General features: G+C 42.9%; 4 protein-coding genes and 1 long non-coding RNA gene across 9 annotated transcripts; 4 read left to right on the top strand and 1 right to left on the bottom strand.

Annotated features, from left to right (window-relative positions):
- The first annotated feature begins 2,915 nt into the window (after positions 1 to 2,915).
- On the top strand, positions 2,916 to 5,447 carry LOC123992229. The gene is made up of 2 exons (XM_046293411.1): positions 2,916 to 4,608; positions 4,765 to 5,447. Exons 1-2 carry the CDS (start codon positions 4,296 to 4,298, stop codon positions 5,112 to 5,114), a joined length of 663 nt encoding a protein of 220 aa, XP_046149367.1. The 5' UTR covers positions 2,916 to 4,295; the 3' UTR covers positions 5,115 to 5,447.
- Positions 5,448 to 11,522: 6,075 nt separating this feature from the next.
- Positions 11,523 to 74,028, top strand: LOC123993198 (mitogen-activated protein kinase kinase kinase kinase 4-like). Of its 5 annotated transcripts, none has more exons than XM_046295082.1 (32): positions 11,523 to 11,710; positions 12,223 to 12,288; positions 24,312 to 24,368; positions 26,860 to 26,985; positions 27,504 to 27,614; positions 28,062 to 28,152; positions 28,282 to 28,412; positions 29,662 to 29,716; positions 30,800 to 30,878; positions 31,551 to 31,723; positions 33,024 to 33,096; positions 33,544 to 33,751; positions 34,262 to 34,393; positions 38,107 to 38,172; positions 40,023 to 40,214; positions 40,501 to 40,680; positions 43,264 to 43,395; positions 46,582 to 46,649; positions 47,862 to 47,941; positions 49,005 to 49,099; positions 54,450 to 54,562; positions 56,866 to 56,956; positions 57,920 to 58,111; positions 58,770 to 58,893; positions 59,350 to 59,517; positions 60,490 to 60,633; positions 60,853 to 60,987; positions 62,707 to 62,807; positions 63,899 to 64,048; positions 68,142 to 68,301; positions 70,782 to 70,921; positions 71,135 to 74,028. In XM_046295082.1, exons 1-32 carry the CDS (start codon positions 11,654 to 11,656, stop codon positions 71,216 to 71,218), a joined length of 3,774 nt encoding a protein of 1,257 aa, XP_046151038.1. In that variant the 5' UTR covers positions 11,523 to 11,653; the 3' UTR covers positions 71,219 to 74,028. The 5 variants fall into 5 exon arrangements, with proteins under 5 accessions (XP_046151038.1, XP_046151039.1, XP_046151041.1 ...); XM_046295083.1 differs by having other exon boundaries at positions 58,022 to 58,111; XM_046295085.1 differs by lacking the exon at positions 57,920 to 58,111.
- Positions 74,029 to 74,658: 630 nt separating this feature from the next.
- Positions 74,659 to 88,346, top strand: LOC123993202. The gene is made up of 3 exons (XR_006831393.1): positions 74,659 to 74,887; positions 87,407 to 87,472; positions 88,275 to 88,346. It is a non-coding gene; the product is annotated as an uncharacterized LOC123993202 (long non-coding RNA).
- A 6,008-nt stretch (positions 88,347 to 94,354) lies between these two features.
- LOC123993200 (myotilin-like) lies at positions 94,355 to 103,607 on the top strand. The gene is made up of 9 exons (XM_046295087.1): positions 94,355 to 94,936; positions 95,523 to 95,670; positions 97,088 to 97,189; positions 97,954 to 97,991; positions 99,568 to 99,700; positions 100,192 to 100,399; positions 100,506 to 100,671; positions 100,887 to 101,020; positions 102,786 to 103,607. Exons 1-9 carry the CDS (start codon positions 94,494 to 94,496, stop codon positions 102,911 to 102,913), a joined length of 1,500 nt encoding a protein of 499 aa, XP_046151043.1. The 5' UTR covers positions 94,355 to 94,493; the 3' UTR covers positions 102,914 to 103,607.
- Positions 103,608 to 104,875: 1,268 nt separating this feature from the next.
- LOC123993201 (histone deacetylase 3) lies at positions 104,876 to 114,739 on the bottom strand. The gene is made up of 15 exons (XM_046295088.1): positions 114,554 to 114,739; positions 114,067 to 114,149; positions 113,817 to 113,959; positions 113,330 to 113,411; positions 113,036 to 113,092; positions 112,847 to 112,902; positions 112,596 to 112,729; positions 111,673 to 111,753; positions 111,272 to 111,345; positions 111,103 to 111,167; positions 110,827 to 110,916; positions 110,478 to 110,536; positions 105,997 to 106,076; positions 105,674 to 105,831; positions 104,876 to 105,529 (listed from the first exon to the last, which is right to left on the bottom strand). The coding sequence occupies exons 1-15, from the start codon at positions 114,606 to 114,608 to the stop codon at positions 105,460 to 105,462; spliced, it is 1,287 nt and encodes a 428-aa protein (XP_046151044.1). The 5' UTR covers positions 114,609 to 114,739; the 3' UTR covers positions 104,876 to 105,459.
- Positions 114,740 to 115,500: the final 761 nt, after the last annotated feature.

A 115,500-nucleotide genomic window follows, 5' to 3' on the forward strand; every position in this document is an offset into this window, starting at 1 on the left:
CACTTGTCATCTCCCGTCTGGATTACTGCAACTCGCTGTTGGCTGGGCTCCCTGCCTGTGCCATTAAACCCCTACAACTCATCCAGAACGCCGCAGCCCGTCTGGTGTTCAACCTTCCCAAGTTCTCTCACGTCACCCCGCTCCTCCGCTCTCTCCACCGGCTTCCAGTTGAAGCTCGCATCCGCTACAAGACCATGGTGCTTGCCTACGGAGCTGTGAGGGGAATGGCACCTCAATACCTCCAGGCTCTGATCAGGCCCTACACCCAAACAAGGGCACTACGTTCATCCACCTCTGGCCTGCTCGCCTCCCTACCACTGAGGAAGTACAGTTCCCGCTCAGCCCAGTCAAAACTGTTCGCTGCTCTGGCTTCCCAATGGTGGAACAAACTCCCTCACGACGCCAGGACAGCGGAGTCAATCACCACCTTCCGGAGACACCTGAAACCCCACCTCTTTAAGGAATAACTAGGATAGGATAAAGTAATCCTTCTCACCCCCCCCCCCCCCCCTCCCTTAACATATTTAGATGCACTATTGTAAAGTGGTTGTTCCACTGGATGTCATAAGGTGAATGCACCAATTTGTAAGTCGCTCTGGATAAGAGCGTCTGCTAAATGACTTAAATGTAAAATGTAAATGTCTGGCCACCCTACCATAAAGGCCTGATTGGTTGAGTGAAGGTTCTCCCATCTCCACAGAGGAAATCTGGCGCTCTGTCAGAGTGACCATAGGGGCCAAAGAGTTCGAACTTGGTTTCATCAGACAAGAGAATATTGTTTCTCATGGTCTGAGAGTCTTTAGGTGCCTTTTACTGAAGAGTGGCTTCTGTCTGGCCACTCTACCATAAAGGCCTGATTGGTGGAGTGCTGTAGAGATGGTTGTCCTTCTGGAAGGTTCTCCCATATCCACAGAGTAACTCTAGAGCTCTGTCAGAGTGACCATCTGGTTCTTGGTCACCTCCCTGACCAAAGCTCTTTTCCCCTGATTGCTCAGTTAGGCCGAGCAGACAGCTCTAGGTAGAGTCTTGGTAGTTCCAAACTTCTTCCATTCTGCAATGCTGTAGAAATGTTTTTGTACCCTTCCCCAGATCTGTGCCCCGACACAATCCTGTCTAAAATCAAATCAAATCAAATTGTATTTGTCACATGTACCCGAACACAACAGGTATAGTAGACCTTACAGAGAAATGCAAGCTCTTAACTTACAAGCCCTTAATCAACAATGCCGTTTTAAGAAAATACCTAAAAAAAAGTAAGAGATAAGAATAACAAATTATTACAATAACAATAACGGGGCTATATAAAGGGGGTACCGGTACAGAGTCAATTTGTGGGTGCACCGGTGTCGAGGTTCTACGTCTCGGGGCTCTATGGACAATTCCTTCGATCTCATGGCTTAGTTTTTGCTCTGACATCCACTGTCAACTGTGGGACCTTATATAGACGGGTGTGTGCCTTTCCAAATCATGTCCAATCAATTGAATTTTCCACAGGTGGACTCCAATCAAGTTGTAGAAACATCTCGAGGATTATCAATAGAAACTAGATGCACCTGAACTCTACTTCGAGTCTCATAGCAAAGGGTCCGAATACTTGTAAATAAGGTATCTCTGTTTTTTATTTTTAATACATTTTTTGGGGAGGGGGGATTGGCTTCCATAATTACCTATCCAGTTTCTCTGAAGACTACAGCTACAGCTGCTTCATCAGCATATCCCATTTACACTTCAGTGATAATGCCCGAGAAGCCGGTGTTTGGAGGATATATTGGCTTTGACTCAGGCCTAACAACACCCGTGCCAATATATCCTCCAAACCAGGGGCATAGCCAGAATATTTTTTTCTTTTTTTGGATAGGCCTAGAAAACTTTAAGGCATTTTTTCTACTTGTTTATTACATTTATTTTGTGATGTGCACCGTATATTATTTTATATTACAATCGTTTTATACTAGTGCATAGTACTTGGAGCAACCTCGTTACATATACAAATAATAACCTATCCCAGCATATTAAAATAAGACAGTAACTTTAGACCAACTTTAGACCAGTTGCCAACAACATAAAACTCATCTTCAGGCACACTTTAATCTCGATGGGCAAACAAGCCTATATTTGATGTGACCATTTATACCATGGCAAGCAGTAGTACTATAAAAAGGTACCTTACCTTCAGTAGACGTATCATAAGGCGTGACCTATATCACAAGGCGCTGACGGCAAGGCTTTGAGTTGAATGTGGTGATGATTTCATCATAATCCAATGTATCTGTCAGTTCATGCTCAAAAGACAGCAAACTGAAGTGGTTCAGCCGGGCGCTTGTCATTGATGTGCGAAGACAATTTTTTTATCCTAGTTGTTGTTGAGAAAAGTCTCTCCACACTGCATGTCATTGGAAGTGTGACAATGATCCTTAACAGAGAGTTTATATTAAGGAAAATATAATCAGGGCAGCTGTCAAGTTTACTCATTATGGAGGAAAAGTCCCATGTTTTCCATGTTCATTTTGCGACTCAACTGCTGAATAAAAACTGTGAATTCAGCATCCTCAATTTATATTGCATAATGATTGCCTGTGATCTTCAGCTGCTCTTTAAGGCCGCAGGTTTGGGATTCTTTGGAAAAGGAGGCTGCCGCTTGCAGAGATGTGGATTCGAGTCACAAATATGATGACTTGCAACTCGACTTTGACTTTAACACCAATGACTCGTGACTTGACTTGAGCCTTATGACTCGACCTAACTTGATACCCTCCCCAAGCCCAAATAATAAAAATGATGCTATTAAAAAAAGTGTGCAGTGCATCAACTCTTCATTTAACGGATTAAAGTTTGAATCGGACAGCAGCCAATCAAATTGTGCCAGCGGAGAAAAAGTTGCGCGTGGCAGTGCAGAGGAACGTCAGCGGGTGAATTCAGATTGAGCCATTGGAAAGATAATACCCAAATTATTATTTTCGGATATACAGAATACGCTGTAGTCAACAAAAAAACGGATTGCAACTTGCAAAACAAGCGGGAAGAAAGTTACAGATGAAGGTGCAACAACGTCCAACTTTGTTCTACATTTGAAGCTGCACAAAGGAGCAATATAGCCGACAGCTATATATAACTTTGCTCGTATAACATGTAGGCTAACATAACAAATGAGCCTCCACACAGTCAGCCAGTGCGGGAACTTGGTCATTGCACCCAAGATTGAGACCAGGCAAGATTGTGCTACTGCCCCGCTCAATTATTTTTTTATATGCTTTCAGATTTGAACAATACCAGATGAACAAAAGTGTCACAAGTGAACCACAACAATCTCCAATCTCACAGATCATGGAGACCCGTGTAGGGCAGGACAGCATGAATCATCCACAGCAGAAAGCTATCAACAATGCAATACTGTCCGACCTGGTTATCGATTGCAACTTGCCTCTGTATATTGTGGAAAACAAGAGTTTTCGTCACATTCTGTCAGTGGATGACAGCATGTACAGCCCAGTGTGTCGTAGAACATTGACATCAAAAGTTGAGAACCTCGCTACAGAGAGACGTTCAAAACTGAAATCTCAGTTGAGCAACACAGACAATGTGTCTGTCACAGTGAACATTTGGTCTGACTAAAGGATGAGGGGGTTCCTTGGTGTCACTGTGCACTGTATGGAGAGAGGATACAGCTCTTGGCCTGTCTCCGCTTTAAAGGCCCACACACGGCCGAAAGAATCTGTGAGCAATTTGAAGCCATATGTGGTGAGTACAGCGTTAAAGATAAATTAGACTATATCATTAATGACAATGCTCTCAACATGAGAAAAGCATTCATGGTGTGCTTCCCCATTGAACAAGAAGATGAAGTACATGACGAAGATCATCTTGATGACCCAGAGCTCTGGAATGACCTAACCCTTTAAAGACCAGCAAACAGTGAATGCTGCTATTGCAAGTAAAGCAGCGCTTGCAGTGTTTTGCTCACACTCTCCAGCTGGTGGTGGGAGATGGCTTGAAAGAAACAAAAGTGATGACTCCTCTTTCAAAGTTATCAAAAATCAGCTCACTGCTACATACAAGCACAACATTCAAAGAGGTGTTTGAGGCTGACTTTGGGGAAAGAGGCATCCCTGCTGCTGCCAACACAAGATGGAACTCAACACTGAGACAAGTGAAGGCAGTTATACCAATGTGCTCATCGAAAGCTCAGTCATGTTCTAGAAAAGGCTGGGCACAAGGAGTTGTTGTTCACAGTACAGGAGTGGAATAAGTTGAAGGAGTTGGTGGACATCCTGAGGCCAATTGGAGAAGCAACAGATATGACACAGGGGGGGAAGATAGTCAAAGTCAGTTCTGTTGTTCCCTCGGTCCTGTCCCTGAATCACCACCTGGAGCAGCGGAAGCCTCAAGTCCATTTCCTGAGCGGCCTGGTCAGAATTCTCCAGGCATCCCTGAACAAAAGATTTCTTGGAATCTTCATCAATGTGAAGATGGCCAGGACACAAGATGGAATCGCTGCCCCCTTTTCAGATCCAGTCTACCTCAAAGCAGCTGCCTTAGATCCGGATTTTTCTCTGATGTGGGTGGAGCACCATGTGCTGGTCAAGGAGGAGGTGGCACAAAGAGTGAAAGGTTATATATTGAGTTTAATGTAGCTTTTTTTTTTGTAACTTTTTCTCATAATTTAATCCAATTGACTGCAACAATAATACTTCTTCAGTTTAACCCACTACATCACCAATGCTCTAATACCGGCCTTTCTGTTTCTGCTTTTACATGTTTTGCCAGAACTGATTCTGCAAGATGCTACAGGGACTGAGCAAGCTGTGCCTCTTGTTGATGAGGAAGTGCGAGAGGACCATAGTCTTGGACAAGAAGAAGGGCTGTTTGCAGCATACTGTAAGAGGCAGAAGAAAGCTGTTGATACCACTCCAGCACTACAGCTAAGTCACTACCTTGACATATGCGAAGGACAGAATGCCCTCTTGTTCTGGGCAATGAACAGGAAGGCTCTTCCTTCGCTCTCCCGAGTGGCCATCAGAGTCTTGGCAGTGCCTGCCTCCAGTGCTCCGGTGGAGCGTGCCTTCAGCCAGGGTGGCATCATTCTGTGGCCTCATCGTGCACAAATGACTGACTGACTTTTAGCTAATTTGGTCTTTTGCAAATGCAATGCATCATAGGGCCCTGAGATAAGAGAAAAATGAAACTGTTTATGCATTACACACACACACACACACGTAGTCTCCATGTTCAGGTTTTATCTCCCATCTTTGGGATCTGTATTTTTTTCTCAGACATTCAGGCCGGCGTTCAAATTGTTGGCCTACTTGAAGTTCAGTGTCAGTTGTTTGATGTACCTTTTAATAAATGATTGTAACTTTATGGCAGGATTGTTTTACGTGTCTAGAGTATATCTGGAGAGCGAGAGAGAGAGAGCACTACAATATTTAGTTTTTGTTGTCATATTGATGTCTTTCTCATGTACCCATGTACTTCCATGGAAATATAAAGTTTATTTGGAAAGTGATAAATATCTATAATTTTAAAAGCATTTATGATTTGAGTAAATTGAATATATTATTACTCTTGTTAAATATGAAATGGTATTACATTTGGTGAAGAGCACAATATGACTTGTTTAGGACTCGAAACTCAAAGTTTAGGACTTGAGACTTGACTCTGACTTGCCTGTCTTGACTTGGGACTTTCTTGTGACTTGTAAAACAATGACTTTGTCCCATCTCTGGCCACTTGCATGATCCCATATGTGTCTTCTTGAACTCTTGAGTTTAACTCAGTAATCTGTCTGTCTAGAATATTGTTCCAAAATTGCCTCAGGTTACTGTCACTCTTTGATGCTGGATGTTTTCCCTAATGAAGTTGTGACTACACTGTCTGCCAATTTTACAGGCAGTTTTCGCTGCCGTGATGCGCTCACATCCCAATTATTAATATCATGCTTAATCATCACCTCTTCAGTTGCCTTGAGAACTTTATCAAAGTCTCCCTGAGTTCTCTGAACATAGAAAAGCTGCTTTTGAGGATTTCAATTAAACCAATACACTCCGTCACAGATAATGTAGAGCTTTGTAATCCCGTCGTAGCATCCCGTCATAGCAAAATCCCTACTGTCAAACAATTTACTAAATGTGACTAACAGGAATAAAAATTTCTTGTTCAGGATTTGTTGTAAGAGGGCATCGGCATCTAATTTGGTTTGTCCACAAGCCTCTTATAAATCTGCAAGAACTTCTAAAATGACATCTAGCAGTAACAGCACTTTTACTCACTGACCCTGATTTTGAACTCCAACGTACATCCGTGGATCTTTCTCGCTCGATACATGGTCTATCGGGATGCAAGTCTTTCTGTACTTCTATGAATAGAGCATGTCTGTGGGCTCCACTCATAAATGTGTGTAGCTGGTTTACTGTGTCAAAAAAGTAGACATGTCCCGACACTTTTGCCACGGTGCACAGAACCTAATTCAAACGGTGGGAGTTGCAATGAACGTATACCGCTTGCTTAAATGTTTGCTTCAGTAGGACATGTACCCCTCATCTGTTCCCTGGCATGACTGAAGCGCCATCGAAACAAGAACCCACACACAGAGTGGGATCCAACTCCAGGGGTTGCAACACTTCCAGAGGAGAGGAGACGGTTGGGTAGGCAAGCATTCCTGTATCAACATGGCATTGGCGGTTGTGATTGCGGTTGTTTCTATCCTGGCGCCACCTCTTAATGTCTCATTCTGGAAGATATCGGTAGATTGATCCAAATTATTTTCTGGCACACACTCTTTCCAAAAACCTATAGATCGACATTTGGTTTGCCATTGCTAGAACTACTAAATGACCTTAGCTGGTGAGTCAATTCTAGTAAACTAGCGTGGTAGAGCTTGCTAGTTTATGCGCTACAAGGTTTATCCAGGTGAGGTTGTTCAGGTAAACCACCATATAATTTTTTTTAAACAACAATGTAACCAATTTGTGGAATAGACACCGTCTGGAATGCATTTCTCACCAATCAGCATTCAGGATTAGACCAACCCATTGTATAACAATTAAAAAGGGAGTACAGAGTTCACCTGTATTCACCTGGTCAGTCTATGTCATGGAAAGTGCAGGTGTTTTATTTACTTAGTGTATTTCGAATACAAAAATATCACGACAGGGCTGATGGAAACAGCACATTTTGTCGGTAAATTTTCCAATGTGACAAAACAAAACGTTAGACAATGTGGGACTTTTTGTGTCAGTAAAATTAATCATTCGAGAAATGTCGGTGCGCAAATATTGATAAAACAACCATCATATCGAAGTAAATTTAAAGTCACGCGATAACATTGTGTGGTCGTCCCACTACGACTCGGGAGAGCATGCAGTTTATTCGACTATAGATACAATACATTATAATGAATTTGATAGAGTATTGAAAGTGCAGGGTGATGAGCTTTGATGGTCAGTTTCCAAATAATGGCGAGGGTCTTATTCTGGTGACATGATGATTGATGATGACTGCCGTTTGACAAATAAAAAATAATCTCGTTTTAGGGGATACCTAGTCAGTTGTACAACTGAATGCCTTCAACTGAAACGTGTCTTCCGCATTTAACCCAACCTCTGATTCAGAGCGGTGCGGGGGGCTGCCTTAATCGACATCCACGTCTCCAGCGCCCGGGAGCAGAGATTTTTACCTTGTCAACTCGGGGACTCGAGTTGACAAGGTAAAGCCAGCAACCTTTTGGATACTGGCCCAACGCTATAACCGCTAGGCTACCTGCCGCCACTTCAGCCATAATAATCTCATCATGTTGGCTGGCCTACCTGCACTAAATCTGCGAGCCGGGCGAGATGTTTGCTAGAGAGAATGTGCCAAAACCAGAGTGGGCACATTTACTATTTCACGACAAAACGATCAGTGGAGTTGAAAATGGGATGGAAAAACATTGAACTTCCGATTTTCATTCAGTACATGAAAATGTAAACGACGAAGTACATTTTATGTGCACTAAGTCATCACGCAATCAGTCTTTATGCGGAATAGAGAATATTCACATGAAAAACTGTCACCAACTGGATGAAAAACCTAACTTTTATTGAGAACTGTATTTGTATGTTGAATTTGTGGACATTTTTATGAGTAGTAACAAAGATTCAGACACCCAGTCTACCTCTCAGCATGCATGTATACAGAACCACAGGTTAATATGACATGCCGTACGAAGCCAAAACCTGATGGTTCAGCATTCACCACTATAGCTTTACCATTTTTACAAACATAAATAATGACATTCAACAGCACCATCTTGTGGATATCAGACATTTTTAGGTAGCAAACAGGAATGAGAAAAGGCAGTGTGTGTGTGTGTGTGTGTGTGTGTGTGTGTGTGTGTGTGTGTGTGTGTGTGTGTGTGTGTGTGTGTGTGTGTGTGTGTGTGTGTGTGTGTGTGTGTGTGTGTGTGTGTGTGTGTGTCAGTGACAGGGAGGATTCTTTTTTATGAGCATGGCTTTATTTCTATTACAGCATATTGGATGACTGTCATTCATAGTCTAATTACCCAACCCAATGTAACGTCAATAGGTTTAGGCTACTACATGATGCTCACATTTTCCCTGTACCCATCATCAGGTTGCTACAACCAAGCCAAACCTTAATATCATGACTGCTATAATTGCTACGCACAGCCTACATTGTTGTCACGTCATAGTCAAGATAGCTACTAGAACTAACACGTTAGTAAACCCGCTAGCTACAATCATGCAGTACAGTGTACAGTCAGAAAGCAGTTTATTAGTTACACTGGTGGGCCTCAGTGGCAATAAATTAATAAAACCAAAAGCTTACCTTGACATGGAAGAGTTCCAGTGTTGGATAGCTATAGCCAGATAGCTTACATAGCATCCCTCTCTGTTTGAGCCGGGTGTTTGAGTAGGCTAAACTAGATAGCTGCATTCGCAAGTGAAAGTTTTTTTTTTAATTCTACCAAATACATCTATCTCTCCAGCTCTCTCTATCTCTCTCACTCACTCTCTTGCTTCTCTTTAATTTTGGAAAAAATAATTTGTTCAAAACTGTTCAACTATTGTCTTTCTCTCTCTTTGAGTCAACTACTCACCACATGTTATGCACTGCAGTGCTAGCTAGCTGTAGTTTATGCTTTCAGTACTAGATTCGTTCTTGGATATTTTGATTGGGTGGACAATATTATCATTTCATGCTGCAAGAGCTCTGATAGGTTAGAGGATGTCCTCCAGAAGTTGTCATAATTAGTGTAAGCCTAGGTTTTGTATTGAAGTCAATGTACCTAGAGGAGGACAGAAGCCAAATGTTCTCTGGCTACACCATGGTGCTCACCTACAGTGCTGCTGAGGCTACTGTAGACCTTCATTGCAAAACAGTGTGTTTTAATCAATTATTTGGTGACATGAATATATTTATTATAGTTTTATCTAAAAAGGATAACTTTTTTAAATGTTTCACTATTTACATTTTATGAAATTCACTGAGTAGGATGGTCCTCCCCTTCCTCCTCCATGTAGCCTCCACTGGTGTGTGTGTATGAATGTGTGTGTATGGGTGTGTCTTGTCAAACCAAGAACCAAAACATACTGCATCTGGCAAATGTGACACAGCAGCATATTTTCATATACACAGTGGTGTAGGGCAGTTTCGCGGTACCCCGCCGCCAATGCATAAATGTTTGCCTATATTTTTACTACAAGCCGATGTCATTATTCTGCATGAAACAGAACCAGCTGAATGTATCATGTTGCAGCAGAAGCAGCGATCTTTGTCTGTGTACGCACTAAGTGGCACCATATTCCATTTGTAGTGCACTACTTTTGACCATGACACATAGGGCTCTAGTCAAACATAGTGCACTATATGAGAATAGTGCAATTTCGGTCGCACACTGTCTTGCACGCAGTCCCCAAGGCCATGCTTTGCAGCTGAAAACCAGTGGAGTTATGTTATTTATACAATGTCAAGACAAGGCAATTTAGCCTACTCAAGCAAGGCCACTTATTTGTGTCTACTTTCAAACATGACCCATGAATGACACATCAGTTTCCAAACTGAACAGTGAAAAGTCAGGGGGTTGTGAGACAGTTTAAGAATCCAGGCATCTGTCTGAACATTGGAAGAAGAGGAGTCAAATACAACAGGGGAAAATGTCATAACTACACTGTCTGTCTGTATCCAGGGACAGTCAGGCACTCAGTTGAAAAATCTCTGTGTCGGGCATATGCTGGCTGTTTGAGAGCAACTGGCACAAGTTGAACAATCTGGCCGAAGTTCAAGAGGCATTTGAATCCAGACCATTCTCCTAACCCTCCTCCCATGCACCCCTCTAAAATTTGCTTTGGAGTAAGGCAGGAAGGTTACCAGAATCTGTGAATCATTGCAGTATGCCACTTGTAGAGAAATGAATGGTGGAAGTGTGTTTTTATTTTCATAGGAATGCATTGTTGTACTACTTCAGTTCCTTTATGGGCAGTGGGGAGACTGGCAATGGGGTGGCTGCATAAAAATACAAATGTCAAACTCACTCCGACAACATTGGATCCCCTCTATGTTAAAACATCCATGTTTAAACTCTTAGGCAGGCAGACACAGAACCATCTCTCTCAAACTCTCATTTATTCTCTAATTCAAATGTACATACGAATGCCATTATAGCATAAGAAATTACTATCTGCTAATTCATAATGGCTCTGCATTGTTTGTGTCCTGGCTAGAGAATGGGCCCTCTGTGGCCTTACACAGTGGTCCTGTTCAGGGGTCAGCTGCCTCTCGCCCTGCGCTGCTCCTGCCACCGGTCGCAGAATAATACAGTCACAGAGACAAGCTAGTCATCGTTAACCATGTGAGTCAGTCATTCAGCACAGCCACGTTAGTCAGGAAGGATTGTAGGAACAGCATAGCAATGCACAGAAGCTGAATTTTACAGCTAAAATCTCTTGTCTTTTTGCTTCGTGAAAATGTATACAATGCTTTTGAAATTTCACAGTTCATATTTTTCTTACTTTTTAACTCTGCATGGTTGGGAAGGGCTTGTAAGTAAGCATTTCACGGTAAATTCTACACCTGTTGTGTTTGGCGCGTGACAAATAAAATTTGATTTGAAATCATTATGTAGGATATGTGACTGTCATTTTTCCCACCATAAATCAACATTACTCCTTTGCAGTAATACAACAACATTATACTATGCTTGGCCAACTATTTTGTGTTATTGGTAAAACTATAAAGAACAATCAACAACTTATTTTGCATTTAACATGGGGATAAAGTTGTTCAAAAGGGGATAAAGTTGTTCAAAAAAGTTAACTTTTCGAATTTGGTTTTCTTCGGGAGAGTAGGGGGGCTAAAGCTTCCTCTGAATTTTCCGGGTTTCGCTGGTTGAGAAGTTTCCTGGGGCGTATTCATTACGCCAATTTGGTTTCAAAACATTTCTAAATTTAAGCAAACGGAACGAAATGGGGAGGAACCTACCTGAATTTGTCCAATAGAAACCAACTGTTTGTACTAATGATTACATCCCTGTTTTGGTTGCTAGTGAGAGACGCTGCAGAAACAGTACAGTATGGACTGACACGCCGAAACCGTTAACTTTTGCAAAATCACGTACATGTACTCTTTATATGTGCATTAGTCGGACAAAGTCATAGCTATGGCGCGAGACTGCACAACACGAAGTCTGGACAATATTGATCTCTCTGCTTTGAGGGTGAGTTCTGGATATGCCAGAGTCTAATTAACTGAAATGTAGATAGACCTTTGTGTAAACATTGTTGCAGCAGAATGTGGGTTACATAGTTTCAATCTCTATTTAAGTCATTTCAGGAAACGTTACGTAAAATTAAGTTAGCTAGCTACTTTGTTACAAAAAGTTAGAGCTTTCATGTCACAGTAGAAAGCATGAATCCTACAGTTTTCGTGTTCGTTTCGCTTTCAGAAGTTAATATGTTTTTGGTTTACTGGATTTACAGCTGTTTCAGAAGTAACTGAATAGTTTAAAAATATATATTTTTAAGTAAGAGTTAGTAATATGACATGTTGGCATGTTACAAGTGTGAACAAATGGAACATAATTGTAGCCAGCTATGCCATGCAATAATCCATGATGACCTAAAGGTCAGATATTATTAAACATGAGGTTAATTCAAAATTACTTTATTTGTATATCTTTGTGTTCTTTCATTTAATTTGAAGTAATGTACTGTTGTCGTCTTGTTTCAGGATCCTGCCGGAATATTTGAGCTGGTAGAAGTGGTTGGAAATGGAACATATGGGCAAGTCTACAAGGTTTGTAGTTTGTGTCAGACCCACTCTCCTATTCTTGTCTTTGACCATGATTACAATTGCAGATGTGTTGTCAGTTGCAATGATGTTCATTTTAAGGAGCATATAGCAATATATACTATGCAAACATTCTATGGCACCCTCTTAATCTTTAAGTAAAAAGAAAGAAAATGAATATAGTAATACTACTCATAATACTATAAACTGTCAGCAGTTGATGATATGACACTTGGTGTAGTTCCCATGAAAGCACTCACTAAGTGAGAAGAAACACTGAGAGAAACTGTGACCTAAATTGGCTTACCAACACAAGCATCTTCAACACTCTTGGGTGGAGTCAACTTCCTTATCGAAATCAGCTTAACTGAACGCTTCAGTGATGGTTTGTGGTTATTTAAAAAAAAATTGAGGTGTTTTAAATTATCTTGACAAAGCTGGGCCTTTCCAGTAGTTCTTGCCACGTTCTCACATATGTGTCAACTCAGAGCGTAAGGTAGCAGTTGGGTGGGTACCTTAGGTTGCACAAGCCTTTGATTTACAAGAAAGGAACCTGTTCAAGATCCAGTGCAAAGAACATAAAGAATATCTATCATTATCAAGTGTACATTATTTTAATATCACTGGAGAAAATCACATTTCGTCTAGTTATATTCAAAATTGCACGAAAGTCCCTACACATTAGTTAACATAGTACCAATAAATAGACTGTGAAATGTTTTGTTGATGTAGTACACAGCCTGTAAGTTTCTGCAGGTATCTCAGCTGAATTAAATACACCTTCTGTCATGTGGATCAATGTCAGAGTTGGCCATTAGTGTCCAGAAGACTTCCTTTTCCACTTCTGTGTGCAGTGCACAGTTTCAGCCCCATGTTAACAGGAACAGTGACTTTACACAGAGCAATAGCTTATCCTCCACTCAAACTACCCGAAAATTACTTTCCAAATTCCTAGCCATTCTTTAGGTTATATAAAATCAAAGAAGCGTGTTTAGTAGTACTGTGCACTTGAATTACCCAGCCAAATACTTTCTCTCTAATGTGTTTATTAAGTCAAGGTCATACATTCTGTATTGTTTACATGTATGAGAAATATTGCTGATTGTTTCTTGGATTTTAATCTCTGAATCATTTTGTTTCACTAGAATAATCTAAAGAAAGTGGTGGGCCTAACTCAAAGACAATCATATTAAGTTATTACAAATTGTGTTGGCCACATGCTCCAAATACAACAGGTGTAGACTTTACAGTGAAATGCTTACTTACGAGGCCATTCCCAACAATGCAGAGTTAAAAAGTAAGCCAAATATTTGCTAAATAAAAAAGGAAATAGCGACACAATTAAAAACAATAACGAGGCTGTATACATGGAGTACCAGTACCAAGTCAATGTGCAGGCGTACGAGGTAGTTGAGCTAATTGAGATAATATAGTATGTACATGTGGGTAGGGGTAAAAGTGACTAGGCAATCAGGATATATAATAAACAGAGTACCAGCAGCGTATGTGAAGTGTGTCTATGTGTCATTGTGTGTGTGTGTGGTGTCAATATGCAAGTGTGTGTGTGTTTTGTGAGAGGATGTGAGTAGATGTAGTGTGTGTGCGCGCGTGTTGTGTGTGTGTGTGTGTGTGTGTGTGTGTGTGTATGTGTGTCAGTGTAGTATGTGTGACTGTGGGTAGAGTCTATTGAGTGTGCATAGAGCCAGTGTAAGGGACTCAGTGCAAAACAATTAAGGTAAATAAATAATAAAGGGGTCAATGTAAATAGTCCGGGTAGCCATTTGATAAACTGTTCAGTAGTCTTATGGCTTGGGGGTAGAAGTTGTTCAGGTGCCTTTTGGTCCCAGACATAGCACTCTGGTACTGCTTTCCGTGTGGAAGCAGAGAGAACAGTCTATGACTTCGGTGGCTGGAGTCTTTGACAATTTTTCGGGCCTTCCTCTGACACCGCCTGGTATAGAGGTCCTTGATGGTAGGGATTTTGACCCCAGTGTTGTACTGGGCCGTACGCACTACCCTCTATAGTGCCTTGTGGTCAGATGCCGAGCAGTTGCCTTGCCAAGCGGTGATGCAGCCAGTCAAGATGCTCTCAGTGGTGCAGCTGTAGAATCATTTTGAAAATCTGTGAAACCATAAATAATAACACATTTATTGAAGTGGTGTAACACATCTAAGTGGTTTATAACACCTTATGTACTTCCAAAAAGTGCATCAGATTTTGTCTGTAGCTAGGTTTCTATCCAATTTGTGGCAGATTTTCATGTGAATATTCTAAAATCTGCATAAAAACAATACAAGCATTTTATCACCAGAGATGTTTTTCCATAAAATTGACTTGTTGCGGATTGTGATGTCCTAGTGCAAAAATAACTTTAGCTGTTACTGAATAAAAAATACAGGTTAAATTGATTTCCATCGCATTTTCAACTTTACTAATGGTTTTGTCACAAAAAAATAAATAAATAAAGCTAAAAGTGCCCACGGGTGTTCTTGGCACTTGCGAGCTAGCCAACAGCTCACAGATACAATTCGGGCATAGCCTACATGGTGAGATTATTTTTTTTATTGGTCAAACGGAAGCCAAGCATCGATCATCATGTCACCAGAATAAGACCCCCTGTATTTATTGGAAAGGAGCATCAAGCTCCTCACAGTGCACTTTCACCACCCTATGAAGTTCATCATAGCTTATTTAAACTGTCGCTTAATAAACTGTATGCTTTCCCGGGTCATAGTGGAGGACCACACAACATATCATCGCATGACTCCCAAGTTTACTTCGAAATGATGGTTATTATATCAATATTTTGCCACAAAAAGATCCCACCCTGTCTAGCGTATTTTGTTTTCTTGACATTTGGAAAGTTTACCGGCATGTACTTTACTTGCATAAAGACGTTGGATGGAAACCTGGTTATTGTTGAGAAACATGAGGTTGTGGGTGTTTTCTGCAGGCAACATAGATTCATTACGTTAGTAGAGTAGTGGTTGTTGGCTACAGACAGGTAGAGGGCATTGGTCACAGTGTACAGATGTAGGATCTTAATTGGATCACCCTGTTGAAATGCAGGAAATGTAAAATGTGTAGTGTATTTGCGGTATCAAAAGGCTTCTGAAGTTTGTAATTTCTACTTAGAAATTTCAGACTTGATTTTCTCATATGAAAAGTGTATCAAGCCCTTACAAGAATATACATTAATTATAATCCACATGATAAGTCACATTTCCTGTTGCTCAAGGATTATTTTCCTGTTGTAGCAAACTGGCTCACATTAAGATCCTACATATGTAAAAGGAAATTTTATTTTTGAAGCCACTACATCAGGGCATCTGTGGCTTTCCTCTCCTCTCAGAATCTTGTTCTTTTTATTTTCTCCTGCCAATTTACCCGTTCTGAAAATAGAACATCACAGGGAATGCGCGTCTGTGGAAAAATATCGATTTTGAAATTGTTTACTGGGCTTGTTCTGAAGGCAGCGAGTCTTGTTTTTCAGTACAGTCTGAAGTCTCGGTTTTAATCATCCGTCCCCTTGGGATTTCAGGGTAAATGTCTGATCGATGCCACAGTTTTGTTCCATGTTGAATGTATAAGACGTGACAATTACTGGCAGGCTGAGAAAACAAAGAACAGTCTAGTTTGCTTCTCTGCTTCTTCGAAGGCCTTTAATAAAGGACTATCACTTTATCTGTGTCCCAAAGCAATACACTGGTAAAATTAGCATCTAATTTTCTTCAGTCTTACAGTACACTTCATGGTAGATCTTCAGCAGTTTGCAATGCAAAGCTATGCTGTTGTTAGCATGATGTGTGGTGTGATCTTTGGTGAGAGCAGTGGAAATGGCAGAGGTCATGCCAAGAGAAACACTGATGAGAATGTCCACCCAGTAAACTCTCTCAGATGGGTGACCTTTGTCAAATTATGTTCAATGTCTGTTCTTCAACACTCCAGTCCATAATATGTCATGAAAGATGAGACAATATGTATCCAAATTCAATAATTAATAGCAATTGCAAGCAACACAAAATACAAACAACATATTACTTAATATTCTTTGATTATTTCTCGCTCATGGTATCTGTTAGAAAATAATATGACATCAGTTCACAGGAGGTTGGTGGCACGTTAATTGCGGAGTACTAGCTCGTGGAAACGTCTGGAGCGGCAGGGTAGCCTAGTGGTTAGAGCATTGGACTAGTAACCTCAAGTTCAAATCCCCGAGCTGACAAGGTACAAATCTGTCATTCTGCCCCCCACTGTTCCTAGGCCATCATTGAAAATAAGAATTTGTTCTTAACTGACTTGCCTAGTTAAATAAAGGTAAAATAAATACAAATAAAATAGGTGGAATGGTATCAAATGTGTCCAACACGTGGTTTCCATGTGTTTGATGCCATTCCATTTGCACCATTCCAGCCATTATTATGATCGGTCCTCCCCTCAGCAGCCTCCACTGCTTCAGTTTATATAATACTGATAATACCATGCAGTTTTATTATTCTAAGGTAGCTGGTTTGTTGTTATGCTAAGAAGAAGCTGACTTGGCACCAGTGTTGATCTATTGTTTCCAGTCTGCCTTCACTTACATGGGAGGCTATTTTTTACCCTGTCCTGTTTTGCTATTTAACACAGCATTGTTATCATCTCATTGTTAAACGCTGAATACTCTTCTTTTTTTTCTTGTAAGTATTTTGGATCATCTTGTTCTTATCTTGTGTCTCGCTGGTTTCATTTTTAGAACCCCCAACTCCCCTAATCTCTTCAGCTTTTAGGGTGTTGCAACTTGTATGTCAGAACGCTTTCTTAACATAGTAAATCTTACAGAGACCCATCCATGCTGGTTAAAAGGGTGGTTTGTAAGCAAGGGGTCACATGATGAGCGTAGTTTCCCTGAGGTCGTTTATCCTCTGGGATCTTCATATTTTTTGGCAGCAAAATAGGATGGTCCATTTAGAGTTACCTCATATTAAAAGAGGATCTTGTGTGATAGGATCTCTCTCACTTATCCCAGGGTGAACCTTATCATGTGACCTTCCTGTGTTAGTATGAGTGGGAGATGGGTTGTGATTTGTTGCACCAGTGATCTCATCTGTGTCTTCTGGGGATACTGTAATCAAGGGTGTGGAATTATTAGCTGTACAGTAAATGGTTTAATACGTGCCATTTTCAATGTTCAAAAGTTGCATTTAGTTTTGTAGGGTTCAAAGACACATTCCTATTGTAATATGACTGTCTCATTGCATATAGAAATATCTCATCCTTTTGTTCTTAGGGTGGCTACATCTAGGGCGTATTCCTCTTTTAAATGGGTACTTCCCTATCTTGCGAGATGCAAACTCATGAAGTGTGAAGAATTGGGTCAGGCCAGGCTTGCACTGCAGTGACAGAGCAAGACAGTGATGCAAGGCTGGAGAGCTGTCGTCACTTGCATGCCTCCAAGGTCTGATATTGAGAAAGTCCCAGTATGTCGGGAATCATCACGAAGCAGGCAGGCTCCACTTTGACCTACAGAGAGGAAGCGTCTTTCTCAACACACACTTCCTGAACCGCAGTCACTGTTCAAACCACTTGGACGCCTGCCTGGATCTGGTGACGTTATCCCAGTGCCCTCAGCTCTGGAAGGGCCATGAAAGGGCTCCGCCGTGGTGTTGAGATGTGGGCTCATTGCATGCGTCCCAAATGGCACCCCTTTCCCTGTTTAGTGCACTACGTTTGACCAGTTCCCGTAGGGCTCTGGTCAAAAGTAGTGCACTACATAGGGAATAGGGTGCCATTTGAGATGTGGCCACCAAGTAGACCTATGTTTGGGTAGGGAAAGAAGAAGAATGCCCTCCATGCGCACAGGGTAGGAACTGTGGTATTGGGTGATAACCCCTGTACCCTGGAGACTGGAGGGGGGCGCAGCCTGTCTCTGGTGGAGATATTTCTGTCCAAAGGGGGATTTCCTCATTATTCCCTAACCCAACTGTGAAGCCCATAATCTCCCATCGCATTGTAGCTAATGACCAAGCGGAAAGTAGTGAATGAGAAAAAGCAGATTTCCATCAGAAGAAAGGCAGTGGCACTTCCATCAACACTACTAAGGTGTTGATAAGAAGTGTATTGTGATGAGAGGTTCATTGCACAAGATTAGGTCTTTACCATGCAGATTGAGTTTCAGTGTTGATTGAACCCAGAAAATATCGACAGTGAAAAGATAATATAGATGGATACTTTCCATATGCCAGTAGTTAAAGTGAGCCCTTCACATTTGGTTTAGGAGCCGATCAATTTCTCTTTGTTGGATGACTTGCTCGAGTGTCTCTTTATTAGAATGGGGAATGTGATTTATGCAATGCCCCCCCCCCCCACTCACACACAAATTGAATGTGTTTCAGAGAGAGCATGCTGTGACTGTGTGTTGTGTGGAATGCTGAAGAGGTTGTAGGGGTTTGAGCCGCGGGCCGATTAGTGGACAGTTTGCTCTTTTCTCTCTCCTCTCCTTTGATCAGCAGTAGGAATGTGCTCTCATGCAGTCTCTTTATGGCTTGCTTTGGATCATGTGCACATGCTTGCAATCATTATTTGTCAAATACTAATGACTCTGGGGCAGCATGCATACAATGCCAATGAAGTGTATTTTTACAACATGAATAAATAGTTGACTATGGTAGCTACATGTATTATTATTGAACTTTAACCTGACATGTTTGGCAAAGGTTTTGCTGGCATGCAACAAGAAACATTTTGTAAATGGGAAATCAAATGATCTGCTACTTCTACAGTCATTTTGTGAGCTTGAGACCTAGCTATTATCCTACTGTATGTCATGCATGTTCAAGGTCTCAATGTCTCACATCACACTAACCCAAGGAATTATTCCTCTATGTTGTAAAAAATGGTCTACTCTGCAGTGCCCACAACTGATGGTGAATTGTCTGACCACCAAAAGCATTTTTCAACCGTTTATTAACCAACTTCATTTTTGTTTCCCTTTGAAATAGCCTCTATAAAAGCTTGGCTTTGTATTTGGAGAGTTTGCCTGTGGCAATGGAACACAGCCAGCTTGAATGTTTAAGACTCATTTTTGATCAATGCAAGACTGTGTGCCACAATCCCTCTTGTGACTAACATGTTTTTCTACAGAAGTCAAATACATCTGTAATTATGTAAAGCAATTGTAAAAAATATATATATATATATATAAAAAAAATCCTATTCTGATCAGACTATTATCAAAGTAAATATTAGTGACTTTGCCTAGAAGTCTATTGATAGTACTTGGTCATTAGCCCAAACAGTTTTCATCTCATTGTTATTGTTAAAGAGAATCGTGTTTTAATCAGATTTGATTATGGGGCTCTTGTTATTTTCCCATATGTGCTTGCTCTCTCACTCTGCTAGTCTGGCATAGGAAGCTGTGTCCATTTTAACTCCTGCCCGTGCTTTTGGGGAACACTGGCTCACATCCTAATTGAACCTGGTGCTGAGTGTCTGCTTCAGAAATCTGTTCACATGGTGTGGCCTGCTGCTGTCTGCCCAACCGCCAAACAGCAGTCTGCACAGACCGCTCTCTAGTATCTTCTCACATTGATGTCCTACAGTACACACAGCTATCAAAGATAAACATGGGCAGTCAATGGCAGGAAATGGAAATGAACATGCTATCACTCAAAGGCACTCAAAGGTTTGCATGTGTATTTGTTTTTTATTGCAAACTGTACATAAATAAAATAGGGGTTTATTCCAAGGCAATCTGTGGTTCGGATCGTTATCACATATGTGAGTGATTAGTGATCCCTCATTTCTGTGGATGTGCAAGACTGTGGTTACGTAGATGAGCATATTGTGCAACAGTGCAGCTGCACAATACTATCCCACAGGGCACAGACGTCAGTTCAACGTCCAGTTTTGAATTACATTTGTTTGAGTTGTCTAATGTGAATTCAATGTTAAATCAACAACAACAAAAAATCACCATGTCATTAGATTTAGGTTACAAGTTGGGTGAAAAACATACAAAAATCCCTTAGGCTGATGACTTTTTGCAAATCCAAACAGTTTTCCACTTTGACTCGACTTCATCACATTTCATTTTTGTTGTTGAAATGATGCGGAAACAATGTTATTCAATCAGTTTTTGCCCAGTAGAATGTGATTGATACTAGACACCAAGTTTGCATTTTTGGAACGAGTAGGTGTCTTGTCAATTGCCATTGGGATATATTGGAACAATACTGGCAAGCTACCAACAGATAAACTCTCTCTAGGTTTTCCCAGATGTGTTCATAGTTTTCAAAGCTGAGTTAGAAACTCTGCTTTAGATGGGTAGCTTGGATCTAAATGGATAGCTAAATCTCCTGCCTATACTCATAATATCCATATATTAGAGTACAAAAAGCATCTTGGGAATTAAAAGACAACCAAAGTGTTCTCTCTCCTTGTGCATTTCTCTCCCCGTTTCCTGTTTTGTTAAGGTAAAATACGGACAAAAATCAGACCCCTTGACTTGTTCCACATTTTGTTACGTTACAGATGTATTCTAAAATGGGTGAAATAAAACTATCTACACACAATACCCCATAATGTCAAAAGCGAAAACAGGTTTTTAGAAATGTTTGAAAATGTATTACAAATAAAAAACAGAAATACCTTATTGACATAAGTATTCAGACCCCTTACTATGAGACTCGAAATTGAACTCCGGTGCATCCTGTTTCATTGATCATCCTTGAGATGTTTCTACAACTTGATTGGAGGCTACCTGTGCTAAATTAAATTGATTGGACATGATTTGGAAAGGCACACGCCTGTCTATATAAGGTCCCACAGTTGACAGTTCATTTCAGAGCAAAAACCAAGCCACAAGCCAAGCCATGTCGATGCACTGATCTGGGGAAGGGTACCAAAACATTTCTGCAGCATTGAAGGTCCCTAAGAACACAGTGGCCTCCATCATTCTTAAATGGAAGAAGTTTGGAACCACCAAGACTCTTCCTAGAGCTGTCCGCCCAGCCAAACTGATTAATCGGGGGACAAGAACCTTGGCCAGGGAGGAGACCAAGAACCCAATGGTCACTCTTACAGAGCTTTAGAGTTCTTCTGTGGAGATGGGAGAATCTTCCAGAAGGACACCCATCTCTGCTGCACTCCACCAATTAGGCCTTTATGGTAAAGTGGCTATAAAGTAAAAGGCACATGACAGCCCGCTTGGAGTTTGCCAAAAGGCACCTAAAGACTCTCAGACCATGAGAAACAAGATTCTCTGGTCTGATAAAACCAAGATTGAACTCTTTGGCCTGAATGCCAAGTGTCACATCTGGAGGAAACCTGGCACCATCCCTACGGTGAAGCATGGTGGTGACAGCATCATGCTGTGGGGATGTTTTTCAGCGGCAGGGACTGGGAGACTAGTCAGGATCGAGGGAAAGATTAATGGAGCAAAGTATAGAGGGATCCTTGATGAAAACCTGCTCCAGGGTGCTCAGGACCTCAGACTGGTGCGATGGTTCAGGACAACGACCCTAAGCACACAGACAAGACAACGTAGGAGTGGCTTTGAATGTCCTTGAGTGGCCCGGCCAGAGTCCGGACTTGGACCCAATCGAACATCTCTGAAGAGACCTGAAAATAGTTGTGCAGGAACGGTTCCCATCCAACCTGGCAGAGCTTGAGAGAATCTGCAGAGAAGAATGGGAGAAACTCACCAAATACAGGTGTGCCAAGCTTGTAGCATCATACCCAGGAAGACTCGAGACTGTAATCACTGCCAAAGGTGCTTCAACAAAGTACTGAGTAAAGGGTCTGAATACGTATGTAAATGAGATTTCCATTTTTATTTGTAATACATGTTCAACAACCTGTTTTTGCTTTGTCGTTATGGGATACTGTGTGTAGATTGATGAGGGGGAAAAAACATTTTCATACATTTTAGAATGAGGCTGTAACCTAACAAAATGGGGGAAAAGTCAAGGGGTCTGAATACTTTCCGAAGGCACTGTACACCAGACTAGTGAGAGCATTGTTGAGTTATGGGGTGAAGTGAGTAGTTCACACCTGGTATAGCTGTGTGAATTGCTCTTCCTGGATACAATTGAATGGAATGGTAGTCTTTGATCTGCTAAGTATGTGCAAACAAAATGCTTGCAGTGGGTAATTCCGAATGACAAAGAAAGGAAAAATCATTTGTGTAAATGCACTGAGGCAAGAAAGACACATATGCTGCTTGCATTCTGTCCTCTTATTTAAAAAAGGAATGTTGTCCACAGTTGTCCTCTTACTGTTGTTAAAATAAATAGCTCTGTTGTCACAAAATTACATATCCATGAATGTGATTTGAACCTTTACTGAGTTTTTTATAAATCATTCGTAGTGTATATGCAGCATTGCCAAGCTTTAACATGGGAAACTAGCTACTAAGATCTTTCTTAATTATCTCCATCAATTATTCTCCATCTCCGTGCACTTTATTACAGATGTGCACAAGTGCACTGTATTACAGTTGTCGTGTCACATTCTGTCAGTGAGCAGAGCCACATATGAAAGTTCAGGACCATTCCTCTCTCCTCGGGGATAGGTGATTCTAGCATTTAGAGCAAAACAGCACAGTGCTATTAACAATACTGGATGATAAGTGCTTGCTATGCCTGTAGTCTGTGTTCTGTTTATTTTTTAATTTGGAGAATAACCGTCATAGTCATTACATTCACTCCACTGCATAAGTAACTCAAATGTATGGCATCTGTCAAAATGGCAAATTCATTTGCAAAATAATGGTAAAGTGCAATGGACGAACATCAATCTGCCTCAGCCCACTGTGCTGTGACTGAACATAGACGAGATGGCTGCAGTCAATGGGAATGTTACAGAAGCCTCTTATTGGTTTACGAGACGCAGCTAAATGCATTGTATTGATTATGTGATTGTCCCACCTGAATGCTCCTCGCTACACTCCTGATTTGAGAATAGGATATTGACTCATATGTTAAGAAAAACATTTCACGTGGGGATTGTTTTTCCCCCCCCACAAATTGACATTCATTGCAACAGTTTTCAGGATGGACAGTGTAACTGTTTCTTTGAATTAGATTCACTAGGAGTATTGCTTCATTTTCTCTTTAGAATTGTACTGAAACTCTTACACCATACTAAGTGTGACTTTTTGCTTGCCAAATCAGACATAGGAAATATAGTACGCTTTTGTATGTGAAATAAGAAATGACAATCTTAGCATAGGTTATAAGAGTTGTTCTCAAGATTGGTGGAGTAAAACTGGGATTTCTCAGGTGGATAACATCATTTTGTGGTATTTTCAAGTGACTCAATCTCGCCATATGTACATGATATTCCGTAGACAAACAGTCAATTGTGTTGGATGATATGAGCCATTTTTCAAATAAACAAACAATGGAGGTCAGTCTAGTGAAACATGTACTGCTCCAGCTCAGGCCCGTGTTCCATTTTCTCTACACACTTTTCACAAATAATTGCTTTAAGAGTTGCTGTACCTAGTTTTCTGCTCCTTAGGTTCTGACACATACACAAAGTTTTTTTTAAATTCACTGCTCTCCTACCTCTCTCTTCCTCTTTTTCTGCCACCACACTCAGTTACAGAAATAGCTACATTTTCCCCTTCCTCAATTTACCTCACCTGACTGGTAGACATGGTCTCCGGCGCTAGACTTTCCATTGTGGTTGCCAGTATGGTTGTTGCCCTGTATTGAATGAATTGTATGTTTAAAAAATATATGTTTCATAAAATGCTGTGGTTGTCTCAACAATAACCTTAACAACTGCATAATGTTTGTGCAAGTAGCCCAACTGTAATTATTATACACTAAATTCATTGTCTTACTTTTTCCAATGTGTCTTGAGTGACTTTGTAACCTAAGGTTCTAGGGTCACAGTACCAAATTTGCTTAATAACTCTTCACAGTATTACTCGCCATCATCATCATAGACTTTGAGTGTCCTCAATTGTCTTAGATATTATTGGCATCCGATGGCCATTCTGTCCCTATCTGCTCCACTGACTGTCCTTGGGTCTCAACAGGGGCGACATGTGAAGACGGGACAGCTGGCTGCTATCAAGGTCATGGACGTGACAGAGGTAAGAAGGCCACTTCCTGGTTCCTGTCTCCATCCCTTGCTCCTTGCACTGAAAAGCCACCCAGACATAGGCAGGGAGGGCCACGGCCGTGGGACTGCCACTCTGCTGAGTCGAAGGGGCAAGGAGGGGTTTCACACTCAGATCAGTTTACCTTCAAAGACAGTGTTTTATTTAAGAAATGCAAATGAGGCCCGGTTAACACGGCGCACCAAAGGTTATTATATCCTGAGCTGTCAATCAGCAGGTGAGAACACTGGGAGCCATGTTTGTTCAGGGAAGGTTTAATCATCTTGTTCCCCTCAGGGCAATAAAGCTACCTGGTGATGAGACTATGTACAGTATAGAAACTGATTGATTTGGCCCTCTTGGCCCGCTACAAGAACAAAGAGGAGCGTTATTACAATAGCGCAATGTGTACATGGCCAAAGATTTAATTAAATCCGTTTTTTTTTGTGTGGCTTTGAGGTATATTTTAAACTAAGATCTGACTTTTGGGACCTGAGGAAGGATCAACAGTATCAGTCTCTGCAGTGCAATCTGAAATTCTGTATAGAGTGACTGAAGTTCAACACACCGCACGAAGAACAACTTATTATTTTACTCAACAGAGAATATAAGACACAGTTAATCAATACAGCACAGTTTCAAATGTATCATCATAAAAACATAGCATTAAAACTGATATTAAGTTCTCCAATATCTGTGTTTTGATCTAGACTTGCTTTTTATTAGATCAGCCATGAATTGCTGGCTGAAACTAAAGGTGTTGTATTGGCCTAATATGTAAAGAATGTCTGAGGTGCCGAGATGAGTTTAAAAGGCCCAGCTCATTGTATTGAACCCCAGAGAGTAAAAGCAGAGGAGATAACGCCACAGGCTCTCGGACAATAATCTCTCTTCTCAGCACACAAATGCCTTTGCCCTTTTCCTGTCCATCTTGTATTGTCTATCTGCCCAGGGCGATAATAGCAGGACATTTCCTGTAAAACTGAATGGCCCCTCACTGAAGGCCCAGGGCCCAGGCTTCCTACTCTCTGCTTCAACACATCCCTCCCGACAGTCACATAACTAAACCCCCCCCCCATACCCTACCCTCACCCTCGCTCCCCTTCCCTCGCTCCCCCTTCATTAGCCCCTACTCCACAGGCTGCCTGGCCCCAGACCTAGGGCCCAGCCGCGGCCCGGTCACTTGCCTCGACCCCTCTTGGGGATTGAGACATTGTCCTGTACAGAGAGCAGCTGTGCCGGGTCCTTTCCGAGCAGGAATGTCCTCTCTTCTTCCTGGTTTGATTTAAAGGGAAAGGAAGGTTCAGTGAAGGCATGTGGTTGTCTCCCTTTCCAGGACAGAAAGGTACCATTCTTTAAGAGAGGTCACTCAGCTGTATGAAGGGTCAAATGCCTATCTTGAATGGAACGGCTGTTTCTCTCGGGGTCAGGAGACAGGAGCAGGGAGGCTGTTGGTAAGGCGAGAATAGAGAGAAAAACTGCCCGGTGTCCCCATTTAAAATGCTGCTACCGTTTCGGGAAAAGGTCATTTCCCACTCATATTATTATATAGTAGGCTATTTTGGGTGTGTATTTGTTGTTAAATATGTGAATTGGCAGAAAACAACACTTTTATTATCCTGTTATTATTTTTGGGAGCTCAGTATCGTTATTAAACCACACAACCTATCATCACCTGTAAATCAAATCAAAGTCTAATTGGTCATATGCACACGATACACTGTAAACAAATCTTTTACGTTTTTTTTGGAATGAACTAGTCTACAGTAGATGTACATATTTTGACCAAATCAAAGCACATTAGGCTGAATTTCTAAGATATGTTCTGGGCAGTAGCTAAGGGATGATGTGGTTTTCCTGTCAGGAAAGACAGTGTCACGTTACAGTCCATTGACTATAGGCCTACTACAGTATGAAAAACCCAGGGAATAGAAACGCAATGCATAAGTGTGTCATGCTTTTCCAAGGCTTCACACAGAAACAAATCCCCTTCAGGCCCCTCTGACACACACTACTGCTTCTTAAAGAGAAGCTGTCTGTTTCTATCTCCACGCCAAAGACGTACTCTGCTACATGAGCCCTCCCTTAGCCTTAGTTAGGGTCTATCAGTAGAGTGTATGGGAAGAAGCAAATCAACATATCCTTAGTGCCCCATGCAATGTAAATATGAATGCTGAAATGGACTCCCAAGCCCACATACCATAATTGGTAGAGACTGAGCCAGTGATGAACGTATCACTGCTGTTGATTGCAATTGTGTTGGCAGGCTTGTGGGTCACCAGTATGGCGGGCCCAGCACACATCCACCATCTCTGTTTAACTTGAATGTTGTCTTAAAAGTCAACTGTAACTGTTGTGTGCTTGGGCAGCTAGAGAAGCAGGGTTTTCACTCACTGCGTTTTGGGTTGACTGTATTAAATCCTGCTGTTTTCCGTTGTCAAGTTTGATATAAAAAAAAAATGTAACATCCTTTTTTTGTTTGCAGGAAGAAGAAGAGGAAATAAAGTTAGAGATTAATATGTTGAAGACATATTCCCATCATAGGAATATAGCTACATACTATGGTGCCTTTGTGAAGAAGAGTCCTGCAGGTCAGGATGACCAGCTCTGGGTGAGTGGCTGCTTTCCATCTCTGTTGATTTCTCCTCATTTCAATCATCTCATCTCAATAACGCCATCATCTTTAAGAGAGCCTGTATCTCTATCTATATGTATGTACAGCTCATACAGCTTCTTTAGGTCAGTATGCACCCATGGAGGCTGCTGAGGGGAGGAGGGCTCATAGTAATATCTGGAACGGAGCTGATGGAAGGGTGTCAGGACAAAATGGGATACCATTCCACTTATTTCGCTCCATTACCATGAACCCGTCCTCCCCAATTAAGGTGCCACCAACCTCCTGTGGTATGCAGAACATGGTTCCAGAATGCATAACAAGGGCCAGGAGTTTTTCCTGACACCGTGACCTGACCAGGGAAACCTCAGAGCCCTTTAACTCATCTAAAGTCCGAGTTGTATCTGGATGTGCGTGTGTTTTAGGCCTCGCAGTTGTAGTAACAGGGTTCTGCTGGTGGTCTGGCATCTGTCTGAGCCATTTCCTCTGTGTCTGTGTGTGCCCTTGCTGTGTAGCTGGTGATGGAGTACTGTGGGGCGGGCTCAGTCACTGACCTAGTGAAGAAGACTAAAGGGAACTGCCTGAAAGAAGACTGGATCGCCTACATCTGCAGGGAGGTCCTCAGAGTGAGTACTGCTGCTGGAGATAAGCCATTTAAATAGGACTCTCCACAAACCCCTGGGGAGATGTAAAGGTCCTGAGAATCATTTCAGAGAGCTCTTCTCATCCTATATCGGCCATATTGTAGTGGGTGCGTTATTGCATTGGACATGGAGCTTTTGCTTATAAACTTATGGTAGAACGGTAATGGAGGGTTAGACGATGGCTCGCAGGGGCAGATAGCTGTGAAGCACGGTGAAGTCATTATCTTAAATAAAATAAACTTCCTGTGTTTATTTTTAACTCCTTTGAAGCAGTGTATGATTTCTGTGCCTGTTCTGTTGGACAGCGCCCAAGCCTCAAGAGAGAGAGAGAGAGAGAGAGAGAAATCATGTGATGTGTACAATGTGTGTGTGCATGCGTGTGTCGTGTCCTGATATTGTGTGTGTGTTTGTTTGTGTGTGTCAACACAGGGCCTGTCTCACCTCCACTCACACCACGTCATTCACAGAGACATCAAAGGCCAGAACGTGCTGCTGACTGAGAACGCAGAGGTCAAGCTGGGTAAGGACTAGGAGACAGGGTCAAAGTTCAACTCACAACCCACAGTGTCACTGTCACTTCAGTATTTGCTTGCTCTCCCCTTGTAGGTGTGGTTTAATCTGTTTGAACACTGTGTCTTGTCTTTGCCAGTTGACTTTGGGGTGAGTGCTCAGCTGGACAGGACGATAGGGAAGAGGAACACCTTTATTGGGACTCCGTACTGGATGGCCCCTGAAGTCATTGCTTGTGACGAGAACCCAGACTCTACTTATGACTACAGGGTAAGAGGCCGCCATCTCTACTAGAAATGCTGTGTGTGTGTGTGTGTGTGTGTGTGTGTGTGTGTGTGTGTGTGTGTGTGTGTGTGTGTGTGTGTGTGTGTGTGTGTGTGTGTGTGTGTGTGTGTGTGTGTGTGTGTGTGTGTGTGTGTGTGTGTGTGTGTGTGTGTGTGTGTGTGTTAGAGTTCTCATTCTGAGGCCGAACCCGACGGGGCCCGACAGCACAAATTCTGTGAATTGATTCTGGCCAGGCGGGTTTTGGCCTTACCGTGCTGTTTAGAGAAAAGAAAAGTGGTGCGTGTCTGCACATCTTTTAGCCTAATACGACATATGTGACCATGATTCAACTTTTTTTTCTGATGATTGAAATGTTTCAAATTGGGATACGAATAGACTCGAGTGCACTCGGGAGAATGATGATCCACAAGAATACGACAGGCAGTACATCTCAGTATCAGGAGAAGCCCATATTCCTATAGCATCTGTTAACGCCAGTACTTCCTAACAACATGCACCCTATGACTGCCCTGCTATGTGTCTTGCTGGACCTTGTAAACTATCGAATGTAGACCCATAACAGACACAAATATTTTCCTTATCAAACATGCATTTAAAACAGGGCTTTTGAGCCATTATTCAAAATGGATGTTTGGCAGAAAATCTACTTTTTTAAATGTATTGTTTAATTATTCAAGGCTCCCTTTGTTATTTAATTGAAAGAAATGCTTGATTGTATTTCAAGGCATGAATTACTTGTATGCTGTGTAATGACATAAATGAATTAATGATTGATTGATTATATTGAAGTAGGCTAAGTTACGTTAAAACAACTAAAAAGGGATGCGATTTCACAGCTTGGTGGTGGATAGATTACATAAGGCTACTACGTGAGTAAATAATACATTAGATTTAGGCTACATTATTGCATTCTAAGTGTTTCTGATCAGTGATTATTAGACAAGTCATAGGCTTGGGAGTAGGACAGGCTACTACGCGACTGAAGAGAAAAATCCACTTGATAAACTACATAACATAACAAAATCTGCTTATCAGCTAATATATGAGCTAACTGAAATAAAGATGGCCATGAGCACTCAACTTAACTTAACTACTATTTTCCCAGCCTAATTGTGACCAAATATCCAAATGTGATTCAGTGAAAACAAAAATCTGACATTGATTGATTTGTCAAGATGAGTCCCCACGCTTGTCTGTTGAGTGGATCTGACTGGATGACTCTCCTCCTCTATAGAGTGACCTGTGGTCGCTGGGAATCACAGCTCTGGAGATGGCTGAAGGAGCACCACGTAAGTGTCACCTTCTCCCTCCCCTCCTGTCCATACACATTGCAGTCTCGTCAAGGAATCTTCGCTTTCTCCTACACATCTTAGTATTTGGAGGCCATGACTAATATGCTCTACTGTAATTATAAAGTTTATTTTCTTTTAAAGGAATACTTCATGATTTTGGCAATGAAGTCAAAATATCAACTTCCCTAGAAGAGATGAACTCGTGGATACAATTTGTATGTCCGCGTGCAGTTTGAAGGAAGTTGCCACCTAGCGTTTGCGCAATTGCTAACTAGCGTTAGCGCAATTTTGGATGTATATGGTTAGCATTGGCTCGAGAAACTACCTCTAATTTCCTTCATACTGGATGCGGAAAGATACAAATGGTATCCTTGAGTTCATCTGACTCTCGGGAAGTGGATAAAGGGCTTCATTGCCAAAATCCTGAAATATCCCTTTAAGCAAATCCTATGTTATTATGCTGTATTTTTACTCTTGCAAAATTCTAGTTTTGAGTTTTGTTGGATTAACTCACTGTATGTTTTCGTTCTCTCTCTGTGAGTGACTTCACAGAGTTGTCAGATATTGCAGCCCATATTACCAGTCAAGGACTGAATCCAAGTGTCATTGAAAGTGATTGGGCTCACAATGATGTGTCGGAGGTCAGACAGTTCTCTCGCATTTTGAAATTGAAAATCCTTGAGTCAAAAAACAGAGAAACAAATGAAATAAACTCATGACTGTTTGGTGTCTGTTAAGCCTAGTGTTGCACCATGACCGAGAGGGAGTTCACAATCACTGAATGAAAAACAAACAGTGTTGTAGTAGGACTGTGTAGTAAACACACACAACAAGCAGGCCAAGGGCAACAGGACAGGACTTTAGCCTAACATTGACAACATTGTGGAACACTTCTTCCATCCCCTGCCATGTGATTAGGCCACAATGGAGCCTCTCATAACCTCGATCCCCTGTCTGTCTGTGTGAGTTCTAAATGGCACCCTATTGCCTACATTAGTGCACTACTTTTGACCAAGGCCTCGGGGGTGCCATTGGGGACGCAACCATAGTTTCTCTGTCTGTGTCTGTCTCTGTTCCCAGCCCTGTGTGACATGCATCCCATGAGAGCCCTGTTCCTCATTCCTCGCAACCCGCCCCCCAAGCTCAAATCAAAGAAATGGTAAGAAAGACAGCTCAGCCTCTCTCGCTTAGCGACACCACGCCCCACAGAGCCTCAGCAACACAGCAGGAATGTTTTCCCCAGAGTGGCCAAAACTCATACAGCCTTACTTCGCCTTCCTTTTCCCTTACACACAGCCTTTTCTCTTTCTTAGCTCGCTCCGATAACATTAAAGCCAACAGAACTGCCACAATACAATGTCCCTTATTCACCCCTTATCTTACTGTTTTTTTGTGTACTGTAGCATTAGTTCAGGCTGAGCACATATTGTTTATTGTCACGTTCTTGGGTGTAATTTTAGCATCAGAGTGTGAGATGACAATCCCCACAGTAACAGGTTGACTGCATGCAATGCTCTAAAATAAGGCCTTTTATATCCAATGGGAAGGGAAAGTGGATAAGCTTTTGTCTTCCTGTTCACAGCCCTGCTTTTTTACCTTTCGTAATGCATGAAGCCTTGTGTTTGAACCCATGGAGTTCGATAATTCAATATTAATTCATACCAGCAGCTGCATGGCATACATTGAGAATTAATTGAGGCTGTGTCTGAAAAGGCACCAAATTCCCTATAGCCCATGAGGATCTGGCCAAAAGTAGTGCACTACATAGGGGTTAGGGTGCCATCTCGGACACAGCCTGAGCCTGTAAGTTGTGACCCTCTGTCCTCTCCAGGTCCAAAAAGTTCCTGACCTTTGTGGAGAGCTGTCTGGCAAAAAACTACCTCCACCGTCCCGCCACAGAAACCCTCCTGAGACACTCATTCATCAAAGACCTGCCCAACGAACGGCAGGTCCGCATCATGCTCAAAGACCACCTGGACAGAACCAGGAAGAAGAGAGACAAAGGTGAGGCCATGTTGTCATAATGGAATATCAGAGATGACCTAGTTTCACTCAACAACTGAGTCTGGCAGTCAAGGCTGTAATTAATAGCATGATTTAGTGCTGTATGATACCTTGCGCTGCCAATGACCGTTGGGCAACTTTTTGGCCTTTTTGGTCACACTGGCAGCGACAGTGAAAGTGGCAGTAGAAAGGTGTTTTGATTCTCAATCTTGTCTCCCAGTTCTCTGTTTACCCTTGTGTTTAATGTCTCTAGGCCTAGGGAGAGGCTACTGTATGACTGTCATTAATGAAAGGTTCTAATGAAGGGTTCCATTATCCACTGGTAATGTGGTGGGATTTGGGTTTAGAGGCAGCAGCGGTACTGCTCCTTGTCAGCCCTCTCACAGTGAGACTGCACACTCGTGTCATGTGAGAGGAATGCGCCTCGGAGGAAGCCGTGTTTAATCATCTCCTAGACTGCACCACACCCCCAGCGGCCTCCCTCGCTCCGTCTTCCTCCCGAACGCCACATAATGACATCGTCTCCCTGCCTGCCTGCGCCCTCCGAGCCTCCAGGCTTCGCCCCGATACCAAAACAGCAGTTTCCTCGACCCTGTGCCGTTGGTTTGTTGGTTGGCGTTCTGCTTAACTGGTCAGATGGACAGAGAGATGACCCTTTAGAGAGGAGCCAAGCCTGTAGTGAGACCATGTGAGACGCTGATAGCGGCAGCTCCTAACGCAGCAGATACACTCAGTCATTACCCTGTTTTCATAACCTACTAGAGTTTGACTTGGAATTAGAAACGTTCTCTGAGGCCAGCATCTCTCTCTCTCTCTCTCTCTCTCTCTCTCTCTCTCTCTCTCTCTCTCTCTCTCTCTCTCTCTCTCTCTCTCTCTCTCTCTCTCTCTCTCTATGTAATTCACAATCTCTCATGAGGCTTCAGAAGGAAGAATGAGCCTTACTTAATATGTAGAAGTATTTAGTCAATTATGACAAGCGTTTTGGAATGCAATCCTATTGAAGAAAAAGGAAGTAAGAGAGACAGTTCACGACGAGTTTTAGTTCCATGTGGGTTAACTGCAGGAGACACCTGGAGGGGAGACATTAGGTTGGTTTACTGATGCTTGAAACCCTCCCTGCTCAGATCATGAGAGAGGAGGAACTGACTAGCTAACTGTGGGAACAGTACAGCATGTGTGAAAGTGTTGTACAGTTTAGAACCCTTTCCTTGTTTCCTCAGTATGTAGAGTCATGTGCATGATGGTATCATTGGGATTACATGCATCCCTCATGTCTGAAATAGTCACATGTTGTCCCCAGAGGGCCCGGAGTATGAGTACAGCGGCAGTGAGGACGAGGAGGAGGAGATGAATGACGAGGAAGGTGAACCCAGGTATGATGACACAGCGTTTACACTGTCTGCAATGAAGGTCAGACTCTAGGTCTGACGTCACGTCTACATCCATCCAACAGCCAGCTGACCCTGTCTGTGACTAGTCCTCACTTTACTGGTTATGTAATAGCCAATGCAGGCCTTGACCCTGAGAACTGTCATAGAGGATATTCATCTGAGAGTGCACAGTGTGTGAATGCATGGGCGTGTCCATGAAGACATTAGGGTGTCACCAGATGCTCGCTCCTGCTTATGCTCCCTTAGCTGGACACAGAGCGTCATATGGCGGTGACTATAAAAAATATATTTGTGTGTGTGTGTGTGCATGTGCATGCAAGTGTTCCTTCCTGTGTGTAACTCTACTCCTAGCCATATAACCATGTGCCTCCTCACTCCTGCCCATCACTCACTATGTGCCTTGCTATCATATCTGTCCTGTATCCATAGCTCCATAGTGAACCTGCCGGGGGAGTCCACTCTAAGGAGAGAGTTCCTGCGTCTGCAGCAGGAGAACAAGAGCCGGTCAGAAGCCCAGCGACAGCAGCAGGTCCTCCAGCAGCAGCTCCAGGACCAGGAGAGGTACAAACAGCAGCTGCTGGCTGAGAGGCAGAAGAGGATCCAACAGCAGAAAGAGCAGCGCAGGAGGCTGGAGGATGTGAGAGACACTCTTTAGTTGAAACACTCCGCTCCTCTCTGCAGCCCTCTCGAGCAGAGCAGCAGAGCCAAACACCTGCTGCCCAGCCAGCAAATGAGCTTGACTGACTAGAGACTGACGGGCTCTCTCTTTTTCTCTCTCCCTCCTGTTGTTTGTTTGGCTCAAATGAGAAGGACTCTTTTGTGTTGAACAAACCATATTGTTATAGAACAATATAGAGTATTATACTGGGGTTTCCAAATACGGGGGGATTGCTTTCGGGAGTGATGCTTTTGTGTGGTTTGCTTTGCACAAAAGACGACTGACGTGATACTGTATGTCGTATTAGGTCTGCATACAGAGCTATGGTGTGTTCTGTAGCGTTTTCGTTGATGTACAGTACAGATGGATGGGGAATGATGTCATGTGCCGTGTTGGACTGTGATGTCGCATTGAGAATTGGGAGAGAAAATATATTCTGTTGAATGAGGTAATACCAAGTTTAATGATGTTGTGGTGTTGTGTTAACAGCAACAAAGGAGGCAGCTGCAGGATTCTGGGTTCCAATGGCCAGAGCTACAGGAAATGCTATGGAGGGAGGAGACTGAAGCTAATGACAGAGGTCTATTCAATGAGAGGAGCAAGAGAAGGGACAAGAAACAGGTAGCTGGCAAATTTGACCCCCCCTCCATAAAAAACACATTTTAAAAAAGTAGTAGACCACCTGCCCTACCCACTCAATTCTCATCCGCTCGTATTGCTCCATGTGATAGGCAGACAACCAAACCAGTATGTGCTGATATGATGGTCTTTTGTGCCCGTTCCCTAAGGAGGATTATAAATATGTATTTTCTTGTGTAATAACACTGTACTTTACAAGCTGCTACAAGCTGTAAGTTCCTGAAGTTCAAATACCATTGCCATGGGCCAATATGATCTAGATTCTAGTCTCGGTAGACATTTTTGGTCCATACATAATGTGTGTCGGGAGTCTGTTAACCTGCTTTGTGCATCATAACACATAACACTGTGGTTTTCACTGGGACGGGACCCACTTTGTTTTGTCAGTAACGTGCTCTGAAAAATGCATTGTGACAAGGTCAATGCATATTTAATCCAGGTGCAGGTTAACATTTTATACGTGTTCCTCCACAAAAACTGCTTTATATGCATTTGATATGAAGGGTGTTGACGCAGCACTTTCACTTGTGTCAGGTTTCAGTCCATTGGTGATTAAATCCACCAAGGTAGCATTTAACTCCACTGATGAAGTTAGAAACACTCTATGGAAGATCAGAAAGAAATTGCCCGCAGGACCATCCTGAAAGAAAATAATTAAACATCTCTTACTTTTTTCTGCTGTATTGACATTTCCTGTGATTAGAAGTTGGGGCTGGGCTGAGCGCCATGGCGAGAAGTCAGTGACAATTACAGCATCCTATAGCCGAGGTAAAGGGCTGTCGTGTCGTTCTGAGGACTTTAATAAGACGTTTTAATTTGAACACTCGGTTGATTAATCGGTTGATTAATCTCTGAGTTACACACAGGAAGGAGCCACACCTGCCTACCTGACTGCAGTATGGGACAGTAGATGCCATGTCAGTCTGTTCGGGTCTATTACAGTCATGTTCAGTGGGATCATTAAGGTGTGCGGTGGTTTTGAGTCTGTTCAATGTGCCATTAGCTGAGCAATAGCCCACAAATAGCCCACAAATCATTCTCTGGGATGTATACAGTATGGGTGCGTTCCAAATGGCCCCCTACTCCCATCTGAAATCGCCGTGGCCGCAGTGGACAGGGTCAAGAGCTTTAAGTTCCTCGGTGTCCACACCATGGTCCTCTCGCACCAGCACAGTCATGAAGAAAGCAACACAGAGCCTCTTCTCCCTCGGGAGGCATGGCCCCTCAGATCCTTAGGAACTTTTACAGCTGCTCCATCGACAGCAACCTGACTGGTTGTATCATTGTCTGGTATGGAAGTTGCACCCGCCCGCGACCGGAAGGCCCTACAAAGAGTGGTGCGGACGGCCCAGTGCATCGCTGGGGGTGAACGTCCCAGGACCTACATGCCAGGCGGTGAAAGGCCCGAAAAATTACCAGACTCCAGTCACCCGAGATAAGGAATGTTCTCCGTGGCAGGCGGTACTGGTGCATCAATCAGTGCACCAACAGACTCCTTAACAAATTCTATTCCCTGGCCATAAGACTGTTCAATTGCTAACAACTACTGCTCCCCCTCACACCTATACTGCTGTTCTTTGAGTGTTGATTGCCATTACCATCTATCTATTTATCCTGCTACTGGTCACTATTACTCCTGTTTACATGTACTGTATATATTACCACTAGTATATTACCATAAGTAATAATACCATTCACTTTTCATCCCTGTTTACGTGTATGTATGCCTAGCACGCCTACACTGTCACTCTCACACACTAACACCCACACAGTTACACTTACATACACACGCTCACCACTATGCACACACCCACCCACCGCTTATGTTTCTGCAATACTGTTTACTATTATGATTAATACTGCTACCAGTCACTTTTCATGTACATACTGTATCTACCTTGAAAACTCCAGTATCCCTGCTCATTGTAAATGTGGTATTGGCACTGATCCTGTATATAGCTTCCTCTCCTATTTCTTATTTGTTGTGGGGTTTTTTTTTAATTATACAGTGCATTCGGAAAGTATTCAGACCCCTTGACTTTTTCCACATTTCTTTACTTCACAGCCTAATTCTAAAATGGATTAAATACAATTTTGTCCTCATCATTCTTCACACAATACTCCATAATGACAAAACGAAAACAGTTTTTTTGACATTTTTGCAAATGTATTCAAAATCAAAAACAGAAATAATTTATTGAGAGGACTGGGACAAAAATAGCCTAAGATTTGTTTTTTGAAGATCATCCAAGTGTTTCTTGAACAGAGATTTCGAGATCCTCTGTCCATCTTTCATCACTCAAACTCTCCTGCCGGATTTATCTATAGTTATGCACATGCGCAAACAGGATTTATTTACAATTATAAACTGGGTGGTTTGAACCCTGAATGCTGATTGGTTGAAAGCCATGGTATATCAGACCATGTAACATGGGTATGACAAAAAATGACTAATTACGTTGGTGATAGCAATAAGACACCTCAGGGGTTTGTGGTATATGGCCAATATACCACGGCTAAGGGCTGTGTCTTAAGAACAGCCCTTATCTGTGGTATATTAGCTATATACCACTTCTCCTCAGGCCTTATTGCTTAATCATAGCAGTCAAAACAAGTTAAATAGATATCCATTGATGGAAAATTATCAGGTGTGTTTAATAAGGGCTAAATATATTTTCTCTTGCAACTTATTCTTAAGCTCGCAATAATTATTATTTTGATGGAAAAACACATTTTGCTTCTTAGTTTACGTCATTACAAATTACGTCGATATTCCTTCTTAATTCGCTTGATAACGTTATAGAAAAAGGGTTTATTGGATAAATGTGGCAACTCCGCTCTTGCTGCGGAAAAAAATGTAGTCGCTAGTTTTCAGGCCTTGGGGACGGGTTTTGAGAGATCATTGGTATCAAAATTTAAGCGAGACCTGGCAACCCTGTGTGCATGACAATAAAACTTGAACAATGAACAATATAAACACATGCATGGAGCATATCAAGATACACACACATAGGCTGAATCCTAAATGGCACCCTATTCCCTATATAGTGTACTACTTTTGACCACCTCTGATCAGAAGTAGTACAATATATAGGGAACAGGGTGCCATTTGGGATGCAACCTTTGTATGTATCTTGACATGCTCCATGCATGTGTTTCTCTTGGTAAGAGTGATGTAGAAGGCAGCTCTAATGAGTTTAGACAGAATCCTAGAGAGTGGCCCGGCTACCAATTAATTACAGATGGTCAGTAGGGCTGATTGCCTGGCTGTGCTGCTCTCTCTCCTCCTGTCTGCCTGTCTCAGCTGTAGCTTACATGGATTTCCGCCATCTCATCCTCAAGCATCCTCAAGCGCATCTGGAGATGCAACGTGTACCATTTAACATCTATTGACTAGAACATGTTTTTAACCCCATTCTGTGTTAACCCAGGGGGGAAGAACTCGCTGCACGCTTTTGATTCAGCCATTCACTCTTTCAGGGTCATTTAGAGTTATGTGGACTAATTTTCATGGTTAAATATTTCAAATAGGGGGGTTAAGAGCCTTATGCAAGCTAGCTAGACACTGAATATTTTAGGTTTTTCACTGGGATTCAGTCATTGGATTTCCTAAGTCAGAAACCTTGACGTTATCAAAAAAATAAATCTCTCTCTCTCTCTCTCTCTCTCTCTCTCTCTCTCTCTCTGAATTGTAGCTGGAGGATTGTGGCACACAGAGGAGTGATGTCGGAGGAAGACCTGCAGGTCCTTTAAATGAACAGGTAATAACTGCCTTCTGTTTTTTTGTCACTCAACCTGCAGAGAACGAAATGCATCAAACCGTGCCATGAAATCACTCCAATCTTTATGAAAGACATGGGTGGTTATTGAATTCAAATGTTTTGGTATGAATGTTGTGTCTTGGTCTATGGGAAATATTATGACTGGTTCTGCATGAAACAGCACAGAATGTGAGAACACCGGTGTGTCAAGAGCAAGTTTGTTGCTGTCAATGAAGGAGTAGAGAAAATAGAATGGTGGAAAATTCCATGTTTAGACTACCATGGCAGATTTCAAGGTCAAGACCTTGTTGCTTTCTCAGTGTATACTACTGTACCACAGGTCCTGTTAAATTATGCTATCCCAGACTTAGCATGGGTAGCTAAAGGCCACATTCTCTTAAGGTCTGTTTCCCTAACTTCTAATGATGGTAGATGCTAGGCTAACTGGAAACACAGTCAATCCTGTGTACTCAAAGGCAACATAAAGACTATGCACTGTAATGTACTGTAGAAGAAAACACTTAAGAACTCTGAACGGCTCTGTTTGACTTTTAATCCGCAAGGAGCCTTGTACTAAAAGGCGTCATTTGCTTTTAAAAGGCATCGACTTAAAGTTGCATCTGAAGTAATTCACAGGAGGAATTCTATTTAGGCGCGACGGATTGTAACTGCTTCATATGTGGATGCAAGTGCAACCCCCTACCGCGATGTAAAGAAAAATATGTTTGAAAAGGAATGCTTAGGCTTACAACAAGAAAATGAAAAAAAATTGCCCATGCTACCGATAACTATATTGGTCCGGTAATACAGGACTAGTAAAGGCCCAGTGCACCACTTTTGTGGGATTTTAATATATATTTATTTTTTTATTCCAATTTTTCAGGGGGTGCTGCTGCACCCCTACTTCTCGCGGCTATGGTAGGGAGAATAAAACAATGCATTCTCAAACACAGCCTATGTGTTCACCACTTGCGTATGGAATCCTGTCTCCTCGTTTCCTTGAGAAGGCCACTGCTGTGCCGAACAGCCACAACCCTATTAGATTATTTATGTGTCTCGATTCACAATATCCTTATTGTGAACATTAGTCTTGATCCCCGTGATATAATTCCATGGCTTGTGTTTAGTCTTTAAATAGCATGCAGTGCTGGGAGAAAAAGGCTCTCCTTGCGTTTGTCAACGCTGGTAAAAGAGAGAGTAAATGCCAAATAACATGAAGGGGCTTTTTGTTTCTCATTTAATCTGATTTAACAAATAGCATGAAATTATGGTGAACTCATCATAAATCATAGATGACAAACATCCAAGCTTATATGGGATTACAGGTGTGGAATTGATTTAGCTCAACTTCTCTTTCTCTCTATGTAGTCTTCATGTCAGTGTGACCTTGTAATCACTTCATTGAATCTGAAGTGAAAAAGCATGACATACAGTTAACAGTGGGAGAAATGTCCTTGGTGGTTTACTATAATAAGAAATTCAGTTGATACTGTATTTATGTGCTTCTTGCGGGTATGTGTGTTTGGGGCGAGGGCTCTATGTGAGTGTATGTGTGTGTGCTTTTCATGTGTGCTGATCATAAAGCCTGGGAGTGCCCCTCCTGAAACAATACCTCCTCCAGTTCTGACGTCTGGAGAGAGTTTAGCCTCGTTCCAGTTTCAGTTTCAATGAGAGGCTCCTACTGGGCCTGGATCTGCTAGCTACAGTAGAGGCTCTATTGAAAGCAGCTGTTTCCAGGCTGCAGCATTGGCCACAAGGCCTTGTCATCTATCTGTCTTGGGGCAGTACTGCAGGCACGGGATGAGGCTGCTGAATGCCAGTGTCCTGTGTTTGTCTCTGTCGTTGTGTAGAGGAGGACCGAGCTTCCACCTCTACTGCCTCATCCTCAGCAGCAGCAGCAGGGTAAAAAGTTCCACCGCACGCTGCCCAAAGACCAAACGCAGCTGCTTTCGCTTCAGCACGACCACAGGCACAAACAGAGGGAGCCCCAGAAGGCTGCTAGTGCCACGCCTAACTGCCCTGCAAATAGCCAGTGCAAAGCGGTAAAGTCCCCCTTGTCCCACTCCCCCCGTCTCCCCGAGCACCCCCTCACTATCTGCTGCCTCCCTCTCTCTCTCTCTCACCGCCTTGTCTGTATCACTATTTGTCTAGTGTTGTGTTTGTTTGCGTTTGTGCATTAGTGTGCCAGATAGCTATTAGTCGCTCAAAGAGAGATTGGAAGTATGTTTTGGATTATTAGTTATAATTCATAATCCAGTATGCAATAATATAGACTTGACTACAGTGTCCAGGGGTCTGGTTCTGACTGTTCTTGTCCATGTTGCTCAGATGGAGATGGATAGGGGGAAGACATCTGACAGCTATCAGGTCAACCTGAACAGAGTGTTGGCTGGGCTGCCCCTTCCCGTACACCCCCTTCCTCTCCCCATAAACATCCATACCAGACTGAGCTCCGGGAGCAGCTCCAGCCCCTGTACCCCTGCCATGCAGAGGGCCGCCATACAACAGGTACAGTAGCCCACTCCCCATCCCCTGCCCAAATAACCGTACCCTTCCTAAAACCACCAATCTATTCAATCAGTCAACATCTTTATTTGCCCCAGTTTGGAAAATCATTACGCAGCTAGGCATTCACAATATGCAATATGGTGTACTTACCTCATACATTGTAAGTACTGATGACGTTAACACCACGTGACAATGACACATAGTTAAAACAGCTGCCTGTTTCAAAGTAAAGGGTTAACTTAGCAAACAAGTCAGAGAATAGGTATTGCATCTCTATATTAGTAACTGCAAACGTTAGATAAAAAATCTCTGTAAATGTCACGCTTTCAATTTATTAGAAGTTATGACAAGTATTTTGCAAGACCCTATTGACTAATCAAACGGGTGTCAAGGCTTCAACATATATTTTGATCATTTCAACATTTTGAAAACCCACGTTTTGTCCTCTCACAGTCTTTGTCAGCTCTTCTGTTGGGAAGGTATTAGTCAAGGATCTATACATATCCTATGCCATCTTGTGCTTTGTGGTTGATAACTTAGTTGTCCTTCCTCTTGCTTTATCCAGAACCCGAAAACAATTACTTCCTTTTTTCCATCTTGTTTGTCCTACAGTACTCAGAGTCTCTGTCTCAAATAGTACCCTGTTCCCTTTATATTGCATCCATAGGGCACTGGTCAAAAGTAAAGCACTATTCAAATCAAATCAAATCAAATCAAATTTTATTTGTCACATACACATGGTTAGCAGATGTTAATGCGAGTGTAGCGAAATGCTTGTGCTTCTAGTTCCGACAATGCAGTGATAACCAACAAGTAATCTAACTAACAATTCCAAAACTACTGTCTTATACACAGTGTAAGGGGATAAGGAACATGTACATAAGGATATATGAATGAGTGATGGTACAGAGCAGCATACAGTAGATGGTATTGAGTACAGTATATACATATGAGATGAGTGTGTAGACAAAGTAAACAAAGTGGCATAGTTAAAGTGGCTAGTGATACATGTGTTACATAAGGATGCAGTCGATGATGTAGAGTACAGTATATACATATGCATATGAGATTAATAATGTAGGGTAAGTAACATTATATAAGGTAGCATTGTTTAAAGTGGCTAGTGATATATTTACATCATTTCCCATCAATTCCCATTATTAAAATGGCTGGAGTTGGGTCAGTGTCAATGACAGTGTGTTGGCAGCAGCCACTCAGTGTTAGTGGTGGCTGTTTAACAGTCTGATGGCCTTGAGATAGAAGCTGTTTTTCAGTCTCTCGGTCCCAGCTTTGATGCACCTGTACTGACCTCGCCTTCTGGATGATAGCGGGGTGAACAGGCAGTGGTTCGGGTGGTTGATGTCCTTGATGATCTTTATGGCCTTCCTGTAACAACGGGTGGTGTAGGTGTCCTGGAGGGCAGGTAGTTTGCCCCCGGTGATGCGTTGTGCAGTCCTCACTACCCTCTGGAGAGCCTTACGGTTGAGGGCGGAGCAGTTGCCGTACCAGGCGGTGATACAGCCCGCCAGGATGCTCTCGATTGTGCATCTGTAGAAGTTTGTGAGTGCTTTTGGTGACAAGCCGAATTTCTTCAGCCTCCTGAGGTTGAATAGGCGCTGCTGCGCCTTCTTCACGACGCTGTCAGTGTGAGTGGACCAATTCAGTTTGTCTGTGATGTGTATGCCGAGGAACATAAAACTAGCTACCCTCTCCACTACTGTTCCATCGATGTGGATAGGGGGGTGTTCCCTCTGCTGTTTCCTGAAGTCCACAATCATCTCCTTAGTTTTGTTGACGTTGAGTGTGAGGTTATTTTCCTGACACCACACTCCGAGGGCCCTCACCTCCTCCCTGTAGGCCGTCTCGTCGTTGTTGGTAATCAAGCCTACCACTGTTGTGTCGTCCGCAAACTTGATGATTGAGTTGGAGGCGTGCGTGGCCACGCAGTCGTGGGTGAACAGGGAGTACAGGAGAGGGCTCAGAACGCACCCTTGTGGGGCCCCGTGTTGAGGATCAGCGGGGAGGAGATGTTGTTGCCTACCCTCACCACCTGGGGGCGGCCCGTCAGGAAGTCCAGTACCCAGTTGCACAGGGCGGGGTCGAGACCCAGGGTCTCGAGCTTGATGACGAGCTTGGAGGGTACTATGGTGTTGAATGCCGAGCTGTAGTCGATGAACAGCATTCTCACATAGGTATTCCTCTTGTCCAGGTGGGTTAGGGCAGTGTGCAGTGTGGTTGAGATTGCATCGTCTGTGGACCTATTTGGGCGGTAAGCAAATTGGAGTGGGTCTAGGGTGTCAGGTAGGGTGGAGGTGATATGGTCCTTGACTAGTCTCTCAAAGCACTTCATGATGACGGAAGTGAGTGCTACGGGGCGGTAGTCGTTTAGCTCAGTTACCTTAGCTTTCTTGGGAACAGGAACAATGGTGGCCCTCTTGAAGCATGTGGGAACAGCAGACTGGTATAGGGATTGATTGAATATGTCCGTAAACACACCGGCCAGCTGGTCTGGGTGAGAGACACAGAGCTGTATGAATATATAAAAATATAGCTGGCCTGATCTAAACTAAGTGTCCATTTCAGAATGCCAATCTTCACTCCAGTCGAGACGCCCCTCACAGCAGCTCTATGTCTGACATGGCCACCACTCCCATGTCTCCTATGCTTGACGATGTCTTCTGGGACTTCCAAAGCTCCATGGAGTGCCCACCAAAGGTTTGTCCATCTATCAGTGTGGTGACATGTGTGTATATGTTGTGGTGTGTACACACACATGTTGTATGCAGAGGTCCAGTCAAAAGCGTTTTCTTTATTTTTTCTATTTTCTACATTGTAGAATAATAGTGAAGACCTCAAAATATGAAATAACACATATGGATTCCAAAAAACATAGTAACCAAAAAAGTGTTAAACAAATCAAAATATATTTTAGATTCTTTAAATTAGCCACCCTTTGCCTTGATGACAGCTTTTCACACTCTTGGCATTCTCTCAACCAGCTTCACCTGGAATGCTTTTCCAACAGTCTTGAAGGAGTTCCCACATATGCTGAGCAAATGTTGGCTGCTCTTCCTTCACTCTGCGGGCCAACTCATCCCAAACCACCTCAATTGGGTTGAGGTCGGGTGATTGTGGAGGCCAGGTCATCTGATGCAGCACTCCATCATTCTTTTTCTTAGTCAAATAGCCTTTACACAGCCTGGAGGTGTGTTGGGTTATTTTCCTGTTGAAAAACAAATGATAGTCCCACAAAGCGCAAACGAGATGGGATGGTGTATCGCTGCAGAATGCTGTGGTAGTCATGCTGGTTAAGTGTGCCTTAAAATCTAAATAAATCACAGTGTCAACAGCAAAGAACCCCCACAGCATCACACCTCCATGCTTCATGGTGGGAACCACACATGCGGAGATCATCCGATCACCTGCTCTGCGTCTCACAAAGACATGGTGGTTGGAACCAAAAATGTCAAATTTGGACTCATCAGACCAAAGGACAGATTTCCACCGGTCTAATGTCCATTGCTTGTGTTTGTTGGCCCAAGCCTCTTCTTATTATTGGTGTCCTTTAGTAGTGGTTTCTTTGCAGGAATTAGACATGAAGGCCTGATTCACGCAGGCTCCTCTGAACAGTTGATATTGAGATGTGTCTGTTACTTGAACTCTGTGCAGCATTTATTTGGGCTGCAATTTCTAAGGATGGTAATTCTAATGAACTTATCCTCTGCAGCAGAGGTAACTCTTTCTTTCCTGTGGCGGTCCTCTTGAGAGCCAGTTTCATTATAGCGCTTGATGGTTTTTGCAACTAAAATTTACTGAAATTTTCCATATTGACTGACCTTCATGTCTTAAAGTAATGATGGACTGTCGTTTCTCTTTGCTTATTTGAGCTGTTCTTGCCATAATATGGATTTGGTATTTTACCAAACAGGGCTATCTTCTGTATACCACCCCTACTTGCGTTGTCACGTCACAACGCAACTGATTGGCTCAAACGCATTAAGGAGAGAAATTCCACAAATGAACTGTTAACAAGGAACACCTGTTAATTGAAATGCTGTCACATCATTCCTAATAATGGTGGTCGGACCAAGGCGCAGCGTACGTAGAGTTCCACATAATTTTAATGAACAAAGTGAGACATAAGCAAATACAAAACAAATAAAGAATAAATGAACCGTGACGACAATGCAGTGCTAACAGGCAACTAAACATAAACAATATCCCATAACCCACAGGTGGAAAAAATTCTACTTAAGCATGATCCCCAATTAGAGACAACGATAACCAGCTGCCTCTAATTGGGAATCATACAAATCACCAACATAGAAAATCAAACCTAGAACCCCACATAGAAAATATAAACTAGAACAAAAAAAACCTAGTCACGCCCTGACCTACTCTACCGTAGAAAATACAGGTTTTCTATCGTCAGGACGGGACAAATGCATTCCAGGTGACTACCTCATGAAGCTGTTTGAGAGAACGCCAAGTGTGTGCAAAGCTGTCATCGAGGCAAAGGTTGGCTACTTTGAAGAATCTCAAATATGAAATATATTTTGATTAGTTTAACACTTTTTGGTTACTACATGATTCCATATGTGTTATTTCATAGTTTTGATATCTTCACTATTATCTTCACTATTATTCTGCAATGTAGAAAATAATACAAATAAAGAAAAACTCTTGAATGAGTATGTGTGTCCCAACTTTTGACTGGTACTGTATGTGTGGTGAATGTTTCTATGTGTCTGTCTGTGTGTGTGTGCCTGGTGAGACTATAACCCCATATGTGTGTGATAGTATCTCTTAGGTGGTTCTGCTGTTGTTGTTTTTGTGATTATGTTGATCATGCAAGCTTAGAGGAAGTGGAATGTTCAGCACGAGTTTGGCAGTGCCCTCAGGCTTCCTATGGCACCCCTGACTTACAGCAAACACATTTGATGATGTGATGCACATTCTGTGTTTCCAATAACAAACTCTCACAACATTTCTCTAGTTCAGGTATGGGTAACTTTGATGGGGTTGGGGACCACAACAAATCTGAACTCGTCATGAGGGACCACAGTGGCTCGTGGGTCTGCGTATCCACCTCCATACCCTCACGTGCAGTCAGAGCCGGCTTTAGCATTTTGGGGGCCCCAAGCGAAATTTTGTTGGGGGTCCCACGCCACCTTGAAACAAACAAAAAAAAGTGCAACCCCCCCTATTGACAGCGGAGAGAAAACATTGACATTTTACACATTGATGTTTTAAAGTGAATTTCCTACAGAAGGTACTGTAGGTCCGCGGGTCGCCAGTTGCCCATCCTTGCTCTGGGTCCACTAATCAACATAGATTTGTATCCTTAGCATATGGAGTTGATGGGCTTTAATTGCTTACAAGTTCTCTTGTTGCATTCATATCACAGGAAAAGAAAAGAAACACTTATGAAACCCAGAGCTGCAAGTAAAGCCCTGTTGAAGGAGTGTCAGTAGTCAGATGCATATTTTCAGAATGACTTCCTCTTTCAGGGGGTGCAGTCTTCCTTTCCTCTTATGTGATGATGTGACACATGAGAGCAAGGTGAAAAGGTTGACAGCTACAGGGGACCATGTTGAGAAATTGAAGCGTTAGTCACATGAACACAAGGCCTGTGTGCCTGCTTGACATATGTTTCTTCTCGTGAGTTTGACTGAAGTTGTAATTCTTAGAATGTAGCAGCTATATTGTAATTAAATATCAACTTACTATAGAAGGTGATACAGTCCAGGTTGCCTCATTTGGACCAGTTCCACATACTATATTGTTTCTGCAGTCCTTACATAGTATGCAGTGGTTTGTAATGTCCTAATATGCAGCATGCTTTGTTGAAGGCAGTCAGGCATATAATGTGTCCTCACATGTCAAAATGATATTTTGAAGGTTCCGGAGCGTACAACATCGAAATTCTATTGTAAAGAGCTGATGAGTCATCACCGGTCTTCATCAAGGTACGTTTTTCACCACCATCACACATCATTCAGTGTAGCCTAGTGGTTAGAGCGTTGGACTAGTAACCGGAAGGTTGCGAGTTCAACTCCCCGAGCTGACAAGGTACAAATCTGTCAAACCCCCTGTAATTGAAAATAATAATTTGTTCTTAACTGACTTTTCTAGTTAAATAAAGGTTTAAAAAAACAGTCACAGGGTGGATGATCCATAGATCAGCTTTGACAGGCCCCATGTGCTTAGGGGATCACTCTATGGACATTTGATATCTCTTGTGTGTGCCTGATCCTTGTCACCTCTCTCCCTCTCCTGGTTGCTCTTTTCTTGTGGCAACAGGTCACAAATCTTGCTGCTGTGATGGCACACTGTTATATTTACCCTGATAGATATTATGTCAAGTTATTTGTGTAATCTGTGTAATCTGAGGGAAATGTGTCTCTAATATGGTCATACATTTGGCAGGAGGTTAGGAAGTGCAGCTCAGCTTCCACCTAATTTTGTGTGCACATAGCCTGTCTTCTCTTGAAAGCCAGGTCTGCCTACGGCGGCCTCTCAATAGCAAGGCTGTCCGCACTAAGTCTGTACATGGTCAAAGCTTTCAGGTATTCTGCTACTGTGTACTCTCTGTTTAGGGCCAAATAGAATTCTAGTTTGCTCAGTTTTTTTGTTTATTCTTTCCAATGTGTTGGTTGTGTTTTATTGTGCTGCTGTCCTGGGGCTCTGTGGGGTCTGTTTGTGAACAGAGCCCCAGACCAGCTTGTTTAGGTGACTCTTCTCCAGATTAATCTCTCCATAGGTGTTGGCTTTGTTATGGAATGTTTGGGAATCGCTTCCTTTTAGGTGGTTGTAGAAAGTAACGTCTCTGTTCTGGATTTTGATAATTAGCGGGTATCGGCCTAATTATGCTCTGCATGCATTATTTGGTGTTTTGCATTGTACACTGAGGATATTTTTGCAGAATTCTGCATGCAGAGTCTCAATTTGGTGTTTGTCCCATTTTTATGAATGATTTGTTGGTGAGTGGACCCCAGACCTCACAACCATAAAGGGCAATGATTCAAGTATTTTTAGCCAGATTCTAATTGGTATGTTGAATTTTATGTTCCTTTTGATGGCGTAGAAGGCCCTTATTGCCTTGTCTCTCAGATCGTTCACAGCTTTGTAGAAGTTACCTGTGGTACTGATTCCTATCCCTCTCCCACTCTGTTGTCCAGTGGGGGCCCTCAGTCTCCTGTGGAGAAGGGTGGGAAATCCATGTCATCTCACGGAAGCTCCAGCAACAGCTCCCAGTCAGGTCTGTGTCCCTGTGTCCTCCACAATGACTCACTTGCTTCACCTCTCCCTCTCTCTCTCTCTCTCTATCTCTCTCTCTCTCTCTCTCTCTCTCTCTCTAAACCACTCACCACTCAGAGATGGGTCCCTTTCAACACATCGATTCATAGTAGATCCATCAGCTGCATAGTGTTACTACATGGTGAACTACAGCCTGTGAGAAAGCATTGGGTGTTTACAAATCAGACTATAACCACAATACACAGGAAATGTCTCACTGGAACCTAAACATCCTGTCAGAGTTGTTCCCCCCCATGAGTTGAAAGTGTTTGAAAGTGAAACTGAACCATGCACCGTGCCACCGCTTCACTGTTTGGCTCTGAAACAGAAAAATAGTTTTACCTAGTTTCTTGTCTTTAGGAAAGACCTAAAAGGTGTCTAACACTTTCTGTGTAGTGGTAGCATTGGCCTGTGCTCTGTCTGTTGAGTAGTGCAGTGTGTTTTGGGGTGTGTGGGAGTGTATGAGGGCGTGTGGGTGAGTAACAGGGCCTGTGGTAGAATGGGTGTGGGGAAAACCAGTACAATTAATGGTTAGACAGACTCTCAAAATAAATGCCTTTTGGATGGCGAAAGAAATAAATATGTTCAAATATCCCTTTTTACCAGTAATCGTCAGTTTTAAGAAAGCAGTTCAGGAGCCTCCCGCACAATATAGTAAATAAATGTCTTTGTTTAAATGTAAAAGGATTTCATATACTGTACATGAAGAGGGAGCAATAGCTCAAATAGAGTAGTAGTAATGATACATTTTGATAGTGCTTTTCCAAGTCCTTTACAAGGGCTATACATTTTAGCATTCAGGAAGTAAGCCAGAAGAAAAACAAGGAATCCCATACAATGTATCCTCATGCCCTAGTCCTTATCTAGACTTGTTCATCATACTAGCAGAGCATACATTGTTTGAGGAAAGATCACATAATGAGCCACCAAAGCTATCTAGAGTATCTGTATGGCTCTGGTGATATTTATAGAGAGTGGACAACATAATGAAACGTGAGATAGAGATTTTGCTTTGACTCTTTCAGGTTACTTCAAGCTGGAGAGCCCTATGCTGCAGAGCCGTCTTCAACAGTACAAGAAGTCTCAGGAGACTTCTCAAGCAGCCCTGCTGCAGCAACGGGTGTGTACAGTATCTATTGGGGTTGGGGTATGTTACGATAGCATCATCTGTCGACGATGATTGACAGCCATCATCGATGGTTTAGCCTATTTGAACTTGACAGGCGCCGCGCAGTAAAGAACGGGGTCGGACAGCGCACAGCAGGACTGCACACGAGTGACATTCTGAGTAATTTGCCTATTCCTATTTGCTCTAGCAATACATTTATTATATACAGAACACAAGAGAGGAAAGTAGGCTAGACAGAGTGGAGAGAGAACTCCACCCATATTGTTTCTCTCTCTCTCTCTCATTTTGGATGCATGGGACCTTATAGCCTAAACCTATTTTCTTTATTACGGACACTCCTTAACTATCTTATGTCGAGCTGTAGAATTTTTGGGCTATACTCTCTTCTCTCGCCATACGATATTAAAACTACTTTGGGCAAGACTAGCCTACACTTTCATTGTTTTATGCATGCATGGCTTTCTCCCGATCAAACAATGAATGAATCTAATGGACTTCCATCTCATAAATGTATTTGAATAGCCTAAAAACTTAATGTAGCCAGGGGACTAATAATGAGAGAGAACCATCTGTATCAATAGTCCATAGAAAAATCAAGTTTAAGCTTATTAAGAAATAAATTATCTGTGCGGGCCGGAAAAATCCCCCCCGTGCGAGCATAGCCGCCGGAAGCAGTTTGGGGGTTCTGCAAATTGTTATTATTATTATATTTTATTTCACCCTAATCTGGTGGTCCCAGCGCGCACGACCCACGTGGAGTTCCAGGTCTCCGGTAGCCTCTGGAACTGCCGATCTGCAGCCAACAAGGCAGAGTTCATCTCAGCCTATGCCTCCCTCCAGTCCCTCGACTTCTTGGCACTGACAGAAACATGGATCACCACAGATAACACTGCTACTCCTACTGCTCTCTCTTCGTCCGCCCACGTGTTCTCGCACACCCCGAGAGCTTCTGGTCAGTGGGGTGGTGGCATAGGGATCCTTATCTCTCCCATGTGGTCATTCTCTCTTTCTCCCCTTACCCATCTGTCTATCGCCTCCTTTGAATTTCATGCTGTCACAGTTACCAGCCCTTTCAAGCTTAACATCCTTATCATTTATCGCCCTCCAGGTCCCCTCGGAGAGTTCATCAATGAGCTTGATGCCTTGATAAGCTCCTTTCCTGAGGACGGCTCACCTCTCACAGTTCTGGGCGACTTTAACCTCCCCACGTCTACCTTTGACTCATTCCTCTCTGCCTCCTTCTTTCCACTCCTCTCCTCTTTTGACCTCACCCTCTCACCTTCCCCCCCTACTCACAAGGCAGGCAATACGCTCGACCTCATCTTTACTAGATGCTGTTCTTCCACTAACCTCATTGCAACTCCCCTCCAAGTCTCCGACCACTACCTTGTATCCTTTTCCCTCTCGCTCTCATCCAACACTTCCCACACTGCCCCTACTCGGATGGTATCGCGCCGTCCCAACCTTCGCTCTCTCTCCCCCGCTACTCTCTCCTCTTCCATCCTATCATCTCTTCCCTCTGCTCAAACCTTCTCCAACCTATCTCCTGATTCTGCCTCCTCAACCCTCCTCTCCTCCCTTTCTGCATCCTTTGACTCTCTATGTCCCCTATCTTCCAGGCCGGCTCGGTCCTCCCCTCCCGCTCCGTGGCTTGACGACTCAATGCGAGCTCACAGAACAGGGCTCCGGAAGGCCGAGCGGAAATGGAGGAAAACTCGCCTCCCTGCGGACCTGGCATCCTTTCACTCCCTCCTCTCTACATTTTCCTCCTCTGTCTCTGCTGCTAAAGCCACTTTCTACCACTCTAAATTCCAAGCATCTGCCTCTAACCCTAGGAAGCTCTTTGCCACATTCTCCTCCCTCCTGAATCCTCCTCCCCCTCCCCCCTCCTCCCTCTCTGCAGATGACTTCGTCAACCATTTTGAAAAGAAGATCGACGACATCCGATCCTCGTTTGCTAAGTCAAACAACACCGCTGGTTCTGCTCACACTGCCCTACCCTGTGCTCTGACCTCTTTCTCCCCTCTCTCTCCAGATGAAATCTCGCGTCTTGTGACGGCCGGCCGCCCAACAACCTGCCCGCTCGACCCTATCCCCTCCTCTCTTCTCCAGACCATTTCCGGAGACCTTCTCCCTTACCTCACCTCGCTCATCAACTTATCCCTGACCGCTGGCTACGTCCCTTCCGTCTTCAAGAGAGCGAGAGTTGCACCCCTTCTGAAAAAACCTACACTCGATCCCTCCGATGTCAACAACTACAGACCAGTATCCCTTCTTTCTTTTCTCTCCAAAACTCTTGAACGTGCCGTCCTTGGTCAGCTCTCCCGCTATCTCTCTCAGAATGACCTTCTTGATCCAAATCAGTCAGGTTTCAAGACTAGTCATTCAACTGAGACTGCTCTTCTCTGTATCACGGAGGCGCTCCGCACCGCTAAAGCTAACTCTCTCTCCTCTGCTCTCATCCTTCTAGACCTATCGGCTGCCTTCGATACTGTGAACCATCAGATCCTCCTCTCCACCCTCTCCGAGTTGGGCATCTCCGGCGCGGCCCACGCTTGGATTGCGTCCTACCTGACAGGTCGCTCCTACCAGGTGGCGTGGCGAGAATCTGTCTCCTCACCACGCGCTCTCACCACTGGTGTCCCCAGGGCTCTGTTCTAGGCCCTCTCCTATTCTCGCTATACACCAAGTCACTTGGCTCTGTCATAACCTCACATGGTCTCTCCTATCATTGCTATGCAGACGACACACAATTAATCTTCTCCTTTCCCCCTTCTGATGACCAGGTGGCGAATCGCATCTCTGCATGTCTGGCAGACATATCAGTGTGGATGACGGATCACCACCTCAAGCTGAACTTCGGCAAGACGGAGCTGCTCTTCCTCCCGGGGAAGGACTGCCCGTTCCATGATCTCGCCATCACGGTTGACAACTCCATTGTGTCCTCCTCCCAGAGCGCTAAGAACCTTGGCGTGATCCTGGACAACAAACTGTCGTTCTCAACTAATATCAAGGCGGTGGCCCGTTCCTGTAGGTTCATGCTCTACAACATCCGCAGAGTACGACCCTGCCTCACACAGGAAGCGGCGCAGGTCCTAATCCAGGCACTTGTCATCTCCCGTCTGGATTACTGCAACTCGCTGTTGGCTGGGCTCCCTGCCTGTGCCATTAAACCCCTACAACTCATCCAGAACGCCGCAGCCCGTCTAGTGTTCAACCTTCCCAAGTTCTCTCACGTCACCCCGCTCCTCCGCTCTCTCCACTGGCTTCCAGTTGAAGCTCGCATCCGCTACAAGACCATGGTGCTTGCCTACGGAGCTGTGAGGGGAACGGCACCTCAGTACCTCCAGGCTCTGATCAGGCCCTACACCCAAATAAGGGCACTGCGTTCATCCACCTCTGGCCTGCTCGCCTCCCTACCACTGAGGAAGTACAGTTCCCGCTCAGCTCAGTCAAAACTGTTCGCTGCTCTGGCTCCCCAATGGTGGAACAAACTCCCTCACGACGCCAGGACAGCGGAGTCAATCACCACCTTCCGGAGACACCTGAAACCCCACCTCTTTAAGGAATACCTAGGATAGGATAAAGTAATCCTTCTCACCCCCCTTAAAATATTTAGATGCACTATTGTAAAGTGGTTGTTCCACTGGATGTCATAAGGTGAATGCACCAATTTGTAAGTCGCTCTGGATAAGAGCGTCTGCTAAATGACTTAAATGTAAATGTAATGTAAATATTTTATTTTATTTTATTTTTTAAAACTTTTTTTCAGGTGGTGCAGCAGCACCCTACATGGCTATGCATACAAGGTTGAAAACAAAATTGTCAATAAACTATCCTCCTACTTGGCCTATCATAAGTTAAAGTTATGAACAGTAGCCTATTTCCAAATATTTGAATAGCCTAAGAAAGAGTTGACCTAAAGTTGCCGCTTTCAAAAAGAGCAGGTATAAAAGTCTGAATCTATAGGCTTAGGCATATGCTATTCTCAATCACAGCTTTATGAGAGATAGAACAAACCATAGGCCTGTTAAGAAAGGAGGATGATGCAAATAAAGCAATTATTAACCCGTTCTGAAGACGGCCTCTATCCAGCCCATGATTTATAACCTGACTCACTACGGTATAGACTGTCACTCCATCGTGTGCACCCCACACACACCTACCTGACCATGCTGAAGCTCCATCAGAAATCCCAAAAAATATATATATTTGCTTCCACTTAGCCTCTGACCAGGCTTTCAACGAGATGATCTTTCATGAAGTTGTAGCATGCAAGTTTGTTTTAATGAACTTTTTCAATAAAATGTTTTTTGGGGGGTTGGCCAATAGGGGCCGATACCATCATATATCACAATGTTTTACTAGAACATCATCAATATAGGACAAAGCTTGACATCGCCCAACCCTAGTATCTATATATAATAAAAATGTAATTTAGTAGACACATTTTTTTTTCCAAAGTGAGAGTCATGCGTGCACACATATTCACGGACCAACTAAGCCACAGAGGACGGCATCTGTTGCTATCCCAGCATCTAGAACACTATTTTACATCCGTTACTTTACTCGTTCACCCACATTAGATTTATAATGTCGTTTTCAGCCATGATTATCAGAACTCTTCCAGTGGGTCATGTTGTTCTTTTCTTTACTGGCTCCAGTTGCCCCGTGGTTGTGGAAAAGATCTGCATTTTGTAACACATGAAAACTTGGTCACCAAGTCTCAAGGCAATCGTGTTGGTCTCGCCTCGGTATTCGTCAGATGTTCGGTTACTGTTGTTTGTGACCGCCTGTTAAAACAGTCAAAGGTAAGAGACTGATGAATCCGATTACCTCTGGATTTGAATTAGGAGAATCTATCTGACCGTCTAACATCTGCGTTTGCTCTTTATCAAAACAAAGAATGCTGGAGCTCCTCCTCGTCGACTCATCTATATAAATAGCCTCATCTAAATAGTGTATCATCCCTGCTTATCCGTTCTAGAGCAAATAGTGCATCTTATGACTAGGCCTATTGATTTGATGTCAGAGGTATGCCATTCCGAGAAGTAATGCCAGTTAAGATTCCGGTCATTCCGACGGGACCAGAGACGGGACCAGAGGACAAGGCAGCAGATGGGAACCCCGTTCTGTCCCGTCTCTGATTCCCTCCAGAGGACACACAGTGTCCTTGTGTTTTATTCAATAGCATTCAGCCGTTTGTCATCTTCTTGTGACAATTATTCCTATATTCAATTAGCATTAGCAGTCCTGTATTGTTATCATAAACGTGTCTGTCTCATGAATCCTGATGTCCGGTGTTCTATCTCTTATGTTATTCCCTGTGTTTCTGTCTCAGGGTTCCGGCCACTTATCTGGGGTCAAGTCCAATCTCAGTCCGTTTGTCAAGGCAACAGAGTACTCCTCTTCCAGTGATGAAGTCGGGAGTAGTGACGATGAGGGGACTACCAGGTGGGTTCACATAAGGCTGTGGTGGTCATGACATTTTGTCGGCCGGTAACTGTCATGACATTTTGTCGGCCGGTAACTGTCATGCACATAAGTGCGGGTTTTACGGTAATTGACAGTTAATTAACATCTCCAGGCTTCCATGCATGGCCTACAAGCCACTGATGAGGACATTTGGAACATCTACATTTTAAAAAGTTTTAAAAAATAAATTTAATATGGCCTACACCATCACAATATTTATTTTAGGCCGGTCTAAAGAAACATTATGATATGAAGAAATTGTAGCCTATTTCAGAAGAACAGAATAGCTTCTGAGTTGTCCTCATGTTAGGCCCTGATCTGGCTGTGCCATACACTAGTTCATTTGCAGACAAGATTTTCTTATACTTCCAGTGGCATTATTTTATGTTATTTAATAAAAAGAAGAATACAATTGAACATAGCTGAATAAAATAGAAAGGATATTTTTCCTAAACGATTTCCGTGAGAGTGCGCAGACATGCGCAATTAACAAAGTGATCAAATGAAATGCTTAATTTTAGAGTTATTTATACAACTGTAGTTGTGATACAAACCTTAGGCTATAACCTTTGATTTATAATACATTCTAAGGCTGCATGATGCGACTAATGATGATTTGAAAAAGGTTGCATGAAAGGCATGTGCTTTGCTCTGTTTTTTTGGGAGGCTGCACACACTTCATCTGTCTCTCATTCACAATTCGACAAGCACTTGATAATATTCTCACCCATCAGACTATTCTCTATTTAATCTATCCCATATACTAAATAATATGTGTGTAAAATTAGTTTGGATTCTGAACGGGCTGTTATCAGAACAGGGGCAGGGGGAAAAACATGTCACCGTATGCACTTAAATATCAAATGGATGATGCTTTTCCCCCAGTACATACCAGCCAGGTAAGCTACTCCGGTTGTAAAGCGAAGCAATGTGCTTAATATTAGGAAAGTTGAGAAATAAATATAGTAGGCCAAGCCTATAGAAAGCTGATGGGATCCTCCTCTTTTTAATTAAGGCCATCAAAACTCAGTTCTCATGCAAAGCCTATAGAAATGTTGCACAACATGGGCTTATAGGAACACTTATTTCATTCCATGCATCAACCAGCTATGAGGAGCTGGCTCTCGCTGCGCAACAGGTGATCCCATTCCGCTCAAACTCTAAATGCCCGGGCCCTGATAAAGCTGTTATGCAGGTGAATGAGGACCCAAAAGCGACTTGGCGAAAACAGAGTCTTTAATCCAGTAAAGGAAATATGCAATACTCCTAGACAAATCGGAGCGGTAAATAAAGCATAAAAAACAATTCCACTCGTAATGACGAGAACAGACTGGAGACTCGATCATAAACTGTAGGTTGCCTCGGGAAGGCACTTGACCGTAGCAGACTCAGACACCTGCTCACCACGCAGCATCTGAGGGAAACACGACACGACAGGGCGATACAAAGACACAGCACGGTGAACAATATACAAGGATCCGACAGGACAGAAACGGAAAACAAGGGGAGAAATAGGGACTCTAATCAGGGGAAAAGATAGGGAACAGGAGTGGAAAGACTAAATGATTGATTAGGGGAATAGGAACAGCTGGGAGCAGGAACGGAACGATAGAGAGAAGAGAGAGAGGGAGGGAGAGAGAAAAAAGGGAACGAACCTAAAAAGACCAGCAGGGGGAAAACGAACAGAAGGAAAAGCAAAATGACAAGACAATATAAGACAAAACATGACAGAAGCGTTTGATTTTTGATTGCATTGATGTCAGTTTAATTAGAGGGACAATAGAGGCAATAGGAAGTTTGCTAGGCTATTATTGACCATCAGTGGCATCAGAGCGCAGTTTTGGAGGACCCTAGTTACCGTGACTCGACAATCACATGGAATTTGACTGCGGTTATGACTCGTGACTGGCGGTAATACGGTCACCGCAACAGCCCTAGGTTCACCTTGATTGATTGATTTATTTATTTATACTTATACAGCCAAAAACAAGCAGTATACAGTATAACCTCACCAGCGCTCACTGACTAGCATATTACTAGGGCAGCAGGCAGCCTAGCGGTTAAGAGCGTTGGGAGGGTAAACGCTTATTCAAATCCCTGAGCCGACTCGTTGTCAAATCTGTCTGTGCCGTTGAGCAAGGCACTTAACCCTAATTGCTCCTGTAAATCGCTCTGGATAAGACTGTCTGCTGGATGAATAAAATGAACTAAGGTTGAGTCAAATTTTGTTAAACGTTGCAAGAGCCTCCTCTCTCTGACTGCTGTTGTATGTGTTTCTCCAGGTCTCCATTGAGTAATGGGAAGGGCAAGTTCTTCCGAGGAGCCCCCGATGGGATTGTCCTGCAGCCCCATCATAATCTCAACCAGACCACGGTATACATACACACCCTTCTGTCTACACACACACCCACCTCCATACAGTACTACCTCTAGGACATTTTGTGTAAAAGTGCACTCACTTATTAGCTTTGAGAGCTTTCTCACTTGTAACGGATATTTATTCTACACTTGATGAAAACTCATAGCAAATAATTTTCAAACTCTTAACATTGAACGGGATGATGTTCCATGGTTTCAATCGATATTTTAGTCAGATAACAGATGGTGGTGTCCATTGTCTTCAGGTTCATACCACAGTCAGCTTCATTAAATCGGTCTAATAGGTTGCTTAACATGGCTTCCCTGAACTGCTGATTTGGAAATTGGGTCATAGTCAGAGTTCAGGCTTGTTGTAACAGTGCAGATGCTGTGTGAAATCTCGTTACTTACTCACACAGACAGCAGCATGAATTGACCCAAATGGTACCCTACTCCCTGGCTTATAAAGTTCACTATTTTTGACCAGAGCCATATAGACCCTGGTCAAAACTAGTGTACGATATAGGGAATAGGGAGCCACTTGAGCTCAGCCGTGTCCCCGGTCCTGCGTGAGTCATTTGCATGACAAACACTAGAGGGCACTTTGTGCATACTAACTAAAACATGGAGCGGAGCAGAGGAGAGCCCATTGATGCCGTTCTCCCACAGGCCCCTCAGAGCCTCCTCCTCCACCTCCAGTGATGAATGCAATGCCACTTGGCACGGTGTAAGCAGGGCCTAGTATATCCTTGTTTAACTCACCCACTTAAAAAAATAAACAGTCATTGGAGACTTAGTGTCATGAAAACCTAAACAATGCCTTCCTGCCATAAGACAGCGTTAGCATTGGCGTGTGTGTAGATGCCGCTGCCTGTTCCTCCACACAGTGTTGTTGTGACGCAGGGGATACAGTGACAGACGGGCAGTATTAACGAGGGATTATGCCGCTGTTCTGCTGTGTGTCTCTTCTCTAAGCAGAGCAGCGTGGCATCAGGCCTTAAGAGTGGCCAGCCACTACACAGGCCCATGGCTGTAGGATCAGAATGCAATGAGAATTACCTTCTCCCTGATCTTCTGCAGAAGAGCCCGGCCCATGAGCCCCTGGGGCAGCACGTACCGCATGACGTCATCTTCCCCCAGTCTCCGAGCGGACGAGGACCGCACTTTGATGTGAGTTCTCTAGAGATCATAAAATGTTTAAAGGCCCAGCGCAGTCACAATTCTGTTTCTCCTTTGTTTTGTACAACAGCTGAAGAAACTAACACTGTAAAAGTGTGAAAAAAATGTATCAGTGTTATTTCCTAATAGTTGCTGCTTGAAAATACAATCTACATAGGACATTCTAATCAGCCTTTTTTCATGGCCTGTTTGCATGTGCGGGATTTCGGTTTACCTGGTAGCATCACCAGACGGTACATTGGTTAATAGACCAATAACAAAGAGAGTTCCAAACCTCTCTGCCAATAACAGTTAGTTTTATATTTTCATCTCCCCACTGAAGACCACCCAGACAGTCCTAGCAAAATTCTTGCTTGAGATTTTTCTTGCTAATGGACAACTATTACAGTAATATGCATAATTGTTACCTTTGTGCCTTTACGAATATGGGCCTTTAAGAGTAATACTTCATAGAGTGCAGTGGTTGGATCACTGAATTTGTATTTGATGTGAGTTTATCTTTCTCCACTAGGGGGAGATGAAGTAGCAGTTTTAGACTTGCACTCCCCCTTCCATCTCAAGATGGATATCAAGCCTACTGGAAGTATTTGATTTATTGTTGTTGATGTTGTTTCATTTATATGAATTATGATTTTGGATGCCTTTGCAGAAGCCTGTAAACAGTCCTCCAGGGAAAAGCATCTCGTCCTCCTCCTCCTCCTCCTTCACTCCCTTCATTGACCCCAGGCTGCTGCAGATCTCTCCCCCTCAGAGCCCAGTGGGCTACAGTCCTAGTGAGTGCCAACATATACACACTCATACACACTCATACACACACACACACACACACACACACACACACACACACACACACACACACACACACACACACACACACACACACACACACACACACACACACACACACACACACACACACACACTATGCTACAAAGGAAATGCCCCATAGACATTCGAGCACTGCAGTAAATCACTGCATACTAGGGTGGTCTCTAAACAGCATGCTTTGATCTATAAAAAGGACTATATTATCATACATCTCATTCAATGTATGTTTATGTGTTTATATATGTATTGTAAAATAAGAGGGGACAGAGGGGAGGGATTCTCTCACATATGTTTTTTCTCTTGTACATGTTTACAGTAATTAGCATAAGATCAGATGCCTGACATCAAAATTACGTCCCATGGTTGTGAATACGAGTATCGGTTGTGCTTTTCCCCTCCAGCGAGTGGCAAGCCGCTCGCTAATCAGGAGCCAATCAGGAGAGAGGGGCACAGGAAGGGCTCCGTGGTTAACGTGAACCCCACCAACATCAGACCACAGAGCGACACCCCCGAGATCCGCAAGTACAAGAAGAAGTTCAACACCGAGATCCTCTGTGCTGGACTGTGGGGTACGCAACAGTTCAACACTCGACCCCTAGCCCTTATCCCCTAGCAAGGCACCTATATAATAACATTGAGATTAACACCCAATCTGATCCTAACCCCCATCCCCTAGACACTTACTGTGTTGATCTGAAAGGATTGGATATGTAATACTGTGATATGGTAGTAGCTCTACCTTACAATACTGTCTAGAGCAGTAGTTCCCAACCTTTTTTGAACCGTGGCACACCCCACACCAAAAATGTCCCTATTAATGTATTTAGTGGTAATGACCTCCATCATCTATTTCCATGTGTAGCAAGTGAAGTAGAAGATTTCTAAGCAATACAAAATGGAATAGAAATTAAGGAATAAAGATGGCTAAATGAAAAAGAGTAGGCTACAATGATCAACCAACAGGTAGCCTGTTGTTTCATATGAATGGCGTTGTAGACGAGGACTCAGCAAAATAGCCTCAATTAACCTTGCTACTGTAGCTAGCTAGCTTCTTTAAAAAGGATTTGATGCAGTCAAAATAGGAACTACCAGATGGTATGATAGATAACCTATGGCAGCAACAAGTTTGTCTAATTAGCATGAGTCGGTTTGGCTACATTCTCTCACTCTCTCTCCCTCCCTCCATACCACACACATAGACTGTCACATACACCGGACTCTGCTCTTCTCTTGCGCCTCCCCCACCATTCTGCTTAAAAAAGCAGAGCGCAAAGCACCGTCTCCATCTCTCTCTCTCTCTCTCTCTCTCTCTCTCTCTCTCTCTCTCTCTCTCTCTCTCTCTCTCACGTCACTCAAGCAAGTTTCCATTAAAGTTTCTAGATAAATAAAAATGGAAACATGTATTTAGACTATCCGGATATCCGAAAAATGTTCATAATGTTTTTCGAAATAGTGAAATCATTTAAAATGCTCATCCCTAGTTTGTTGCTGAGGCTTGTGATGTTGAGGCCTAAACGCAGGGGCATGGTGTGTTGGTCCAGGTGTGAACCTGCTGGTGGGGACAGAGAATGGTCTGTGGCTGCTGGACAGGAGCGGTCAGGGGAAGGTCTACTCTCTGATCAGCAGGAGACGCTTCCAACAGATGGACGTTCTGGAGGGCCTCAATGTGCTCATCACCATCTCAGGTAATTGCACTAGTTACAGTAGTGCCACACACAAGTATATACAGTACATCTGTCACACACACAGATAAACATACACACACACACACAGATAAACATACACACACACACAGATAAACATACACACACACACAAATAGTCAGTCTTGGAATGTTTTTTGCACCTACTTTTGCAGCCAATTCTCTAGTCCTCTAAACCCCATTACTGTCTCCTCTCTGTCAGGTAAGAAGAACAAGCTGAGGTTGTACTACCTGTCATGGCTACGGAACAAGATCCTACGGAACGACCCAGAGGTGGAGAAAAGGCAGGGCTGGACCTCAGTAGGAGACCTGGAAGGATGTGTGCACTACAAAGTTGGTGAGTATACATTACCTGGCCTTAGATCATGAATGTGTTACGAAACCAATACCTAGCTTACGGATATTGTTGCACTCGCTTCGTCTAGGCGGCGTAGGCCTAGTTACATGGTCTGTAACCTGAATGAATGTGTGCATTTATATGAGAAATCAGCATATGCACCTAGGTGTTGAATGTACATGTGCCCAGGGAGACAGCAACCTTGCCTTGGTCCAGGGCCAGCTCTGTCTCTCTTGACCTCTTAGTCGGCCTGTCCAAGCGGATTCTCATCTGTTCAGATGGTGACGAAACATAAATATGTCCAAACTAAAGAATCAAAAACAAACGGAAGGCCTCATGGCTTCCAAACAAAAAAACAGCAGGCTCACTGCTTGTAAGATGGGACACTGACTGACTGAACCTGATGTGCTTGTCAAGCCTTGGCTCAGCAACTAGACGCGGTTGCTGACACCTGGGGGATGGAGGGTGGAAGTATCTATGTCCTAACACTAACCCCCCCCCCCCTCATATCATAACAATAGCGTCACGACTGATGTGCTGGATCAATCTTTCATTGTATTGCATGACAGGCCTATATGAGTGATGTTAAAAAATGTAGACATATCACTGCTTTACCAAAGGTTTTTGTGTTTGTTGTATTTTATTTTTTATTTTTTATTTCACCTTTATTTAACCAGGTAAGCTAGTTGAGAACAGGTTCTCATTTACAACTGTGACCTGGCCAAGATAAAGCATAGCAGTGTGAACAGACAACAACACAGAGTTACACATGGAGTAAACGATAAACAAGTCAATAACACAGTAGAAAAAAAGAAAGAAAGAGTCTATATACATTGTGTGCAAAAGGCATGAGGAGGTAGGCAAATAATTACAATTTAGCAAATTAACACTGGAGTGATAAATGATCAGATGGTCATGTGCAGGTAGAGATACTGGTGTGCAAAACAGCAGAAAATTAAAATAAATAAAAACAGTATGATGAGGATGAGGTAGGTAAATTAGGTGGGCTATTTAACGATGGACTATGTACAGCTGCAGTGATCGGCTGCAGCGAAAGCAATGTGTATAATACAAGCAAACAACTATTTCAAGATGATTTGATCTATTCTCTGAGTATCTGACTCCATTAGAGCACAATCGGTCAGTGTGTGAGATTGTGGGTGCATGTGAACTGGGTGTGAGGGAGTGATTGTGTGTCACGGTGTAGTGCTAGTGCTGAGCTCAGGAGATGTGAGCCTCTCTTTCCTGCGACTCTTCCTGAGGTTAGTAAGAGTGTTGACAGAGTGAGGACAGCTCAGGGACTCAAACCAAGGAAGGATGTGATGTCATAGTGAAGCACTGTCCTTCCCAGTCCTTCCCAGCACTCCCCTCTGTATTGTTTATCATAGTCGGAGGCATGCTGCTATTGCCTCAGTGAAAGGCAATTGGCTTCCTGCCTTTCAAATCTTAGTTTACACAAGAGTTTCATCCTAAATGGCACCATATTCCTTACATTGGCCTTGGTCAAATGTAGTGCACTAAATATGGAATAGGTCGCAATTTGGGGCACAACCAAAAACCTCTTTGTTGAGATTGTCTAGTGATCATTAGTTCAAGACCACTGACACGTAAGTATTACAGACTGATGTAGTGAAAGCCTTTATCTTGTTCTGTTTCCATTATGAGAGAAATCGTTAATCCTAATTGAAATCCCTGCTTTTTTGTTACATGTCATTTCAGTTCGATATGAGAAGATTAAGTTCCTGGTGATTGCCTTGAAGAATGCTGTGGAGGTGTATGCATGGGCTCCCAAGCCTTACCACAAGTTTATGGCTTTCAAGGTGAGAGTCACATCAAATATGTATGGAGGAAAATGGAAACAGCTTCCCCCTTACTAAAATGTAAAAATGTCAAATGTCAACACTACCTTCCACTTGTCTTCTTCTCTATGGCGATGTCCTTTCATTGTAGCCTGGGTGCCACTCCTTATGGAATTGTCACGACCATGTTTGGCTTGGAGTAGGCATAAGCACAAACGGATCTGGGACCGGGATACTTTCGTTGTGAATCTAGAATGCTCTAATGATAGACAAAGAGAATATGTAATGCTATTAAGGTCACCTTGATAACACTGTCCTAGTTCTGAACTCTCCTCAGTGGCTTGCCCTACTTCTTACACATCTTTCTAGAATGAACCGTTTTAATTATTTCTACTCACTGCACAGAAACCATGAAAGATATGAAATATACTAACCTTGGTGGTCAACATGGGTTAGCTCCTAGTGTTAGCTCCTGGGTGTACAAAACATTAGGAACACCTGCTCTTTCGATGACACAGGTTAATCCACGTGAACGCTATGATCCCTTAAGTCCACTCTAATCACGGTAGATGAAGGGGAGGAGACAGTTTAAAGAAGGATTGAGACCATTGAGACAGGGATTGTGTATGTGTGCCATTCAGATGGTGAATGGGCAAGACGAAATATTGAAATATGGCTTTGAATGGGGTATGGTAGTAGGTGTCAAAAGCGTGAAAAACCCAGGTGCGCACCGTTTTGATTGTGTCACGAATTGCAACGCTGGGTTTTTCACGCTCAACCGTTTTCTGTTTGAATCAAGACTGGTCCACCACTCAAAGGACATCCATGCAACTTGACACAACTGTGGGAAGCATTGGCGTCAACATGGGCCAACATCCCTGTGGTACGCTTTCGACACCTTGTAGAGTCCATTCCCCAATGAATTGAGGATGTTTTGAGGGCAAAGGTTCCTAATGTTTTGTACACTCAGTGTATGTCTTCACCAGGAAGAACTATTGGCTCTAGTTATACTGTATACTATAAATATAGTTATACTGTATACTATAAATATAGTTATACTGTATACTCTTCCAAAGTCATTCCTAATGTCTGTCCTTGTTGTGTGTATCCAGTCGTTCGGCTCGCTCCCCCAGAGGCCTCTGTCTGTGGACCTGACGGTGGAGGATGGACAAAGACTCAAGGTCATCTACGGTTCCCTGTCGGGCTTCCACGCCATCGACGTGGACTCAGGGACGCCCTACGACCTCTACTTGCCAACGCACGTGAGTCCTCCACCCCCAACTCAACCTCAACCCCAGCCTCCTCTAAACTCTCCCACCCCCCCTCCACCCTCTCCCCACCCCAGCCTTCTTTCTCCCTCTCGGGGCCATGCAGCCTGGGTCTTTGGGTCTCTGCCAGACCTCCAGCCTACAGTTTCTGTGTCTCTATTCTATAGCAGATAAGCAGCTCTTCTCCTCTGCACCCACACCACTCAGCGTGATCTTTTGTTCTGACTCAGAGTTGACGTGGGTAGAAGCTGTTTGCCACCACAGCCAGTTGACTAATGCGGTTGATACAGTATAATATCGACAGGATGGGTTTGTGTTTAAGCCAGGCCTGCTACTGTCAGTATCTGACCTTGTGGCACTTGTCTTTGGAGCAGCAGGCAGCCTGGCGGTTAACAGCGTTGGGCCAGTAACCGAAAGTCGCTCTGGATAGGAGCGTCTGCTAAATGACTAAAAAGTCAAATGCAAATGGGTTTCTCGAAAAGCCACCTCGTATGAATTCTGCTCTGTCACGGTATAAGCTCAAACATCACTTACCTCAGAGCAAAGGAGATACAGTGCATTTAGGGAGCTTTTCCTCTCGGGAGCAAACAGATTTACTGAAATATAACTCAAGCTTCACTCCAGTAATCTACCGCGGTCACAACAGTTGTCTGAAGATACAGGGAGGTCAGCCTTGGTCAGTTATCAGTTAATCTCAGTGATGGCTGTGTTTGGCTGACTACCAGGAAGTGAATGAGGCTGAGAATGACTGAGTAGCCAGCTGAACCAAGTGATGGCTATTGTGTTAGTTAGAACTTCTAACCCCTCTATGAGGCTCAAGATGTAGCAGGGTGGAATAATGCAGATGTGCAGATTGTTGCACTCTTAGTCACTGTGGACAGGGGAGCTGAGGCAGCCTCTACTCTTGCTGATGAGAATCCCACACACCCACACAATTCTGCAGAGCTGCTGGGAGCTGAGAGCCAGAGCAGAGGAAGAATACATTCTCAGAAGGAAATGAGCTCTATTACACACTCACAATACACACTCACATACACATACACTTGCACACTCACTTTTGTGCGTACATCTACACAAATATAGACTTGTACACACACGCACACACACTGTACCCCCTCCCAGTGCTGTGCCCTCAGAGGTGTGCTGTGGCTCTATCCCACTTCTCCCACCGTGCTGGCCCACATAGCTATCATTGGCTGCTTCTCTTTGGCCCCAGTCTCCAGCCATGTGTGCTACTTTTCACCAGATAGATAGCTCTAAAAATACCTTGGCAGCGCCAGCAAACCATGTGCCTGCTAAAGTGACCTGTTATTCTCCCATTTTTTCTCATAACAGTGATATATTTAGAGAGCACTACCACACACTCGATAACACTGGTGCCTTAGTCTCTTACACTGCAGCGGAAGAGAAGGGTCCTTCTCTTTTACCCGATCACTCGCTCTCACATTCACTCTCGTATTCACTCACTCTCACTGACACTCACTGGTCCGCTCATTCTTTCCTTCACACACACACACACACAACTTTTCTCCCACGTACGTTCTCCCTGCTGGCTGCGGTTGATGATGAGATGATAAGGATACCGAGGCAGCGGATTAAGATAGCGCTGCGTCTGTGGATGCCAGTGTTGATGCTGAGGATTGTGGTGGCACAGCCACAGTGGCATGAGGACAGCGGGTGGCAGCTGGGGGGACAGGCTCTCGGCCGGGCAAGTATGGGGATCCTGTGGTGACTAACACTGGTCCTGTGGTAACTTACACAGGTCCTGTGGTGACTTACACTGGTCCAGTGGTAACTTACACAGGTCCTGTGGTGACTAACACTGGTCCTGTGGTAACTTACACAGGTCCTGTGGTGACTTACACTGGTGTTCGAGGCACTCTTGCGTCTATTCGCCAGCGCTTGGTACAGCCGACTCAGGACGTGACCGCGCCGTTTCGTGGCTGCTGAGGACTGCGCGCAGGCTAAGTCCCGCCGGTCGCAGTCCTGTGGTGACTGTGACTTACTGTACATAGAAGCTTTTGGGGTTGTTTGAGGTGTTGGTTTGTTTGGGGATTTGGGGTTTGAGGTTATACCTGCTGTTTAAGCTACTAGTCTAAGCCAGTACGTGGACTCGCTTATAGCAGCTCTTATGTAGAAGGACTTTGTTATAATCTTCTTATACGAAGGGGTATTTTGGGGGTTATTGTAGATCTCTTGTGGTCTTAGAAACGTTGTGTATGTGTGAATGTTGCATCCTCATAGAGATAACAGAGACTAAAAGACAGTCTCATTGTTTGAATGTTGGCTATTATGCAAGTGCTTATGAGGGACCTGGGGGGGGTCAGAAGTGGCTCCCTCCTCCGCCTCGCTGCCACTTATTCAACCCAAGATGCTGTTCAGTTGTTATATTCATAGGTTGCACCTCCGTCACTCGGTCGCATCATGCCATTGTTATGAACGTTCTCAAGCCGCCCTCTATCAGCGGCGCCATAATGGTGCCCTAAAGTGATGATAAGCCCAAGTCATTCTGGACAGAGGCTAAATTACACTGTAGTGCCTGGCAATACGATGACATTGCTAAAGTAGTCAAATATTTATTAGGAAACAACTCTGCCAGCATTATCATGTCATCAAATGTACTTTAGACAGATCACAATATTGTCATTAGATAGCAAAGCAATGCTAATGTTAGCTTGCTAAAATCCAGTGGCCTCCCCTCAATCTTAGCTAGCTAGCTAACGTTATACTGCATCTAAAGTCAACATGGTGACATCAAAATTATGACAAATGGTTTTCCTACCAATTATTTGCCTGCTGTTGAATGTCATTGTATTTCCAAGCCACTTTAATGCACTTTTGATGAAATCTTCATCAGCGCTCATTGACGAAGCATTGAGTAGTATCAGGCATCAGTCCAAAACGAACGTTCAAAACAAGTATTGTGACGAAACATGCAACCCATGAGTAGCTCTGCATCACATCTCAGTGGAGCTCACCCAGCCATAGTAACAACACTCATTTGGGTACCTGAGTTGCATCCCCATGTCAGGGGAGAAAGAGCTGATCACTGAGCGTCTTTGGCAAATGAGATTGTAATTAAAGGAATTAAGTGAAAACATTGTATGGCAATTAATTAGCTGAGACAGAATCAATTAAGCGTTGTCACCCTCTCTCTGTTGCCACCTGTAGTCAGTGACTCGGCTGATTCAACATGTTGTTTAGCCTCAGTTCACTGACTCTGAACCAGCTTCTCATCAAACAGAATGAATCCAGATGGTTCCAGGGAGGGAGAGTGGGAGTGTGAGGGAGCAATGATACTTTGTTTTATTAGCCAATGTTATCTGGTAGGCTTAGGCGATATACCGTATATACCGTATACTGGGGTATTTAGACATACCGACGGATTCATTTTAATACCGGGGGGCTGCAGGGGTGTGTGCTACGCCACAGCTTATAACTAACTATAAGTTAACTATCCAAGATGTGCCTAATCAATTATATCCAGCTCAGGATTCCAGCTATGCATTTGGATTGCTAACTTGCTAGCTCAGTGGCTAGATGGCAAGATCAAGCTACTTGGTTACAGCAGAGACAATCCAGCCCCTTCTGGATCAAGATCCATATCTTTTTTTTTTACTTTTTTTTTATTTTAAGGAATAGCACCGCTTGTGTGCACTTCCGATAATACCCGGTATGGTACAGAAATAGTATGAAAGTCTTGATACTGTCCAAACCTATTAGTTGGTGTATTAGGAGGATTACCCCTGGTGATGTGGATGTAGCTGGGTGAGTAATGCTGTTGCTGGTAGAGATGATGAGGTTTGGAGTGAGAGTGCTGTGCTGCGCTTCCCATTGTCGTCAAATAAAGTCAAGTCAATTGTTATTTTCCAACAGGGAAATTGAGTTTGCAGACAGAATAATACCATATAACACTGTACGAGAGAGCTACACTATAGAAAACATTATGGGTGTGTCTTAAATTGCACCTGTCAGGCCCGTAGGGCTCTGGTCAAAAGGAGTGCGCTATATAGGGGATACCATGCCATTTGAGACTTAACCCATCTTATCCTCATCTCATCTGACTGTGTGTGTTTGTCTGTCTTAGATCCAGGGTGTGATCCGGCCCCATGCCATCATCATCCTACCCAACAGCAGTGGCATGGAGGTTCTGGTGTGTTATGAAGACGAGGGGGTCTACATAGACACATATGGACGCATCACCAAGGAAACAGTGCTGCAGTGGGGAGAGATGCCTGCATCTGTCGGTGAGTTTCTGTACATCGTAGCCACCCACCAAATCAAAACCTGCAGGCTGTGCATGTGTACGTGTGTGCGTGTGCTTGTTTGCATATCTCTTGAAAGACGAGAGAGAGAGAGAGAGAGAGAGAGAGAGAGAGAGAGAGAGAGAGAGAGAGAGAGAGAGAGAGAGAGAGAGAGAGAGAGAGAGAGAGAGAGAGAGAGAGAGAGAGAGAGAGAGAGAGAGAGAGAGAGAGAGAGAGAGAGAGAGAGAGATTCCACCTCCACTCGGATTGAAAAACTAGTGCTTATAAGTCTAATTTCATATTAAAATGGATAGATTTGATAGACCTGCAGACCCAGACCATTTTAAAAATAGAGCATGTCTCTTGTATTGACCCTTTTTGTTATGCCGCAAGCAAGAAGTTAACCTTGTTTATTGTACTTAGATCACTGGGTGCAAAGAGGAGTCAAGCTGGATCCAACTCCTCTAGACATATTTGGGACAGTGGCTCTAAAAATAAGATGTTCTGTTAGACTCATTTAGTTGGGTCCATTGGCCAGGTCATTATTCAAGGGAAAAGGGTGTCTGTGGGGAATAGACTCACAGACAGGACAGCGCTCAGCCGAGTCTGGACCAGAGTATATAGAGTGTAAATAAACTCTGGGTGTAGGCTCTAAAGAGGAGAGTGTGGTAAAGGGGAACCTGATTGATTTTCATCTCTAGATGCGTCTCGAGATTGGTTTACAACATGGCACTCACTGAGAGGCAGAAACCAGGGTCTAAAACCCTGAGTGTGTAGTCTAGTGACAAAGGGTGCATCCCAAGTGGCACATTATTCCCTATATGGTGTACTACTTTTGACAAGAGCCATACAAATCAAATCAAATTTTATTTGTCACATACACATGGTTAGCAGATGTTAATGCGAGTGTAGCGAAATTCTTGTGCTTCTAGTTCCAACAATGCAGTAATAACCAACAAGTAATCTAACTAACAATTCCAAAACTACTGTCTTATACACAGTGTAAGGGGATAAAGAATATGCACATAAAGATATATGAATGAGTGATGGTAAAGAGCAGCATAGGCAAGATACAGTAGATGGTATCGAGTACAGTATATACATATGAAATGAGTATGTAAACAAAGTGGCATAGTTAAAGTGGCTAGTGATGTATTACATGTACATGTATTACATAAGGATGCAGTCGATGATATAGAGTACAGTATATACGTATGCATATGAGATGAATAATGTAGGGTATGTAACATTATATTAGGTAGCATTGTTTAAAGTGGCTAGTGATATATTTTACATCATTTCCCATCAATTCCCATTATTAAAGTGGCTGGAGTTGAGTCAGTGTCAGTGTGTTGGCAGCAGCCACTCAATGTTAGTGGTGGCTGTTTAACAGTCTGATGGCCTTGAGATAGAAGCTGTTTTTCAGTCTCTCGGTCCCAGCTTTGATGCACCTGTACTGACCTCGCCTTCTGGATGATAGCGGGGTGAACAGGCAGTGGCTCGGGTGGTTGTTTTCCTTGATGATCTTTATGGCCTTCCTGTAACATCGGGTGGTGTAGGTGTCCTGGAGGGCAGGTAGTTTGCCCCCGGTGATGCGTTGTGCAGACCTCACTACCCTCTGGAGAGCCTTATGGTTGTGGGCGGAGCAGTTGCCGTACCAGGCGGTGATACAGCCTGCCAGCATGCTCTCGATTGTGCATCTGTACAAGTTTGTGAGTACTTTTGGTGACAATCCGAATTTCTTCAGCCTCCTGAGGTTGAAGAGGCGCTGCTGCGCCTTCTTCACGATGCTGTCTGTGTGAGTGGACCAATACAGTTTGTCTGTGATGTGTATGCCGAGGAACTTAAAACTTACTACCCTCTCCACTACTGTTCCATCGATGTGGATAGGGGGGTGTTCCCTCTGTGCTGTTTCCTGAAGTCCACAATCATCTCCTTAGTTTTGTTGACGTTGAGTGTGAGGTTATTTTCCTGACACCACACTCCGAGGGCCCTCACCTCCTCCCTGTAGGCCGTCTCGTTGTTGTTGGTAATCAAGCCTACCACTGTTGTGTCGTCCGCAAACCTGATGATTGAATTGTAGGCGTGCGTGGCCACGCAGTCGTGGGTGACCAGGGAGTACAGGAGAGGGCTCAGAACGCACCCTTGTGGGGCCCCAGTGTTGAGGATCAGCGGGATGGAGATGTTGTTGCCTACCCTCACCACCTGGGGGGCGGCCCGTCAGGAAGTACAGTACCCAGTTGCACAGGGCGGGGTCGAGACCCAGGGTCTCGAGCTTGATGACGAGCTTGGAGGGTACTATGGTGTTGAATGCCGAGCTGTAGTCGATGAACAGCATTCTCACATAGGTATTCCTCTTGTCCAGATGGGTTAGGGCAGTGTGCAGTGTGGTTGAGATTGGAGCCCTGGCCAAAAGTAGTATAGGGAATAAGGTACCATTTGTGCCAAAATCTAAGTCTGTGATGGTGTGTGTGTCTCCACAGCCTACCTGCAGTCCAACCAGGTGATGGGCTGGGGAGACAAAGCCATCGAGCTGAGGTCAGCTAACACAGGCAACCTTGAGGGAGTCTTCATGCACAAGAAGGCCCAGAAACTCAAATTCCTGTGTGAGAGGAATGACAAGGTAAGACAACATCCCAATATCACCAAAACATACCTTGGTCAAAGCTCACATGACACCCTATTCCCCCCATATTACTTGTAGGGCTTATATAGGGCTTGGCTAGATACAGAAAATATGTCCTAGATACTGTATGTTGTTCTTAATATTGTAGGTGTTGAATATTATACCGGAAGTTGTAAATGTTTAACTGCTTCATCTATTTTCTGTGTGAAGGTGTTCTTTGCCTCAGTGCAGTCAGGTGGCAGCAGCCAGATCTACTTCATGACACTGGGCCAAAACTCTCTGTTTAACTGGTGAGCTCTGGGGCTTGAAAACAACAAACATTCATACAGGGATCATCTCAGAAACAACATGAATTATGCTCAGATACAGTCCTCTTAAAAACTGAAGTTACACTTTAGTAGTACAGCTACAAAACCCCATGCATATGAGGGTACACCATTAGCAATCAGCATTATTTATTATTTCTGTGACTAAGGTCAACACATTGGTTTTATGCTGGTTATTTCAAGTCTCTAGCTCTAGTAGTGAATATTGCGCCTTAATAGCCATACACAGGGCTTATTCTTTATGTTTTGAAATACATCGGCAACCTACATTTGAATTCATATTGATCTCAATATCACATGGACTTAAAAGCACAATTGCTTCTTTGTTTATATCCGAAATGCATCAACACGTTTTTTATTAAGTGATTGTTGGTATATTCATCACTGTATTATTAGCAAGTGCCATTGTTGGTGTTAAATCCTATTTACCATCCAGTATTATTTGCAAGTATTATGTGCTTTTAAAGTTGCACAGTCAAGTTGCACGTCAGGAAATGAAAATCAAATGTTGTTACTCCAAAGGGAGTGACAAAACATAAGTCCCTTAATAATGAAGAGTGCATTAGAAAGAATACAGGTTAGTGGGCTAGTCATCGTTTTTAAATGTAGACACTGCAAATGGCTTGTCCTTATTTCTCACTATTAAGTCAATTTACTGCCCTTGCAATTCCAATGGTGTATACTTAGTTTTACGGTCTCCACTTTCTACTCGTAATTTAGATGACCAAATAGGCATTATATACCCTGTTGCATCTCTTGATATAGAACAGATCATGTTTTGCATTAAGTCGTTTTAAAGAGGAAGAAGGAAAGGATCAGGATGTTGACCTCGTGCTATATAGGTATTTTTGTACGTAAGTGGATGTACATATTATTTGCACTGTTTTCTAGATATTTTATATCCACTGGTCATCTCTATGTACAGGTTAATGGATTTGCAAATGATCTAGCCCTTTGCACTATGACCACTTTTGTAAATGTTCAATGTAAAATGCTTTATTGTCACTGTGTAATACATTTGAAGTCCTTTTGAAGTCCTTTATTTACAACAATTTGATAGCATCACATTAAACAGAGATTGCATCTGATTTAGATCAAGCTAAATCTTGTATTTAATATGTCATGATCTAAAAAAATGATGTTATAACAGCAATAGGCTTTCAACTCTTTAAATTATAAAATATATACTCTTTTGTAAAAAAATATATATATATATGATTGTTAAAGGACATTGAAATAATTGATCTGTACCACAAATGTGAAATGTAAACTCAAATCAATTGTATTTTTTTTCCAGTTTTATTTTGTTTTGCTTTTTTTGCCACCAAATGGAGCTCAACATTTTCATTTCAAATCCAGTTTGGACAATTATAGTTACTTTATCTTCATGATAGAAATACTGCAGCTGGTTCTGTATTTTCAACTGAAAAGGAACTTTTTCAAGGGACAGTTTGATATGATGTTGTTATTTTGTTGTTACCAAAAAGCATCTCATATTTTTATGTGAGCATTCACTCATGAGGTGTATTCAACTGACAATATATTTAGATTAGAAGGAATAGCCAGTTAGGTACTCAGTTTCACATAGCAATTATTTGAACGTATATTTACCCTATAATGATTTCCATGAAGTTTCCATGAACTAATGCTTTCATTGTCATTGGTCTAATTCGCAGATTTTTACAGAACTTACATTCTGACTGAGATTTGTAGTTAAGGCAAAGTGGTAAGGAATCAATCAAATTGAGTTTTGACTAAATGTTTTTATTAATAGATCGGTTTTAATTAAGTATTTTTGAGAATAGTAACAGAGCACTCAGTTTATATCTCATTCATTTGGCATGTATGATGCAAATGTTATAATTTGTCAATTTGAAATAGGAGATTGAATGGGTAGATTTAAACCATTTAAACTTTTTATCCTGAACTTACATTTGAACAATGTTTTTTTTATGCCTAAGTAGAACTTGTGACAGAGAGTCACTATATTGTCCATTTGTAAACAGTTGGTAATTATTTCTATAAAAAACAGGGATTTTAAGCAAAAGTTGTGATATCAGGCATGTTGCTGAGTTAAATAATAGTTTATCAACTGACAGTTATATTGCAGTTGAGGATTGTGAGTCATAGCACTCACTGTGTCATTTCCCCTCCTATCCACCCCCATATTTCAGGAAGTACTCTTGTATGAAATCATGGGTTTGCTTGTCCTAATGAGAGGTGTGTGCTGTAGGAAGGACTGAGGAGGTTGATGATGGTTTGTGTCAGGTGTGTGTCGTGTAGCTGTGAAGATTCCTCTCTGCTTTATATGATGCAGAGCAAATTGAGTTTTTGTTCTCGGGAATTTGAGTAAGATGGAGAAAGAATTCCGAAAGGTTTTTGATGTTGAGTGTAGTTGACGGTTATGTGAGATTTTAGTGAATAGACTGGTAGACCAATCAGTCTTGATCCATTTTTCCCCTACAAAATATATATATATAGTGTATAAAAAAACAATTAGAATAAAGTTGACCACTTTATATTGATAAATATCCACAAAATATATTGTTTCCTTACCTGTTATTTTTCCATTTTGTTTTTGAAATTGTGTTGCAATATCATTTGTATTTTATTTTGTCCTTTCTTTTGTCTTACTTTTGCTTTATTTTTGCACTGGAACTTTCTTATCATTTTACAGCATGTACTGTATACTCAACTCGTGAAATTAATTAGTAACACTAATTGAGGTGTTATTGTATAAAAAACAAAACTGTTGAACAATAAAAGATGTAAACAAATTATTGTGATGTTCAGTGGTTATTTGAATAACATTGGAACAATATCAACTTACCAAAACTGTACATTTGGAGGTAGTCTAGGACTATGTCATTCTTATGGTTATACTTTAAGAACAGCACCTAGAGTACGGAAGAGGTTGTTTCAGTGGACCGACCTTTTAACATTCCCAAGTTATTAATGTCACACAACACCTGTGCCAATCAGTGATCGAGCTGGGAGCTGAAACAGGAAACATGGGTTCCATCTTCACCCGGAACCAAGTGTGACTGGCACCCAATGTAATAGGGACTTCCACACACAAGCTATTTCTTACGTATGATGCATTCCACCTGCACATGATGATTCAAGACTTCCATTTAATTTCCACATGCTTACAGTATTCCTGTATCTGTTGAAGCAGTCACAGTGTTTGGGCAGCGTGCTAGCTAGGGTCTGGTCTATATTTGCAGGTCAGAATGTTTAGTTCTCTGGTTAACTGTGGAGTCAGCTGTGTCAGATGGAAGGGAGGTAACCTGAGACGGGCCCTAGCTCACTTCCTCAACTAACTCCCTCCTCAGGCTCAGTCAGACGCTGCTATAGTGGAGCTGGTGGCTCTCAGTCCCAGCCACTGCCATGGCTGCCTCCCCCCACCTAACACTCCCCCTGACGCCCCCCACCACCACCCATCCACCTCCCTCCCGTCTGGATACCACCCCTGTAGATGACAGTTGAGTGGTGCTCAGAGAAGGACCCTCTGCGCCCCCTTGGTGAGCAGGGAAGAGAGTGTGCCAGGGAGAGGAGCAGAGAGAACCATTTGTCTGCCTGTCTCACACAGTACAGTCATCACCCATTGGACTAGTAGCTGCACAGTGGTCCACTGGTAAGGTCTCTGCATGGTGTGGGGCTTTTTATTTTCCCCAGAGGAACCATTAGTTGGGTGGTCTAGGGGTCAGGTGTTGGTACAGCTTAGGATCATCTGGCTTATGTCACCGGATCCTTACTCAAAATATGTCCTGGTTTGTGTTGACTGTTGACTATACATAAAGCTGTAAAGCTATCTGTCTCTTACCAAATTTAAATGGAAGGTACATGTGCATGTTTATCTACTGTATCAAACATGAAATCTTAGCCTGGTAGTCATGTCAAATTTGAATGACTTAACTGTTTTTTTGTGATCAAACTGTATAAGCTGGCAAATCAAAAGTTGTGTAGTGAAAAATGTGTTGCATTTGCTGGGATTTAACTTTGGAACTGCAAAAGTGTGTCAATTATATTGTGTGCAGCGGGGTGAGCCAGCTTGGCATTCCAGGGTGCAGTTGGGGATGATGGAAGGGGCCAGGATGGGGAGGGAGGGTGGGGGGGGGGGGGCTTGGCCAGGCCAAACATGCTTCTGCAATGCACTCTGCAAACTGAGAGGTCTGATTGGCCGGGCATCATGTGCTCCTCGCTCTAAATTGGTCCACCTGTAGACAATTCCAAGACCTGTTGGAATTGTTGACTTGTGCAATGGCTTGATGATTAAAACCAAGTCAGTCAACAAATATTCAATTATAGCCCACGAGTGTTTCACAATATCAGTAGTAGCAGTTGGTTGTATGTACAAACTCCACTAGATTCTCAGTGGCCTTGTGCAACTTAAACATGTCAGGAGTCTGATGACTTGCAAATCTTTTGATATCTTTTGAACAAGAGAAGACCCAGAATGTCACATGACACAATTTGCTGACTTGTTTATTTATTGGAGACGTCCCCTCCAGTCATTCTACTTTGAGATGTGGGGTTTTGAAGTCGTTCAGTTTGGTTGATGAACAATTGCATTACTGTAGACCTGGGTCAATAACTGGCATTCTGAACATGTTTATTTCACCAGGTGTTATCTGGTATTTTGACCACATTTTAGTTCATTGGAATATGGGCTCAACATGACCATATCAGTGTGTTAAAGCCTGGATCACTATCCTGTCTGATGATCCACCTAAATAACTACCCTTAATAAGATTCCAGCATCCTGCCAAGTACATAGGCTCCCGCTGGACATAAGCTGCAGTATCATTACTGAGCTGTGTTGTGATGGTTGGGATGGAATGTATCCATGACTGGACAATGATATGTGTCGGTATTAGAGAGGTGTAACAGTTTAACTTTAGTCCGTCCCCTCGCCCCTACACGGGCTCAAACCAGGGACCCTCTGCACAGATAGACAACAGTCACCCACAAATAATCGTTACCCAGCAAGGGGAACCACTACTTCAAGGTCTCAGAGTGATGTCACCGATCGAAACGCTATTAGCGCGCACCACCGCTACCTAGCTAGCCATTTCACATCGGTGATAGAGGCAGCTGCAGTACAAACAGAAGGCTCCTATGGTGGCAGACTGATGGATACAGGGTCATTCCTACAATGCGGTGCCTTTTCTGTCCTCAGGAAATATCACTTTAGTGTAAAATTGCGAAATTGCGAAAGGCTTTAAATGTAATGTCAGGTGTCCTTTACCTTAAAAACATTCAAATATGGATCTTGAAAGGGAATTTAAGCATTTTAAACACTTTTTTTCAGTGGATGTAGGCATTTTTGCAATGTTCCTGGGTGTTATTCATCAAATTCCACGATAAATATAAGCCATAAAATAATGACGTTTCATTTTTCTGTCCTCGTTAAATTCTCTCTCATCAATAACTTTTTTTTCATAATTGTTGTATTTATTATTATTTTATTTCAGATTGTCTTTGTGTCCCTGATATCACTTTCCACCTTGTTAGTTTGTTGTTATTCTCCATTTAAGAAAACGACCCCTTCCTACAATGGCGCCACATTCAGGAAGTGTCATAATTTCTTTGGATGGAAAACAATGGTGCAAAGCTAAATAAATATAAACACTCAGTTTTATCTATTTTTCCACCCTCTTAGGCTAAATTATAGAGAACATTTGAAATGTTAAAATATGTTTGATAGAGAAGTTAAAATCCTGTTCAAGTGCTGTTATGCTTGCTCAATCTTGCTCACTCACAGAGCTATGGCTAATTTAGGCTCAAAATGTCTACTAGGTTGTGCTCTGAACAGGTTCTGAACAGGTTGGAAAATGAACATAGACTTTTTTTTCTGTGTCTGAGCTTGACCAAAAGTTACAAGGTCCAAAATGCACCACATTGTAGAATGTTATAGTATGTTCTTCCTTCCAAAACTGGCTGTTCAGTTTGGCAGGCCTAATAACCATTTTTGGTAACACTTTACTTGACACCCAGCATCATAACATGTTATATGACATATATCATAATATGTCATAACAGCTGACACAACGTGTCAAAACCTGTCATAATATGGTCATAACACTGTCATGACACATATATTTAGAACTGTTGGGACATATATTGTGTTATTTTATGGCTGGTTATGACACCTACATAAGAGTGTCATAACCCACAAAACCTACCACACAAGGCAATTCATTCCATTACACCATAGCCTACTTGTCAACAGTATGTTTATGTTATATAACATTTTCTGAAATTGACTATATCAATTTATCATTGTAATTGTGCACCTACCCCAATGCTCTGTTGCTGATGACTGGAATGAATGTAGGAGCATAGGAGGAGGACAAGACACCCTATTTTTGACTGATGACTATCATAAGGGCATGGACAAGAGAGACCTATCTGGCTTATATGGTATTGATGGTCATAATTGCTTCTTGACAGTGTCATCAAGTGCATTTTCTTAGTCCAAGTAGAGTGACACATGATGGTCATAATGCTTCATGACTGTGTCATACAGTGCATTTTCTACAAGTTATATATATATATTTTTTTGTTTGTTTTTTAAATACATGACCATAAAGAATTCATTACAATAACAACAAAGGATTTAAGAAACAAACTTTAAAAGGAAAGGAAACTTCTTGGCAGGGAAAAAGCACATTTCAAATATAGGTTTTTACACTCTTGTGTAGGTGTCATAACCAGACATAAAATAACGCAATATATGTCACAACAGGTGTAAATATATGGCTCATGACAGTGTTATGACCACATTATGACACGTTATGACAAGTTATGTCAGCTGTTCTAACATATTATGGCATGGTTATGACCGTGTCATAACGTGTTGTGACGCTGGGTGTCAAGTAAAGTGTTACCCAATTTTCTACACATGATTTGAAAGTGGCTTAATGTTAATTATACTGTATAAAGCTGAAATAAGACCTTAGCAAAGAGACGCTCATTGCTTGTGCCTGTAGTTTCAGAGGGCATGCATGGGTATTGAGACTGGCCTTGTTTATGCCTCTAAACACTCCAAAGCTGTCAGATGTCGTGCCTCTCTGGTAATGTGTAGAGGAAGGTGTGAATTACAGGCCTGTATTTTCATGTTCCCTCATTTGCATTTACCCCCCCCCCCCCCCCCCCCATATAGGGTATGCGGGAATGAGCTACCATATATATATATATTCCCTCCTTTTATAAAAAGTGGGGTTGTTGTTTCCTATGATGAGGATATGGGATGTGTTCGGAATGGATGTGTTGTTTAAGAGGACAATGCGAGCTGAGCAAGCGAGGGGATGACCAGGGTGAATATGTGAATTAAACCCACTGTCGATTAGGGACCGCACTTTGGCTCCAGTGGACATTCCAGACCAGGCCGGTGGGGGAAGATTTATCTTACGCCATGTGTTTCTAAATCCAACGCACAGAAGGCGAAAAACAAAATTAGATTGTGGCTTAGCTCGGGTTTCCTCTCGTCCAGAAGCTCTACTCTAGCTAGTAGCTAGCTAGCCAGTCCTCCAGGCTCAGGGTGGGGGCTGAAAGGTGGTAGAGGCCCAGTCACTGGATCTCCTGCAGGGTACACTGAGAATATCATGCTGGCCTGCTGGGTGAAAGCAATGCACAGTGTCTTTTGCATGTCTCAAACAAGCCCCCTTGTTATGAAGTTGAATTAAAATTATGTTGAATATAATAATGAACTACATTCATAAATCTGACTTCATTATTATGTGAATAAATGCAACAGGCCCTGTATGTCTCTGGAGGATCTAGTCAAGGTAGCAAGCCTTGCATCACCTCTTAATATGACTACTATGAACATGTGTCTATCTTGCACTGTTATGCAATTATTAAGAGATACAAACAGCTAATCCTGGCGACCAATGTTCTTGCAGTAATTTATTGAGTCAAGTACACCAGGGATGCCAAGGTGGAACCCAAGCATATACAGTGCATTCGGAAAGTATTCAGACCCTACGTTACAGCCTTATTTTTTTCCTCATCAATCTACACACAATACCCCACAGCCAGAAGAGGGCTGGCCACCCCTCAGAGCCTGGTTCCTCTCTAGGTTTTTTCCTAGGCTCTTGCCTTTCTAGGGAGTTTTTCAAAGCCACCGTGCTTCTGCGTACATCTGAATTGCTTGCTGTTTGATCCCTACCACTGAGGAAGTACAGTTCCCGCTCAGCTCAGTCAAAACTGTTCCTGCTCTGGCTCTAATGGTTTTTCCCTCACGACCCAGGACAGCGGAGTCAATCACCACCTTCCGGAGACACCTGAAACCCCACCTCTTTAAGGAATACCTAGGATAGGATAAAGTAATCCTTCTCACCCCCCTTAAAATATTTAGATGCACTATTGTAAAGTGGTTGTTCCACTGGATGTCATAAGGTGAATGCACCAATTTGTAAGTCGCTCTGGATAAGAGCGTCTGCTAAATGACTTAAATGTAAATGTAAATTTTAGGCTGGGTTTCTGTATAGCACTTTGTGACATCGGCTGATGTAAAAAAAGGGCTTCATAACTATATTTGATTGATTGATTGATAATGCCAAAGTAAAAACAGGTTTTTTTGAAATGTTCGCAAATGTGCACTACTGTTCAAAAGTATGGGGTCACTTAGAAATGTCCTTGTTTTTGAAAGAAAAGCAATTTGTTTTGTTCATTAAAATAACATCAACTTGATCAGAAATACAGTGTAGACATAGTTCACTTTGTAAATTACTATTGTAGCTGGAAACGGCAGATTGTTTATGGAATATCTACATATGCGTACAGACCCATTATCAGCAACCATCGCTAATGTGTTCCAATGGCATGTTGTGTTAGCTAATCCAAGTTTATCATTTTAACTTGTTATGGCTGGGGGTAGTATTGAGTAGCTTGGATGAATAAGGTGCCCAGAGTAAACTGCCTGCTACTCAGGCCCAGTTGCCAATATATGCATATTATTAGTAGATTTTGATAGAAAACACTCTGAAGTTTCTAAAAAAAAAATCCAACCAGGATGTGGAAAATCTGAGGTTTGTAGTTTTTCAAGTCATTGCCTATCGAATATACAGTGTCTATGGGGTCATATTGCACTTCATAAGGCTTCCCCTAGATGTCAACAGTCTTTAGAACCTTGTTTGATGCTTCTACTGTGAAGGAAGGGGGAATGGCAGCTGAATGAGTCAGAGGTCTGCCAGAGTGGCATGAGCTGATCACGCACGTTCACGTGAGAGTTAGCTTGCGTTCCATTGCATTTCTGCAGACAAAGGAATTCTCCGGTTGGAACATTATAGAAGATTTATGTTAAAAACATCCTAAAGATTGATTCTATACATCGTTTGACATGTTTCTACGAACTGTATCGGAACCTTTTTACTTTTCGTCTGCTCGCGCCTCATGAATTTGGATTACTGGTCTAAACACGCAAACAAAAAGGAGCTATTTGGACATAAATGATGGACTTTATCGAACAAATCAAACATTTATTGTGGAACTGGGATTCCTGGGAGTGCATTCTGATGAAGATCATCAAAGGTAAGTGAATATTTATAATGCTATTTCTGACTTCTGTTGACTCCACAACATGGCGGATATCTGTATGGCTTGTTTTGTTGAATGAGCGTTGTACTTAGATTATTGCATGGTGTGCTTTTTCGGTAAAGCTTTTTTGAAATCTGACACAGCGGTTGCATTAAGGAGAAGTTTATCTAACATTATCATTTGGTGTGCTTTCGTCGTAAAGCCTTTTTGAAATCGGACACTGTGGTGGGATTAACAACAAGTGTATCTTTACAATGGTGTAAAATACTTCTATGTTTGAGGAATTTTAATTGTGAGATTTCTGTTGTTTTGAATTTGGCGCCCTGCACTTTCACTGGCTGTTGTCATATCGATCCCGTTAGCGGGATCTAAGCCATAAGAAGTTTTAAAAGGCTAATTGATCAATAGAAAACCCTTTTGCAATTATGTTAGCACAGCTGAAAACTGTAGTGCTGATTAAAGAAGCAATAAAACTGGCCTTCTTTAGACTAGTTGAGTATCTGGAGCATCAGCATTTGCGGTTTCGATTACAGGCTCAAAATTGCCAGAAACAAAGTACTTTCTTCTGAAAATCGTCAGTCTATTCTTGTTCTGAGAAATGAAGGCTATTCCATGCGAGAAATTGCCAAGAAACTGATGATCTCGTACAACGCTATGTACTACTCCCTTCACAGAACAGCGCAAACTGTCTCTAACCAGAATAGAAAGAGGAGTGGGAGGCCCCGGTGCACAACTGAGCAAGAGAACAAGTAGTTTGAGAAACAAACACCTCACACGTCCTCAACTGGCAGCTTCATTAAATAGTGCCCGCAAAAAACCAGTCTCAACGTCAACAGTGAAGAGGCGACTCCGAGATGCTTCTGGAAGGTTCTGGGAGGTTCTCCCATCTCCACAGAGGAACTCTGGAGCTTTCTCAGAGTGACCATCGGGTTCTTCCATTTAAGAATGTTCTTGGGGTTCTCCACTGTGTTCTTGGGGTTCTTCAATGCTGCAGAAATGTTTTGGTACCCTTCTCCAGATCTGTGTCGCCTGTCTCGGAGCTCTACGGACAATTCCTTCAACCTCATGGCTTGGTTTTTTGCTCTGACATGCACTGTCAACTGTGGGACTTTATATAGACAAGTGCATTTCCAAATCATGTCCAATCAATTTAATTTACCGCAGTTGGACTCCAATCAAGTTGTAGAAACATCTCAAGGATGATCAATGGAAACAAGATGCACCTGAGCTCAATTTGCAAAAATCCAACCTGTTTTCACTTTGACATTATGGGGTATTGTGTGTAGATTGATGAGGGACTTTGATTTAAAAATGTAATAAAATGTGGAGAATTGAAGGGGTCTGAATACTTTCCAACTGCACCGAACTATGTGTAGTGTAAATTATATTCACCAATAGACTACTAAATTATGAACATATAGTCAGTCACATAATTACTCTGTAAATTCAACTAATATCATTTATTAGTTACAAAAGAATGAGTGTTTTACAACACTCAAACAATTACAGTGTGCATGAAATACATTATACATTACAGAATAAGACAGAGTGTCAGGGTTTTCCTGTGGTGAAGTAGAGGACCAAAACGCAGCGTGGTTATATTGACTCATGTTTAATAAAAACAGATAAACATGAACACTACAAAACAATAAACGTGGAAAACCAAAAACAGCCCTATCTGGTGCAAAACACAGAGACGGGAACAATCACCCACAAAACCCAACACAAAACAGGCTACCTAAATATGGTTCCCAATCAGAGACAATGACTAACACCTGCCTCTGATTGAGAACCATATCAGGCCAAACATAGAAATAGACAAACCAGACACACAACATAGAATGCCCACCCAGCTCACGTCCTGACCAACACTAAAACAAGGAAAACACATACGAACGATGGACAGAACGTGACACAGAGTGACTATCAACTAAATAGGACTTAACGTGTGTGACACACACAGCTTTTTGTGAACTCCTAAAACAATCCAAACATGGCAATATAATTTACAATATAATTTACAGTAACGGTCATTAAGCTGATTCAAGTTTCATCACTCCAGTGACCACAGGACATCCGTGGAAACGTTTCGTCCCCGAGGTTGCCACAGATATGGCGTGGCTCTCTCCTGTGAGATGCAAATATGTGGTCAACCATCTAAATAATGTATTGAGTCTTCATGCTGGGCCTCAGCGCCTGCAAGTCGCTAGTTGCGAGTATCACCTTCTCAAATGTACCCACTACAGTTAGATTTCACGTAATCTGACACGTTGAGGAGATGAATCATCTGACCAGACTGGGTGGTCGGAAGCAGATCTTCCATGGTGACAAGGTGGGTTTCCCTCCTCACTCGGTCGTATCAAGAGGTCCCCAGTATCGTTAAATGGAGCCTCTGTTTTAAGGGTCATATGTCACTTAAATCACACAAACAACCCCATCTTGTCACGCCTGCTCCCGCCCTTCATTACGCACACCTGACACCATCATTACGCACAGCAGTGCTCAGTGGACTCACCTGGACTCCTTCCCTTTGTTGATTGCCCCACATCTATAATTGTCCGCTCCCCCGTTTGTTCCTGGTGTCAGCATTGATGTCGTTATTTTGTCCCCTGTCCAAATGCTATTCCTGTCCTGTTTCATGTCCGTCATTTATTAAATGTTCTCCCTGCACCTGCTTCCTGTCTCCAGTGTCGATCCTCACACATCTCTCTGGAATGTTGGGATTACCTCAGAAGGTTCCATGTACTTGTTTCCACTTTTCTTGTTAGCCTAAATGTATCTGCTTTTCATTGTCAATTTTAACCCTCCTGCTGTGTTCCGGTCGAATTGGACCGATTTACAAGTTCTCTCTCTGAAAAATGTAGTTCATTTCATCTGATTGGTCATTAGGTTCAATGACTTTGTCCACACAGGGCATCTGAATAAACAACATACATTTAGATGATTTACATCAAATTTGGGGTGTTTTATATAACTTTAGTACACCTGTGGTGTTCCCGGTCAGATGGACACACTTCCTCTCCCAGACCCCCACATACATGTATGTTTGGGCACACACACACACACACACACACACACACACACACACACACACACACACACACACACACACACACACACACACACACACACACACACACACACACACACACACACACACACACACACACACACACACACACACACAAGCACACAAACCTCACTCCCCTTCATGGCTTCCATAGCAATCCCCCTTTCCCCAATAGAATCTTTCCCCAATAGAATCTTTCCCCAATAGAATCTTTCCCCAATAGAATCTTTCCCCAATAGAATCTTTCCCCAATAGAACCTTTCCCCAATAGAATCTTTCCCCAATAGAATCTTTCCCCAATAGAATCTTTCCCCAATAGAATCTTTCCACTATGGGAACCTTTCCCCAATAGAATCTTTCCCCCATGGGAACCACACCTGTTGGCATTCACACAAACAATCGCAACATTGTTTCAATAATATCTAGAACTTTTCTCGCACCTCTGGTATATAAAGCTTTTTTGAGGCCTTGCTCACAATTCATTCTGTGGCAGCGCAATGACCAAACGATATACTGTATGTGAGTCTCTTGATCATATCTTTGATAGTGACACTGGTGAGGAGAAGAGTGTCCTTGTTAAACTTTGACACAAAGTAGTCTATGATAAATAGCACAATATGTTTAATCTGAGGTTTTGTTATAGTCAAAATAATCCATACATTATGCTTTTTTAACTTAAAAACTAGTTGTATGAGCTCAAGTCAATGAGGCCTACAGGCCATAAATAGGAAATAGAAGTTCAAACCTGTAATGTTCACAAGAACTTAAGTTGATCAAAATATCTAACACAACATTATGTTACAATACATGTATTATTATGGATTTATAATCAGCTATAATGAGGTGGTAATTTTGGACCGATGAACACAGAATTAACTAACATGAAATGAACACAACAGGAGAGTTAATCATTTTCTCTGTGGCAATCAGTAAATGTCTCATTGTCTTAGCGCTTGGCGTGGAAGACGAAAAAGAAAAAGAGAAGTGTATTTTGTTGTGTTTTCTTGTCTTATGCTTGTCCTCTTTCTCTTAGAAGTGTGTCTCTAAAGCAGTGATATGTGTTGTTGTTTTCATGCAAAGCATTTAGAAGTGTCATGTTGCTACTCTGATGGGCATTTCCTTTGTAGCATAGTGTGTGTGTGTGTGTGTGTGTGTGTGTGTGTGTGTGTGTGTGTGTGTGTGTGTGTGTGTGTGTGTGTGTGTGTGTGTGTGTGTGTGTGTGTGTGTGTGTGTGTGTGTGTGTGTGTGTGTGTGTGTGTGTGTGTGTGTGTGTGTGTGGATTGTGTGTGTGTGTGTGTGTATGGATAGTATCCATACCACACAGGAATAACCTAAAGTACCATATTTCTAGGGATTTCTGGGTTTCCTGAAATGAGCTGGTTCAGTCTACAACACATGATTTACAAGCTGAGCTCCCGCTGTGTATCCAATGAGATCCCCTTTCTGTATAAATAGTCAGAGGCTGATGCCAGTATCCATCAGCAGGGTGATTCTGGGAGATTAAAGGAGATGAACAGTGCCTTTCTGGGGTAAGCAACATGAACTTCAGATGGATAGATTGTCATGTAACCTTTGCCCACCGTGATGATCACTCAGTCGTGAGCTTTTGAGGCAACACACACACAGAGACAGGCGGACAGACGGACGGACAGACAGAAGGACACACACACATACAATTAAACGTGGCGTGTCACATCACAATCGCAAGGTGCAGTATCCTTAGATGTTTCATTTGTAAGATCACATCTGGTACAGAAGCATACAGTTGGTCTGATGGAGGGTTGAATCGTGTTAGCTTTAGGACCTATGGTGTATAGAATTAAATAATTATGTGGGTGTATAACACATATAAACATCTGCAGCTCATGCTCTCCCTCCCCTCTGTATAGAAATCAGCACCTATTGGACACAGTGACAATCCCCCTTGGAAAAGCCTGAAACATGGCACAGTAAGTTGGAAGGACAAAATGACTTTCAATGAAAACCAGTACATAATTGAACCTAAAATATTGAGAAATGTGTGTGTGTGCGTGTGTGCGTGTGTGCGTGCGTGCGTGCGTGCGTGCGTGTGTGTGTGTGTGTGTGTGTGTGTGTGTGTGTGTGTGTGTGTGTGTGTGTGTGTGTGTGTGTGTGTGTGTGTGTGTGTGTGTGTGTGTGTGTGTGTGTGTGTGTGTGTGTGTGTGTGTGTGAGAAGCATCCAGAAGAAGACCAGTAGCATGTCCCTTACCATCTCCAGCTCCTCCAGAGCAATCTCTTCCTCCTCCTCTTCCTCTTCCTCCACCTTGGTCCAGCAGCAGAGACACTCCAGCCTGGTGCAGCCCCTCTGCATCAGCCCCCAGAGGGTACCTACCTGACACACATGCACAAAACACACACACAGACATACACACACACAAACACCATATTATAGCTATGCTGATGATTTGCCCACCACACCTTCACTCACAACATACAATATATATATATATATATATATATATATATATATATATATATATATATATATATATATTCATAACAAATATATATTTTTTGTCATTAGTGAAAGTATTCACACCCCTTGACTTTTTCCACATTTTGTTGTGTTAGACCCTGAATTTAAAATTTATTAAATTGAGATTTTGTGTTACGGTTCTCCACACAATAACCCATAAAGTCAAAGTGGAATTTTGTTTTTATAATTTTTTTACACATTAATTAAGGATCAGCCCCTTTTTTCAGTTTTCGCCTAAAATGACATACCCAAATCTAACTGTGGGGACCTGAAGCAAGGATATGCATATTCTTGATACAATTTGAAAGGAAACACTTTGAAGTTTGTGTAATGTTAAATTAATGTAGGAAAATATAAAACATTAGATCTGGTAAAAGATCATAAAAAAAAACATGAATGTTCTTTTGTTAACACAATTTTTGAATGACTGACTCATCTCTGTACCACTACACACATCCAATTATCTGTAAGGTCCCTCAGTCGAGAAGGGAATTTGAATATCCCTTTGAAGTTGTCAATTAAGCTTTAGATGGTGTATCAATAAGCCGAGTCACTACAAAGATGCAGGTGTCCTTCCTAACTCGGTTTCCGGAGAGGAAGGAAATCCCTCAGGGATTTCACTATGAGGTATGCAAAGCTTTTAGAGATTTACCCAGAAAGACTCACAGCTATAATCTCTGCCAAAGTTGATTCTAACTTGTATTGACTCAGGGGGTTGACGACCTATCTAATGAAGATATATTTGTGTTTTATTTTTCATTTTAAAAAATCTATTGTATAATCTTAGCATTTTTCTTCAACTTTGACATTACAGAGTATTATGTGTGGTAATTGACAAAAAATGACAATCAAATCAAGTTCAATCCCACTTTGTTACATAACAAAATATGTAAAAAGTCAAGGGATGTGAATCATTTCTGAAGGCCCTGTATATAATATATGCCTTCAACTGCTCCTTGTCAATATGTTATGTACCCACAGACAATGCATAGCAGTGTTTATTTGTGTTTTTAAATCCACTAGTTGTTGTCATATCTCTTTTCTAGACACAGAGCCCATCATATTCCCAACAGCATTCAGGGAGTGGTGGAGTGACTCCTACTTTTGTCAAGGTAATACAGGATACATCTTTACCCCCATCTGGTGACTGAATATGGAACTGAAGCATGGATTTGTCTGGTTTGGAAATAAAGGTTGAGTCAAAGGTTGAGCTGGACTTGGCCCTACATACATTTTATGAAGGTTTGTTCCTACCTACATCAGAACTGTGAACAGAGTTATGATCATTGTCATTCAACACATGGATTGACACCTGCTCTAGTTCCTCATGATTACATAGGCATATGACATAGCTTTCCAGTCAGATGATGAGAAAGGCCATTGCCTTAATTGCTGTCAGAGGTTAAAAAAATTATATATATATATATATTTCAAAAGTGTTCTTGTCAGCCCTAAACATCTGGGCACATGCTGTATGTGTAGAGGGCTGTATGTGAAGAGGGCTGTATGTGTAGAGGGCTGTATGTGCAGAGGGCTGTATGTGCAGAGGGCTGTATGTGTAGAGGGCTGTATGTGTAGAGAGCTGTATGTGTAGATGGCTGTATGTGTAGAGGGCTGTATGTGCAGAGGGCTGTATGTGTAGAGGGCTGTATGTGTAGAAGGCTGTATGTGTAGAGGGCTGTATGTGTAGAGGGCTGTATGTGTAGAGGGCTGTATGTGTAGAGGGCTGTATGTGTAGAGGGCTGTATGTGTAGAGGACTGTATGTGTAGAGGGCTGTATGTGCAGAGGGCTGTATGTGCAGAGGGCGAGGTGAGGAGAGAGGTTAAGAGAGGAGGGAGGAGGGGCTTGGTGGTGGTGATATGTGAGTCTCCGCTACCACCCAGTCACTTTGATCCAGTTCTCTTTGTGTCCAGTGTCTCCACGACGTCAGCACGGTCAAGGGTCAGTTGGTGGTTCTAGAGTGCCGTATTCGTGGAACGCCACCACTGCAGGTTCTGTGGTATCGCGAGGAAGAGCAGATAGTGGACTCTGCTGACTTCCGCATCCTCCGAAAGAGTGAGTGGAAGAGGTGCATGGTGGCTCCATCGGTGTTGGAAAATACACACAGACCAAAACTTGCTTTTGACCCAATGGGTACACACTGGTTGAATCAACATTGTTTCCACGTCATTTCAGTGAAATTACATTGAACCAACATGGAATAGACATTGAATTGATGTCTGTGCCCATTGAGGAGGCACTAAATAGAAATGATCTCTAAACATTCTCCTTCTTTTTCAGAGGCTACTTCTGCATCAGTGCCAGGTGAATGGGAAAGCATACCAAGGGCCCACTGTTGGCTATTGCAGAAGGGCACATTTACCAGTGTCTTCCATTATTATAACATTAACATGATACATTGGTGCTGGTATTGGTGTGCCGTTCTCATGTGTCCCCTCGTCTCCTTCCTCCATAGAGGAGCTGTGTACCCTTGTCATCACCGAGGCCTTCCCAGAGGATTCTGGGGTGTTCAAATGTATAGCTGGGAATCAGTTCGGAACAGTATCATGCATCGCCACACTGGAGGTGTACATTGGTGAGCAGAGACTAGTTTCAGAACTGGTCAGACGCAAAATACTACTTTTGTGCTTTTACTCAGCTTTCTTCATCGCTCTAATCTACATTACAATCCTGAAAAACATTCTGACAATGTGATGTCTCCGTGTCCAGACCTGGAAGAGCAGATGGAGAATGAGCAACCCATGGACGAGCAGCCCTTAGAGTCTACCAGGCTGGAACATGAGGAAGTCCCCTTTTTACTACAAGACGTAGCAGCGATTCCCCCTCCAGAGTGGCCCGAGAGCCCCGTCTGTGAGATTGACCGCCCCTTGGAAGAACAGTGAGTTCAACTATTTTAGGCAAAAACTCTCAAATGGAAAGATGAGGGGCCAGTATGCTGCTGTGGGACAGTATTTATGTATCAAAATACCTATGCATATGTTAAAGTAAACTTTGGAGAAATTATCACGTAGGTGATCTATGAAATCGCAGGCATGCGAAGGTCAGAAAAATATTTCCCTACTGTCAAACCGATTCAACTGCCACAAGAGGGGGCTATTCCTTGTTTTGAAGTTGCAGGTAGGCTGCTATAGTTTGAAAGGTTTTTGATCTAATTCTGTGTCCGTTCATGAATTACGGTAAGAGAGTATTGAATTGAGATAGGTATTACAGCGCTACTGATTGTTTGGTTTGTAGATGTGTTTAATTATCATCTACTTGTAATAACAGGGAGGGGCTTATTTAGCCTGTTTGTCTTTAATTTTGATTGGAAACAAATGCAAGGAACACATTTTATACCATGTTATTAAATAGCACTCTTATAAGTGAATGTGTGTAGGCTAGAGGGGCACACCGAATTAGGCGACAGTGACATGTAAAATTAAAATATTGGCAGGTCAGGTTATGGTGTCGTAAAATAGGGGTAGCAGCACAGCCGCGCTCTGAAATCAGCCGCGTGCACGTTATTCTTCATACTTGACGTGGGTGTACACAATCTATACAGACCTTTTGCTCTCCGACTCATATCAGAAACATTCAACTCTCTGTAGTTCAGCCTATATTGAAGTTGAAATATTGAGATCTTTAATCTAGTACCTTTTATCCAGGTAAGCTTAATGCATTATTGTTGGATTTTTTTTTTAAACACACAGGTGCAACTGATTTATACAAGTTTGTCTAATTGATTTGATTTACTATTTAAATGTGTGTATGTAGAACCTTGTAAAATGCACTGTTCATTTTCTAAATGGGTAAATGCAAATTACCTTTTTAATTGGATGTTACAGTATTCACATTTCTGCATGACTTATCAGTGAGTTGGTTAAATTGTGTATTGAAGGGTTGTGCTGTGTAGTGTCAAAGTGAGAACTCTGTAGAAGGCTAAAGTGTAATCGAGCTCTGTAGAGACCCCAATCATTGTCTATAATTTTAAGTGTGCATACCAAATCCAGCCCGATATATACTCTTCATTAAGGAGCCTAGTGTTACCGTTACTCCTTAAAAAGACCTCATACACTACTCCACTCTTCTAGGGAGGCTTTCCACTAGACGTAGGAACATTGCTGCAGGGACTTGCTTCCATTTAGCCACAAGCATTAGTGAGGTTGGGCAATATAGGCCTGACTCGCGGTCGGCGTTCCAATTCATCCCAAAGGTATTCGATGGGGTTGAGGTCAGGGATCTGTGCAGACTAGTGAAGTTCTTCCACACCGATCTCACAAACCATTTCTGTATGGACCTTGCTTTGTGCATGGGGACATTGTCATGCTGAAACAGGAAAGGTCCTTCCCCAAACTGTTGCCATAAAGTCTGAAGCACAGAAACAGCATACATTGACATTCTAGATGAGTCTTAAGATTTGCCTGCACTGGAATTTAGTGGGCTACAGTCCTGTTCTGTGTGCTTGTGTGGCATACCACTTTGCAGCTGAGCCACTGTTGCACCTTGATGTTTTCACCTCACAATAACAGCACTTCGAGTTGACCCGGGCAGATTTATCTTGGCAAAACTTATATGAACTGACTTGTTGGAAAGGTGGTGTCCTATGACTGTGCCACGTTGAGAATCACTTAACTATTCAGTAAGGCCATTAAACTGCCAATGTTTGTCTATGGCGATTGCATGGCTGTGTGCTTGGTTTTATACACCTGTCAGTACGGGTGTGGCTGAAATGGCAAAATCCACTAGTTTGTTTCCGCATACACTATATAGACACACACAAAAGTATGTTATTTTCAGAGGACTTTCAATGTTCTGGCAGCCAAATACTCTATCTGAACATACAGTTGAAGTCGGAAGTTTACATACACTTAGGTTGGAGTCATTAAAACTTGTTTTTCAACCACTCCACAAATGTCTTGTTAACAAACTATAGTTTTGGCAAGTCGGTTAAGATATCTCCTTTGTGCATGACACAAATTTTTGCAACAATTCTTTACAGACAGATTTGTTCAATTATTCACTGTATCACAATTCCAGTGGGTCAGAAGTTTACATACAATAAGTTGACTGTGCCTTGAAACCGCTTGGAAAATTCCAGAAAATTATGTCATAGCTTTAGAAGTTTCTGATAGGCTAATTGACATCATTTGAGTCAATTGGAGGTGTACCTGTGGATGTATTTCAAGGCCTACCTTCAAACTCAGTGCCTCTTTTCTTGACATCATTGGAAAATCAAAAGAAATCAGCCAAGATCTCAGAAAAAGAATTGTAGACCTCCACAAGTCTGGTTCATCCTTGGGAGAAATTTCCAAATGCCTGAAGGTACCACGTTCATGTGTACAAACAATAGTACGCAAGTATAAACACCATGGGGCCACGTAGCCGTCATACCGCTCAGGAAGGAGACGCGTTCTGTCTCCTAGAGATGAACGTATTTCGGTGCGAAAAGTGCAAATCAATCCCAGAACAACAACAGACCTTGTGAAGATGCTGGAAGAGACTTTTTGGATAAACTTTTCATACTTTTTGGAGAAATGTCTGATGAAACAAAAATAGAACTGTTTGGCCATAATGACCATCGTTATGTTTGGAGGAAAAAGGGGAAGGCTTGCAAGCCGAACACCACCATCCCAACCTTGAAGCACGGGGATCGCAGCATCATGTTGTGATGGTGCTTTGCTGCAGGAGGGACTGGTGCTCTTCACAAAAAAGATGGCATCATGAGGATGGAAAATTATGTGGATATATTGAAGCAAAATCTTAAGACATCAGTCAGGAAGTTAAAGCTTGGTCGCAAATGGGTCTTCCAAATGGACAATGACCCCAATCATACTTCCAAAGTTGTGGCAAAATATCTTAAAAACAACAAGGTATTGGAGTGGCCATCACAAAGCCCTGACCTCAATCCTATAGAAAATTTGTGGGCAGACCTGAAAGTGTGTGTGTGTGTGTGTGTGTGTGTGTGTGTGTGTGTGTGTGTGTGTGTGTGTGTGTGTGTGTGTGTGTGTGTGTGTGTGTGTGTGTGTGTGTGTGTGTGGAGGCCTACAAACTTGACTCAGTTACACCAGCTCTGTCAGGAGGAATGGGCCAAAATTCACCCAACTTATTGTGGGAAGCTTGTGGAAGGCTACCCGACAGGTTCGACACATGTTAAACAATTTGAAGGCAATGCTACCAAATACTAATTGAGTGTATGTGAACTTCTGACCCACTGGGAATGTGATGAAAGAAATCAAATCTGAAATAAATCTCTATCTACTATTATTCTGACATTTCACATTCTTACAATAAAGTGGTGATCCCAACTGAACTAAAGCGGGGAATTCTTACTAGGATTAAATGTCAGGAATTGTGAGAAAAAAAAATTGGGCAAAGGTGTATGTAAACTTCCGACTTCAACTGTATATCGATTCTAGAAACATAAAGCCCTTTATTTTCATATCACATCAAAATAATTTCACAAATACAAAATACACACTTACTGTACACCATTTTAACCTGCTTTATCACAGTTGCAGCCGACCAGTATTTTTCAGTGACATGTTTCTGGCAGCCTTCCTTTAGTGTTCAGAGTATGCTAATTAGCACAGGTGGTACCTCTGTCTTCCGTCTGTCTTCAGTAAACACTCACTGTAACTTGGAGATATGGCTATGTGTGAAGACTAACCCTATAAAGGCGTATCAATTTACCATGACATTTTTTGAAAATTGTTTATTTCTGATATGAAAGATAAGGTCCTTATGCTTCCTCCTAATTTCTAGCAAAGGGTACATGGTGATAGTGTGTTGGTGGTGTAGTTGGTTCACTAAGATGTATAAATCCCCAAATATACTGTATTGACTCTAGCCTCTTCCTGTCCTACCATGGAATCAACATAATGATTCCCTTCAAAATGGAAATAATTTGAATGTCAGTGGGAGAGGTCCCTTTTTCGACAAGAGGGAAAACTGGATGCTTTCCAGGCAGTCACACAAAGCTCTGAAAGGACCAGAGCACTCAATAGCATCTCTCTATTTCCCAGTGTCCCCTTTCTGTTGGATCACAGTCATTCCATTCCAATGTTCCCAAAGGGGAGGGCGGGCTTATTCAGTTGGAACTATTTGAGTTTCAGATGGATCATGTGCAGTCCGCGGAGCCAGTAAGACTCCTTATTCTACAAGACAGACAGTCATCTGCTGTGTGAATTTATTTCTGGATTGTCTTTAGCATTGTGAGAAGACATCTAGTAGTATGGTTTAGACCCTGCTCGAATCTGACGGCGGTTGGGATTTGAAATGCTCGTCACAGTATTGGACGAGGATGTTGGCGTTCGCTGTAAGAGAACTGCACCTGCCAGCTAGTGTCAGTCAACACTACAGGCTCCTGATTTAGCCCCTCAAACTTGAACAGCAACATACGGCAACATGTGTCCACTACTCTCTTGTAGGTCATGTGGCCAGTGTTTGTGTTCAACACATTTGTCCTTTGAGTGTGTAAGGCAAGCCAAAACATACACAACATTGAACTTTTCATGGTGAATTTACTCTGATTGATTTACTATGCAAAAAGGGGCACTTAACACGTATGATCCACATAAAAGGCTGTGCATGGGTATAACAATTTTACTGTCGTAAGAATTGTTGTTTCTATGGTCACCGTGTATCCTGTTTTTAACTTGAGTAATGCAAATTAAGTTACCAAAGTGTTTTTCCTTGCAGGTCTCTAGAGCCTGAGCTGCAGCCACCTAGTAAAACCCTAGAGGAGCCGTTCAGTCCAAGTGAAAAGAGTATCCACTGCTCAGAGGGACAGAGGTCACCTGAAGCCCGCACGCCCACCCCACCCCCGCCAGCCTTAAAAATAAAAACGACCCCCAAACTGTTCACTCCCAGCAAGCCCAGCTTCCAGAGCTCAGGAGACTCTGGAGGCAGCAGTATGAGCAGCAGTGTGGCTGACCTTCCCACCTTCACCCCCAGCCTCTTTGCCCCCAGTGCCTTCAACTATGCACGGCCACGCCAATTTATCCAGTCCCAGCCGGCCTTCCAGGTCCCCAGCTATGATGTAGCCCAGGCTCTGCCTCAGTCCAATGGGAACAGCAGCAAGGCCTCTCCCTCCTCCTCCAATCTGAGCTCTCCCATTTCCACTCCTGCATTCTCACAGCCGCCGGTGTTTCCCCATGACCCTCCTCCTCCCGCTGCCCAGCCCGTGTCCCCGTCCCCGCGCCCCCATGCGCTCCACTATCACACTCACCCCGAGGGTCCCCAGTGCTAACACCAGTGTCAGTGTCCCAGCCCCATCTGAGCCCAAGTCCCCGTCCTCTCCAGCTGCCTTCCTCTGCTCTGTCCTGCCCTCTCAGTCCACCCCACAGTATAAGCCTGCACCCATGTCCATTCCCCAGCCTCCATCACCAGCTCGCTCCTCACACTCCCCCAACCCTCCCAGCCCCCTGCCCAAGCCCCGCTTTGATGCCCCCCTGCACATGGCTCTCCCTACTGACAGCCTGCCTATGAGTCGATCTCCCCACTCCCAAACTCCTACCACCGTTTCCATGCCACAGCCCTCCTTTCCTCCTCCCTCATGCGTGTCTCTGCCTCCTAGCTACAGAGGGACCCCAAACATGTGAGTTGCTATATTTTTAAATGGTAAATAAAATGCCTAAGTCTTAGTTAGTATGTTATAGCCATTCACCATACACTGAATATACAAAACATTATGAACACCTTCCTAATATTGAGTTGCACCCCCCCCCCACCCTTGCCCTCAGAACAGCCTCAATTCGTCAGGGCATTGACTCAACAAGGTGTCGAAAGTGTTCCACAGGGATACTGGCCCCATGTTGACTCCAATGCTTCCCATAGTTGTCAAATTGACTGGATGTCCTTAGGGTGGTGAACCATTGTTGATGCTGATTGGAAACTGGAGTGTGAAAAACCCAGCAGCTTTGCAGTTCTTGACACAAACTACCATACCTGTTCAAAGGCACTTAAATCTTTTGTCTTGCCCATTCACTAGTCCATCTCTCAACAGGCTTAACCTGTCTCCTCCCCTTCATCTACACTGATTTTGAAGTGGATTTAACAAGTGACATCAATAAGGGTCAGTCTGTCATGGAAAGAGCAAGTGTTCTTAATGTTTTGTATACTCAGTGTATATTATTTTAACATGAATGGTTGATTTAATATTCTGGCTGGCTTACCCTCTCCAGCCTTCCCAAGCTCAATGTGAAGAAGGCTCCTGCCCCTCAGTCAGTGTCCCACAACTCGGATGAGCAGATCCAGGGCTCCAAGGACGCCCTGATCCAAGATCTGGAGAAGAAGCTACGCACCAAAGAAGCCCGCAGGAGAAACAGCCAGGTACTCATTATAACAAACTAGCCCGGAATCAGTGGGCAGTGAAGTGTTTGTCATTTTTGTGTGGATGTACTGTATGTATGTGGATAGGGAAATGTGTGATGTGATTCAGTGTCAAGACAATGTTATAATCTAAGTGTTGTCTTAATGTGGTTAGGGAATAAACAAAGTACTTTTCGATAACTTGCTTGTTTACTCCACTCCCACGGGAATGCTGTACAAGAAGACGTGTGGTTCCCTTCCTGATTTGAACCCATACAGCATACATCATCAGACCATTTGATATCACAACGTGGCAACTATGAAAGAGGGAAATATGGATTCGTAACTTATCACCCTCTCGTAGTATTCCTGTATTAATTAAAGTCAAGGACATGCAATATCCTTGACGCCACGTGCATCAAGAGGGATTCTCAACTTTGAAGAGATACTTCAATAGGACCCAATTACTAGAAGCTTCAGTGGAATCACTGGGACTTAGTGGACCAGTGTACTATGATCAACACAAGGCAGCTGTTGTGTTGAAGTAGACCCTATAACATTGGAGGCTGCTCTATGGACAGACTTACTTACACAGCCGGTCCCAATTCACTTTCTACCTTATCCATAACCCTTCGACGTTTGCAGATCTGAAAGGCCTGAATAGGTATAGCAGTTCAGTGGTGGAGCATCCACCATATTGCTTCCAATGAGTAAGTTGGGACCATAGACTTAGATGGACAACTCATCCTTGTATCTGTCCCATTATGGCGTCTGTGAGAGCACAGGCAGCGCCGTAGAGGCCATCTACATTTTGAAGTAGTACATTTACTTCTGAGTTGGTTAAAAAAAACTCAGCGTGCATATGGCCACCTGGAGTGTGTTTTGAAGACTTATAAAACCCAGGTTGGAAATGTTACTGCCACCGGCAGTTATGGAATGTTTTCTCACGTGTATAATTCATCGGCTGATCCCTCCTGATGACCTGGATGGAATTATTTGATCCTTCCTTAACCCATAGGAAGTCCCACCTAGTTGAGTACCTCAAAATGGTGAAAGTCCTCAAGTGCGCTGCCCATGCTAAAACAGGCTTTTGGGTGCTAGAGTTGTATGTGACTGCAGTATACTGGCTCAGCATTGGCTGGTTTACGGGTACTATACAGGATATGGTGTAACCGGTGGGATTTGAACCTGGGTCTCCCATGGGAGAAATCAAGGTCTTGACCTTTTAGAGCAAGAGGAAATTCCCTTTTGGGCCGTCACCGATTTTGAAGTGTTAGGCGGGGCTACCTCATTACGTGACTACTAGCAACCATGACCGACTCATGTCCGCTACGCTGGCCATTGGCTGTTTTACTGGTACTATATAGTATATTGGCTCGTTTAATGGTACTAGTACACTGATTGACCATAGGCTGGTTTCCTGTTTGTCCCCTGACAGAAGTTGTCCTATGAGGAGCGCATGGCTCGACGGTTGCTGGGTCCAGATAACGCTGCCTCTGTCTTTGACTTTGAGAATTCCTCCGACTCGCAACTCGACCAGGTATAATTTACTCATATCCCTTCTATATCATCCATTACAACCAATTTGATTTACAGGAAGTCCTTTTAGGAAGTACAATACACTTTTTTTCTTTTTTTTTGATATTTTTTTTTCAAGGAACCATACTTTTGTCACGCTACTGTATGTCTTTGATCTACTAATATACTTATACAGATCACAAGTTTCTCAGGCTTGGAGACATTGTTACTAATACTATGTGGGGTTTAGATTGGATGTTCCCTGCACTATGTGTGACTAGTCCCCTGTCACTGTAGATCAGCCCTCAATTCTCCTCACACAATGGGTCTGGGCTCCGGCTCTGTCCTCTTCAGTGAAAGGAGAACTGCACAGCCCTCTTCCAAGAATGCAGCTAGAAATAGCAGGTGTGAAGACTGCCATAGCAGCATGCTCCCAAGGATATGTAGTGTAGGATGCCAGAAAGAGACCACACATACACACAATGGTACAACACTTGTGCCCACAGCACTATTCTCCCATCTGGCCACCCCTATTGCCCTAGGCATAGTGTCATGTACTTTGAAATGTTTTGCAAGTCTGGTTATTCAAGAGGTTGTGTTGAAGTAATGCCTTTTCAGAAGAGGATGTAGTCTTGAACATAGGCCACCTTTATGGGTGAACTTGAGTGTTGGCACTACATATAGTGTAGAGGCAGTGATGAATCACTCTATATACAGTATGTGAATGTTTTTACACAGGTCCATGGCAAAAATGTTATTCCCAAATCTCTCTGTCCTCTCTTGCAGCCAGAATCACCAGAGGGACGTAACACTGGAGGAATATGGTACATTTCACCCACAAGCATGTGTATAACATTTCTAATGCTTTACATTAGAGTAATTCGGCAGACACGCTTACCCAGAGCGACTTACAATAGTGCATTTGTCTTAAAGGATGGTTCCTCACACTGACAGTTTCTCCCAGCTCATAGACGACTATCTACCCCCTCTCCTCTACTAATCGATGGTTCGGTTTTCTTTAAACCGCCACTACAAACTTAAGCTAACCTTAGCCACCGCAACTTAACAATCATGTGGGCATGATTTAAAAAAATAATAATTATCACCTTTTTTAAAGTAACATCAAACCAAATAGGGAGTTGATCTGAATTGATTTCAGGTGATTTGGACAGTTCTTTTCTTTAAACATGCCCCCATCGATTTGATAGCCACCACAAGCTAACAATCTAAGATTAGCTTAAGTTTTTAGTGGATGTTTAAAGAACTGAACCAATGATTAGTTTCTCTTGGCCCATAGACTACATTCAGGGTGAGGAACTGTCTAACATCAAGTTGTAAAATGGTGAACTACTCCTTTAAGATAGTTGTGATTTATATTTAAAATACTTATTTAAGAGGTAGGGTTTCAGACTTTTTCGGAAGATGGACATTAGGAGGACACTTATTCCACAATTGGTGTGCCAGGACAGAAGCGCTTTGCCTGGGCTGAACGGTAGCTTCCCTCCGGTAGGGGTGGGAGGGCAAAGAGACCAGAGGTGGCAGAAAAGAGTGCTTGGGTTAGGGTATTGGGTTTGAAAATAGCCTGAATGTAAGGAGGGGAGAGTTCCCTCTAGTTGCTCCATAGGAAAACACCAGTGTCTTTAAGATGATGTGTGCTTCGAGTGGAAGCCAGTGGAGTGTGCGGAGGAGCGGGGTGACCTGGGAGAACTTGAGAAGGTTGAACCCCAAAAGAGTTTTGCTCATACCCCATATACACAATAAATCAGTAGATGAGGAGACCAGAAAGAGAAGAGTGCTCCACGTGAGGGTGAAGGCATGTGCGAATGAGACCTGAGGCTTAGGGCTGGGTAGCGGGTTGTCGGCTCCAGGTTGAGTTTCCTGGCGCAGCCATGTGTTTGTGTGCTGTTTCCAATGCCTACCACGGGCTCCGGTTCCATGCTGTAAGTGGAACAATAATAGACCATGAACTGAGTGAGCTGACATGTCTCCCAGTCTCTACAGCTATGATGTCTTCCTTACTGATGTTTTCTGGGATTGCTTTGTCTTCCCATTATGATGCACAGTTGGAAGGTGAAGGGCACATGCTGTGTTACTTGAAGTGAGATGGCTTAGGATCCATGTGTGGACTTTTTGTCCATTTTGTTTGTTAATGGGGTTTTCTGAACAGCATGAATGGAGATGCATCATTTGATGCTGTTATGAATTAGTTCAAATTGCTTTTTGAACCTGAAAAGATGAGAAGAGTGGGCTCTCTTGACTGCATGAAAACTCAATCATTCAAAGTCAGCCATCAAAGGTGCAATTATGAAAGCTCCTCTGTTCCTACCCCCTCCCTCCTTCTGCTTTCACTTTCTCCTCACTCCTTTCTTTCTCCTCACTCTGTCTCTTTCTTTCCTCTAGGGGAAAACACCATTCTGGTACTGATGGCAACGAGGGCTCGGCCATCCAGGAGAAGTGCTATGCTCCACGTTTCATCCAGGTCCCCAAGGACCTTACAGTGGAGGAGGGCAGGTTCTGCAGGATCGACTTCAAGGTACGGCACTGGACACGCTGTAATCAGTTTAGTCGTGAATGTTGATCAAGTGCATTATATGTAGCTAGCATTCAACATTTTATAGCTGGGATCTATTTCCTAGGTAGGAACTTATTGCTGAGGTATCTTCTGTAAAGACCTCGTTAAACTTTGACACGGACTCATGCAACAATTTTATTTAAGAGTAATGTAATTAAAGCCTCTGGAGTCCAAACATGAAACTCAATCACATCTGGACAGAATAACCAGGTTGTAAAAAGCTACCCTGTACTCTCCTCACCCCTCATCCACTTCCTCCTCTGGGCTATCAGGGTCCCTGCACTTAGCCCCGCATGACCCCCTAGTCGTCCACACTCCAGTCCCCACACTCCCTGGGTCACTCGCTGCTCAAGGTTGTATCCAGGGTCATATTTATTAGTACACACTGTAGCAAAACATTTTGCAACAAAATGTTTCTATTTTCTTCTGTTTGATGTTGGCTGTGTCCTCAGGTGGGAGGTCTGCCCACCCCAGATGTGGCCTGGTATCTCGACGGGAAGGCCATCCGCCCCGACGACTACCACAAGATGCTGGTGTGTGAGAAGGGCATGCACTCCTTCATCATTGAGATTGTGACTGTGCATCATGCCGGTGTCTACGAGTGTATTGCCAGAAACCGCGCTGGGGAGAACCGCTTCTACATAAAACTGGAGGTTATCGGTAAGGGTTGTTTTTGATTACTGTATTCTGACAACTAATCTCCCATGTCCCATCTCTTAGCTTAGCATTGATGCTCTAACACTGCTTTACCCCCTCTCCTCTTTAGCCCAGGAGATGCTTCGCCCGCCCACCTTTGTCCAGAAGATGCTGAACTCTCGTGCCCTGGAGGGGGACACGGTGAGGTTAGAGTGTAAGGTGGCTGCCTCCCCTCCACCAAAACTCTTCTGGAAGAAGGACAAAGACATGCTGCGCATTGACCCCACCAGGATGAGGTTGATGGACCTTCAATTCCAAGTTTGAATCCTCTCAGAAGGAGAAATGCTCACAGTAGAGATTGTAATTTCTGACAGCTGACTTGCAGCCAGCTGAAATGTGTTTGCTTATTAGCTGATTTAGTTTGGCTAGTTAAGGTGATCCTCTGTTGGCTATAAGTGAGAGGTGCTGTTGATTCCATGAGAGAGTAACCCACGCCTGATGTGTCTTCCAGCCTGTACCAGGATGGCACTGGAAGTCAGTGCCTGCTCATTGAGAGGCTGGTCAAATCTGATGCAGGCTGGTACACCCTGTCTGCCATCAACGAGGCCGGCATGTCCACCTGCAATGCCAGACTGGACGTAGGAAGTAAGTGGACCGTGTGTGGGTGTGTGCTTATCACACAAGTGTTTAGTTAAGAGATCCGATTGGCTCATCCCTGTCCGTTACCTATTACTGTGTGTATATGTTTCAAGACTTAAACTCATAAACACCACATAATTGCTGTGCCAATCAAGCTCTTGTGGCCCTTCACAGCTAATAGTGTGCTGATATCTGCACTAGTGGGACAAAGGCAGGGATTACCACACTGTTTACATCCGAGATAGACAACGCTGGCATTGAAATGGCATACTACATTACTGTACTATAAACAGTGGTGGTGAAAAGTGGGTCACCCAGTAAAATACTACTTGAGATAAAGTAGTTTTGTTTTAAATATAAGTATCAAAATTAAATGTAATCACTCAAATATAATTAAGTATCAAAAGTCAGTATAAATAATTTCAAATTCCTTATATTAAGCAAACCAGACGGCTCAATTTTGTTTTTATTTTTACATTTACAGATAGCAAGAACACACTCCAATCAACACTCAGATATAATTGACAAATTAAGCATTTGTGTTTAGTGAGTCCACCAGATCAGAGGCAGTAGGGATGACCAGAGATGTACTCTTGATAAATGTGTGAATTTTACCATTTTCCTGTCCTGCTAAGCATTCAAAATGTAACCAGTACTTTTGGGTGTCAAGGAAAAATGAAGTAAAAAGTACATTATTTTCATTAGGAATGTAAGCGAAGTAAAAGTTGTCAAACATAAATGGTAAAGTATACATACCCCAAAAAACGACTTAGGTAAAAATACTTTAAAGTACTACTTAAGTACTTTATACCACTGACTACAAATTACCAGTGTTATGCAAAAACGTATGTACTGTAGCAGCAAGGGGAAATGGTCTGTTACTCAATATTTGCAGTACTTTCTGCTGTTACGATGGAGAGGAGCAAATTTCCTGTCATTTCTCCTGCCGTCCAGCAAATACAGTAGCTGCCATGGCGGTGCAAGTTGTAAAGGCTGATAGAAACCCATAACAGATGTATCATTACAAGGCTAGGAAAATGAGGGGCTGCTGTATTATATTCCTCCTCGATCACATAACATGCCATCTGGTATGCGGACCGAGAGCGGCCATATTGACTTTTACCTCTATTCAGCCTAGCTAGCTGAAGAAGTAGTCTGAAATGTGTCGGTCAGAGCGAGGGCATATACTTGCTCTATCCTCTCAGCGCAGGGTTACTAAATGGAAATACTGACTCTTCTTCGCTCATATGATTGTCTCATCACGATGATGTCAGGCCCCAACTGTGCAACAGAATTTAGCCGGACACTCTGCTGGCCACAAGAAAAGCTTGTCTTTCGACTCCCAAGGTTAACCTGTAATTGGAGATGGTGCTTAATACAGCAACGCTTGGCAGAGAGGGCTGCGACGCCAGTCTCACAGCACAGGCATGCCTCAATGGCACTTGTGCAAACCTTAATACCGTAGCAGTTTATCCTTGGAGTTCTTTTTAGGAAAATCTCTTAGGATAGCAGCACATTCCTCCTCCTGTGTATGAAGAGGTCCAAACATGATTTCAAATTCTTTATGTTAGGCAAACCAGACGGTATAATTTTCATGTTTTAAAAAATAATAGGTTGGTAATATTTGACGTTGACCGGCTTTATTTTCATTTTGTTTTATTACCTGGCTCAAATGCAACATTTCCATTATTATTGCATTAGAGGTTCAAAGAGCCTGTTCTGAATATATCTTGATCTTTGTATTCCATTCTGTTTACTCTTGTCTCTGCAGCTCGCACCAACAAGCCTGCCCCCCCTACAGGCAAGCATTTTAAAATCCCCCTCAGCCGTCTCCCCGTCCTGACTCCAGACCCCACCCCCCAGCACACGGCCCCCCTGTACGAGAGCGAGGAGCTCTAGACAAAAGTACACCAGGAGTGTAATAATTGTGGATGTGTGTTGTGCTCCTTATCATACCTGCCTGTTTCCTACCACTGAGGCTGTCTTGTTGTTTGTGTCTTGGGGAGGAAACCAATTGATGTTTTGAGGAAGCGGGTAGATGGACTCACATTTTGCCCACACTGCCTCCAGGACACCTCAAAAGACCCCGCATTTGTCAAATGCACTTTAGTTTGAGCCCTTCTGGTTTTGTGTCAAGGGCATGCTGGTCAGATGCGGGTTTCCCAACCGCACATCCTCTTAGTGTGGTGCAGCCTTCCTGGCCGGTGCACTTGACTTGGCACAGACCTTTGTCAAATGCTGTTCTGTGGTTTGCTGTTGTAGTGGATAGAGGATTAATCATGTATCGTCTCCAGACATGTAGCTATCTTTCGAAGTTCCTTCACAAAGCATCGTATTTATGACGGCTGCTTCAAGTGAGAATGTGTGCAGGTGATATTTCTGTTTTTTAAAGGTCAAATGGTTTTATTATATAAGCTATTTATTGGACAATTGCTTCTAAATATAAATGGTTGCCGTAACACCCAAATTTACCACAACCTCAAGGTCTGATCCTGACCATAGAAAAACATTTTGAATAAGTTATGTACTGTGTATGATGTGAAATTGAATATGTGTAATAAAGTTTATGACCTTATTATAGGTGGTTATTTCACTTTTAAAATAAGATATCAAATTGAGTTCATATATGCTGAACAAAAACATGTAAAGACATGTTTCATGAGCTGAAATAACAGCCCAGAAATGTTGCCTATACACAAAGCGTATTGCTCACATTTGTGTACATCCCTGTTTAGTGAGCATTTCTCCTTTGCCTAGATAATCCAGCCACCTGACAGTTGTGGCATATCAAGAAGCTGATTAATCATGACAATTACACAGGTGCTCCTTGTGCTGGGGACAAAAGGCCACTCTAAAATGTGCAATTTTGTCACAACACAATGCCACAATGTCAAGTTGTGGGCGTGTGCAATTGCCATGCTGACTACATGAATGTCCACCAGAGCTGTGGCCAAATAATTGAATGTTAATTTCTCTACCATAAGCCTCCGTTTTAGAGAATTTGGCAGTACATCCAACCGGCCTCACAACTACGTCATCCACATCCTCCACCTGCGGGATCAACGGAGACCAGCCACCTGATGAAACTGGGTTTGCACAACTGAAGAATTTTGGCACAAACTGTTACCTGTCTCAGTGACGCTTATCTGCATGCTCGTTGTCCTCACCAGGTACGTAAACAGTCAGTCAGTGGTAAATGCTCACCATCTTTGACCACTGGCACACTGGAGAAGTCTGCTCTTCACAGCTGAATCACAGTTTCAACTCTACCAGGTAAATGGCAGACAGTGTATATGGCATCATGGGCGACTGATGTCAATGTTGTGACCAGTGCCCCATGTTGGCAGGTATAAGCTACAGACAATGAACACCATGGCAATTTGACTGCACAGAGATCCTGCGGCCCACTGTCGTGCCATTCATGCGCCGCCATCACCTAGTTTCAGCATAATCCACCGCAAGGATCTGAAAATGTCAGTTCTTCCATGGCTAGCATATTCAAACATGTCGCCCATTGAGAATGCTCTGGATCGGGGTACGACAACGTGTTCCAATATCCAGCAAATTCAAACAGCCATTGAAGAGCGGGACAACATTCCACCAGTTACAATCAGCCTGATCAACTCTATGCAAAGATCAGGGTGCATGAGGCAAATGGTGGTCACACCAGTTACCGACTGGTTTTGTGATCCACGCCCCTACCTTAAGGTATGTGGCAAACGGATGCATATCTGTATTCTGTCATGTGAACTCCATAGACTAGTGCCATGATATTTTTTTCAATTGACTGGTTTCCTTATGAGCTCCAGTAAAATCTAAAACTGCATCTACATTTTCCAGTGAAGAATTGTAGCCATTAAGTTGTAATTTATTTTATATATAAAATGTAAAAAATACAATTATCAAAACATTTTGAAACACTTGATATTCAAAGGACGGACCTTTTGGGCTCCCAATGTGTGAAGTGAAAAACTGGTAATATAAAGACTGACACAGGTCCCCTCGACACAGGAAATCAACCCCCACTGGACAGTTAACCTGACAACCTTTTTAGGACTAATTCTCTTCTATCCTGTTCTGATGAAAAAAGCCCAGACATTTAAACGAGACGACATAACGTTTCAGTACACGAGTATTGGGCTCCTCTTGGCAGTCTTCAGGTGAGTCAGAAGGTGACTGACTCCGTAACTGTTGAGGAAGTGCTTGGCAATAGAACTGCTCAGGATGATATACGCTATATACTCACACATAGTAAAAAAATAAAAAGGAATTCATGGTGGTGGTCTCTCGCTTTAAGTACAGTAAGGTCAAGTCCATCAGATGGCTATGGTTAAATCGCCCATTTCTTGGGGAGGAGTAATCATGGTGTCCACTTTCCTTAGACTGCAGCCTTGAGACTACGGTTTCCCAATCATTTCAGAAGGAAAAGTCTGACATCTGAGCGCTCAGATCTCCACGTCGCTCTCCTTGTCGTTGTCATGGTCACCATCATAGAACTCATTGGCTGCCTCCGGCCTGTAAAGAGAACATAAGCCATTTAGTTCCAAAATGTTCAAACACCATACAATTCAGTACATGCAGTTAGACCAAAACGTGTCATATTGACTCCATTACTAATATGTTCCTGTGTGTCACAAAGCTGACTACGAGTGTATTCACCTGGAATAGTTGTCCTCTGAGCCCCTCTCATCTGGGTCTCCCTCGTCAGTACGCTCGTAGCTCAGGATGTCGGAGGGCACGTCGTGGATCTGGACACTGGGGGCGTGGTTCAACATCTTCAAGTTCTCAAAGACCGTCGAACGTATCTGCTCCAGGTACTAAAACACAGGAGGAAGATAAAAATCACTTAAACTGGAGAGAACAAGTTTCATGGTCACACATATTCAATAGTTTGAATCCTTGTTGAAAACATTATGTAGACTGTGGTTCAGGAATACAAAAAAAAGAAAGGGAGAGCGCATGCAGTGCATTCTCAAACTTACCTGTCTTGAATTCTGGTTCTCTATCCTGGTGCTCACATCTGGGTGGAGTGTGAAGTCTGGAGCAAAATACTCAAAGTACTCTGGAGAGATGAGAAAGAAAGTGTTTTTATACTGAAAAAATATATAAACGCAACAAGCTCATATGGAAATCAGGCAATTGAAAAATGAATTTGGCCTTTATCTAAGGATTTTACATAACTGAGAATACAGATATGAATCTGTTGGTCACAGACACCTTAAATAAAAGTAGGGGCGTGGATCAGAGAACCAGTCAGTATCTGGTGTGACCCCCCATTTGCCTCATGCAGCGCGACATCGCCTTCGCATAGAGTTGATCAGGCTGATTGTGGCCTGTGGAATGTTATCCCACTCTTAAATGGCTGTGCGAAGTTGCGGGAACTGGAACACGCTGTCGTACACATCGATCCAGAACATTCCACACGTGCTCAAAGTGTGACATCTGGCGAGCATGCAGGTTTTCAGCTTTGAGGAATTGTGTGCAGATCATTGCGACATAGGGCTGTGCATTATCATGCTGAAACATGAGGTAATGGCAGCAGATGAATGGCATGACAACGGGCCTCAGGATCTCGCCACGGTATCTCTGTGCGTTCAAATTGCCATCAATAAAATGAAAGTGTTTGCTGTCTGTATCCAAACCATAACTCCACCATGGGGCACTCTGTTCACAATGTTGACATCAGTAAACCGCTCGCCCACACGACGCCATACACACTCTGCCATCTGCCCGGTACAGTTAACTGGGATTCCTGCGTCCCAGTGGCCATCGAATGTGAACATTTGCCCACTGAAGTCAGTTACAATATCAAACTGCAGTCAGGGCAAGATCCTGGTGAGGACGACGACCACGCAGATGAGCTTCCTTGAGACTGTTTGTGCATACCTACAGTTTCATCAGCTGACCGGGTGGCTGGTCTCAGACAATCCCGCAGGTGAAGAAGCCGGATGTGACGCTCCTGTGCCGATGTGATTACACGTGGTCTGCAGTTGTGAGGCCGGTTGGCCGTACTGCCAAATTCTCTAAAACAATGATGTGGCTTTTGGTAAAGAAATTAACCTTCTTTCAAATCAAATGTTATTTGTCTCATGCGCCGAATACAACAGGTGTAAGTAACTCTTACAGTGAAATGCTTACTTACATCCTTAACCAACAATGCTTTTAAGTTAACTTTTATTTCTTAAGTAAAAAATAGAAAATAAAACAGCAGCAGTAAAATAACAAGCCAGGCAATATACAGGGGGTACTGGTACAGAGTCGATGTGCGGGGGCACCGGTTAGTTGAGGTAATATGTACATGTAGGTAGAGTTAAAGTGACTATGCATGGATTAAAAACAGAGTAGCAGCAGCGTAAAAGAGGGTTCTGGGTAGCCCTTTGATTAGCTGTTCAGGAGTCTTGTGGCTTGGGGGTAGAAGCTGTTAAGAAGCCTATTGGACCTTGACTTGGTGCTCCGGTACCGCTTGCCTTGCGGTAGCAGAGAGAACATTCTACGACTAGTGAGCTGGAGTCGTTGACAATTTTTAGGACCTTCCTCTGACATCACCTGGTATAGAGGTCCTGGATGGCAGGAAGTTTGGCTGTTGTATGTCCTTTAAACAGGTCAACTGATGTACTGGGCTGTACGCACTAGCCTCTGTACATTCTACGACTAGGGTGGCTGGTGCAGCTGTAGAACCTTTTGAGGATCTGAGGACCTATGCCAAATCTTTTCAGTCTCCTGAAGGGGGAATACGCTTTGTCGATGAGAATTGGGGCATGCTCTGTCCTCCTTTTCCTGTAGTCCTTCGTCTTTATCAAGTTGAGAGAGAGGTTGTTGTCCTGGCTCCACACGACCAGGTGGCCCGTCAGGAAGTCCAAGCTCCAGTTGCAGAGGGAGGTGTTTAGTCCCAGGGTCCTTAGTGCGGCAGGGTAGCCTAGTGGTTAGAGCGTTGGACCAGTAACCGGAAGGTTGCAAGTTCAGACCCCCGAGCTGACAGGGTACAAATCTGTCGTTCTGCCCTTGAACAGGCAGTTAACCCACTGTTCCTAGGCAGTCATTGAAAATAAGAATTTGTTCTTAACTGATTTGCCTAGTTAAATAAAGGTAAATAATAGTGATGAGCGTTATGGTGTTGTACGCTGAGCTGTATGTCTGGATGTCATAAGGTGAATGCACCAATTTGTAAGTCGCTCTGGATAAGAGCGTCTGCTAAATGACTTAAATGTAAATGTCTGTAGTCAATGAATAGCATTCTCACATAGGTGTTCCTTTTGTCCAGGTGGGAAAGGGCATTGTGAGTGCAGAGATTGCATCATCTGTGGATCTGTTGGTGCAGTATGCAAATTGGAGTGAGTCTACGGTGGGATAATGGTGTTGATGTGTTGGTGTTGACCATTCTTTCAAAGCACTTCATGGCTACAGACATGAGTGCTATGGGTCGGTAGTCATTTAGGCAGGTTACCTTAGTGTTATTTGGCACAGGGACTATGGTGGTCGGCTTGAAACATGTTGGTATTACAAACTGTCAGGGACAGGTGGAAAATGTCAGTGAAAACACTTGTCAGTTGGTCAGAGCATGCTAGGAGTACATGTTCTGGTAATCCATCTGGCCCCGCGGCGTTGTAAATGTTGACCTGTTTAAAGGACATTGGCTACGGAGAGCGTGATCAGACAGTCGTCCGGAACAGCCTGTGCTCATGATTGTTTCAGTGTTTACTTGCCTCGAAGCGAGCATATAAGTAATTTAGCCCATCTGGTAGGTTTGTCACTGGGCAGCTTGTGGCTGTGCTTCCCTTTGTGGTCTGTAATAGTTTGCAATCCCTGCCACATCCGACGAGCGTCGGAGCCGGTGGAGTACTATTCAATCTTAGTCCTCTATTGACACTTTGCCTGTTTGATGGTTCGTCGGAGGGCATAGCGGGATTTCTTATAAGCTTCCGGGTTAGAGTCCCACTCCTTGAAAGCGGCAGCTCTAGCCTTTAGCTCATTCCGGATGTTGCATGTAAATCCATGGCTTCTGGTTGGTGTATGTGCGTACAGTCACTGTGGGGACGATGTCATCGATGAAGCGACTGATGTACACCACACAGTGACTGATGTGGTGTACGCCTCAATGCCAGCGGAAGATCCCAGAACATATTCCAGTCTGTGCTAGCAAAACAGTCCTGTGGCTTAGCATCTGCCTCATCTGACCACTTCCTTATTGACCGAGTCACTGGTGTTTCCTGCTTTGGTTTAAGCTTATCAGGAGGATAAAATTATGATCAGATTTGCCAAATGGAGGGCGATGGAGAGCTTTGTACGCGTCTCTGTGTGTTGTAAAGGTGTTCTAGAGTTTTTTTCCTTCTGGTTGCACACATAATATGCTGATATTAATTAGGTAAAAGTGATTTGAGTTTCCCTGCATTAAAGTCCCCAGCCACTAGGAGCGCCGCCTCTGGATGAGCGTTTTCCTGTTTGCTTATGGCCGTATACAGCTCATCGAGTGCGGTCTTAGTGCCAGCATCGGTCTGAGGGGGTATATAAACAGCTATGAAAAATATAAGTGTAAACGGTCTTGGTAAGTAGTGTGGTCTACAGCTTATCATGAGATACTCTACCTCAGGCGAGCAAAACCTTGAGGCTTCCTTAGATTTCATGCACCAGCTGTTGTCTTCAAATAGGCATAGGCCGTCACCCCTTGTCTTACCAGAGGCCACTGTTCTATCCTCCTGAAAAGCTTAAAACATGCCAGCTTTATGTTAATCATGTTGTCCTTCAGCCACGACTCGTGAAACCTAAGATATTACAGTTTTTAATGTCCCGTTGGTATCATATACGTGCTCGTAGTTTGTCTATTTTATTATCGATTGATTGTGCGTTGGCTAATAGGACCGATGGTAAAGGTTGATTACCCTCTCGATGACAGATCCTTACAAGACACATGGACCGCCGTTCACGATATCTATGTATTTTCCTCCTGAAAATGACGGGGATGAGGGCCTTGTCAGGTGTCTGGAGTAAATCCTTCCCATCCAACTCGCTGAAGAAGAAGAATTCCTCCAGTACGGGGTGAGTAATTGCTGCCCTGTTATCAAGAAGCTCTTTTTGGTCATAAGACAGTGGCAGAAACATTATGTACAAGTTACAAATAACGCAAAAAAGCATACATAATAGCATGATTGGTTGCGGGATCGTAAAATGGCATCTCTTTTGGCACTATTATTATTGTCCCCCAACACAAGGTTCACCTGTGCTATTTAATCAGCTTCTTGATATGCCACACCTTCCAGGTGGATGGATTATCTTGGCAAAGGAGAAATGCTTTGGGATGTAAACAAATTTGTGCACAACATTTGAGAAATAAGCTTTTTGTAAATATGGACATTTTCTGGGATCTTTTTATTTCAGCTCATGAAGCATGAGATCAACACTTTACATTTATTTTTGTTCAGTGTACATCATATTATGTCAATATAATATCAAACCAATGTACACTTACCACTATAGGGCAGCTCATCACTAATTGGCTCATCGACTAGGAGGGAGGTCTCATAGGTCCTAGAATGGCGGAAGAGCAACAGTCTTAAGTGGTTGCATATACACTGAGAACATTATCTCTCGGTCTCCATTAAAAACAACTGTCACCTAACCTCTACACCAGGTGTATTCAAGGTCCAGAGCTTGCTGGTTTGGTTCTACCTGATAATTAATTACACACACCTGGTGTCCCAGGTTTAAATCAGTCCCTGATTAGAGGGGAACAATGGAAGAAAAAAAAGGCAGTGAAACAGGCTATATGAGTTCCACACTATAGTTCAGTTACAGCAATGAAATAAATGAGTACTCACCAGCATCTGGCCACATTGCGTACTGTGTACCCCCCTCCTCCCAGCACCAGCAGGGGAATCCTGAAGCTTTTTACAAACTCCACACATTCCCTATAGGAAAAATAAGTACCCTGGGTAAGAGAGTTTACCATATCCTGGCTCCTGTGTAAATTGGTAAGGGATTTTCTGTAATCACTTGTGCCCTACTACCAGTAGGTTGCAGGATATCCTCATATTATAGAGTACATTGACTTCCATCCACCGAACCTGAATCCTTATCACTACAAAGACACTTACCCATGGCCTCGTATACTGAGGTTGAAGCATCCTAGTCGGTCACAGCCCAGAGAGTCAGCCCCACACTATCAATGACAAGAGGTACATGTATGAGTACCATATTCAATACCACAATCCATGCCACTCATGCGAAAACGCTAATGATGATCTCTGGCTGCCAAATGCTCACCTGAAGAACGATACAGGTTGGCTGGTAGAAGTCCACCACTTGCTTAATGACTGGCTGAAAGAGTTGCCTGTAGCCTAAGAAACAAAGTGCGATAATGATAAAGTATTGGACAAAATTAAGAGAATTCATCCTTTCAAGCATTCTTGCCAATTATGCAAGGTTTTGCTCATTTGATCCACTATCAAAAATCAGGAAACATCTGTTGGTTATTATCCAGTATACCATCAGACCCTTTAACACTCATCAGAGAGATGCTAATAGTTTATAAGTCAGGCAGAATAACACATATCTGATGAAAGCACTCCCCAGAGACATCTCACTGGCCTGAGTCTAATAGCATTATCAGACTGGATCGCCAGAGAACCACCCTGAGTAGGGGATCCAGAAAGGACACTACTCACTCTGGTCATCGATCCCATCCCGGAGAGGCACGTTCAGGCAGTAGTAACGGCCGCTCTCAGCCCCCACCTCATACATGTCACCTATGGGACAAAACATAGAAACACAATTTGTTCATCAAAGAATAGGCTCATTAAGGGGACTTTCACACCATATTGGTTTGGAGCAGTTTTCCCGAACATCGCCGCGTTTCCCCCCTTATTTGGACTGGTGTGAACAGTATCCACACTAAACAATGCACTATGGTTCTATCAAAAAGGGTGGTCTCAGTCCATATCTATATGTATAGTGGTGCGGTTCGCTGCAGGTGAGATCACAAACACAGTCCAGAGGCAGAACCAGGCATGCATTATTACTGGTTGTTTGACTGCGAGCATTTGATAAAATGCACACAGCACGATAACTTTATCTCTGAAACATTATGTGAGTAGCGGTGCATTTATGATCACATCTGAAGCAGATTAGGGGAGATGGGGGATATAGGCTATTGAATAGCTTATTCACTTTGCACTTTGAGCAGTTATTGCACAGTTTCCACATGTCATTGGAAGACCAAAGTGAAAGTAATATGACGTGTGGGACACACAAGCTATGCTTCTGGATAATCATAAATGGATTTAACGTGAGCATTTTCACCAACAAAACAAATGACTTGCATGAACATGTGATTTTGTTTAGGCATTTCAGTTCGTTTGACATTTGGCAATGTGAAACTAACCGGACCAACATTTTTTTTTTTTTTAAATACAAATACAAAAAAAATACAAAACAAGCTGATTCGAACTATAGCTCAGAACTGTGTTTGCCCTAAGACACCTCTATTGCCCCATAGAGATATTCAATAATTTAGTCATTAAGACAAACTGTCTATTTATCAATGAGTATTCTCACTGATTACAACAGACTCTCATATGGCTTGTCTTACCTGTGCCTGGGAAAAAGTAGTTCCCATACTTGTGGAAGGATACAGTCATGACCCGATCAGTCAGGTAAAAGGCTTCCTGCACCCCATCGCCATGGTGAATGTCAATGTCTATGTAGAGCACACGTGGGTGGTATCTAAAGATAGATTTACATTATTAGTTGTCAGTGATCCTTAGAGGGATGTGAACCCAGAAACAGAGGGGGAAAACTATATTTAGGAAATAGTCAAATACAAGGGTGCTTTACTCTTACTTCAAAAGCTCCAGTATACTGATGACAATGTCATTCACATAGCAAAATCCAGAGGCCTAAAAACAAAAAACGAGTGAAATCATGACATCATAAAGAGCTGTAAATAGGCATATATAAAGATGACCAGAGGCCATAATAAATTGTAAGTTGTCTTGACAAAGAAACAAATGCATGTCGCATAATTCTTACCTCAAATTTCTTAGCATGATGAAGACCCCCAGCCCAGTTGATGGCAATGTCACATATCTGCAAAACAATGGCCCCGAACAATACTCAAATCACAAAGTCTGGTTGACTATTTACCTGGCTCTGTAAATTGCTGAATTGCTTGCTTGGCCTAAATAAATCTAGCCTACCAGTAGATAGAATAGATTTATAACATAGTTCTGACCTGACAAAAAAAGGTGAGCTTTCCATTTTCCCTAAAACAAACTGACCTTCACAGTGGTACAACATGGTGTGTGTGTGTACGCGTGCACATACCTTGTGGTTTAGCTGTGTTGCTCCCTGTAGTGACGCTCCGGTATACCTGGAGCAGAACTCAAACAGGCCCGGGAATACAGGGCTGACAGGGGACACATGCATTATCACACATATGTGTGTACGTCAAACAGATATTGATAACAAGTTGCACTTTACAGTGAGCATAATATTACATCAACAACAGTCTGTATTATGACACATTATGTATTTCACACAGTGTTATATTGTCCTCAAGTCACACATGAATCCAAATTTACACCAGGTTAGCAATGTAGGCTAATACATTATAGAACCCTCAAACTCAACACTAGACCTCGAAGCCAGTTCCACTGTTTTTTTTTTTTTTTTTTCCCCTCTAATGATTTAGACCTGGGACACCAGGTGGGTGCAATTAATTATCATGTAGAACTGAAAACTCCTAGGCTCCAGACCTCGTAGGGGAAGAGTTGAATACCCCTGTTATATAATATAGATAAGACATTCTCACCAGTCATCCCCCACATTGAAGGTGTTGAGACTCTTTGTGAAGCCCTGCATATTGTTGGGGCTGACCTTCTGAAGAAAGTCAATGTAATCTTCTGAGTGAAATCGGCACATGTCATGTTGGGAGGCTTTGTATGGTTTGAAAACCTATAAAACAAGGACCAGTCAATACATGAACATGGTGTCAAGAAGGACATGAAAGAGTCTCGTTTCATCTGGTACTTTTCAGCATGTTTAACATCAGCAGGACTTACCTGCATCTTTTTGTATAGGCCATAGTGCAAAACAAGGCTGTGCGTCAGAGAGAGACGATGGGGTTTCATAGGGTGACCAGCACCTTGATAAAGAAAGAAAAAGCAAAAATCATGTTTCAGTTAGTCAGTTATTCTCTCCTCTCTCTCTCTTATTCTCTATGCAGTTATCAATTTCTCAATTTCTCTGTGGTTCTGCATGGTGCTAGCTATCATTCATAACCTACCTAGCTAGGAAAAATATAGCATAAAACAGCTCTACTCTTGCAAACACACGACTATTAGCTAGTAACCTTAGTTAGCGAACACGTTTCGAGTTTGCGGCGAGACCTATTGACCTGATTGCTAGAATAAATAAGAATAACGTTAAAATCAAATCAAATTAAAAAGGAAATAACTGTATTACTCTAACCTTATTCGTCTAAAAATAAGTTAGCAGGCTGGCTAATATGCTGTGCTTGAGTCCAGCTTTCTGTAGCCAAAATCTTACCATAATGAAAGTTCCCCACGTCCGGATCATAAAAATATGCTGTTCTATTGGACATCTTTTTTTATACGGTTCGCTGGGTGTTTGTTACTGTAAATATATAGTTGCTTCATTTAGCAAGTAGCCACCATTGTAAACGGCGAGTAAAATGTACGTCATTATCCAGTGACAGTCAAAGGGGGCGGGAGAAGGGGGGGTCATTGCTAAAAGGGAACCAGTAAAATAGAGTAGTGCCAAAGATTTGTATAACTAACCCAAGATAGACCACTGCCTGTCGTTTACAACGAGAGCAAATTAATCATAGCGGGCAGAAGAAGCAAGTAGCCAAGCACGAGCTAGCGAGAGCCTATTGGCGCGTTCTAGCATTTATTTGCATATTTCCGTTAGGGAACGCCTTGTGAAGAGCGCGTGTGCAATAACTCAATTCCCCTTCGCACTCCTAAACAACGCAAAGAGTAAAGTCGACACAACTTAGTCCCCTCTGTTCGTAACATATTAGTTTTGGAAACACAAAACTGTACTGAGATCAAATGTGTAATCGATGAGAAAATTAGCATAATATCGGCCAAAATCCACCTCGCTCTATCTTATTTTTTATTATTATAAAAAACCAAATGCTCGCTCCATCTTCTCCCACTGCCGGTCTCTGGGCTTCCTCTCACCACAATATTTGGTAGTAAGTGGAAACGCCAATTATGTGCTTCACATTTATACAATATTTGAAATATATGTCTCATTGTTCTATCTGTGGTACTACTGTGAGGCTCTATTCAATCAAATCAAATTTTATTGGACACATACACGTGTTTAGCAGATGTTATTTCGGGTGTATCGAAATGCTTGTCTTTCTAGCTCCAACCGTGCAGTAATATCTAGCAAGTAATATCTAACAATTTCAAAACAATACACACAATTCTAAAGGAATGGAATTAAGAAAATATATAAATATT

This window comes from Oncorhynchus gorbuscha, linkage group LG13, assembly GCF_021184085.1.
Source record: "Oncorhynchus gorbuscha isolate QuinsamMale2020 ecotype Even-year linkage group LG13, OgorEven_v1.0, whole genome shotgun sequence".
NCBI classification, from domain to species: Eukaryota; Metazoa; Chordata; class Actinopteri; order Salmoniformes; family Salmonidae; genus Oncorhynchus; species Oncorhynchus gorbuscha.

What these genes read in the sequence shown, in the direction of transcription:
- LOC123992229 (XM_046293411.1), top strand. Translation starts at nt 4,296, where the DNA reads ATGACACAGGGGGGGAAGATAGTCAAAGTCAGTTCTGTTGTTCCCTCG. An exon ending in GGTGGCACAAAGAGTGAAAG is followed by an intron (nt 4,609 to 4,764) that starts GTTATATATTGA and finishes ATGTTTTGCCAG; the next exon opens with AACTGATTCTGCAAGATGCT.
- LOC123993198 (XM_046295082.1), top strand. Translation starts at nt 11,654, where the DNA reads ATGGCGCGAGACTGCACAACACGAAGTCTGGACAATATTGATCTCTCT. An exon ending in GACGAGGAAGGTGAACCCAG is followed by an intron (nt 33,097 to 33,543) that starts GTATGATGACAC and finishes CTGTATCCATAG; the next exon opens with CTCCATAGTGAACCTGCCGG. An exon ending in CAGCCCTGCTGCAGCAACGG is followed by an intron (nt 49,100 to 54,449) that starts GTGTGTACAGTA and finishes TTTCTGTCTCAG; the next exon opens with GGTTCCGGCCACTTATCTGG.
- LOC123993200 (XM_046295087.1), top strand. Translation starts at nt 94,494, where the DNA reads ATGACCCTCCTCCTCCCGCTGCCCAGCCCGTGTCCCCGTCCCCGCGCC. An exon ending in CATAAAACTGGAGGTTATCG is followed by an intron (nt 100,400 to 100,505) that starts GTAAGGGTTGTT and finishes TCTCCTCTTTAG; the next exon opens with CCCAGGAGATGCTTCGCCCG. An exon ending in TGCCAGACTGGACGTAGGAA is followed by an intron (nt 101,021 to 102,785) that starts GTAAGTGGACCG and finishes TTGTCTCTGCAG; the next exon opens with CTCGCACCAACAAGCCTGCC.
- LOC123993201 (XM_046295088.1), bottom strand. Translation starts at nt 114,608, where the DNA reads ATGTCCAATAGAACAGCATATTTTTATGATCCGGACGTGGGGAACTTT. An exon ending in CAACACAGCTAAACCACAAG is followed by an intron (nt 113,093 to 113,329) that starts GTATGTGCACGC and finishes ATTGTTTTGCAG; the next exon opens with ATATGTGACATTGCCATCAA. An exon ending in AGAACCAGAATTCAAGACAG is followed by an intron (nt 105,832 to 105,996) that starts GTAAGTTTGAGA and finishes CCTGTGTTTTAG; the next exon opens with TACCTGGAGCAGATACGTTC.